The following is a 144179-nucleotide window of genomic DNA, read 5'->3' on the forward strand; positions in this document are numbered from 1 at the left end:
CTTTCTGAGACACAGCCACTTGACCAGATACATTTAAATACAACTGAATGCCTTTGGCATCTTTCTGAGACACAACCACTTGACCATAGATACATTCTAATGCAATTGAATGCCTCAGGTTCATAAGAGACCCCTTTTTTGGCTAGTTTGTGTACAAAATCCACTTACACATGTACATACTAAAACTTATTCAAGTCTAAATCAGATTGTAATACAGGTGGATAAGCATCAAATAGCATAAAGTTACAGACTGTGTGGCCCTTCAGTAAACTGTGGTTGCTGGCATGGTTGTTGTACAAGACTGAGCATTATTATTTCACTTGGCATTAATCACTAAAGTATCCATATACCAAGAACTTGATTTACATGCAAACAAGTTGGCTAAGTCACAAGTCATCAACATAAGGGTTTTACTGTAAAAAGATCAACTCCATTTGGTTCTATTTATTTTATCATTTAAATATTTTTAAAGTTATTTTTGTGATAATCTGATATTTCAATCTTCAAGTTACTTGAGTGATATTGAATCAACTACAAAAATGAGGTAAACGACACTGACTGTGTCCTTTTTAAGGCAATTTGGCTGGTCGCTATGGTTACACGTTGCCGGTAACACATCAAAATATTTACCTATCATCTCCTCAATAGTAACATATATCTTGTACCTCACACGACCTTTTTAGGATTCATTTTATTAGATTGTAAGAAAAATGTCTTTTTTTACTTACAAAGAATACCACATCAACAAAACAGATAGTTGCACCTTTTGTACATGAAATACTGACTGTTATTCAGCTATAACTAGGTTATATGCAAGTCAGTACATAAATCTTACTTTATTTATCTGTATCTTTGTTTATGTTCATCTTCAAGAGTTGTGACATATTTTGAGTCCATTTAGAGAATGAACTTGATTCTACATATATATGTACGTACAATATGTATGTATGCACGTACGTACGTACGTACATACATACATACATACATACATACATACGTACAATATGTACATACATACATATGTACGTATGTACAATACGTACATATATACATACATGTACATACATACATACATACATACATACATACATACATACATACATACATACATACATACATACATACATACATACATATCACGTGAGACCCTTTCTGCCTTTCCCCTACTTCAGTAAATCACACAAAAATATTTGTAAAAAATGCACACCATAGGACAACATATAAAATTTTAAAGGCTTCCTTGCTAAATTTCCCAAAAATGGCTGCCTTGGCACAGAACTACTTGGGAATTCAAGTTATTTTTGTACTCAATGCCTATTGATTATACATATACTAAACAACCACAGCTCTCATTACTGAAACATGCTATGAGTGTCAACACGAGCCTCTGCTTCCATTAACAACAGTGACATGACATACAAGCAAGTTTCATTATAAATTATGTTGTACACTGTAAGATACGTCATCCCAACTGTTGTTGATTCAGTGCATTACTTCTCACAAAGGAAGAGAGTTTAGTCTGTCTGTCATAAACAATGACACGGGATGTAGATATGGGCCAGTAGCCAGCACAAACAACTGGCTACTTCTCAATTTCTTGGTGACTACTTTTTTTCAGGAATCTGTGTTCAAAAACTCTTTATTTCAAACACTATATATCCACTGTTAGCCAGATTCATGGGTCTCCCCTCATAGGTAATATTGCCTACCTTTTTCAATTTTACCTGTGACTCTAAAATTATTCTTTATTTCAAACATTATATCCATGATAGACAGATTCATGGGTCTCCCTAGTAGGTATTACAGCCTACTTTTTCCCAATTTCATCCGCTACTTTTAAAATTAGCAACATCCCTGATGACACGGTACCCTTCAGTACTTTAAATGTAACAATGTGAGAGGCTTTCAACATAACAAAAAATACTGACGAAAAAAATGTACATTCTGTCTGTAATAAATATCACAGACACAAACAAAGGATGTTTGAAGAGCAGTAAAAAATCCACAGTACGGTTCAACACAATTTATAAATGACTATGAACAGTAAAACGTATACTGCAGTTACACCAAACAAGATCGATAAAATCAGCCAAAATATGACTATACAGAAGCACAGCTGATTACGTTTTGACCCATTATTTAAAGCAAACACAAGCTTTCACAGAGAAGGCAGACTTGTACCAATCAATTTCATCCTGACAAAATACCTTTGAAGGATAAGAAAGCTGGCACATATGTCAGAGCTTACAGCACAGAAGAACTAATTTTTACAACAGATATTTAAGAACATGTTTAAATAACTTAAGTCTGTATTTATATTAACTAACACTTATAATTTTGGTTGTTCAATTACAAAAATTCATCCTCCTTGAGGATGCACTGTTGCTATGGTAACCAAGATATGCCCTACCATCTTGCATGGCATTTCACAAATAATGTCACAATTTGATTGGAGATTACTGTATATGATTAAGAACTGAAGAGGTCATAAGGTCATAGTGCCTGACAAGCTCTTCCTGATTAGATGTCGAAGAATAAAGAGGCAGGTTCTCAACCAATCACAAGGTATGTACTGGCATCCGGGCCTGTACAAAATATAACCTGTTCCAAAGTGGCTGTTCAGATTTGTACAAGCTATGATTTGACTTTGAGTTTGAGTGACAGCTTTGTACTATCTTAGAATTGACCAACAGTGGCTGTTAACACTTGCACAAATCATGGCTTAACCTCCAGTGACACAGTTCAGACACTTTTAGCTAGTTGTCCTTAGCTAGTTTAACTTCAATTGGCACAGTTTGGACACTTAGCTACTTCTCTAAGTTGATATACCATGACAGAATGACATTAAAACATGCCAATCCTCTCAAAAAACTAAGTTTTATCACAGAAAATCCTTTTCACTGCCTATATTACCAAAATATCCAACAGCAGGGAAGATAAGCGTGTCATGCAGTTCAGATATCACTGTTGATGCTAGTAGTCTGTTAGTGTTTCTTTGAGTACACGTATGTACAGAAACAGGTGGGGGAGTCAGTCAATGAGACATCAACACAAATGCATAGGTAGAAATGACATCAAATAATGACAATATGCAACTACCTCACAGTCACATCTATGCCAATGTAAATTATACATACATTGACAACAACAGTAGATCTATGCCAATGTAAATCACACATACCTTGTCAACAACTGGTAGCTAGCTCTACTGGAGTTTGCAAAACTTGAATTATGGTGGCCCTGAAGATCACCATATATACAGTCACATTATCTTATCTATTTCCTCTGTCTTAGAATTAAATAAACTATGTCTTATATATTCTCATTGCACTTTTTTTGTTTTGCAATACAACAGTCTACTGCATATCAAAGTGTCATGCATGACTTTGATGTGTTGACTATCAAAATTTGGTCACTTTAAAGTTGTACCTATATAAAAATAGGGTGAAACTGTCGCATGGATAGCTTTTTTCTACATGTAGGGCACTTATGCTGTGTCTGGACTGCACCACGTATGCATTTATTACAGAATATGTGTCCACATACTGTTGACATGAGTTGTCGTTTATTGGCTTTTATCTGCAATTAAAAGTGAATAATAGTTCTGTCAGTGTTAGAATCACGACTTCATTGAAAAAAAAGGAGTTACACACAATGCAAAAACTGAATCAGGTCAGATTAGTGCTAAAAAGGAGTTACACACAATGTAAAAACTGAAACAGGTCACTTTGGATTAAAACGTAGGAGTAAAGTTCAGTTGTTTGGCGGAAATATGGAAAAAATTGGGTCAGAGCAAAAGAATGATTCCATGTAATCCTTATTATGATAACACTAATGCAATGACCCAGGACAGAAACAAGGGCCTTTAATACAGATAAAACTGAGAATACAGGATGAAATGAATTTGATATGTCAAGTATTTTCACCTGTTTTTCATCGTCCATACAGATAGGACATGTGATGACTCTCTTTGGTGACATAGGATCTCCACTACTACTTGTACTTTCACTACTAGTTGAGGCAGTATGAGGAGTATCAGATCTGAAAACACAAAGTACAAATATGTCAAATAATGGATTCTTGCTGATTTATATTTTCTGTTAAGTCATTTTGTTTCTCATTTTTTTCTATTGTGAAAAAGGAGAAGGTATAGTTACTGTGGTGATGGGAGTGAGGTTGGACTTGTATAGTGCTGTACCATTTGATTAAGAGTAAGTGTGGTCTATGCCCAGGGTAATGTTACTTTCACATCAAGCTAACACTAACAGATATAACTGGTACGAGTTTGCAGAGCTATACAAGTTTACAGAGCTAGCTGCTGCTTGGTATATTTCAGAATGCATACTTTACAATGTTACATAAATAGCAAGTCCAAACATTGTAAAAAATATTCATCGTAAAAACTGTGTTAGAGTTTGATTTCCAGGCAGATTGAAATTGGAGCAAGTTGAAAATGGGATGATGTGGGCCGAGTTGAAATTGGGATGAAGTGATCATCAGACATCACAGAAACTTACCTTCTAGTATGTGTTCCTATATTTATAACAGGCAAGACTTGGATTTCATTTTCATCATTGCTATCATCATCACTACTAAATTCTATAACACTATTGTTTAGCTGATTTACTCTCTGTGAAGGTCGCATTGCACGTCTGTGTCGACTTCTAGAATCTGAAACTGAACAGAGAAAGAACCAAAAAGATGAAATACTGATTACTGTGAAAAACCTGTATCCTTACGAAATCTGAAATCTAATCGAAAATTAATAACAGATTGTTAACTCAGCAGCAAATAATTGGAACATATTGAACTTTCATAAACCAATTTGCTGTAAACTGTAAGTATTGATTATGTAACTTACAACAAATTGTGAACACATCAAAATCTTTGATGACATATTGCCGATGTAGACAATGAGCTATCACTTGGATTTATTAATAATGATATTGTTATTTCCAAATTTTTGATGGTTCACAATATGAGTGAACATTTACTCTATTCTGAGTATTCATAAGAAACTCTGAATGCTAAAATACGTGGGATTTTGTGTTTTATTATTTCACTTGTATTTTTTTAATTTTTGACATATTTTGATGGTAAGTATATGCTAAATGGTTCACTTTAACTTCAACCAATCTTTACAGATGTACTTTTTATAATTCTTCAAAAAGAAAGACTGTCCAGTGGGTGCACTACGCTAGTTATCAGAAAGACAAAAGATTACATAATTTGGCCACCAGGGGTGCTGTTTGGCAGTGGTTTTCAACCACAGGCATGGGCCTAAACCATAACGTTACAGTAGCATACTTTTTAAATTTCCTTTCTGTGGGTTTCAGGACAAAATTCATCAACATTCTTCATTAGTCATTCATGACATCTTAAATTGTGAGTGATTTTATAGAACAGAGACAATAAACACCATCAGTGACAAAGAAGGATTTTACTGATAAACCAGCTAGAATACAGTCAGGTGACAACCATACCCCTGAGTAGTATGTGCAAACAGACGCCCTGGCACATACAGGATACATGGCACTGTATGGAGAGATATGTGATGCATCTTGGAACTGCCAATGGGTCTATTCTGTACATTCTTGGTTTTAAGTTATTGTTCTTAGTTAATGGTTAGGTAAGAAATAACTGTAAAGTATGTGACTGGAATATATCTTGTCATGTGTTTTTAACTTGACAGGTAAACCATAAAGCTATTAGCCATGTCTACTAATGCCACAGTGATATAAATAATTCAAGGTTGCTTCTATTTTCAGAGCACTTTACTTTGAAATATACATGCTGCTAATACTAACACAGAATAAACAGTCCTTGTACACTACATTAATCACAGATTTTAATTTACCTTGATTAGGCCTCTATTAATATTTTCTAAATCACTGTAACTTTTGCTTTGTCATAGTTTGGTATTTCTGTTCTGTTGGCTGATTTAAGTTTGATGATCTATTACCTGAAGCAAATATAAGTCCACCTTTTATCGGGTTTGACACTCAAAATTGTAAAATGTTCTAAATAACATGACTTGACAAAGTAAACTTACCACTATCTAGGTAAACTACAGGACTATCACTACTTGTTAGATCTACAACTTCTGTGTCATCTACTTGGGTCAAATCTACTATTGCTGGAGTGACACCTACAAACAGAACAAAACACACAACAACAATTAGGTATGTCAACAAAAACATGCAGGCTTTAATACGGGATATTTCAATAACTAATACTTGAAGTGAAAACAAACCACAGACCCATGCTCATCATGATGCCATAGTTCTGGCATGTTTCAACGTGACAGCATTTCATCATTGAATTTATAAATTACCAACTCCCACTCAAAATTAGCATTGCTGACCTGAAGATACTTTGTAAAAAAAAAAAATACTCTCCATGTTGCATTATAGGCTTTATGAAGTTCACAATTCTGATATCACAAACAGGATACCACCAGTAAAGTGGGGGCATTTGTTTGTACATAAAAAAAAATACAAGTTGGAAAAACAACATTAACAACTACATACTTTGCGGACTTGCAAATACAGCATATAACTTACCATTATCTAATTCATCTATGTCCAATGAATCGTCTATCACTTGGGTTGGTGTTATGTGTCCTCTTCTAGATGAACGACCAGACCTACTACTACTTCCACTGCTAGGGGAGGAAGGTTGTCGGTTGTGGCGCCTCTTACCTAATAGCTAAAATAAACAATCAAATATTGAGAGTGTTAAACTAGAAACTGTTACTGAGTGTTATTTTTACTGAATATGCCATGTTCTGGTAATTAGTTGTAGCGTAGCGATTGCTCAACGTCACACAAACTCAATAAGCGAACTTCGTTCATTTAGGGGAGGGGTCTGGTGTCAATGCAATTGCTGAACTTCATTTTTGTATACCTAACCAAATTTTGATGGAAAACTTTCATTCCATCAATAATAACAGCTTTTGTATTTACTTCTGAGATGTTGATAACTTGATAAAAATTTACTTCTAATGTGAGGTATGGTGATGGGTTTCTGGTCGTATTTTAATGTGTTTACAAGCATATTTTTACATTACATCGATAGTAGTGGTGTGAATGCTATAGTTTTCATCATAATTTATATATATGAACGTTTTATGTCCCATTTGTGAACATTTGTTTAGAGGGTGGGGGGAGGGGTTTTTGACCGAAACGAACGATGTACGTTTGTTGAGCTTGTGTGACATTGTGCGATAGTCCCTTACATACAAAATGTAATAGCTACAATAAACAACAAATATTGAGAAACTAGAAAATGAAAGAGTTTTGCACTAAAGTACTGGTACATGAACTGCTATAAGTCCACTAATTCATCAGTTTTCTCCCAGGCTGTGTAATAATTCTATACAAAACTACCATTTGTTACTATAATGCAGTGTTTTTGCAAGGGTGGGGAACCCCAGTAACAGAAAGGGGGAATATTGTAAAAGTGGCATGCCATAGTTTCCAATGCACTGAACCATCATTTTGGTGGCAAATCCCAGTAAAATGACAGGGGAACTAGGGTAGATTTTACCAGCTTATCGACATTAACAAAAACACTGTGATGTCATCTAAAGTGACGTAGATGGCCCTTTTTGGCAGTACTGAATCTTTCAAAAAGACCATCAAACTTTATCTTCGAATGACAAAAATGTATAAAATACTGTCTGTTGTATGTAAACTGGGGCTGCTATGAGTAATGCTGACATGTAGACAAGTATTGTAAAACACCATGCACACATCATAAACAATATTTCCTAATTCCAAATTGCTATTTTCAAGAATAACAATTCATGGCATCACTCCTGTTGCGAGAAATCACCACTTTATAATGCACATGTTTTTATTATTGTGATATACTGTTGATGTTATAATACATATTCAGTTACTGAGTGGGTATTATTTTGTTTGAGTATTTAAGTTCACTTTTCGGTAACTCAGCGTTCTTTGTATAAAAGTGGTGACAAATATACATATATACGAGGGGTTAATCTGTGCCCATCTCAACTCTAAATATCACATTTGAGATTTGTTAACTGAAAGGTCAATTGGGGTCATAGATCACAAAGTGGTGTACACTGTGAACTACGTTTATGTAAACACATAAATACACACACAGCTCACTAATTTTGAATTGTTTTCATCATCACTAAGATCAAATTAACCATAAGTCACCCTGAAAATGTTTTTATACATCCAACACAGGGACTAATTTGCAAATTTATGATATCACACTAGATGAGGTCATTTGAAAGATAGATCATTAGACAGGCTTATTGTAATGTAATGGAATGCAGATGTCAAGAACTAAATTTAGACATCGACACTGGAGAGTCTCTCTCCAACATTGATGATTTAGACTGTACTAGAATAAGTAAGATTTATGTATACATTATCATGACTGCATATGAACTCAAAAATTTCATCACTGGCCAATAGGGATTTGAAAGCAAAAAGGTACATATCCTACACAATATCAGATATTAAGAAAGATTACTATCATGAATGTCACTGCAACATTTCATGCAGACATTAAACAAATGGAGTGTTTTAGAGGCGCCAGTTATTTTGGCCATTTTCACCTTTTTCAGTATTCCACTGAAATAAAACCTTGGAGAAAAATCTTTTACCTAAGTCCCCTCTTTATCTCTTCTGAAATCAACAAAAGTATGATTCACACAGACAAATAAATATTTCACAGAATATACTACAACTTGGTAAGACAGTTGACTGTTCACTTAATCACATCGTGTTCATAGAACTTTTCATTGACCATGCCAAGGTACACATTATCCAAAAAGACTTCTGTTCTCAGTCAGACATCTAAGTCCACTTTAACTGTGCAATTGAACATGAATGCTACCAGTTTTTGAGGTGGCACTGATTTCCTCTCATAAAATATATCAAATTGTCAATAAATTCATTTATTTCTCTCCTAACCTTAAATGACAACCTCTCCTATGATCCGTAATCAAGTCTTAGAACTGCACAGCTCAATAAAGATATTTGTCTCAAAAAGTTGACTTTGTGTTCTATCCTTGCTTGCTTTAACTTGACAAAATATTATTGAATCTTTGTTCACTACTTGGTGTGTGTAATTTGAACCGTGCGCATTTATTAAGACATATTTGAAAATAAAAGACATGTATGTAACCGTATCATAGGGGTCAGTGTGGGCAATAGATTTGTCAATAAACAAGGACACATTATCAAATGAATCGATTGCATGGTTGAAGGTACTTGGACCTCTGACTTAAAAGAAATGGAATCACACCAACTACAAATGACTGCATACTCAAGTCAGAGTTGCCTTCAGACTACTTCTATATTACATGAATAACTCTATAATAGTCCAGAGACATGACAATCTGGCTTCACAATATTGTTGGCTGAAAAGCCAGTATGTTGTGCCAGATATATCCAAGTCTCTGGGGTAAATCTATATGGGTAGACTGATTAATTTATGTGTGACTACATGGTAGAATAACCTCAGTTGTCTGACTAGGAGACTCTTATCAAATTAAATCACTCTGGCTTCTATTGCAGCAATTAAGTCACCCTGGCTTCTACAGTTTAATGCAAAAGTAGACATAAACATGAATAATTGTACCTGGTCATTTAGTCCAGTTACCATGGTATTCACCAGTATATCATTTCAGTTTAACAGTACCTCATGCACATTAATCAAAGCACATTTATTATAGCCGGCATACATTATTTAACAATTTGACTCAACATAGTTATATGTCCTGTGGAAAAATTATTGCTGTGTCATGTTGTGATTAATTAAGACTTATGGTGTATTACAAGACGTTAATTAAATTTGTAGAACATGGTTATAATTCAAATTAGCTGAATAAAAAACTACTAGTTTCTCACTACTGGTGTACTTTTCACCCTGTTCAACGCCTTTTCCTGTATGTTATAACACTAAAAAGTGAATGTGATTCTTAACTTAGATAATGAATGACAATACAATATCAATACAAAAAATAAAATTTCTCAGTAAACTTGGAATACAATAACTCTGGCAAGGCAGAGGAAATCTTTCTTCATTTAATTAACGATGGATGAATTTTCTTTCAACGCACTAGTCTGATTTTAAACGATTTACGTACTTCATTGGGTTCAAATGTACTAAGAAATCTTATTTTAGACATTGACATATTTGCATACAATGTTAGATCGATTTGACACTTGACATATGGCCGGGTAGGGTTAGGAATTTCTTGGCCTAATATCACGTTCTGTCAAGCCAGAAGAAAAGGGTTTTCCAATTCACATACTCACCCCACTCATCTCTGACGAGAGTATTCTTGCAAGGTACATGTAGAAGGCTTCAGTGTGTCAATTTGGAAGACACTCATTCATCAAATCTGACGATATGTTGGATGAAAGTCTCTAAATGAATTTTATCGTATGTTCAACGTCTCGTACATACTTCTCGCGAGAAGTTATATCTACGAGAGGTAAACAAAAACAACAGTATTTCCGGGAGAAACTATTTTGCAACGAAGTGAGTGTATCGGGTGTCCAAACTTAAATGTTCAATAAACTACTGCGTAGAGAAGTGTATTATTAAAAAAACCGGACTGTGTGCTGAAATTCAATTAGTGTGATGGGTCGAATATCAATATTCAATGACGTGAAAATGTTCGGCATTGTGAGCCCTTGGGATGGGACTAATGTAATGATTCCTTGGGTTATTCCATAGTTATTCTTGTTTCCAAGAATTCGTGGAAAAAGGAACATGGTGCCTTTAATTCAGCACGATCGTGGCCAATGCTGCCCAGTATCAATTGATTTATCGGTAAGTATGTGTTACGATGTTTACCTGTAATTTCCTAACGCGCTTGCGAACTGACGGACTACACGATCGACAGGCACTGAGAGCTTAGGGGTCATTGCAAGGACAAACATTGATGTTTTATACACCTTGATGTAAATACAAGAATGTAGGATGGGCACGTGTGGTGTAGCATGTGTAGTGCATGTCATTACGTGTGTAGCTTTGTATTCGAACTCAACAAGATACTCAGTTATATAGGACGAGTTCACAGTTCACATCAAGTACATGTAACCAATCAATAATAATAACCAGAAGAATATACATATCTGGGAAAGGAAAGTGAAACATCAGAAGAGCAAGAGTTGTGAAAATAGTTTGACACTTAATTATTACAGCTGACGTGCGAATGAAACGTTTTGTATTCTTCCGAGTCATCGTCACATTGGGTATAAATAAATGTAAAAGACATTTGAAAAATGAAATTTTGTGGAAGGACCGTTATGTAATGTAATATATGCATGAATCATACAGGCAATAGATAAAATAGATATATTGTCTAGAAAGGAATATGCACAGGTTGTTTTGTTTGGTGGCACCAATTCAATTATTGACGCTTTATTTATTTGTTTATTTATTTATTTATTTATTTATTTATTTATTTATTTATTTATTTAACTTTGAAATAAAAAGTTTCTGACAGCAGTGGAGGGGAAAGGTGTAAACATATACTTCTATGTTTATTCCATAGAAATGACATTTTATGACATAATTATATTAGTAGGTATGCACACATTACATTAATTCACCCTGTTCCTATTTGATACTGTGAACAATTTTCATTCAATCAAGAATAAATTACTTTGACATTTTGGTGCTATCTGAACAGATAAGTTTGATATCAGTGTACATTATTTTAGTGTATCGTGTGTTTAGTTCAGTCCAGACCCCTTTTTTTCTAGTCTTCAATTACTTACACATTTTAAATAATCTAATTACCTTTACAACATATTATATCCTTTTGAGCTATCAACAATTGATTTAATTACATCAATTCATTGCTCAGAGTTCTAATGTTTTCTGTTTTGATACTGTACAGTATTCTATGTAGATGGGCATTCTTTAGTCCTCTAAACTTTTACAGGTTTTACCACTTGTATAATAGCATTTTACAAAGGAATAAGAACTTCAGGGATAGTAGTAGTAAAATGGATTTACTGTGTTTTCCTTTTTTTGATTCAGACATTTTAGAGAAAAAGAAAACCTGGAACACTATAGCCATTTCTGAGACAAGAGGACATTCTACATCAAAATATCTAAAATGTCAGAAGTTACATCAGAGGGAAGTACATCAGAGGGAAAATCAGCAAATAAACTCCGCCAACAACATTCGTCATCACCAGCACTATTGATTACTAATAGAAGACGAGAGATTCCTCTACAGAGGGGTACTAGTAGCAGTGTTAATGAAACCAGTATTCAAGAAAACTGTGGGGCTGAGACAGCACCTAAACATGGGTCATACCCAGAGAGAAGAGTAACACAACCCACACAAGTACAAGGTACATATAATGTTCTCTTACACTTTGACAATTACAATCCAGTAGAAAAATGCAAAACAATAGGCATGTCATTTAGTTACCATAGTAATTGCCTTTTTGTCTTAAACTTCCACCAAAGAATTGTGTCTTTAGATTTACAAAATCTATGTATGTCTTTTACTGAGGTTGATTCTGTCTCACATCCAAACATCAGATCTCAAGAATAGTGCAAGCACTAACCGATAAAAAGGGCAGATGACAACTGCAAACACTAGTGCATTGTTTTGTCTCGACCATTTATTGGTTGAAATATTTATTATACAAACATTTTCAACCATTAAAATTCTATTTATAATGCTATGTAATGTTAAATAAAGTTAAAGGGAGCAAAGGCTGAATTTTGTCTTGCAGCTTTAGTTTTAGTCATGAAGAGTCAAATTCCCCATTCTCCATCACACAACTTCTCTAAATATAAGAGATGTTATTAAGTTATTCAAATTATCAATGACCCAACCTCTGTACACTGGGATAGGGATTTTGAGTATAGTGCCCACTTTACCTATGCTGATGTCCCCAATGTCCCTATCGATCAGTCTGTCTGCTATTTCTGTGTATTTTGTTTCTACCTTATCAGCCTATAAGGTGCAAACAATAGATACATTGGATGTTTTCTGTCGTGTTTGTGCTCATTTATTGCAGAAACAATACTGATGCAAATGCTCTTGGTGATATTTTATTTAAAAATGTCAATTGAAGACTACAGTAATGTGTATAATCTATATATTTAGTATAAGAACTGATTTGTAGTATATTGTGGAGGTTGCATTTTCTGAGTGTTGGTTGATACTGACCAGTGCTGGCCAGCATGGGGAGAACCACGTATATGTGGCAATTCATCTGCTTACTTCTATGTCCCATTCCTTAGACATTATGTCTATAATGGTATTTTGTTCTCTTTCAGAAACTAATTGTGACCATTGTGGACAAACTTTAACAATACACCAGTACTACAAAGGGTCAACCATTTTCCAAGGCACAGTAACAGGTGCACAGGTTGGTGATTATAACAAGCTTTGTGTAGAGGAAAAAATGTCTTCACAGACTAAAGAGACAGAAGAAGATCATAGTGAAGACGATGATGGTGGTGGTGGTGGTGGTGACCCGAAAGAAAAAGAAGAAGAAAATCAAGGTTTGCTTTATCTTTTATGAGATATTCTAATTGTCATATTATTGCTTTCTCTCTCAGATTCTCATTTAAATAAAAGGATTCTGTGTTTATGTTTGCGAAAAATCTTCAAATTATATGTGTAAAGATTTTAATTTAAGTTTGAATAAAATTTTGATTATATTTTTTGTAATTCAGGTGAATTAATAGATCCAGTTGAACAGCAGCAAATATCTTCACCAGTTACATGCCCACGTTGTAAACAAGAATTCCACCATGAAGTTAAGGATGATAAAGATTGTACAGCAAATGACAAGGGTGTTACACCAGTATTTGAAGGTAATATTACTCGGATAAATATGCTAAAATTGGTCAAATATGTCCTAAAGATTCTGAATATTTTGTTAAAAGTGTATCCTGTCATGTAGAACCCAAGGATAATTCATTTAAACTTGCCAAATCAGTGGTCACATTGGACATCAGGAAGTATTTCTTCACTCGGCGGACTGTATCTCACTGGAATGACTTACTGGAATATGTCATTCAAACCAAGACTGTGTGTGACTTTAAAATTAGCCTTGACCAGCAAATGAACAGTAAAAGGGATTACCTAAGCCTTTTAGCCTGTGTTGACATGGAACATTCATGGCAATCAGTTGATAAAATTTTAGATTCACTTTTTCACAAAATAGTCTGAATCATTGGGATATATTTTGCAGATAAATTCTGTTAAGATAATCAATTTTCTTTCTGTAACACTCTATTACACTCATTTCTGGTATTACCCTCATCAGTTTTATGAAGGTACAGACAAATTTATAGTCTTGGCAGAAATCTTATTATAAGTGGTCATCTTCTATGCTGTACCTGTCAATTTAGTAACTATAAGAAAAATTGCTGGGCTGATGAGATATGGGCTTAATTCTGTTACAACCTACGTTATGAACTATTGTTGAATGTTTTGTGAATTTTGAAGTGAACACAACAGAAGGTGACTATATCCTGTGATCAACAACATACATACAACTTTTACTGGTCACTGTCAATAAAAAAATAGATGAATATGATATACGTGGGCTATGTCAAAAGCACTGTTTGTCCATGTTTAATTGTATAATACTATTGATTTGTGTTTAGTTTTTAGAAAATCCTCATCAATCACTTATGTATTTACAGAATCTCTGGTTAAATGTGGCATACCTGAATCTCGTAGTGCATGTGATATGCTCAGTTTGAAAGAGCCATTACAGACAAATATCACTGAATCTATACAGTGGAGTACAACTTTAAGGTCATTATCCAAGGAAGAGGACCATGTACTTAATGTGCCTAGGTCAGTTAGCAAGTGTAGAGACCATCTTAAAGATGTCTACAGTATTCGGTTTAAGGAATACACTGCAGTCACAACTCTACATCAACACCATGAATTAGGTATGAATGTTTACATTCCATTAAAATTTGAAGATATGAATGAGGGTACCATCAAACAAGTACAGATAATTGAGAGTGAGTTAGATTTAAGTTCTGATAAAAGAATTGTGATATATGGAGGCTCTGGTCAAGGCAAAACAACATTTTGTCAGAAATTAGTTTATGACTGGAGTAGAGCATCCAACAGGTACAGTGTCAGTCACTTCAAAGGTGATATCTCAAGTGGTTTAAGTGAGTTTTATTTGGTGTTTTACTTAGAAGGTAGGCAATTGGAAAGCAAACTTAGTGTAATGGATGCCGTCTTTGATCAGTTGCTTTCTCGGGCAGCTAGCATAGGTATAAACAGAGAGGAAGTTGAGAAATGGATCCAAGATAACCAGGAGAAAGTTTGTTTTATAGTTGATGCCCTTGATGAAGTGCCCCTCCAACATGATGCAAACCATTCACTTAATAGGTTCATCAAGTTGGAGTATCTTGTTAAAACACATGCCATATTCACTGCACAAAATCAGCCAGTTTACAAGTGTGACAGATTATACAACATGTGTGAATTTAGTCATGAGGAAGTGAGTGCTTATATTCATAAATACTTCAGCAGTAAGCATGATGAGTCTAAGGCTGCAAGCTTAGAAGCAAAACTACGGTCAAATAGTAACCTTCGTGACTTGATGTCAATTCCCTTGTATTGTCTTCTGATGTGTATTCTTTGGAAGGACGACGAGGCCAAGTCACAGCCTGCCACAGAGACAGCACTGTTTAAAGAAATCTTCAACCTAACATGTGAACAGTATTGTAAAAACAAGAAGATTTCTAAATTAGACCCAAACTTTAGAGAGATTCTTCTCCTCAATTTCTCCCTGGCATGGAATGGTACAAAAGCTGGAAAGTTGACTTTCACAGAGAAAGAAATATTAGAAGCCATTGAGGAGAGAAAGTGTGCCATGAGTGTAGGTGATGTTGTCAGTATTGGCTTTCTTGTCAAAGTTGTTTGGAAGACAAATGAAGGTCTGGTGTATTCATTCCCACATGGTATGTTTCAACAGCTTTTAGCTGCAATGTATGTGAAAGAAGTTAATGATAGAGAAACATATGATCAGTGTTGGTATTGTGGAAAAACCGAAGAGTGTAGACAAAAATATGAAATGGTTTGTGTGTTTCTAGCTGGTTTGTTGGGAAACAAAGCTGATCCATTCTTTACAGCATTTGGTAGAAAGTTTAATAAGCTAAAGAATAGTAATGAGGCATGTGTTGCTTGTATTGAGCGCTGTGTTCTCTTGGTTTGCCGATGTCTGATACAAAACGAAAGTCCACACAAATATGTACATGCTATTGTTGGTGTGCTAGCAGAGCATAAGGAATTAAGTGTGAAATTTTTCCAGGAAGATCTTGTTGATGACACGTTAATTGCTTTGTCATATATGCTGGAAACCAAACGTTGTGAAAAGGAAGAAGGTTGTGAAGGAATCCTAGAGTCTCTTGTCCTTGTCAATCTCAAAAGAGCTGGAAAAGTGGCAATGGAAAGATTTAGTGGGGCTCTACAGAAATGTTCATGGCTTCTTGAACTGTCTTTGTGTGTGTCATACTTGGATGTTGAAATTTGTCGTCTGCTGCACCATGCTATAGCAAAGAATAGAAGTCTCCAAAAAGTCAGCATTCATGCGTACATTGATGATATGCAGGAAGGTGCCCCATTAACTATTCCACAGATTCTTCAAAATCCAGTCCTTAAAGAGGTTAAGTTGTTTGCAGTATTTGTGAGGAAATGTCCTCCCAGTTGTCGATTTGTGAAAGAAGATCGAGCTTGTGATTGCCCAAATTTGCAGCAAGTCAGTCAATTTGTTAAAGAATTTGTAAAGGCTTTGAAGTCAAATAAGTCTTTGGAGTCTTTGTGGTTAACTGATTGTTTCTTTAACAATTGTCCAAACTCAACAGACCTTATGCTAGCCCTCTTGAATCATGAAACTTTGGATTCTTTGATTGTCTCAGGAGAATTCAATGGGTCAGGTCAAATCAGTGCCAATGGGCTTGACACTCTCACAAGAATTATCAGGGGGCGAAATCTGGCCAAATTTGGTCTGATGCTGACAACACTCTCTCCTGAAGTTGGCAGCCAAATGAAGCCTGTTGATTATACGAAACAGTTGGTCAATGCTTTGTCTGATAATTTTTCTCTGAGAACTGTCAAGTTGATGTTTACTTATTTACCACTTGCCTGCCAGCTACAGATTGCCAAGTATATCAAAGAGGCACCTTTGCTATGCACAATTGAGTTATGTTGGAAGATGTTCTACCCTAAGTTTCTACTTGACTTAGGTGATGCTTTAAATGCATTTCCAAATATTGAGAAATTAGATTTAGAGGGGAAATTCATTCCTGGTGGGACCCACACTGTTAACTTCTTGAAGGGAATACAAAAGAACACACAGATTAAATCAGTTACCCTGTTCGGGAAACCATTTGAAGCTGAGTTCATTTCTGAACTGATAGACGAAATGAGTTCATGGAAGGAGAGATACCCTTGTCTTCAGTTGCAGTTGGAAGGAGAAATAATGAAATGTACACCAGTAGGTCAACCTTGTAGTGAGTCAGAGGTTGAGGAAAACTTGAGGGTTGCACAACATGCCTTTGAGAATCTCCAAAGTGTTGTGTGTTCTTGCAAAGCTGTAAAACTTGATGTACAATGTACCTATGAATGTCCATCATATCTTGAAATGAATGCTGAATGTTCTTGGAAAAATTGTGAAGAGAGTGTCAGTGCAGTAACCTAATTTGTTGTTGTTGTTGTTGCTGCTGTTGTTGTTGTTGTTGTTGTTGGCATCATCATACTCATTGTTGCCTCTATCGTCAACATCATCATCATCATCATCATCATCATCACCACCACCACCATCATCATCATATTATACGTATGTTGTGGGTCAAAGACCTTTTCATAGTTATGAATGCATATGAGAGTGACCGGTAAAACACCAAATAAAACAGAACAATACCTAGTAAGTTATGAACTTGAAGGCATTTGAGTTAGTGGTTTGTCTGCTAGAGTACCAAACTACACCAAAACAAATTTAAAATGACAGGAAAAATAAAACACTAATTATAAGGCAGTATTTGATGAATACCATAAACATATCTTGGAACTTATCCAAAACTTCAAATCATATCTGAACTATTCCAAATCTTTGTTCACGTAATCTTTCAGTATTGTAGTTGATATCTTTTGTAACATTTCGGACCTGACTGCTTGATCTATTTAACTTTTTATGTCTTGTAATTAGCATACCAAAATGTATTATTATCAATCTACACTGTACCTGAAAAAATGCATAATCTCACTTCATTCAAATAAAAATGACTATGGATGTAAATATGTATCACAGTTTTGGAGATATTGTGTTCATAGACACACAGACAGACAGACAGACACTCTGACACACACACACACACACACACACACAGACAGACAAAAGCATAACATAACCTCCCTTTATGGGAGGTAAATATAACAATTGGTGTAAATACATGTATGTATCACAGTTTTTGAGATATTGTGTCTACAGACAGACACAGACAGAGACCGACAGACACACACATACACACAGACAAAAGCATAACATAAAATTGACAGTTGGTGTAAATATGTATCACTGCTCGATAGAAATGATATGTGTTGTTTAAGAAACAGTTAGACAAAGATGAAATGTAAGATTAAAGTTTCATGGTTACCTTGATGTTTCATTCATAGGACACGATGTTTGTCGTGTAAAGCTAGATATAATGCAACACCATTGAAACTAACAATAACAGAGACAAAACACACAGCAGGATCCTTTCAATCATGATCACATTGAAACGTGATAAACATTGCTATTCTTTTACAGTGAAGCAGAAATTACTCTCAGACTAAGTACATATACCTGTTGACATTCTCAATGATTAGGGTGGGTGAAGATGATCATAGTGATCGCAACTCTTATAGTATAGCAAACTAAACAGAAATAGACAGATTAAGAAATGGTTATACATAGACTTGACACTTTTAATGGTTTACGTTTACAACTTACCTGCATTCAACACCTCTTTAATTGTTTATTTTGTTGTTATCTGATCATGTGTAAGATGTCCAAAAAGTGAAACATCAAGGTAACCCTGATTGCACTGTTAGTTTTAATTCTTCCTGAACATGAGGTACAACGGTAACATGTTTTTTTTAAGTAAAGTGACTGCACAGTCTAAATATTGAACTCTGTTCAACATGAATACAAGTTTTATCAGTAAAATTATCAAAAAAAGTCATTTTATATATGAAGCACTATAGTCAAAGTTTCCTGAACATAGCAGTGCAATTATTAATCTGAAAATCAACTCATTTTAAGCATGATTTTTCAGATTTGTATTATGATATATATGGAAAGTGATTATTGTAAATTATTCACCCATGATCTGATTTATCAAATCATGCAAATGTACAAACATAAATGCACTGATGCAAACAACACAGTGTGAATCTGTTTGCTTTGTTTTGTAGTACAACACTGTTTGATTTGTAAAATACACTTTTGTGACAAAAAATGTTTAATTTATGCAATACTTTCAATAATTTTTTAAATGCTTTGATTACCCCACAGAGTAAGGTTTTAATTCTTTGCAAATAATTTTTACTTTTAAACGGATTTGTCACTGCAATATTGAAATTATTGAATTAGAGTTTTCATACTTCATATGTACTCAGAAGTGTTAATATTTTAGATGTAGGTATGTTATTTTTGGTCGAAGACTGCAAATTTTTGTCATTGTTTATAAATAAATGACTTACTGTAATAGCATATTCAATTGTTCTATACACAATTTGTACTGTGTTATAAGTCTTCAAAACATGATATTTTTCTGTCACAAAAGCTTCAAAGAATACTTCATTTTATAAGATTGTAATTGTTAATCTGGAAAAGTAAATGTCAAAGAGTCATATAGAAATTGTTCATTATTAGGAATGTAGAGTTGAAAAAGTCTTTGTTAAATTCTGTATCAATAACTATTTTTCTGTATATTCCTCAACATACACATTAGTTATGTTACTGGCACCAACCCTCAATATTTTTTTTTTTTGAGTCTAATATTCCTCAAATGTTTTGAATTTGTTATTCATTTATAGTTTTGTAAAGGAAAATGTCCTAAACATTTTATTTTTATTTATCCTAGCGACTATCTCCCAAGGGCTTGAACTGTTTGCAATCACTCACTCAGGTCACTCCTTTACACAAAAGAACACACTTGTGTTTTTAAAAAAATTATTCATATAAAAAGCAAAAAACAGCACAGAGATGTGAGCAAGTCGAATGAGTTATCAAAAGTTAATATTTCTGTATTCTATGCAATTATGGCAAATGTCATTCTTATAATATTTTGTGTGAAATCAAGTTTTGTGAATTTCATGTCTGTGAAATTCTCCATGCATAACAACAGATACAATTCCATAACAACAGATACAATTACATTTTAGTACTTTATATGCATGTTGAAAACAATACAAAAGTTCAAATTAAATTATATTCTTTTTTCCATTTACAAGATAAAATCACCAAAGAGCTCTTTTTGTGAGAGATTTTTTTTTACTTTATTTGACGTGAGATGTTGTCAATTTTTGTGTCTTGTGTGTGACTTCTAATCTTGATTTCTCTCTCCATCAATTTTATGACATTCCAGCACAAAATCATATTTCAATAATCTGCCACTTATTTTGAAAATGTTTGTGTTTTCAGATTTAATTATTCAAATATTTTAAAAGTATCAGTGTAAGTTCAGTTTTAAATGATGACAATATCTTCATCAAAAGTTATTATTTTGTATTTTGTAAATTTATGAAAACTTGAAGATGACATATTTTAATTCACACAATCATGAAGAAAAGATGCCAGTTCAAATTATTCAAGGACTTGAAATCTAAATTATAAATTAGAATATTTTGGTATGAAAATAAAGACTTTGTACTTGTGTTTAGTGAATTGTAAATTAGAATACTAGTTTCTGTTCATTCTTTCTTCTCGATGTTGTATTTGATCAATCACACATCTCAATCATGTACTGAACAAAAGTTCTTTCTATTTATGAATGTTCACTTCCTAATTTTGATCAACCCAGTTATATAATTGGGGACTTGGTAGGATAGAGGTTGCAATGTGAATGCTTTAATCCTATATGCACTTATATAGGCTGCAATGGATTGTATACTCTCCAGGGAGTTGAGGAAGTATAAAGGGCCATTGCGCCACTTATGGAGCCATGCCAGGGGTAATAATTGTAAAGTGCTTTGAGCACAGAGTGGGAAGAAATGTACATTTTTTAATGTAAATTTTCAGTTGCTGAAGTGTAAGTTAGCTTTGATAGTGTATGCATAGCAATAAAATGAGGGGCAAATCCTCAAGTTTCAGCAAACTTAAAATGCTGGTATAGAAACAAAGATTGTAGATTTGTAGAATTCTATTCTTATATGCAGTTTGACTGTTTTATTGTATTTTCTATCATGCTATCTCTTCTACAATGCAAATAAAGATTCTTACTTTTCATAGATTTCTTGCTTCTTGTAAACATTTAAATGAATCACATAGTTGCTAAAGATGGGAAATGTATGATTAGGATATATCATTTGGATATTTCATCACTATTGACACACACACACACACACACACACGGGGGGGGGGAGTACTCGTGTGGGTAATGGATACATTTGTACCCTGGTGGACAAAAATTACAACCACAAACACTATAAAAATTCAAAAAGTAGGGGTCAATAATTACTGTGGTCGACATCGTAAGTTTCTTGTGTTCCAAACTTGTATATTACAAAAGTGGCCAATAGCGGCGTTTTCACTGTAAACCTTCCCTTCCCTTCTTTGTGGTATACTTTCCTGTCAATTCTTAAAGTGGTTCAATTGGTTTGACCCATTTCGGATCCCTTGCCCCTATATGTTCTGGTCTCTGTTGTCCTGGCGCCGCGGGATATAGTGGCTCTATCAGCTTGTTAGCCAGGCTGTTATACACGATGAAGAAGTTGAAACGATTCCATGGCGTAAGATTGCTATGGTTAGCATGTAAAAGATTGCTATCAAATAAAATGACATCACCAACATCACCTGTGCAATATTCAATACCAAACTTATCAGCCATCTCCAGGAGTATGTCAATGTCTGGAGCCCCATATTCAAGGTCACGGTATTTTGTATTTTTGGTCAGGTGATCTGAGGCGGTCTCCTTCTTCGTAGGAAAGAACCACATATGAGTTTCAGGGATGACCATCAAAGATCCCATTTCTCGTTTGTTGGGCGATAACATGACGACACCTGTCAATGAACGTATCCTGGGCATTCCATCTTCTGCATGGTAAAAGTCAAAATCATTGTGAAAGTTATGTCCTGTACCCACAAGCGCCGGGTGGAAGTTGACACGAGATTGGTGGATATATACATCGTCAGCTAGAATCTGCTTGACTGGTAATATCAGTTTCTTGCTACTACTCAGTTTACGTAGGGCATCATAATACAGATGAAGTCCATACATGCTACGTATTTTTCTGGTGTTAGGCTCGGTAGAAAAGATGTTATCACGAGTTACAATTGGGTCGTCACCTTCTCTAATATTACTCTCTATCTTTTGCTTTGTATTAGTGACCTCTTCAACCACTGGTGCCATCTCTTCCTTCGTGAAGACATTCTTCAGCACAAGATAACCCCTTTTCTCGTATTCACTTAGTTGATCGCCTGTCAATGGTCCTTGTGGTGTCTTTCCATCTTGATACTTCCACACAACGGGGTCAACACGGGGAACCACTTTGGCCACCGTTTCACATCGAGTTTTGTATGGATCTTCCCCAACAGCAATCCGTGATGAAAAAGAAGATGCGGTCCTTTGTATCAAATGCTTTAAGCCGTGGTCTTCTCTATTGAAACGGTGCACGATTTTTGAAGTCAAACGAGCACAACGCAAGCACATATATGCCATTTTACTGGAACTTTCTGCAAAGTGTACTACGCCCTAGAAGTTCTTACTTGTCTTTGCTTTACACCGTCTCAGACAATAAACACGTCAAGTACAGGTTGTCAAGGGTAACGTTGGGGCCGGTCATTTTATAGGCGCCGGGGGGGGGGGTGACGTTTAACTTCTGTTTGTTAAAAAACATCAGGCCACCACAGCAGTTTCAAGGCCAATGAGACCCCAGTAAAGACTACATGTCCTAAAAACCCACACTCATACACATTGTTTGACATATATATGATGTCAAAGTATAGTCTGGTTAAAATCCTATATCAGTATTTGAATATTACTGTTGGTACCATTTTTTCTGTGTTCATTGAATGTATAGTGACACATAAGCTTAGATCGTTTCTAAAGGTATATTGTCAGCCAACATAAATACATGTATTACCCATTAAACATAACTGACATGACCATGTGCTTTTAAAAAGAAAGAGGGTTCACAAAAACTACGAAAATATTGGCAGGAAGTAATATCTTCTGATATCGCTTACCTGTGATGCATATCCATGTAATTTACATTGTATGATATTAATTTTGGCGGTAAAAATATCATAAATTAATGTGCATAAGCAAATACGTTCTGTGCATATATAAAGATATATTCACTAAAATTTGGTCAGCTACTTATGAAAAAAGACATTGTATCTGTTAATTAGTGGTCAATATTATATGTAGGTAGTGTAGTGGCAAGTTTATAACTTGAGCGAAAGCTCGGTTTTGAATGTCAACATGTTAAAACTATACTTCTAGTAGTAACTGGAGTATCATTTTTCGATCAGACAACCACAATATATTCACTAAAAAATATTAAAATATCTATACCACAGTAATTACACATTGTACATGTTAATCAACGGTCGATATTATCCATAAGTAGTACAGAAACAGGTTGAAATCGTGATCGCCGTTGAGGGCGCTGATTTTGGGAGCGGACCCCCAAACAATCAATTTGATTAGATGTATCGTATATGCAAGTACAAAACAGTGTTTACCCATAGGTCGTGCAATACTGTTCATGGTGTATGATATTACGTGTAAGTTATTGTACCAGTAATAAAACATGTTTAAAAATAAAATAAAAACGTTTCAGTTGCATGGCAGCTAGTGCAACTTTAAGAAACAATGCACTGTGTATATGTTAACACAGGGACAAACACACTAACATTGTTATTGAATGTACTTGTAATAAAAAGTACCGATAGGGATTTTTCGACAGTAATCCACGACTTTGAGTGCTTTTTGCCAAATACCCAAACCATAGCCTATTGCTGTGTGATTTGTATACATAGAGTAGGAAGAATTGGCAACTTTTGAAGATGGTGACGTCATGATCGTGAATGCCAAGTGAAATTGCTGGACTACTGTATAGGTAAATATGATGGGGGGGGGGGGGTTCATTCAAATTTTGTGAGTGAGGCAGTGGAGTTACTCAAATTTTGACACTTCTTGTGGTTTCCTCCATAGACCCTCCACCAGGAGTGAGTGTCGGTGGAGGGTCTATGTTTCCTCTGACCCCCTAGGCCATAAATAATGATGGCCCCCTTAGCAATGTATTCAAGTTCTTGTCAACATTTCTTTGTAATCACATATTGAGAGAAAGTTATAAAAGAAGAATAGATACGGTTCACTGTGTTCCTGATAATTTGCAAAGAATTCTTTGTCAGGTCATCTACTATTATTCAGAACAATACACAGGTTAGAAATGGTCTAAAATAAGTATAGAATATAAGGTCAGTGTTCAATGGGATGCATAGAAGGATCGCTTTTCGTCTTCATGTAGACTTTCTCAAGTGTACAGACTATCTTTCAATCTTTATTTCAATACATATTTGAAACACAAATGTTGTGTACTTTTTCTTTTGTGTGAAATAGTCACCCCGAGTGTGAGTGATTGCGAAACGTGATGTCGCGTATATACCTTGTGAAACTACTAGTAACTAGGAAACACTACAACAAGAGTTGACCATATTTTCCTTCAAAAAATTTGAAATTACTAACAAATCAAAACATTTAAAGATTATGATTATGAGGCAAAATATATCTCAAGGGACTGGTGCCAGTCTAATTTTCACTGAGCAAAGTCTGACCTCAACGTTGCAACACACAAATTCCCTGCATGGAAGGTCACCTGGGCTCAAATTCAATGTGGTTCGGGCACAGTCACTTGTGAGCTAAGAATAAATTAATTGAAGAGCCTAGCTATATAATCGTGTTTTATACAACATAAACAAATTCACCAGTTGGAATAGTCCAATACAGCCATTCCATGACGTGTTGCACTGGGAACATCGATGACTCTTACAAATTACTGCAACATAAACTTTGTCTCCTTGTACCTTTGAATCTCTATCTTTCTTTACACGTAAAATTAGGTGATAAAAAAACTCGTCTCCACACTATAACTGACAGCAACAATCTCAGAAGTTTGTTTGTTATCAACTGCACCTTTTTGACGAGTTGCTAGCAAACCAGATTCACGGTACGTCGTGTCGTTCAGCCAAATATACCAGACTGTATTTTATATATACGTCGTGTCGATCAGCCCCAACCAGTGTTTTCTGTAGGGCTGTACCACAATGTACGACTTGCCTAAGTCGACGGGACGCTTATTTCAATGAAAATCTTTTTAAAAAACAGTTGTTTTCTCACATGTGAAATGATAACCTGACGATGAACGCAAAATCCCACCTTCGGAACTACTAGCAACCTGGAAAAAATGAGAAATTTTCGATTCTAATGAACTGCTATTTTGGCATTTCGCTAGACCAGGGCTAGACAATCCAAACTAATCGTTTCTAATACGACCAAAATGCATTTCGATCGAGCCCATACTTTCAAGTTGTCCATTCTTAACGTGTGGGGCGCCCTTCAAAATTATTACACGCCAGTAGACACTACACAACTGAAGGGCCAGACACCATTTCGAACAGATACCAAATTCTTTGCTTACATACAAAATTTGATATAATGTCGAATTAAATCTTTTATTCTAAAACAAGACTCTAAACTAATTAATGAAGTCTCAGAAATTTTCTTCTTCAAGTAGTTCTGTTTGGGCAACATTATGAAGTACCACATCAAGCCATATTTGGAAATTAACGATACAATCAACAATTATTATTCATTTTCTTAACCAATCATATCAGGGCAAACTTTCCAAACGCTTCATGCTATACCTGCTCTTTGTACAAACCTTTCATTGAATGCATTTTAACTTTCTTCATAATTTTAAAGAATATTAATTCCTTGGAAAGAATTGTAACCATAAGTTACAAAATTACTGAAATACCACAAAGTCAAAGGAGTCTAATAACTTTTACAATAAATGTTAGATGCAGACCACATTCTAACTACTATATTTTTATATTTCCTCTGGTTGATGAATCAATGAAAGGTTAATTTTATTCCAATCTGTGTGCAGCTCAAAACAAATGTATTTCAATTTTTTTAATGTTGTTTTTGCCGTCCATAAGGTAAGCTTATGTTACATGTTTGTCTGTCTGTCTGGTTTCTTGAAAGAACTAACAAAACATCAATTTTATTCCATCCTGTGTGCAGCTTTAAAACTGCACTTTTCTGTGGGTTTTACCTTCCATAAGGTAAGGTTATGCTATGTGTTTTGTTTGTTTGTTAGTACATGAATGTGCATGTCTGCGGACACGATATCTCAAAAACTACGGCATGGAACTTGCTACACATCTTCCTTATGGTAATTACAAGAACTGATTTGGCTTTGGTAAATATATCATGTCTATATTAATGAGTCATTTGCATAATTGACAATTTCAGTAATTTGACTTTATCTTAACAATACAGACGTCATATTCCAATTAATTTGGAAAATACATTACTAATAAATTGTGTTTGTCCTGTAAAGCTTGTGTATGTAGCTTTTGATTTTAATGAATCATTTGCCTATTTAATGATTTTTGCCAATTGGGCAATATCTTAAAGTGGATGTAAACTGAAATTTCATATAATTTATACATACATTGGTGATAAGCATGTTATTTGCCAAATACGTTTCCGGTGCAACAGAAAAATAACCTCTTGCAGCAAGACGTGGAACAATATTTGGCAAATAACATACTTATACGTCACCTGCGACTATGAATTCATTTTGAATGTCTAAAAATGCTGTTTCATTTCAAAATAAAATCACTTCTGCATTGTACTGTCAAGTGTAGTATCACGCACCTCTCTGATGACTGCAATGCAGTTGTTTTTGACAGCTGTAACTTTATTACCCAATCAGAGTGTGCTTTTGCTCTGTAGTATGTCATAATGTTTACTATTTGCACAGCACTCAAAGTCAGATTCAAAGTAATAACCTTCAGCTGAAAAATGAGTGCATCCTTGTGTTGCATACTCTATTCCAGTAAATGTATAGAAATGTTCACAATATGCTTTGTTGTTCTGGTGAAGCAAAAACTGCACTCTCTGGCAGTAATTTTTATATTGTTCGTAAATTTAGGAATTCATGTTTATGATTGCATGATGACCATACGTTTGCCGTCACTGAACATTCGCCGTTGTGTGTGGAATTTTTGATGATTTCCCTGTGACATTAAACGTACAGTTCAAAAACTTGTTATAATGTATACAACGATGATATTTTGTGCAGTTGACAATGAATTTGGCATTCAAAATTCTGGTTATATCTGTATTTCTAGTTGTCTGCTCGGTTTGTTTACAATGGGACGTGCAGTGATCATGTGATACAACAAGCAAAAATACAGCTGTTGGTGAAAAATACACCTCCATATCTGCAGGAGTCTTGACAATCAGAAAAATGTGAGATTGGTAACAAGATGTACATGTCCAATTTTATATAGCTATTACAGTGTATTTCTATTAGTTAGAGCAGTACTTGTACTACTGAAGTTCGTCATGTGGGGAAATGAAAAGGATCTTCAGTCATTGGGGGCTAAAAACAACAATTAAACAAAAGTAGTGGAAAATGTACTCTATCTTCCAAATCTCAACTAGTATTATATTTAACCATCGGTTTCACTTTAAATGATTCACTTTTAATTCATATCTGGATAGTGAGTTGGGAAAATGATGAGAACAAAGTAACAACAACGTAGGGCAATCATATGAAATAGCACTTTATTTGCATATTATTATAAATGTAAACATCAAGAGTCATCGCAATCATGTGATGAGACATATTTGGGATCTGCTTCACAGCATAAACACTTTAGTTTTACACAACACCACACTACGACCATTTCAGCAAACATTCATGTCATTCACACAGTCTGGCGAAATTGGAGACAAAAAAATTAAGTGTGTCCGAAACGAGAAGCAGATGTGGAAAGAACTATTAAACAGCAGGTATACGTGTGGTTTTATTACCTTCCAACAAAATCACCAAAAACTATCAAGTTTTTCGTCTTTGAATGCTTGGCGTCAACATCCAAAACAGCCACCAAAATGTTGGTAAACACATAAAATGCAAATATCAGACTCTGATTTACCTCACTATTTAGGGCTTACCATGAGCAATCATACTCCCTAGGAGCTGTATTCTCAACACATCATACAACATCTGATAAACTCAATACACGTCTTTCTCTAGATCACAGCTGGAAAACATCAAATCCTGACCTTAACTTTCACAGCATCTTTAAAAAAATATCTGATGTAAGTTGCACTAAAAAATAAAAAAAAAAAATTCTCCACACTACATACACATACAGATTATTGTAGCACCTCATTGTAAAGCATAGGCACTCTAAATTTTGAGAGAATTGCAACAAACCTACATATCTATTCTTAACCTTTCACATTGGACTATATATATATATTGCAAGGGGGTGCTGCACCTATCCAATCTGTACATTAAGAAGCCATGATTCCCTTTGATAGGGTTCTACTCTAGCAGTCACACATGCAACAAAAACAAATGTGATAATTTTGTTGTGAGGCATGATATTGGGTTTTATAACTGACTCTAATAGCTGGTTCATACTAATGAGTATGAGTATGATCAATGGGCATGCACGGTGTTTTTCTTCAGTGTGATATCCTTGATGCTGAAGGTCACTTTCTCCTTGTGTTTTGGTGGCTGAGAGTCCATACAGAACCTGGGTAGAAAAAAAACGACACATTTCACTTAATATTTGGTCATTTCTAATCACTTTTCTGCAAAAAAAAAAAAAAAAAGAGGAAATAGTCCAGCTGTTGTTTTTGAGTACATTGCTCTCAGCTGCGTGACTATAATGTACTCACTTTTTAAACTCCTCAATCTCCCTCTCAAAGTCATCCATTTCAGTGTTGTCAGCATTTTCACGAGGCAGGAAGATTTCATCTGAATAAACAGAGATAGAAAATGTATACATTTCATTAAAGAAAGAATTACTGGGTGTATGTATGGTGGGGGCCAGGACATGTGTTTATGAGTATGTGTAAGATTAGAAGTATACACATGCATGACTGTTTGTATGCGCATGTGTATGTGTGCATGGGTGAGTTCACATGCACATATGTGAGTGTGTGCACAAGTGAGTGGTGTACAGTTATCTACTCTGATTATATTCATTCTGACATCTGCTCTACAACTTTATGGACAGACTGACTATACAAGCAAATTAATTTTACCGATGGAGCTGCTGAGTTTATCCTTCTTGTTTTTCTTTCTTCTTTTGCCATTAGCATTGCCGTTCATGGTAGCACATGGTAGATCATTGACCGTGTCACTACCAGTGCTGCTTCTTGGACTCACAGGTTGCTTCTTTTTGCTTTGTCTTGGACTCTGTTGAGGTGTGTCCATCTTGGTGGTGCCATTCTGAAGACTTGGGCCACTGCTGCTACTAGTTCCTGGTTTGTTTCTACCATTTGTACTCTCAACACTACTTGTAATATCACTGTCAATTCCCGATAGATCAGATGAACTTCGTACAGATTGTTTCTTTTTCTGTTTCTTGGACTGCTGGGGAGGAGGGGATGGAGTTGGAAGAGGGTGTAGTTGTTTGACACGTTGTCTGTTTTGCTGCTGCTGCTGCTGCTGCTGCTGGGGGTGCTGTGAGAGTTGAGGTGAACTTCTGGACTGCTGTTGTGGTGAAGGTAGCTGTATACCATTTCGTTTTTGTTGCTGCTGCATTTTTAGTTGGTGCTGTTCTCTATGGTTACTAACAAGTGGTTCTTTCACTTTTTCATTAACTTTTTCCTCAAGACACTTTCTCTTCTGCTCTTCTGCTTTCTGATGTATTTGTTGCTGTTTCTTGTTTCTTCCATTCAGTTGCTCTGGAGCGTGGTTTTCAGAACGCTTCTTAACTTGTTGAATCTGATTTTCTTTTTGCTGCTGTTCTTTAATCTTTTGTTGTCTCTCTAATTCCTTTTGTTGTTTTTCTAGTTCTTTCTTTTGTCTCTCTAACTCCCTCTGCCTTTGCATCTCTCGAAGACGTTCTTGTTCAAGCTTTCTTGCCTTTTCCTCTGCCTATATATATTTTGGAGGGAAAATCACAAATTACTAATATTGTCAAAAACAGTGCATCGGTAGCCATTTCTACACAACATTTTCACTGCTTTATAAATGCATCAACAGCAAGTCATACTTTTTCTTCTTGTAACAAAAGAAAATGGTTCCAATCAAAAAAGTGCAACTTATTGAAATAATTACAGACACTAGAAGAGAGATCAGTAGCTCACCTTGCGTTGTTTCTGTCGTAACCTTTTTGCTGCTTTTGCACTTAGTGGTTTCTCAGTTTGTTGGGTTTGTGGTGCGTTCTCTGAACTGATTGACTTAGTAGCCCCATTAATGAATTTCAATAATTCATCCACTGCTCTACTATCCTCTGGTGGTTCCTCACTCTTGTGGTTGTTACCTGGCACTTGCTCCTTAGGTTGCTGAAAATACAGACAATTAGTGACAATTAGATATCATTCCTGTGATTGTGGTTATTTCACTTGGAGATAATGCAAGTGACCTAAAGGGTCTTGCACCTTAACTCAGAGCTCCAGCAGTGTAGGTCTGTCAACAAATGTATGGTGTCTCAGGATGTAGAACAGATATGATGACACAGACACTAGTTGTCATGACATAGAACAACAGTACTGATTACATCATACATATTGGGATGGAGAACAAGAGGGCTGATGACATCAGATATGTTAAGATGTACAACAGAAATGATAACATCTGATGATATGTTGACAGGATGTTCAAAAACAGCTGATGACATCAGACATTTTGTTGTGAACAACACTGATGACATCAGATATGTTATGACAAAAATCCCCAAATTGATGATATCAGATATGTTAAGATGTACAACAGAAATGGTAACATCTGATTATATGTTGACAGGATGTTCAAAAACAGCTGATGACATCAGACATTTTGTTGTGAACAACACTGATGACATCAGATATGTTATGACAAAAATCCCCAAATTGATGATATCAGATATGTTATTATGATGTAATTCCCAAAACTGGTGACATCAGACATATTGAACATCACAATTGATGACATCAGATAAGTTGTCATGAATCAGACCCACAGTATTGGCAATATAGTTATACTGACAGAAATGATGGCATAGATACATTGTAAGTGGCAAAACATGTGGCTACTTTTAAATCGCTGCTCAAATTTGAAATTGAAGAGGCAAATATTTAGCTGTGATGCATGACAGACTGTATGTGTATGTGTTCCTATGGTGTTTTGTATGGTATTTGACAAGACAAGACAAGACAAGATAATGACAGAGCAACTTGGATATAGGACAGTACAATATAGTTACTTTGTAACAGTAAATTGGAAATGAATGCGACTTTTGATCCATCTACTACGGACCTAAATCACTGTTCACCCTGGATATCCTTTAATTCCATCCATTGTCATCATGTTTGTGAATAACATGACCATTTTAGGTCAGCAAAATAAACCCTACCATACATCATCATAACAGACTCACCTTTCGTTGTTTCAACCTTAACCTTAGCTTGTCTCTAATCTCTGTATAGTTCTTGCTAGTTGGCGCCACAGGTGGTCCTCCATGCCCAAAAAACTCACAGTAGCAACAATCACAGAATTTACCATCTTTTTCCTTCCCTGATGTGCTGGACGTACAGTTACTCTTTTCAGAACAGCTATCATCATCATCGTTGTCATAGAGATGATTACCATCACTTTCAGCATCACTGTTGACAGAATGATAACATGTGTTTAAAGATGCATGGTTTATACTCTAGCTGACGAAGGTCCAACTACACACTAATTTTGTCAGTGAAAATAAAACAAAATTTTCAATAAAACTGTTCAATTAGGGTGACAGATAACGGATGAAAATTACTAACATTTTCTCCACAGATAAACACATTTCATACTGGAACATTTCCTTCCTTGTCTCTTTGTAAATGAAGTCTATGTCCATATCGTAGATGAAATTTGATATCGTTATCTCTGAGAACTGCCAACACTTTTATGGTGTAATTCAGAGAATCTCCATAAGACGTTTAAATGTCATTGGTTAGGATGGTCTAAGATGGCTTTAATTAAGGAGACTTTGGTAAAAATATCGTAGGTTAGGATTGTCTCAAGAAGGTTTCAGGAGACCTCCAACATGTATAACCAATGTCCATGTTTGGCAAGGTTTGTGGAGATCTTGTTTTAAAAAGGGTAAGGATGATCCATGAAGGGTTTCAGGAGACCTCTCATGCTGTCTTGAGGAAATTAACTGTACAAAAACATATTATCTTGGTTACCTTGACATGTTAGATGTATTAACAGCACTGCCGCATAGCCCTGTATTTGGATCTATAATTCCTGGAGAAGGTCTACCTGCCAGTTTGGAATGACTATGTACACAACTCTGATGTTGATGCCCATGGTTATGTGTATGCTGGTGTGTATGCCCATGTCCGTGTCCATGTCCGTGAGCATGACTGTGACCATGACTATGTCCATGACCACCTGAACAAGAACACACAAATTGATAGGAAAAAAACCAAAAGAATAAATATTTTGGACACAAGTCACATCAAAATCAAAATACATTAGCTGATGATTGCATCTAGTTTTGTACAACAATTGAAAGATTTAAATTCTCAATTTGTAGTTTTTTGTGCATAGAGAAATCCCCCCCACCCCCACCCACAAAAAGAAATCCCCCACCCCTATCCCCCACCCTAAAACAAAGAGGATTAAACTCTAATATCCTAAAATGCATTCATCAGGTCGGTAAAATGTAATAATAATTAGTTCTTGTACTGAACTCTAGTTTTGAGTAACTATACAATGATTTGGGGACTTGAGAAAGTAAGTTTTACAGTGACATGTTCATGATTACTACACCCTTTGGTACTTTTTTCTCATTTAAAGCATTACATTGGAAAGAGACTTACCAGCTGCATTGCGTGCTTCTTCTGCTTGCTTGGCGTGATTGATAGCAGCTTGTCTTAATAACTCTGGTGTTAGTTTACTGGGTAGCTTGTCATGTTGATGTAGCAGTGACTGTTGGGGGTTTAAACTATGAGTAAACTGGTTATGGCGAACACAATAATCAAAGTGGACTCCACTCTCCCCTTTCCCGGACGGCTGGTTGAGAACCATTCGATGTCTATCTGGACAATGCTCCCCACACTGACTGCTGCTCTTCTTCTCATCAAGTTTTGTTTCCTTGTGCTGGTGTTGATGTACATGTTTTTGATGCTGCTGTTGTTGTTGCTGCTGCCGTTGATGCAGTTGTTGCTGATGTTGTTGTTGCTGCTGAAGTTGTTGTTGATGCTGATGTTGGTGTAACTGTTGCTGCTGCTGTTGTTGTTGTTGCTGCTGTTGCCCAGATGGTACTGGATTTGCACTTTGCCCGTCTTTCTTTTCAATGGGAACACTAACTGGAAACTGTGCTGTGCTTGTCGGATGTATAAACTGGTTATCAGCTTCATTACCACTATCACCACTAAGTTTTCTTGCATTTAACATGATCTTGGCACTTTCATAGGCATTGTCCCACTCTCCATATGCATGGTAGATATGTTCATGCAATGCTTCCTGGGAACTAATATCCATGCTTAATGCCGATAGGTTAATGGCTGCAGGGTTGCCGATATTTTGGGAGGTTGATGAATAGAGGTGAGGGTGAATAAGAGAGCGAATAGAACTTGGACTATGTTGGGCATGAAGGTGAGCAGCTGTTGGGTTGTGTAGATGAGGATAGAGGTAATAAGATGCTGGTTTTGGTGATGTAGCAGCTTCTTGTAAGGCAGCTGCAAGTTTCTTATCCAACTCCTTTGCACAGACATGACACTCACATGGTTTCTCTACCTTGTCTAGCTTGTCCTGCTGTACAGAAAAAAAAGAGAGAAAACTTTCAATTCAACAGTTCAAAGTGAAAAGATAATGATAAAAATATGCACAAACTAAGTTGAAATGTTGTTCTCCATATGACTGTCAATACAAACTACCCACACTAAAGGCCATCATCACGACACACTGACTAAAAATTCCCCTTTTAGGCCAACTTTCAATAATTTTTTGTTGTTCACAGCTATTATACCCATTTCCTTATTTTCACTGTTTTAAAATGAAGTGCACAGATAGTCAAAATAGAAATGCTTTACACTGAGACATGTTGGTAAAAGAGGTAACAGAGAAACTAAATCTAGATTGTAAATAGCCTATTTACAATCCAAATTGAGCATGCCCTAACGCAAATCACTGTTAGGTTATTTGTAGTTTCAGTAATAACTAATATGACAGAACCTTATGATGCGTGAGTGCAAGTGTGGCATACTCTGGACATTTACACTTGTACTTGTGGTGTTATCTGCAGCACTATTTTCATGAGTGCAGGGAATGAAAGTACAGCAGAAAACACCACCACAAGCACGAGTGTAAATACACCACCCCCCACCCCCACCAAGCCCAGTACCCATACTGGCACTCTGTCATGGGGGTTCTGATACTGCAAAAGTACTGTAAAAATCATACTGAATGATCACACACTTGTATACAAGGATGACTGTGCATTTATTTGCATATCATATGCATACAGTTATGCGAAAATGATTTTAGTACTGTGTTGTAGTGCAAATACTAGTACCAGACGTATGCGAGTGCACTGGTGCAAGCAATCATTGGTACATACATAATAATACCTAATCTGGGGTGATTGGAAGGGTAGCCCTCTTGCAAGGGTTCAGCTAACTAAGACTAGATTATTTACTTTTACAAACAATATGATAGATTGTTTATGCCAGTGTTTGTTTACAGCACTGAATGATGTCACATATCCCATGATGCATTATTCAATATGGCAGATTTGCTCATTCCCTCTTGACAATTCTGCAGTATTTCAGTAAATAGGTTCAATACAGTTACTTGAAGACTGTCTAACTTACATCATTCTCAACTTTGGGCTCCACACTAATATTTTCCTCTCTAGTACATGTCTCACATTCACACTCTTCTTCTTCCTCTTCATCATCATCATCATCATCATCTTCATCCTCGTCATCTTCATCCTCATCATCCTCATCGTCCTCTTCCTCCTCATCATCATCGTCATCATCATCATCATCTTCGTCTTCATCATCACCTTCATCATCTTCACATTCATCATCGTCATCGTCTTCATCATCATCATCATCATCATCATCCTCCTCCACACCTCCTCCTGCATTCTCGTTGTCTTTTCCCTCCAATGCATCAGGCTCACCACTAAGTTCGGTCCCATTTTGGGACAATAATACTTCTAGTGGTCGTCGTCGATAGACACGGTGACTATGAACAGAGGAGGTATCATCTGAATCTAATTGTTCTTCTTTCTGATCTTCAGACCCAGAGTGATGTTCTGCGGGTGAATCCAACCTAGAAACGATTCAAACAAAGATCGTATAGATGTAGGAATTATCAGAGTTACAAAGCCTCAGCAAGGAAGAACAGGTATATGTCACACATAGAGATACAGACCAACATAAATTGGAGTAGATATTACCAACATATCCCTGTGCCCAAAATATGGAACCTTGGTAAAATTACTGGGGAAGTCAGGCAGACTTTACCTTCTTACCACCCTGAACAAATACTGTACACAGGTTGGGAACCCTGGTAGAATGACTGGGGAACTCGGGTAGATTTTGCCAACTTGCCATCCTTAATAAAAACACTGCTAGGAACCTTGGTCAAACAGCTGTGGAACTCAGGTAGATTTGAATTGATCTTAAATACCATCCTTAACAAAAACACTGATGGCATGTAGAATGCACTGATTATCAACTTACCCTGATGTAGTTGTAAGGTCATTTCTTGAGAAGATAGGAATGATGTCATCAGACCCCCTAGGTGAGGAACATTCTGATGATGAGGATGAGGATATATCTGGCGGGTTGATGGATAGGTGATGTAGTGCATCTAATGAGGTAAATGAGGAGGTCAAATCTGTAGGGTTGGGTCCTTGAGAGTTGTTATTGGGTACACCCAGGTCATTACATAACTCAGGACTTATCAAACCACAGGTTATCATGTGAGATATACTGCACTCATCACACGGACACCTACAGGGAAGAGAAGAGAAAAGGTCATAGCCATGTCAAGTAATCATGTGAGATATACTACACTCATCACACGGACACCTACAGGGAGAAAATGTCACATTCATGAAGACCTTTGTAGCTTGTGACAACAAGGCACATACCTATTCATATAATTATTAGACAAGTGACATATGGATGCATCATGTGAAACATGGGTGTTCATATTACTGCAGTGTTTGCAATGTTGTAATGTTTTATCATAAGCCATGCTATTTCTTCAGTCTCTGAAGAAGAACTCATCAACTCATTCAAATGTTTCTTTATTGCAGACAAAGTTCAAAACATCAATCATCATTCTGATATCAAATACAACATAACATATCCACTCGCATTCTACTATACCCTGACTACTGTCATGAATGGTTTAAACTTTAGGGATATCACACTCTCAAATACAAGGCTACTACAAACAGACAATACTGCTATCTAGCAATAGATTAATAGTCATGTATAAGCCCAGATGAAGTGTACAGTTCTGTACTACAACAAACAGGAAATACTGCTATCTAGCAATAGATTAATACAGTCATGTATAAGCCCAGATGAAGTGTACAGTTCTGTACTACTACAAACAGGAAATAGTGCTATCTAGCAATAGATTAATACAGTCATGTATAAGCCCAGATGAAGTGTACAGTTCTGTACTACTACAAACAGGAAATAGTGCTATCTAGCAATAGATTAATACAGTCATGTATAAGCCCAGATGAAGTGTACAGTTCTGTACTACTACAAACAGGAAATAGTGCTATCTAGCAATAGATTAATACAGTCATGTATAAGCCCAGATGAAGTGTACAGTTCTGTACTACTACAAACAGGAAATAGTGCTATCTAGCAATAGATTAATACAGTCATGTATAAGCCCAGATGAAGTGTACAGTTCTGTACTACTTCAAACAGGAAATAGTGCTATCTAGCAATAGATTAATACAGTCATGTATAAGCCCAGATGACGTGTACAGTTCTGTACTACTACAAACAGGAAATACTGCTATATAGCAATAGATTAATACAGTCATGTATAAGCCCAGATGACGTGTACAGTTCTGTACTACTACAAACAGGAAATAGTGCTATCTAGCAATAGATTTATACAGTCATGTATAAGCCCAGATGACGTGTACAGTTCTGTACTACTACAAACAGGAAATAGTGCTATCTAGCAATAGATTAATACAGTCATGTATAAGCCCAGATGACGTGTACAGTTCTGTACTACTACAAACAGGAAATACTGCTATCTAGCAATAGATTAATACAGTCATGTATAAGCCCAGATGAAGTGTACAGTTCTGTACTACTTCAAACAGGAAATACTGCTATCTAGCAATAGATTAATACAGTCATGTATAAGCCCAGATGACGTGTACAGTTCTGTACTACTACAAACAGGAAATACTGCTATCTAGCAATAGATTAATACAGTCATGTATAAGCCCAGATGAAGTGTACAGTTCTGTACTACTACAAACAGGAAATACTGCTATCTAGCAATAGATTAATACAGTCATGTATAAGCCCAGATGAAGTGTACAGTTCTGTACTACTACAAACAGGAAATACTGCTATCTAGCAATAGATTAATACAGTCATGTATAAGCCCAGATGAAGTGTACAGTTCTGTACTACTTCAAACAGGAAATACTGCTATCTAGCAATAGATTAATACAGTCATGTATAAGCCCAGATGAAGTGTACAGTTCTGTACTACTTCAAACAGGAAATACTGCTATCTAGCAATAGATTAATATAGTCATGTATAAGCCCAGATGAAGTGTACAGTTCTGTACTACTACAAACAGGAAATACTGCTATCTAGCAATAGATTAATACAGTCATGTATAAGCCCAGATGAAGTGTACAGTTCTGTACTACTTCAAACAGGAAATACTGCTATCTAGCAATAGATTAATACAGTCATGTATAAGCCCAGATGAAGTGTACAGTTCTGTACTACTTCAAACAGGAAATACTGCTATCTAGCAATAGATTAATATAGTCATGTATAAGCCCAGATGAAGTGTACAGTTCTGTACTACTACAAACAGGAAATACTGCTATCTAGCAATAGATTAACTTTGGTAAAAGAACTGACAAGTCCTTTTGTCTACTTGAAACTTTATTACCAACATTTTGACCTCACACAGGAGGTCTTCTTCAGGGTCTAACAGCAACAACAAAATGAATGAAACAAAAGCGAGTAAAATAAACAAAACAATCGATAACAGAGGTCTACTATAATTAAAAGTGAAAAATACAAATATAAAGTGATAAATCAGATTCCTACAGTCATGAATTAAGCACAGATGAAGTGTATAGTTTTGTACTACCACAAACAGGAAATACTGTCATCTCTTTGAATAGCCATCTACTCTAAGATAACATATCGGTACTTCCACTGATAAAAATGTCTGTGCAATGCTCATAACACAATATTGAATTCCCTTACCTTTTCCGTTTGCATGTTGTGCAATGAAGATCATTTTCCGATGGTTTTTCCCCGTCTAACAATTGGCCCCACAAAGAACTAAAATCCGGGCAGTTAGCTGGCTTGTTTCCTGTCTTTTGACTGACTTGGGCTTCTAGTGCTCTCCTCTGGGCTTTAAAAAACTCCCAGTCCTCCTTCAGCATCCTTTGTTTAGCTTTCAATGTTGCCTGAGTGAATAAAAATAATACATTTTTTACTAAACATCAAATGAATATAGTGAATTATCTGTTAAACTACATTTGGATTATAAAATTATACAAGAACACAATACTTTTATCATTGTTGTGAATTTCAAAGACAAAATTCATAGTGAAAGGACACTTTGATCTATCCTTCTATCTGTTTTATTATCTGTGAAAATGAAATGTAAACTAATTATATTATTTTCCACTAGTTTACTTCATTTAGTTGGAAAATACTCCTGATGGTTTGTCAGCACTCGTCTATGTATTTTCTTCAGCTGGATGTAGTAAAATACATAGCAGTAATTATCTCTGTGGCACTGTATGTGGTATGAAGTGGAGTTCAATCCTTAGTTTCAGATCATATATCAGCATGAAATCTATTTATGACAGGCTTGGCTAAGTTCTAAGACTATACGAAACACAAGGAGATACTCTACATGTTATTGAAGATTTTAACATGCTTTTGAAAAAGTGTTCATACAATAGTGGCATTATAGCATCTGAAGTGTTGCAATACACACACTTTTTCAACCCTGACTGACCTGTTCATCATTGTAAGTTTCCATCAACTGTTGACAGTCTCTCCACACCACTGAGACTACTGACATTTCATCATCAAACTTCAAATACCTGTAAAAACACACATCGTTCTTGAGTCAAGAAACATGATATATCACCTTAAAACTAATCATTTTATACAAAATAAAGACAATACATGGTTACAAGATGTAAAATTTGTAAAAAAAAACATTTTAATGAAAATTAAGAAATTCTGGTTCATAGTTAGGAATGAAAATTTGCACTTTGATTTTTTAAGGTAAATTGGTCAAATAAAGAAAATGGATATAACTTTCACCATGACCATGAAACGAAATTGTTTGCTAACACCATGGAAAATCAAACCGATTTCCAGAAAAACACAAACTAAGTCGTACAAGGTGATGTGTTACCTGTGCAGTAAATTAGGATAAGTATCCTGGTGGTAGGAATCTCTTGAAGCAGCTCCCAGTCTTAACTGAGTTATCAACATAGGTAAACTGTTCTGTACCAAAGGGTCCACATATACAACACTTTGAAAAAGATGCTTGTTATTCAACTCCCATGTTAGGTTGAACTTTTGAAGATGCTCTGTTTCCTGTTGATGACAAAATGTTATAAAAAATATATCAGTTTCAAATTGACAAAGTTTTCATAAAGATATACAACTTTCATGTTTTATCAAATGTATAATATTCACACAAAATTGAAAATACAATATCTACAAAGATCATAACAGCAAAAAGTTTTATGTGGTTTGTACAAAAAATATGGGTTATATCCCATGTCATGATAGAGCATGTCTATGTCATAGGTTTTATGGTGCTTGAACTCTGAGTCTATGTTTATATAAAGTGCCATTATTTTCTCCATTTTTCTCAGGCGTAATCATATTTTTCTCCAATATTTTTTCACTCAGCCACAAACTATTTGTGATATAAGGGTTGTGTCACTACTTGTCCCTGACTAATAGTGACAAGGCCTCTTTTGTAAGAACTCAATGGCTTCTTGGCTACATTTGACCTTTCACTAAGAGTTCATTTTGCACTATCATACTCAAGGTGAACACTATTTACAGTCATATACTCGTCTCTAAGCTGCACATAACCCTCAATTCTGATATGCTGTTTTATAACTTTCAAAGAACAAAACTTGATATATACTGTATTTCTTTTTTGGAAAAGTGTACACAGATTGGAATATGTAATCATACATCACTATGTTGTCAAACAACACAGACAGAAAATCTATATAACAGATTTCATTACAAAATTTTAAACACATACTAAAATTGTAATCAATTTTGCAGTGCCAATCATTTGTCCTCAATACAGAGAATCCACATTTAATAACTTTATTAAAATGGTGAATATTGATATTAATACATTAAATATGAACAAAAACATTTCTAAAAAGTGTAATCGTGTGGAATCTTTATCATTTACTTTCAGGTGGGTGGGGTGGGGGTGATGTGGGTTTGGATTCTTTGTATATTCTATACATAATACATTTGCAATGCTATATATTCATGAGATTCCCCAATATTTTTCTTCATTCAGACAAGGAAAATATGAGTGACCTAAGGGGTCCTTGTCGATACAATTCATTAGACAAGTAGTCACAACCCTTAGGTCACAACTATTTTCCAGCTGAATGAAGACAATATTGGGGAATAATATACCTTCGCCGGTAATATAAAAAAAAATCTGCAAAAATAATGCCAATTTTGAGCGTTTTAGCTCATATTTTGAACACAGCAGAACCAATGCTGTAGACATGTACAATGTAGTCATGACATACAACATGCGTTGTCGTGATGTAGAACATGCGTTGTTGTGATGTAGAACGACCAGAGTGTATATTCCATATTTTTTGTTGAACCTGGCTAGTGCATGTATAATATTCTGAGTCTATCATCCAGTGTCTGTCATACCATGATGTTTCATATCATATCATATCATATATATAAATACATCTTGAGAACTGTTTCTCAACCTATCATATTACACAGATCATGAAATATTAGAAGTCTGTTTCATATTGGTTTTAGATAATAGAGCATGATTATTAAAAGTAAACACAACAGACTACACTTAATGAAACATGTCTATATTGATAGAAATAATATGCAGTTTCCATTTTTAGTGAGCATTTTAATTTTGTTTGAGTCCTCAGGTAAAAAATAAAGTAAGAGTGAAACTTTAATAAGGATGATGTACCAATATTGCATTTTTTTTCAATCACATATTTGTTATCCAGTGATATCATAATTGACAGTGAGGTGATGTGTCCTACAATGTAGGTGGTGGCAGACCATACTCCACCCTTGCTTTTCATACATTAAGAAATAATTGTATCTTTATCTTATTATATTTTCTTGTAACATGCTACTTGGCATTACCCTGCAGTTTGTCATTTGATTTTGATAGATTGACTGATTGGTAGACTGATTGATTGATTGATTGGTAAAAGGATTGACTGATAGAGTGATTGATTGGTGGATACCCATGTATACTAGACTGATTGATTAGTAGACTGACTGATTCATTGACTGATTGATAGTGGACCAATTAAATGATTGATAAATTTATTGATAGGTTGTCTGAGTGATGAACTTCTTACTTGGCTAAGATGAACTAATACAGATTGACTGAAAAGGTTGATTAGAAAACTGACTAACTGACTGACTGACTGACTGACTGACTGAGATTGACCAACTGAAAAACAGACTGGCTGATTGATTGACTTACCAATTCTTTAAGTATCTTAGCCAATGTTTGGGCAGCTGAACACAATGCTCCATACTCCTCCAGTAGCATACTGACAAACTGTTTAGCCTGCTGGGGTGTCTTGTGACCAGAAGATAGCTGTTTTAATAAACGTACTTTCATCTCAATGATATATTCACGTCCTTGTGACTCCAGCCTTTGGAAGAGTTGATGGGGATCACGTGTGCATAGTTTGTGTACTAGCTCTTCAAGGCGATCAATGTCAAGTTTGGTAGACACATCTTCCTCTGTACAAATAAAACAGAAATAGATATATGAACTGAAATTCATTCCCATTACAAGAAATGTTGAGAAAAGAAAGTGCATTCGGTTATCAGAAAAGTAAACATTAAAGTATAAATCTCTAAGTAGTGGGTGAGAGGCTACATGCTGAAAAAAAGTTTGAATTAACTAATTTGTTTTGGTTGGTATACTGGTAGTTAACAAATCTATCCAAAATATTATGGCAACCAGTTAGTAAGGTTATGAAATCTGAAATGGTCAATGGAAAACAGTTTTGCTGGTAATTTTCATTACCAGATGTGGTATATCTAGGTCGTCAGTGGGCTGGCAAATTTTTTACAAGTTCGAGAGAACACAACTCTGCTGGCATTGTACGTCAGATCATAGGTTGTTGGGCAACTGATTAATCTGGAAAACAGTTCTGCTGGCAATTTTCACCAGATCTAGGTCACATGCTTGTCTAGCAGTTGAGTATAACACAACATGATCCATACAAGAACTGTTGCTATGACATGGAAAGTGGCACACCCTCAGGGTAAGTTACAAATTTTCCACCCCTAGTATCTTTATAGCTATCAAGACTTCACTCTAGAGTGAGTCATCAGTGTATGAGAAATGTCAGTATTATTTTCTAATTACTGTACATACTGTCTTCATGGTATATTTGGCACATCAATTTACCATTACATTATTGACATTATGGCCCCAAGACATGTCCTGAATCTAACACAATGTCTATCTTCGGTGACAGATGTCACTTGTCAATAACCGCTATAAATAGTATTATTTACCTAAATAACTGTTATTTCTATCTCCTACATTTAAAACAAAATAAACGTACATCAGTTTTAGAGTGCTAGTAAAAGTAGACTAAATCAGAACAGACAACATTTACTCAAACATGCTTTGAGCTATAAAAATATCATATATGTATTAACATGTAACTTTACTGCCACTGCTGTTTCCAACATAACAGTGAGCCCCTGATCCAAAACGGATGCATAAATAATTATTACATAAATAAATAAATAATATATAAACAAATATTTAGTATGGAGTACCACAGATAACAACCATCTCATCCCAAACAAATATCTTTACACAATTTTGTCATTTTTTATGTATCAATTTGTCAATTATCTATTTTTGCCTGCTGATTAATTGTTTCAATAGGCCCTTCTCTTTACATGATAATAATCATGAATCTTTGCAAGTCCCTAATTTGTCAAAAATGGTGACAACTATTGAAGTAACAGCAGCATACATATACCAGGTATATGACACAGATACAGAGTAGTATGTCCAAGTATGTTTCTTTGTAAAAACCAATGGATACTCAAGTCACATAAGGGGACTTATCACTACAAGTTGAAAGTGAGCACTGATAGAACCCTTATGTAACAATAATTTTCTGGCTGAATAAGGAAAACATTAGGGAAAATAATATCAAACACATAAAACTAATTTTGTAATAAATGGAGATATACATGTGATTTTTGATTCATACTTTGAACACTGCAACACCATGCAATGTAAACACTGGCATTGAACTACTACCAGAAAATTCCTTTGTAATGCTTGCATGCATATTATTAGCTCTACACTTTCACTGTCATTGGTAAAAACAGATCAAACCTCACTGGACTTACATGTACATTTGATTGTTTGTCCAAATTACCTAGAGTTGAAGGTTTTATGTCCACACAATGTGACATGTACATACATACCCACACAATGTGATATGTGCATACATACCCACACAATGTAACACACACAGACATACCAACAAAATGTGACATATGATTACCAACACAATATCACACACACACACACACACACACACACACACACACACACACACACACACACACACACACACACACACACACACACACACACACACAACTGTAATGTAAACCACTTCCTCAGTGTAAAGAATTACAAGACAGAAACCATGAATGTCAAGAGTTGTTGACATGGGCACTATTTCATTGTATTCACACTTGAATTGACCACACAGATTATCTACTACACTATCACACCAAGTCCCAACAGAGATGATAAACAGACAGTACATGAAAACAGATCAGGTTTCCCAATTGCAATATAAATCATTTGTCCCTCATTTAAATTACATCAATACTTGAACAATATGGTCCTGTCCACTCCAGTCAATAACTGAACTTGACACAAAAGGACAAAGGAAATACCCAATTAACTGTGCATGTGGCACGTTTTACATGTAGCAGCCCTATTTAGGCTTTATACTGCCAATACTGCAATTGTAATACAAATAGAGCAAAATGTATTCATGAGGCCAAGCTGTAGTTTGTTTATTTATTTTATAATAATCACAAAACTTTATGTGAAGTGCATGTTAATCACTTATAATATGTCCATTTCTAAGCACTTCATAGGAAATATTATTATGGTATTATCTTTACTTTTAATCAGTATTCAATGTGTGTACAGTGGGGTCACATTCATGGTATACACTATCATTCCTTTACCAAGGAGCATTCATGCTACAATGGAAACTGTCATTCATCACTTTGTAAGTTTATGGTTTGCTTCTACCCATTTCTGACAGGTTCTGACCAAAGTTCCACGTGACTGATCATGTCATATTGGTGTGAACAAGTTGTCATTTCAAACTAAAAGGAGTATCTCCTTTTGAGTTGAAGTACAATGAGAGAATGAGAATGAGAATGAGAGAGAGAGAGAGAGAGAGAGAGAGAGAGAGAGAGAGAGAGAGACAGAGACAGAGAGACAGACAGACAGACAGACAGACAGACAGACAGACAGACAGACAGACAGACAGACAGGCTGACAGAAAGAGACAGACAGAACTAATAGACTCAAATAATATGTCAAATCAACTCATTCACATATCAAAATGCTTATAAGCAGGATAGAACTGAAAGCAATTTACATTGTAAAGGTAAAAGAAACGACAAAGAAAACCTTTTTGGCTGCATTGTTTCTTTGATTCTGAAAAGGCTGTGAGACAGCAATGTGTGCCGTTACTGTACTTACCAAGTGCTGTACCAGCTTCTCTATACACACATCTGACGGCATGTCTTAGTTCAATCCAGTAAGACTGTAACTGCTGTGTTTCCTTGTCATGTTCAGCTGCTATTTGGCGTCTCTCTGTACATGCTTCACAGTTACATATGGAGCCATTGGGAGTAGTGGGTTCAATACTGATACCACTGTCTAAGGCTGTCTCCATGTCTTGAACAGTGCTCAGTAGTTGATTTGTAGGCTGCAACAACAAATCTTGAGTCTAGAGATGAAAACAGAGACAGAGTACACTTTAGCCACTGTCTTTCTTTTTCATGTGACCACTGTAAAATCCAGTAGTTAAAAACAAGGCATGAAGTCTATTACTCTATTGAGGTCTAATAGTGAAAAAAAAGGCACAAAGTACACTATCCACTGTTTTTTAACATGGTCAAACCCAACTGGTGACAAAAGGGCGCATATTTTATTGTAACCACTATTTTGAACACAGCTGGCTGTGAGAGTGATACATGAATGTACAAAGTTGAATACATACAAAGTTGAAGACACATTGACGTATTACAAATTGTCAGAATAGAACCAGGCAACCCGACTTCAAGTGATGAACTGGTTTGTAAATGTTATTGTCTATTGCAGACAGCTACTATTTAACATCAAAGATATTAATTAACACATTTTTAATGTCTGTTCCTATCATCTGTCTTCACTTGCAAAAAACAACTAAACACAAATCTGACTTCCAAAACATCTTGACCACATCATAACATACTATAAAGACATATATCACACCCTTAAACTTCTGGCCTAATCCCATGTGATCTAATATTTCCTTAGGCATATAAGGTTTCAGCAGTACATGAGAAAGAGTTCAACTCCTCCCATCAATAAATTAATGTTGTCTCTATGGACATCAATGAAAGCTAAAATGTACAAAATGACAGTTCTATTTCGATAGTGAGTTCAAACATTAAGTCAACCGTGCATGGTATTGAGTTGAGATAGAGAATGTGGAAACAGATGGGTAAGAACAATGGACTAACTATACAAAAAAAATCACACTACATATTAGTATTCAAACAAGCCATTGAGAATGACATAGTCCCCGCAATGATTGGGTTTTAAGGAATTAGCACTACTCTGATCACGCAACAACACTTGTGAACCTAAATCAAACAGACTTAGATATGTTGTGTCTGCTTGTCGGACATGGAACATGCCTACAACAATAAAGGATTGGTCGGGTATGGGGGATCATATCAATATGAAAATGGATATGCAAATGTATGTCATAGAACACTGTCCTAATACCAACTCTGAATGAGATCTGTTCAAGCATGTCTGAGTTATGGCTTTGGACATGGAAAATTCACAAACAAAATGGCTGCCAGGCAGCCATATTGGATCGTATCATGACGAAAATGGATATGCACATGTATGTCATAGAACACTGTCCTAATACCAACTTCGAATGAGATCTGTTCAAGCATGTCTGAGTTATGGCTTTGGACATGGAAAATTTGCAAACAAAATGGCTGCCAGGCAGCCATATTGGATCGTATCACAATGAAAATGGACATGCACATGTATGTCATAGAACACTGTCCTAACACCAACTTTGAATGAGATCTGTTCAAGCATGTCTGAGTTATAGCTTTGGACATGGAAAATTTGCAAACAAAATGGCTGCCAGGCAGCCATATTGGATCGTACCACAATGAAAATGGATATGCACATGTATGTCATAGAACACTGTCCTAATACCAACTTTGAATGAGATCTGTTCAAGCATGTCTAAGTTATGGCTTTGGACATGAAAATTCACAAACAAAATGGCTGCCAGGCGGCCATATTGGATCGTATCATGACAACAATGAATATGCACATATATGCCATAGAACACTGTCCTAATACCAACTCTGAATGAGATCTGTGTGAGCATGTCTGAGTTATGGCTTTAGACAGGGAAAATTCACAAACAAAATGGCTGCTAGGCGGCCATATTGGATCGTATCATAAAACAAATTGACGTGCATATGTATGCCATAGCATGTTGCCCCTGTACCAAGTTTGAAAAAAATCGGTACAGGCATCTCCAAGAAACGGCTGCGGACGGACGGACGGACGGACGCACGGACGGACAGACGGAACCCAATCCATAAGTCCCCGTTCCGGACTTCGTCCGCGGGGACTAACAAGGGATTAGAGGTTAGGTTAGGGATAGGTAAGACCCCCACCCCCACCCCCCACCCCTATCATATTCCCTCAGATTGCATCACAGACAATGAATAACCACCGTTCTATACAAGTTGCAACTTACCAGTAAAGAGGGTTGCAATGCTGCCTTCTTCTCTTCTTCCTCCACAGTCCTTCTACAGTCTGGACACACCCACAATGGAAGCTGCTGCAAATATACAATTTAAAATTGGTATGAAATAATGAACCAACACTGACTACAATGTATTTATTTAATATTACATTTACGACATAGTATTTTTCTTCTTTAAATGTACAGTATCTTGAACTCAAATGTCTGTGTACGGAAAGACAGAAATATGATGTAGATTTCTAGTAGTAAACCTGGAAACCTACTTTGTACAAGTGAGTTGAAATGAAAACATCTGAGATGTGCACTCAATGAATCCTACGCTAGTATTATTAGTGGTAATGGTGATTGTAATGTAAAGTGACATCACTGTCATACTAAATCCATCATGCCAATTGGGGATAAATCAATTTTAAATGACAATAATACCCATGTCTGAGAGCTGGGGTTATTATCAACTTAAATGGTTGCTTTCAGGAGAGTCAATCTCAGAATCCCAATTTGCAATTTGACATCGTTAAAGACACAGAAAATGAAATAATTGAGAAATGTAAACATTACAGATACACATAGACTGAAAGATCTGTCATTGATTGTTTTTACTTATGGTAAGAGTTTTAGTTTTAGTCATGTGACTAAATCTCTGAGTCTAGAAATAAGCCAATATATGTTATGTACCCACAAGCCCCAATGTGTGTGTTCAGCTTGTGGTTACATGAGTGCAAGCAATGATGGATCTTTCAGTCTAAGATACACACTTCTAGGTTTCTGCTATATTATGATTAAACAGATAGAAAATGTGATATCAAAAAATATTGTAACCAGAAAGGGTTTGCCTGATATGAAAATCCTTTTATTGCTATATACATTGAAAAGAAATCAGTCTTATATTATAAATCTATCCTTGCTGTTGTTTTTTGAGAGTTGTCATGAATTAGGGCATGACAAGTTTCACTATAGTGGCAATATTATTAAAAGTGTACTGGGTAAGACCATTTTCTGCACAGAGCTTGGAATTAGCAGTAGTCCAGGGCACATAGTATTAAATATTGTATCTAGACTACCAAATTAGTAGTAGTCCAGGACACATCCACTACCAAACATTGTACATTGTATCTAGACTATCAAATTAGCAGTAGTCCAGGACACATCCACTACCAAACATTGTATCTAGACTACCAAATTAGCAGTAGTTCACACATCCACTACCAAACATTGTATCTAGACTACCAAATTAGCAGTAGTCTACGACACATACAAATGTAGACCAATAAATATTGTATCTAGACTACCAAATTAGCAATAGTCCAAATTTATAAGGTGGTAGTCACTTACACCAACAGAAATCTATAGAAAATTGTAGCTGAAATGGTTCATTTGGCTAAATCTGACTAAAATGTGTGGAAGATATGATACATTGCATATGCAGAAAGAGTTACTGAGAAAAATGTTGACCTTTAGGGCCTCAGATGCTGTGATAGAGCACAGTCTCAACACAGGCAACTTACAAACCCATACAGGTATACATTCAAACTACTCCAGGTCGAGTTATGCTATTGTTTATTAATCCTGTTCTAATCCAGTCATTAAAACAGGTCAAGATACAATTTGTGATTTGCACTACAGTGAATATAGAACTTAATGGTGTGAATAACTTGACAGAGAGTTGCTCTTTTCATACACGAGTACTGAATGAATGTGTGAAGAAATGCAAAACAACACGTATAGTAGTGTGTTGTCATTTCCTACATGAATCATTGTGTGTGATTCACTTGCTGTATGTCAATAAACTGATGATATATATTGAAGGACTGATCTCACTCAACCTCAAAGGCAGCTAACCCCTTGGGAGATGTTTAACACTGTTATACTGTATATAAAAATAGCAATCAGATAAAGCACTATAGGTTTTACTTAGAGATATAATTTGCTATGAACTATAATTTGAAGGTGAGAAAAAAGACTAAAGCTTCATCGTTGTGGATATTTGTTGATGCTTTCTGTCAAGCCAGAAGCCTGAAGAAATACATACCTGTCTTCTCAATTTGTGAAAAGACGGTGTGGGGTACAATGAACATGCAGGTGTGAGGGTGGGTGGGGCGGCATGGGCGAGGGTGGGGCATGCTTAAAACTTAAAAGTATGTTCACTTTCAGAATTACTACTGTATATTGAGTATTGCTCGACTATCTACAACACTACATGCATCTTTAAAAAGTCCACGATTACCACTCTCACTGAAAGTATGAATTACAAATGTATCTAGTCTTTGTGTGGCACAACACTTCAAATTGTTGAGCATTCAGTTCCATATATCAATACTCAGATACAAATGTATCCTATCTACTTTCAGTAAATCCTTTCTTTCCATTCAATACAGTGTGTAGCAGAGTATCTCACAAATTCGTGTTACTCAGGCAACTACTTTTAAGTACTGAGGACTGCGGCAAAACAGTTGAGATTGGGGTATTTCACTTTGATACCTGTAACTATGTTAGAGGGTCTATATAAATCTATCTGTATCCTTTGCCTATACTGACTCCCTAGTTGTCTTTTTAATGTAAGATTTGGGCAACAATAAATTCCACTTGGGAATAGATCCATGGAAGTACATGACGGTGACCCTATTTTATTTCTGTTTCTCTGACTAAACAAAATTTTCAATTCTGACATCAAAATGTTTTTCCCCACCCTTAACATTTATGGAACAGCTTCCTCTCTGGCATAAATAAGCAAGTGTGTGGACTGTTGATGTTATCTACAGTCATGGCAGCAGTGGTGACACTTATTCACAAGCACAGCATTTCTTTAATGGTGGAAGTTGTACAAGTAGGGGGCCTGAGAACATGCAAATCATGTAGAGAAACTAGGAAAGGGCTTGTTACCAGGGATCCAATAAAAAGAAGATGGAGAGGAAGAAAAGGAGAGGTTGAGAAATATGAAGAAGCTGATTTTTAAATTTATTTTTTACTTTTTTTAAATTTTAAATTGACCGGCCCACCGACCAATAGTTGAAGTAATGAGAGACATTAAAAAAACATAGGGTCACCCCTATCAGTGGCTGGTTTTTATCAAGTCTGTGACAGCATCTGACCCAAAGAGTTATTTTTATAGCTCACACCTGTTTCCCAAGCCCTCCTCAGAATTATTACTAGTACATTATCTAACAAAGGTTATGGAAGCTATATTTATAATCACTTCATGGAAATCTGGCAGAATAAAATATATTCATGATAGCAAGAGTGTTCACTGTTTTCTCATAAACTATTGATGAAAAATACCTGACTATCTATTCATTCATTTATTCATCATGTAACAAGCATGACATAATGGATCTATACATGTACAAACAGTATATCATGACAACGAGACACATTCCAGTGCCTGCATGAAAACAGTCACCTTGTAGGTTCGACTCTGTGACCTTGTTGACTTGAAACAGAGAGTACTGCATCTCACTGACAATCTTCAGTAAATTATATTCCAAGTATAACGTATCACTATAGTGATCATGTACAGCTCTGTGCTGGCATTATTTCAAATGGATTCCATGCATAAAAGGCCACTCACTCATGTACAGCTCATTATTGTAAATGGATGCACAGCACAAAAGGCCAGCCACACGAAACAAATCATATTTCTTCTTTGCTCTGTATTTTCATGACAGTAGGAAGCCATTTATTCAAACTCTGCATCTCTGTAAAATTGTTAATTTTTTTTGTAGTTTGATATTTTACCATAGTAGAAACACTCCCTAGTGTAGTTTTAACACTTACTTGTGAAATGGTATGAGCTGCACCAGTAGCTGTTGAAGTATTAGTGGTAGATCCTGATGTCTGAGTTCCAGTTTTACTGGTATTTTCTGACTCTTGAGTCACTTTACTAGGTGGATCAGGTCTCTCACAACGACATAATAGACACCGTTCACCATCTAGGTAGGGTGTACTGCTCTTAGGCATACCAGTTAAAGGCTGTAAAATGAAATAAAAGAACAAATGTATAGTATATCGAAATAACACAATTATATAATTTGATAACAACCGACAATGTGTAAGTATTGTGTATACCAGAGTATTCTATTCGCCACGAAGGGTACATGTATTTATAAATTTTACAATTATCATATGTATATATATACATGCCTAGGGCTATGAATAACCAGTGTACACAAACTTCTAAGTAAACAGTCATAACATATTAGATTATAAATATCATAGTCCCCACAAAAAGTGAGATTCCATTGTGAAAGTTAGTTAACTACTGGCCAGACAACATGCAATCCCCGGTTTTCTTTATAGTGTTATCTTACCAATGGAACTATAAGGATTAAATAAGATTATTGTTTTGTTCTACGCCAACTTTTTCTATAGCTCTGCCAGACAACTGTGTTTCATGCCTGAATTTTAATCCTTTATCTGACTGGGCCTTTAATAATAATAATAGTAATACATTTTTCTAAAACATACACATGCAGTATACAAATCCATGTCTAAGTGGGCAATTGTTATGTAAAAATCACAACAATATTCTCTTGCATTGTACATGAAGCGGTGATTTTTTTTTTTTTTTTTTTTTTTTTTTTGTAATTGATTCAAGTCTCTGTGTAATCAATTGCAAAAGATTTAGGAGATTCTCTGCCATGGGAATGAGTTTTAATCATGTTACATAATAGTACTAAAAGACAACAATGATCAAGTGTATTACACAAGGAAACTGAGTGATGCAGTCAATAATTGCATGCACAGGATGTTGAGAGATTTATGATCATTGACTGTGTCCATCCTAATTTATCAGTGGATCAGTTCCACTTCACCAGCACATGAAAACACACATGGTCTGAAGGTTAGATGATACAAACAAGGCCAGGCATGTCGTGTGTATACATCTTTCCAATGTCCTCTATTCGTATTACACCCATCACAGTAACTAGAATGCATTAGGCACCTTTAGGATAGTGAACTTCAAGGATAATTAGACGTAAACTACATCATTCTAGGCCTATTGTAACCCAAAACACCCATCACAGTAACTACATGAATTAGGCACCTTTAGGATAGTGAACTTACAAGGATGCTCAGACTTAGATGTAAACTACATAATTCTAAGGGGCCTATTATAACTCTATACATTGTACCTGATACATGATCTTCCTGACACATGCAAATGTCATATCTATAGTTACTCCTACTATATCAGTCCATCCAACTAGTCAACTGATTACAAAACAAAGAATCATACTTTGTTGAAAACTCTGTATATGGAAACTTACATGATATATTGTCCATGCATTCTAAATACATGTACATATTACAGCATCATTGTTTTGCTGTCAGTTATGCAGACTACCATTAATTTATGGTTTCAAGTTAAATGAAAACTATAATTGGTTATTTATCATTTCATTATTATTTTCCAGAAGAATGTTATAATAACGACACAAAAAAAATGATATTTGAATTTCTAACTTCAGACTCTTTTACTTGAAGATTGTAATTATGAATCTAAAATTTCAAACTCTGTTTTACATAGTAATACATGACTTGTATTGTTACATATTACAAGTACACTGAAACTATTGCTGGGTCAACGACCTGACAGTTATTGTTACATTGATAACAAACTAAACATGTTGATGACCACAACCCATCATTGGTCTCAAGTAATGGACATAAAATCCTTAACACTCACTTAGGTAATAGTTACATTCTTGGTGCTATGCCATGAATTTATCCAGGTCAACTCTGACCTCTGACCTTTTAACATTGCAGTTGATACACATGAAGTAAAGTATAACATCTTAAACTATCAACTATAAACCACATGCCTTCTTTATGTGCATAATAAATAACACTATAGTATGATAAATGTAGTATAAGTTAAACCAATCACTATAAATAAATAGAATGTGACAGGATATGACTATATTTACATGTACAGCAGTCGGAATTGTACGAAGAGATCTCAGGTATCATATTAGGTATACTACATAAATTATTCACTTCTAACTATGGATATATTTTAATTTTATATATTATGTACTACCTAGCATGTTTGAACATATTATAATACTCTATTCATATACAATAGGCCACCAAATGTACATGTATCAAAATAAATAATAACACCTTAGAAGGTACTGAAAATTACAAGAAATATGATTCCCATAATTCTGTCATAATGACACAGTGGGAGATGATCCCTCAAAATACCAATTTGACCTCTTTCAAATTGAAAATAATATATATTTAGATAAATTACGTATAACAGAAGTATTTTTAGACTGGAACAACATGTTATATTTCTCTTCAGTGTAAACATATTTACTGACCATCTTTTTGAATACAAGCCTCATTGTTGCATTCTGCATTCTACCCATTTGCCTTTGTTCAGTTTTGCTGTGCGAGTTACACTCATACTTTTGGAATGTGACTGCTCAATACAATGGGTATTGGGTAAGGAGTTGTTATTCTTTAATTATTAGTACTTAGTTTTTATTATCAACTGGCCTCCAAATTATTATATTTCTTAAACTGCAACATTTTAATATATGTATTAGTTGTGTTTATGAGTTTACTTTCAAGGCAATTCTTTAAACTTTAAACTTTGAATATGTTCCATATTTGCACCATCTTTCATTAACATTTTGATAGTCCCCCCCCCCCCCTCCAAGTATTATGTGTGGTTCACTATGTGCCATTCAAATTGGCATAGCAGTGTAATGTATTGCATTTTTTCAACTATACAGGCTCATTTCATTCTCCTACAACACTCCCTAAAGTATTGTACAAGACTAGACATAACTTTGTTAAAACATGGCTCTTACATGTAACAAATTAACAAGTCATTGAGAATGACATAGTGCCCGCTATGATTGGGTAAATTACAATTCGATTTCTTGATATCACTACTCTGAAAACTGTGCCAACAAAATGGCTGCCAGGCAGCCATATCGGATTGTATCACGACGAAAATGGATATGCACATGTATGTCATAGAACACTGTGCTAATACCAACTTTGAATGAGATCTATTCAAGCATGTCTGAGTTATGGCGTTGGACATGGAAAATTCACAAACAAAATGGCTGCCAGGCAGCCATATTGGATCATATCACGACAACAATGAATATGCACATGTATGTCATAGAACATTGTCCTAATAGCAACTTTGAATGAGATCTGTTCAAGCATTTCTGAGTTATGGCTTTGGATAGGGAAAATTCGCAAACAAAATGGCTGCTAGGCAGCCATATTGGATCATATCATGAAACAAATTGATGTGCATATGCATAGCCAGGGCTCGAAATTCGTTTTTTTTCTTGGTAGCCCAGGTGGGCTACCATCTTTTAAATTTGGTAGCCCGAGAGCAATGACTGGTAGCCCATATGCATGCATTCCTAAATTAATGGTGTCTGTGTATATATGTAACTATATGATGTATTGAATTCGATGATTGATTGAATAACTTAAGAGTCACGTTAACACGTTATTTGTGTGTATTTCATGCCATATTTGACATTGGGGACACAATTTTTTGCATGTATGTGTCTCTGGGGCCGTGTCATTTACAACGTACGGTTATCATTGCAATGAAGAAAAAACATGTAGTCGCAATTCGTACTTGTAACTATTATCTAAATCTCTTGGTGCAGTGAGACCTGTAAAATTTGAATATGATTCAACGTATGGAAAACGTATAAACAGTTTCATAAGCCCCATGGCCATTTCCTGATGTGGAGACTACGTCTTGGGTAGTTTAGAAACTATGTGCTGTTATCATTATCTATTCACGTGATTGGTTACTTATTAACAGATGGGTGAGACAGGATTTGTATTAATACATGACGGCCATTACGGCAAAGCCCCTAGATCCATTCATGGGCGAAGAGATAATCAAACAGAGTCTAAGACCACATCAGCAGACGGTCCATGCTGAAAACTTCACTAAGATAAATTCAAATCATCATGTCACCATTTCATTCTCACTAAAACTTCAACTTTCTTTTGAGCTTTGCTACTACTACTAGATCGAATACATTACGTGAATTTACCATTCACCACTGCATGCTCTCAGGGGTTGCGTGAGCATGGTTTACACACGGAATGTTTTAGGCATCGTTCAAGAATAAACGAATCTGTAGGTGTATACCAAGTTAACAGTTCTCATCAGCATAAAATTGTATCAAACACCATTACAACTGTGTCTCTGTCAAGTTGAAAGTTAAAGCTGTCATTCATTTTATGGAATTTAGTTACTGCAGCAGTGCTGTACCGAGAGTGTACTGTACCCCGACTCTGAGAAGAACCGGAAGGGCCCGGGCCGGAGAGCAGATTTCCAGAGAGTGATAACCATGGGAAATTGAAAGTACAGAAAGATAACATTAAATCGCTATGCAGAATATTGTTGCATATAAATGTTTTGTTGTGACATTTTGGAAGTACAAGCTGTGTATACGATGAACGGAAGAATGACGTGTACAGTGTACATGTATTTCGTGTACATTTGATATACATGTAGTGTGGATGCAAATTTGGAAAAGACGCACTGATTTTGACGCTAATTTTGGCGAGAACGCATCCCACAGGACTGCGACCTCGGAGGCCCCCGGCCCGGGAAGGTGTCGGAGTCAGGGTGTCACAGTTTCATTCATAACTTAGTAGCCCAATTGGGCTACCACTCACATAATTTGGTAGCCCAGAGACAGACATTGGTAGTCTGTGGACGCGGGGCTACCGCGAATTTCGAGCCCTGATAGCATGTTGCCCCTGTACCAAGTTTGAAAAAAATAAGTCCAGGCATCTCCACGCAACAGCTCCGGATGGATGGACGGACGGACGGACAGAACCCAATCCATAAGTCCTCATCCCAGAGACTAACAAATATACGTCCCCCTGGGACGTTCTGTAACTTTTTCTAATAATTTCATTTTCAATAAGTACGAATGTCAGTGACACTAACAAATTATCTTACTCTACAATATTTAATCATTTTTTAAATGAAATTACACATACTTCATAACATTTCACTGCATCTATCTTCGTAGCCGCTGAAATTTTAGATTTTATGTAATTGATGTCTTTATTGGTGAATGCATGATTACACATGCATAGTAGAAATGTGAAGAATTCTGTCCACAGAAATGAACAGTTGGAGAATCCCTTGTACTGCTAGACATATGCTATAATTATAGGCATAAAACTAACACTATTTGTGGAAAATAGATTTTATGATAATCATATTAAAAGTTACAATAATTTACTTATTGTTTGCGTAATAAATTGATAACATTATATGTCTTTATCAGGTATATTGGTTTTATACAGTACATGTATGTAGATATTTTGCCACTAAGGCATGGTAGATTAGGGTCAGTACCAGTCAGTGTCCTATCTGGCTGAGGGTCAAATCATCCTCCCTGATATCACAGATTGTAAGATACCTCGTATCTTTCTGTCATAATCAGCCCTCTCTTTATGATTGTATTACTTTATACTACAGTGTTGCAAGTGGTAGCTGATAGGGTGGCTGAACATGTCATATCTTATAGACTACAGCCTTCAAATGAGTTCATCAAAGGATCAGTCCCACTACAGTATGATGACCGAAAAATTGGAAACCAGGTCTTGAAAGTAATGGGCTGAGCTTGGCAATGAATTATGCATGATACCACAACTGGTTAACATCTTTCACTGACAGTGAATGGTCAGCAGCTGTATATTGTACTTAGTATTAATACTGACCTAGTATCACCTCGTCAGATGAAATTTATGTTTTGTGGTTTAACACAAGTCACTTAAACTAATGACATAACAAGGGACGATTTATTTCACAAAACCACAGCAAAAACTAGTACATGTGTACATGTATATGGAAATTGTACTGATAACACATGGCTTGTGTGTGTGCCTGCAAATAAATCCATACTTTAATAGTCTATTTTATTTAAATCATTATATGTATGTGTACAATCTATCATTTGTATTCTTGTCTCTCCTATTTTGTATATCAACACTTTTAAATTATACAACCATTTTTCAAAGAAGAGTTGAAAACATTTATAATTCCAACAGACAAAATGGAATTCATCTTTTTAAACCTTATACTACCAAGTTCAAGGACAGAGTAAGTCAGTCGTGTGGGTTGAATAATAAAATAAATACCTTGGAGCAAGGGATATTATACCTCAAGGAATTCTGTAGTTATAAACCTTTGAAATACATAAAGAATACACATCTCACGCATATGCACAGTTTACTATAACACATATTTGCCTTCATCTGTACAATACAAGTGCTGTCCACCTTATCTCTTAAAATTGGTGGCTGATATGACTGTACAAAACAATATAGTGTATCTATCTTTTTTAAAGATAGGCAGTGTTGGGGCTCTCTATCTGAGAGAGGTGGCTGATAGGGTTGCACAACACAACATGACACGACACGACACAACACAACAATATCTGGTCTAATATATATGCAAAGTTAGCATGACACAATACTCTGAGTGATATGTCGTTTTGGGACATCTCTGAAAGAAGTGGTTGATAAGGCTGCATCACACAACGCAAATATCCTAGTCTCATTTTCCCTATGGTTTGTGTTTTGTAGGACCTTGGCTTACCTGTGGAATATTATCCAAATCTAGATCCGATTTGCTACTTGCTGGAATCTGTGAAGAAAGAAAGCAACAAGTTACAACTTAATATGAGTTTGTAAATATTGTTTAAAATACTACTCAAAATTTTCAAACTGTTATTGCACCACAAGTTTAATTTTAAAACCAATAGATGTATTTTATGGACTAATCAAGACTGTACATTTATGTACCATGCATTTATTGACTTTACATGGCTGGTTGTTCAATTATTCAGATCAAGGGAAAGGGCCAATTCCTGGTGTATGGAGCCACTCCATGACTTATGGGTAGACCAGCCAATCCCCAGTACCGTGATATACATGCAGGTAAATGTAACATAAAAGATGACACACAGAATGCAGAGTTAGAATGAAATATGTTAAATACAAACTGAGTCTCCTCCATGATCAGACTCTAATAGGATTACAATTGTGGTGGTTTTTAATAAATAAACAGTGAGGAAACCACTTTGAAGTTTTCAACATCAGTGTAAACCACTTGACCTCATAACTACAAAGTTGAATCATGTCCGACTCCCAATGGTATACTTGTCAAAACATGGTTAACATGACATACATGCATGCAATCAAGGCTATGTTTTTCATCAATTTGGATCAGACTGATGTAAATATAGATTATGGTACAAACAAACAAACAAACAGACAGATAGACACAGACAGACAGACAGACAGACAGACAGACAGACAGACAGACAGACAGACAGACAGACAGACAGACAGACAATCAAGGCTATACATTTTTCATTACTTTGGATCAGACTGGTGTAGATAGATTAAATCATTCCAAAGAACAGAGAGAATATCGCTATATCTGTTCAATGTCATCTATCTATTCAATAGTCATCATGTCCAGGCATCAGTCATCACCACTTTCAAATAGCACTCACAAATAGACAACATAGAGAAACCAAGCCTGTCTACATGTATATGTATGTACTCTGGATTTGTGACTAAGAACAAGTGTAGCAGTCACAGCTCCAGTGAATAGACAGGCTACCAGATCAATGTTCTTACAATTTTTACACAGAAGGGTTCAAGAATTGATAACACCTTCTACATGTACTTTTGCTAGTTAGAGACTAGCAAGAGGAATTTTTTGGTCTGGTTGTGTTTTGATATCAAGTTTTGCTATAACCAAGTGGTTTGATTTTCAAACACCAACATGCATGCTAGAACTGAATTTAAAGACAAGTACAGTTCAAAGCTATAATCACATTAGCAAACTGGTGCAATTCTTATGCATACTGAAGCCAAATTCAGTTATAAGCTACATGTAGTTTTTGTATAATGACATTAACAAACTGGTGTAATTCATGTGCATACTAAAGACAAAGTACTTTTGTAATGTAAGCTCTACTTTGATATTCCATGACTCCAGCAAAAGTCAATCTCATAAAACAAATTAACTGGCCTGGCAGTATTGATTTTACCATATCTGTTTCCCTGATACTATACTGTAAATCAGCTAATATAGAATACTAAACCATGTGAGCTACATTATGAAAGTGACTCAACACTTTATCAAGATGGGATCATGTCTATTTCCAAATGCTCTATTTAGTTTACAATGTAGGTCTTTCTCCTAATGCTGTTGCATCTAAACTCTTGTGCTGTACTGCATGTTACATTTTATTTCCAAAGAGTACATTTATTCATGTCATTGAGCATTGAAATTTAACATACAATGTTGATAGTACTTAACAGTTGTGTGGCTATAAATGAAATGATCTTGAAACTTTGAAAGCTAAAGGCCAGTGGTGGTATAGTGTGACACAGAGACTTGGAGGCCCTGAAACCCTATAAGCGCATGGCCTATAGGATTTAGCCTGGAATCCATGTTGTCTTGTTTTAAAATGGAAAGACAAGAAGTGTCTGAGAATGGACAAGTGTCCCAGGGATGTGACATGTAGTAGAAGCTTTGGTATGTTTGAGCTACTGTTATCATACACTGTAGTTCATGACCTGACTGAGGTTGTGACCTTGGGCTGTGATAAGTCAAGATTACTTTGTATACTTCAGAACAGACAAAGTTTTGTATTACAAAATGTACTTATAAATGTTACAAGAAACATTCTTCCGTGTACAAGTACTTACATTTGTTACCTAAGATGGCAAAATTTCAAAGATTTTCTCCACTGACGCCATACATGCAAGGCTTTCAAAATTGTAGGTACCAGATATTTGACAACCATCTGCTATCCATTAATAGAAGGGAACAATTCTCCAGCTGATGTGTTCCTCTGCTAGGGTACCCTACTCTGTGACCCTAGCTTTCACTTGTGGGCTAGTTTATGAGTGATTAGATGTAAATGACAGATCACCTATAGGTCAGACAGTTGGAATAGGCTTTGCCTTGTATCTGGCTATCTATTACGACTACACTGACATACACTCTATAAAAAGAGTACATACATGTAGGCAAGCATGTAACATCAGTCATCCATTCCATTGTCATTTGAAAGCCATGTCTTAGTATATTGCTTAGATTATCAAAACACAGAAACTTGCATATATAAATTTATGGATAAAAACTGTCAAAATTGATCACTACTGGTTATGTTATAGATCTATTGGTTTAGTGGAACCAGACACAAAATGACCTTTCTCAAGTCTCTGCCCTTCCCTTGAAGAAAATACTTTTGAAAACTGTGGGTTTTTTTTTTTAAATAATAGAATAAGATAAAACACAAAATGTAACTTATCTAGGTTAAACTAATACAAAAATGTTTACATACATATAGTAACTTCAAGAACATACATGTAGAAGTATATCCACTTACACTAAAACGGCTGGCAATATCACACGTCATTTCACAGCCATGAGAAGGGAAGGGAAGGTGGGTAATGAAATAATTTGCATAACAATAGGACTATTTTTGAGTCATCACAGGAGATTTCCGATGGCATGGTTCTGAACTGACAATGTCTGACAGGAGCACATGGTCTTCCTAATATGATACTACATAAGGATTGTATATACAAAACGGATGTTTGCAACTATTTACAATACTAGGTATTTAAATGAACTGTACCTTTGTATGCCTCAATTTAGTCTACACAGACAGGGCAATATATCATAAACATGAAAAAGAACAGACAAGAATAGTCTAAACTATATTATGGAAAATTGGCCTATTCATTAAATTTTACCACCTTGTCAGCATTACTCAAATTTTGTCTTTTTTTCATCGGAATATTTCTCTCTCCTTTTTACACAAAAAATTTACAGTATTGAATGATAAAAATATCATACATTATAGATGGATATTGGTAGATAGATATTATATATGTAAGTGACATTTAACAGTGTACTGTAAAGTCTGTTATCTTAGACTTAGTGATATGCATGACATAGCCACCTGTCATCTCAATCTACTTGATCATCATATACAATGTACAATGCAGTATGGGGGGGGGGGGGGGTCGACATCTTTCAATCCTCGACCTATCAGGTGGGTACATGTACTTATTTGTAACTCCAATAGTGTCATTAGCGCAATGAAAGAAATATTATAAAGGTCACATGATTTTAATATTAGTTATCTTTCTGAATAATCAAATGTGTGGGATGAGTAATCATGGGTGTATATTGTCACCTGTATGTTATCATCAGTGTTTTGGTCAGGGTGGATCATACCAGTACTTTTGATAAGGGAATTTATTCTCATTTTTATTTATTAAAACCATGATACTGTACGTAACTATGTGCAAAATTTAGCAGATTCCTAATCTCTCTGCTACCAGAGATCCTAAATTGTTGCAAAAACACCGTTCAAACTCTAACTGGCATTCAACAACTGATGATGACAGGCAAAGATTTTGTGGGTAGGTTTATTTTTTTTTGTTCAAAGGAATGTAGATTACTCAGCGTATCAGTTTCATCCTGTGCAATGTACTTCTGACACAGTTGCCCTGATCTTGAAATCAAATATCACAATGAATATATTTTCTTGTAAATGTAACTATGAAATTCCAAAAAAACGGCCAAAATTATTAATTGCATTCCCTTTAGACTGAGATTCCCTGCAGGACAATGTTGTACCAATTCTGTTGTGAAATTCTAGCGAGGAACTAGCCTGGAGTCAAGTCATGTGGGGAGTAATGTTTCCCCTCATGCCTCGCATTTTCCTACTCTTTAAAAAAAAAAAAACTTTTATAGAGCTTTGGCCAGAAGACCAGTGTAAGTTCTTATGGGTTTCTTAATTTGCCTGGTGCAATTCCCTATAGTATCATCATGTGATTAGAACCAACCAGGAGACTGTTGCAGTAGCATGTAAACATGATTACCACATCAGAAACATAATCATTGCTGTGTCTAGGCATGAGGGGAGCAGACAATAGTCAGAATTCCTACAAGAATTGATACTAGCTCAGCAAATAACCTACTACCCCTGCAATACTGCTTGTGATTGAAGGAGGACTAGGAAGTGTTTAGCTTATGAGAACAATGGACTGGTTTCATCAACATGTAAGAATGCAACGACATGACAAGTGACTTGATTTAATGTTTTACTCAAACCATTGTTCTTGATGTAAGTATTACAGCCCTTTGAGCTCTAAGCATTCAATGATGTCTTTATTGCTTCTGAATTCCTCAGTGTCCTCCTTGTCAGCCTCGTCGGCTTGGGTGTGGGCACTTTGGCCTAATTTCAATACTGAAGATGCAAGGTTTATTTAGGACACAGCACTATGGTTTATATAAAGACAGCAACTGAACTTGAAGCTGACCATCTACTTGGATTGAAATATTCAAACATGACATGTCCTTGAGGGGGCTGTGGGTCACTCCAACACAGTTTGTTTCTCTGAGGGCAGAGCCCAAGGGAGACAGTCTGTGTTGGGGTGGCCCCTATGGGAAACAGTCTGTGTATACATGTACATGTACCTACTGCTACATGCCCAAGAGAAACTGTCAACGTGTGTTTTGTATCACACCACATCCATTTCCTGTACCACTTGCCAGAAATGTGTACTTGTAGGAATGTGTACAGTTCTGTTAGGAGAACTACTTAATGATAATAAACTTGAAACAACTCATGAATTTACAAAACTTTGCTCAGTTTGCTCCATTTTACATCATCAATTATTAGTTTTTTGTCACAATGCTAGTACAGGCATATTCATGAAAATTATTGACTGGTGACACCATAAAAATGGTCAGTACCATGTGACCTTGTATTGACCAATCCTGCTGTGGGAAATGGATGGGGTGTGTTACAAATATAAACATTTACATTTTAATTGATGTTCTTGGGGTAAAACACATCCCTTTTCCAGTGTTTGACAAAACGGGATAAATGACAAGATTGAGTTGGATAAATGAGTTAGGGATGGGTGCATACGCCGGTAGTCTTCCATTGGACTCTACAACAGCCAATCACATAATCACTGGGTTTGTCAACAGTGTTGTCCTATTTTATAAACATGTATCATGAAAACACATGTAAACACGCATATTGACAAGGCCTAGATGATTACATGATGGTGTACATGTATGTAACACTCAAAACATGTCCACTTGCAGCAAATCACTATTTTTTCAGATTTATGATTTGTATCTGGTATACAGATACACAAAAGATGTCTAAAACTTCAACAACATTCCTGAATTTTTTTCCCATGCTAAAGTTGGTAGATATTCGTAAATCAGGAATAGACGGTCACTTTCCAGTGCACATACAAGAAAAAACTTCAATTACCTTTTTGTGTTTCACAAAAATGCATAGATGGAATGTTTCTGATAAATATTTGTGACACATTTGCAGATTATCAAATTTTATTTATTGTTTCATTTCTCCTTGAAATAACTAAACAGACTGAAACAGATTACAGTTAACCAAATACTTAAATGCATCTTTTGAAATTGTACTTCCGACAAGTACTTACTGTAATTCTACTCATTCAGAAGCTCTTAGTCTAGATTTGAGAGAGACAGGTAATTGAACAAAAGACCATTTTACAAATAAAGGTCTTTCTCTTTGTATGTTTTGTTATATTGTAAAGTTACCCCATATGTGTTGATTGACCATCAAAGTTTTATTGTGGTATTCAAGAATAACATTGAAAGTCAACTATGCCATGAGACGTGTCTTTCTTTTCATTCAACTTACAGCACAATCATAGAATTATTTACAGTTACTGTTTATAGTGATCACAATAAAGATAAGGTACAAGACTTTCTCATGAATAATGTAGTACTTTTTTTTACATAAACTTACAATATTCTGAGTGATTCTCCCAAATCTTTTTATTGACCAGATGTCTAATTTCAGGAGCAAAGGTTGAAGACATATTTACCAACTGATTGGTGTGTCGACAGTGAATCCCATCTCCAAATTGGTAGATTTGGATAGGAGAAAATAGACATGATGGCCTCAGAGTATGGTCACTGTTTTGATACAAATTTTGACATATAACTCTTTGTAAAGGAAATACAATTTTTGTTCAGGTATTACATGATGGTTTGGTACACTTGTAACTCTTACAAAGTATTGTCATGTTAAGGGAAAGTACTGGAGAACATTGTGTAGCAAGGGCATCTCTACAAGTATGTACCGAAACTCATGCCAATTCTAGTGTACAACAGCTTAATGTATGTACCTGAGCTTATGCCATTCTAATGTACCTGAGCTTATGCCATTCTGAAGCACTTGAGTTATGCCATTCTAATGTATGTAAGCTTCTGCCATTCTAATGTACCTGAGTTGATGCCATTCTAATGTACCAGTGTTTGTGCCATTCTAATATACAAGAGCTTGTTTGATTCTAATGTACCTGGGTTTTGCTATTCTAAACTTATCAATGTTAAAACTCCTGCCAAGATTTGACACAGCTTTTAAGGACTGCCCATACATACGTCATAGACTCCCATCATATACTCAAACACTACATCTGAATTTATATCAGTGTACAAAGGTGAGTAAACTGAAACCATAATTCTGTTTGGAATCAGGAATGGGATATCACATTATTATAAGAAAAAACACAAAGCTTTTATTTTCATAGTGAGATTTAAAACACCCACTGTTACTAATATTTGTTTAAGTGGTCTCAATATAAGTGCTGACACACATATTACATTTATCTTGACCCACAAATACAACAAAAGCAAATTTCTACACAAAGAGGGATAATTTCAATATCACATCAGTCACAAAATGCCATGGTATGTTCATGTAGATGTAGACATATTCCTAAACAGATAAAAGTATGATTTTCATGAAGTACTCATTCAAGTTTTAGAGTATCAATTAAATTTAATTAAAGGCTTAGGCAGTACTACTAAGGGTACATATTTTTGTACATCTTTACCTTAAAACTCTTCAGGTCAAATACTTAAGGGTTACACGTATGACTGTGGCAGGATAAGGGGTTTGATTTGTAATACCGTAGTATTATAGCTATATAAATTTTGTAATTTAACAAAACAAAACTGAACTTTATTTTTAGCAAAAATGGTCCATGTAATAAAGAGCACTGGGATGCAGTGTAATGTCTCTTTCAGGAAATTGAATTACTACTGTCATTATTATCATAATTTAGGGTTATGCTATGTTGATTCTTCTATGAATTTCAGTCATGAATAAACCACTACAAGCATACATGTCACATCGTCATCTTTTTGCAGTACCCTGACGATGACTTCACACAACACTATGAACCCAACTTCCAATCAATGATCACTGCACCTTCAAATTAATTAAATCATACCTATGACTTGACATTATAAAAATTCTTGATTATTACACACACCACTGCTCAAGCCTTCACTAAATAACTCTCTTCTTAAATAATTTCCAAGGATAGATTTAATTCATCAGCTGGTTGACTTTTTTACAATTACATGTAACATACATGTACATCAAAACGATGACCCATGTTTCGTATTCTTAAAATTCATAGACAATTTTTAGCTGGTATTTAACACATATATGTGTACATATCATAGATGTCTGACACTGAATATACACTATAGAACTGACCTATCACCCAATAAACCTTGTCTGCATGTACTACTATACTCCTATTCTAGTATATCTACTCACATAATTCTTATTTTTAATATGTCAAACATTGTATTTGAAGTGAATAACCATACAAATATATACACCACACATTTTTTTACATTACATCTAAACTCCTCTATACTAGCCTTAGCTCTTTTCTTAGCCAACTAAATTTTTCTGTATTAATGATGATCATAAAAAAAAAACAATTTTGTTTTCATGGAGTTTGCAGTACTATTGCTGTATGCAATCAGCATTTTACATTTATGGTTGTCTGTTTGTGGCTTCACAAATTGAAATTTCAAATTCTTTCAAGTTAAGAATAATGAAGAAGAAATTGATAGTAGTTTATTTTTGTTGGCAGTGATTATCTGTAAGGCATGAAGCCTATGAGCTGACAGGATACACATACCCATTATGAATATGATGCTCCACAAGGTCAAATATTTCATCTTACTTTGAATATTGCATTGAAAGTAAAAAATAATGAAACATACAATGTGGTATTGTGACTCTATTTACCTTTAGATTTCAATGTTTACAATCACAAATTAAATTTGACAATTCATTTGAGTCACTGAAGACAACATTAAAATCCAATATCAATTGTTTTGACCAGACCATGCACAGACAATCACTGAATAATCACCCTTTGTTTACTTTATACAACATATTAACAATGCTACTTTGTTTGTTATTCATTTTGTTGACAACACTGTTTAAATCCAGTTGCTTACTTTGTATACATGTATTGTGGTTGTGTGGGGATTGATAAATATGGATGATTTGGTAGTGTTGGTTGAATATAGCCTGAAGGTTGACAGTGTTTGTCTAGCTACATGTAATTTAATAATATTACATGAATTCTATATTTTCCCTTGGAATTTCCTCACAACATGGTGGCTGATTTACATAATAACATATTTGCATTGTTATGCAAACGAGCTCCAATTGTTTTCAGGAAAAGTACAGAATTGTTGCCATGCTGAAATGACCCTGTGGAACAAACTGAACTCAATCCTAATCAATGTACGTTAGTGTTTTCAGTTTTCTTTCATGTCCTATTTTCAATGATTTCTTTAATTTCAATAGAGCGATCGGCAAAATCAACAGCTGAGTTTTGCTATGCATTTTCATCAAAATTCCCTGAAAAATGCTAGCAACTGTGCTACCCATACTATATAATAACCACATGAAATCATACACATGACACTCTCTATAATTATACATTCCTTTATAATGATATATTAGGACAAACACTGACAGATACATAAAGTCTCCCATTCAGACATGTCTTTCATTTCCAAAAGCATTTCACAGGTTCCTAGTAAGTCTGTCATTTCAAAACCATGCCAATATTTTTTTTATGTAATATCAATAAAGATATACCTCTAAAATAATTTGAGACAGGAGACGTCACTTAATAAATGATTAACATTCTCTGCTAAAATTGTCACACAATCTATTAATTTGATTTCATGGAATGCATATGTCCTACACTAAACTGTCAAGTAGTTGCATTGTTAGCCATACATGTATTTGTTAGTGTCTGAATTACACAACGTTGAAGTTGAAATAATTTTCATTCTTCTGAGCAGAATATTGCATTCCTTGGCAGGCTAAACCTTATACTCATGAACGTTTATATGCAAGTTATCTCCATACAACTGAAATATTTAAAGCACAAATTACAAAGTGTCTGAATTAGTAATATTATTCTATGATTACTGTCATGTGGAGTCATGATGGGTGAATGGTTAGCGTGACCGGCTTGGAATCTACAGGTTGCAGGTTCGAGCCCCGTCGCTGCCTGCTGTTTGTTTCTGAGTGGCTAAAGTCCTTGGGCAAGATTTGAACCACGACTGTGCCTCAGTCAACCCAGCTGTATAACTGGGGACCTGGTAGGATGTAGGTTGCAATGTGAAGGCTTTAATCCTATGCGCTTAAATGGCTGCAATGGATTGTATGCTCCCCGGGGAGTTGAGGAAGACTAAAGGGCCGTTGTGCTGTTCTGATCCGAGCCAGGGGTAATAATTGTAAAGCGCTTTGAGCACGGAGTGGGAAAGCGCTATATAAGAAACCAACATTATTATTATTATTATTTATATTTAAGGACAGTATTGGAATACTGGTTGATTTGTAATCTTTGGGTGCAATTTTTTTTATTCTTTGGCTATTTGTTGGTTCAAATACAGCAACAAGCATATTGTAGGTAAATAGTATTTTATGAACAATGTACTGTTATGGTAATCATGGATTACAGTGAATTTTATGAGGTACTTGAGAAATGATAAATCAAAAAATTTACTGTTTCTCATACACAGCATAAGAATGTGCATATGTCATGGTATCACTCCAAGTGTTTAAACCTGTAGCATAAAAGACTGTTCTATTTGAATGAATGTATTCAAATCCAAAGCCTTACTGCTTGAATAGTGTTCAAAATTGTGGTGAACAATTCATGTTCTGTTGTTCATAGATTTTTTTACATCCAATGATGAGCTTGTTATTGAAGAAGGTACAGTGTAATGGTAAACCTCAAAATGCCTAGGGAACTCTGCTAGATTTCTTGGTGGTTGACCTCACATACATGTACATTTTTTTGTGCATGTAGACAAGAGACATGTGTATTTTCTTCTTTGAATCCACCAAATTGGAATAACTAAATCTATATTTTTAACAAATCTACAAGGTATGGTCTGAGTGAAAGTTCATCTCACCCTCAATCTGTTTTGTTGTTTTAATTTTTCCTTATTTTAAGTATGTACAAATGCAAAGTTATTGTAATTTATACAAAATGATTCATTTTAATCTCAATATGTATATGCTTGATATAAATGAATATAAATAAAAAATACCTGAAGTAGGTAATGCAAACTATAGAAGACAAATGTGTGTGTGGTGGTGGTGGTGGTGGTGGTGGTGGGGGGGGGGGGGGGGTCTGGTTCCAAATGTATACATTAGTAATATTATTCTATGATTAATATTTTAATTTATTATTTAACATTTTTAGACCATAAACTTTAAATTAATATAAATATTCTTATTTTGTGTGTATATATATGCACCTTTACTTTAGAAAACAATTACTACAGGCCAAAATATTAGTAAAATTTTCACATGCCCCATTTGAATATTTTTGTGTGGTTTATCTATTTAGCCATTATGCATTTACATCCAATCGAACGTAAACAAGTTTATGGCGCTGCGTAAATGGTATCAAACCCACCTGGGCTTAAGTTTTACAAAATAAATCATGTCGTCATTACTTGTACAGTAACGTTAATAAGCTGTGACATATAATTATGGTATAAAGTTTCAAAGGACTTTGCTGGGATAAATCGTTCTTGGATTGGGGACACATTTAACAGTACAATGCATAATAGTTTCCGCCCATGTTGCTTATCTGACCTTTTAACTGATCTCTCCCGCTTGTGTTCTGGGTACAGATTAGCTAGTTGCATATCTATGTACCAAAAACACAAACCTTTAACAAAAAGAGCCAATAAAATCACTTAAACATACCTCGAAATTATGAATAACTTGTTGTTTTTGTTGCTGTCGACTTCCTTTGCTGCCTCCACCCCGCTTATTCTTCCTTCTTCTACTCCGTTTCCCGTCGTTTGAACTCATTGCTATCGCTTTGTACTGGCTTGGTAATAGAAGGGGTATCTTTCAGTTACCCACTGTTGGTCTCAAAAAGCTCGAATTATCCTCCTTGGGACCTAAATTTGTTAAATTACTGACCAATGTCGAAATATTTCAAAATCCAACATGGCGTAGGTAAATACTTTTCCCACAATGCTCCCGCCCCATATTCATTGCCGAGGGCGCTGTACCTTGGTGCTTTCCTGAAGGACTGTGCGTACTGACTGAGATGAATGCGACATGAAATTCGTCTGTCTTTTATTTGTGCGTTTGAAAAAATAAAAATAATAACCGAACAAATGTCATCGACTGTATAATATAATACATAATGGGAAATAAGAATGTACAGAAACATTATATAGTTCATCAGTAATGCAATTAAAAATGAAAGGATATTACATCTAAAATTTCCCATTGTGATTGAACAGCCGATGCATTATTCACGAACTATGTTTAAATTCAGTTTGAATGTGGTTTTGTGTGTTTGTTTGTCTCTATTTGTTTGTTTTTTGCATCAATTTCTCATATGCTACCTATAGAATGGCAAGGGTTTGGTGGGCAAGATCGTCCTGGAAAAGATAATGAAAGATGTCTTTCCATTGTTTCGTGTGTTTGTTTTTTTCAGGCGAGCATGCACGCAAATACATATCACTTTTTACAAATCAGCCAATTCTTAACCTCTCAACACTTTGCTAGGCTACACATGTCAGACCACCAGTGACCGGAGGCTACAGTTTGAGACAGTGAGAATACCATTTCCAAGTTGAACAGTAACTTTTATTCATTTGAAAGTAACGAGATGCTCTAGAGTTTATCATTTAGGGCCTGCAGTATTTTATTCCAAGGTAGCCAACTCAACGGCAAGCAGCAAGGCCAGCGTTGAATTCAAATATAAATTTGATTATGTCTAAAGACAGGATAGCTGATAAGAAAACGTACCTCTCATGACAGAAACAAGTGCAGAGTGCAGTGCTACAGCGCCACCAGCGGTAAATATCAAACTTCTTCTGTTTTCCCAAATTGTTAAAATTAGGGGTATTTACTTAGACGGTACCGCTTACACAATACTGTTACCTTGTGCCACTGTAAACAGCCGCAATTTCGCCTTTTTTGGCCCTTGTGAAGAAATTGGTTTGACCAATGTATGAGGGCGCCCTGTCACGGCATACCTTGCAGACTACGTACACCTGCAATACTTTACTATCCAATTTCATTCAAACCTGGCACAAAGGGGACACATCATATGGGACATATGCACATTTATACTTTGTTTTATGACATATGCAAATTTGACCAAATGGCAGCCATATTTGTATTGAAAGATAAATATTTACTGTGCAATACATCATTTCTCAGACATGTAATATCTGATTTCTTTCAAAAATGGCACAAAGGTGAGACATGTGGTACGTATGCAGATCACTTTGTTTTATGAAATATAAAAATTAGACCAAATGGCAGCCATATTTGTAATTTATAGCTATTAGAGGTCTGAACAAATTTCTGTGCTCTGAGAGCAAAAGCCTTGGTCTGGTATAGACATATTCTTGTCAACTTTGATAAGGATCTCACTTCTAATGTTGTCTAGCTGATAAAAATGTATGTGGCGGCAGCAGAGTGTCAAAGGATTAAGTGAATTCTCAAATCAAAATGATGGTACAATATATGGAAATCTATGTTGATTTTGCCAAATTTCTCCTCTGTCACTGGGGCCTCTAAATCTAAGCAAAAAGTTCAGTTCAGTTCAGTTCAGTTCATGGGACTAGTAATCCTATTGGATTCTAAACATCCTTCTGTTCAGTAGCATAATATGAGTCAATAGCGTTCTTAAAAGCATTTACAGATGTTGATGATACTACATTGTTCGGTAGCTTGTTCCGTTCGTTTATTATTCGTTTATCAAAAACCATACACACAAATTCCTGCATTGTCAAACAATCTATTAAACAGGAAAACTGTTACACATTGGTAGTACAAAATCTTAGTCTTTTCACCACACTAGTATTCTACAAAAGTATATATTACAATAACGACTTTGACAAAATGTTTGAGTTATTACAAAATGTATGGCAAACTTCATTATATGAAAGACTACGCTAGAGTTGATGTGATTTTGATATTTCATACAATTTCATCTAACACAGCAATGTTAAACATCAGAGCACAATAAACTTGATTTCATTATTGTTGAATTACTGGTACCTGAAGTAAACACTGCAAAAGTGGCAGGGCCACAGTTTGGATCAAGGTTACAACAAGTCAATTCGACATCTGATTATGGAAAGGTAATTATTTTTTTTCCATCAGATCACACACTGATATGATAGAGACTCACAGCACGAGAAACTAAGCTGTCAAGAATTGAAGTTGGAATAATACAATTGTTGCTTGTGACTGTCTAAGAGTCAGGTAAAGGGTGAGTTACAGTATATACATTGTAATACAATTGTTGTATGTGTCTGTCTCTTGCAAATATATTCACCAAAATGTGGTCACTTACTTATTAAAAGAAATTGTAACTGTTACTTAGTGGTCAATATTATCTGTAGTAGTGTAGTGACAAGTTTAAATCTAGAGTGAAAGCTCGGTTTTGAATCTGTCACCATGTTAAAATTGTACTAGTTGTAACTGGAGTTACATCATTTTTTGATCAGACAACCACAATATAAAGTTGACTGAAAATTGTTAAAATACCAATAATTAGACATTTTACGATATTATCCATAAGCAGTGCAAAAACAGGTTGACATCATGATTGTCATTGAAGGTTCTGATTTTTGGGTGTGGACCCAAAAGTTGACTTGATTTAATTTGTCGTGTATACAACTACAAAAATATGTTTATCTACAGGTGATATGATATGACGAGTAAATTATTGTACCTAACAAAACATTTTCAAAAAACCACATTCCAGGTGCAGCTAGTGCAGCTTTAACATTGCATTATTGTACAGGGTCAATATTAAATTTATTGCCTTATTAAAATGTGCATTACTGAACAGGGTCAATATTAAAGTTGTCAAACTGTGCATGGTTGTGTGTGGTTGTACCAATGCCAACCCATCCATTGCTGGAATTGTTCAGAGTAACTTCAAACAACTTCTTTCCATTCAAGTGTCCTATCACTTGTTTATCCTGCAAGAACAAAGAGTAAGGAGATGTCAAAAAAATAGTCACGACAAAACATGTACCACTGAATATATCTTGAAATTGTTTACTTTTCACTTCAAATAGCCTAAAATAAAAGTACACCCCTTCAATATTTTATTTAAGTTACAAATAAAGCCCTTATGACTGTCTACTAAGTTATCATCAAATGTAGTAATTTTTAAAGAGAGAGAAAAAAAATGAGAGGTGACAAAGAAAAGCCTCATGGTGAATATTTGCTGTTACAACATTTAAGCTTTTATCTACCAATACAAGGAGACAATTTGTCAGTACAATCTTACAATCTTACAGGACTTGCTAGAAATTCAAAATCTTTAGGCAAACCAGTTCTTCTTAAAATATTTTAATATTAAAATGTCTAATACATGTATTTAGCAATCCAAGTCTTACCTTCACATACAGTGATGCCCTATACCAATGTTTGGCTTTCACCTCACAACTACCTTGACTAACTTTGATAACTTGTTCTGAAAATAAACGAGAAAGGCTAAGTGTAAACTAGCAGCTGAAAAAATTACCCTTTCTATTACACAAATTTCTAGCATTTTCTGATACATTCAGAAAAAAAACAACTTCAAAGTCAAATTTCTAGAATTTGAAATCCAGTTGCTTTTAAATAATTGAATTTTAGGATATTTAAAAAATGAAATCTCTGTAAATATGAATAGCACACAGCAGAAAAGCAATGCATTCCCTGCTTTGACATATGTCATGCATAATTAAAGTAGTTCTGCTGCCATTCTGAGAATTCAACTCCCCCCTCCCACCTTCAGCACATGTCATAACTGAATTACATCAAAATCAGCAGTAATGTATTGTGAAAGTTCAATGCCTCGACAAGTTTGCTTCTTTCTCAAACAAGTCCAGAACAAAGTAGAAACCCATAAGTTGTACATTCTGCTGACTGTTCTTCAAAGAACAATTATTCCTACACAATGTTGGAAGTTGAGGGCGCTATGTAGTTACTGACAGCACTCACAAAGAATACCATAAAGTTGAGGGCATTGTGTAGTTGCTGACAGCACTTATTTTAGTATAACCAACAGCCCAAAAAAGTAATGTAAATTTGAGGGCACATAGTTGCTATCAATAGCCAAACTGAGTACCATATATAAGACTTTGTCGATGTCCTACCATGGTCTGTTGTCACTGTGTACTTCCCTGGTGTGATCCATAAAAACACACCAATAGCTAGTCTAAGATTACAGCTTCCAGCACTGACTCTTGCCGCTAATAGTACACCACCATTATTATCCTCTATGTATACATCACTGGATACATTAACATTGGTCCTGTACACAAATATACAAACAAATCTCATCATGCTAATGTCTGTACACAAAGAATGGTACTCCGGCTGTTTTGTTGTCAATGTTACTATGTATGAATTTAGATTAGATGGGGGATACACATATACAAATCATTGTTTGTGTGAGAACAGTTAGGTCAGTTTATGTTGCTTGTGAGAGTATACATATGTCTGTGTTACTATTGTAAGCATGATGAATATGTTTTAATATCAAATGAAAAAACAACGACTACTTGGTAAATGACTTATCTAGTATACAGTATAGTTACCAATGATTGAAGAGGGTGAATTCAAGTCATTCCACCAGACAACTTGACATTAAAGGAATGAGGTAAGTGACTTACCAAGTATAGTTACCAATAACTGAAGAGGGTGAATTCAAATCATTCCACCAGCCAACTTGACATTAAAGGAATGAGATAAGTGACTTACCAAGTATAGTTACCAATGATTGAAGTGGGTGAATTGGAATCATTACACCAGACAACTGGACAATGAGGTAAGTGACTTACCAAGTATAGTTACCAATGACTGATGTGGGGGAATTGGAATCATTACACCAGACAACTGGACGTTGTGTTACCATCTGTCTCATGACCTTCCCATGAGTAATGTCGTTAGTTTGATGGATCTCAAAAACACCAGACTGGTCTGCAAAGTTGGCTGCTTCACTATATTCTGGATATGCTGAATAAATAGAAGAAAATGACAGACTCAGAAATTTGCTAATAAATTTGACAGTAAAGGCAGACAAATCTACAAAATTACAAAAACACATGGTTCACATAATCCGTAACAAATAGAGAACACATTATTTTCACGCTCACCTTCAAAATCATCCTTATATGGTAGTGGAAATGGACTTGACTTTGGAATGCCAGAGAACTCCCCTTTACCTCCAATAACAAAACTTGTCAGTGTATACACTGAATCTACATCAAGTTCAATGGTAAACTGACTATCCACGACCTGAGTAAAACAAATCCAACACAACAAGTCAAAAAATCACTTTTTTAAGATAACAAATCTCTTATTACATGTGTTCATATGTAAGTGTAGTCTAGGTCCTGACAGGGACCGTATTACGTACTACAATTCAAGTCTAGTCAATCCCGTTGCTCAAGGCATTAAATGTGGTTCAACTGCAATGGTAAGCAAAGTGCAAATGGCGCATGTCAGTAGTAATCCATCACAAATTGACAGGCTGTCGTCATCGCTCATTAATATTCATTTGTACAGCTGATTCAGTTTTGACTATGATATGCAAATATCCAACCAGGACTCCATCTCCAGTCTATTTAAACTTAAATCACGTGGGGATGCCACGATGTCATCATGTTTATATGAACGCCATAGAGGCAGCACAGTTATCTGAGCTTGAGCAACAGTATTGACTAGACGGGAACTGTAGTGTGTAATACGGTCCCGGTCAGAACCTAGACTAAAGTAAGTATTACTCTGGTAACTGAGGTCTCAGTTTACAAAGATAGACACAAACTAAAACTATAACATTATTGTCGCAACATGTTGATATAAGGTACCGAGTGGACTTCGGTTTGGTTGTAGACACAGGAGGGTGACATTTTGATCACATCTACATTTTTTGGGACTCCAACTGTTTACACTATTTTGATCACAGGGTGATTAGATTTGCACAATAATTTAAAGACACAGCTATCATCCACTTGTGTAATTATAGACACTATACTTTCGTGTAGGGTTTATGGTGTAATCTACCACATCAAACAAAAATAGTTTTAGTTTGTGTCTATCTTAGTAAACTGAAGTCTTGATTACTAGAGTCTTCAGTATGTTTGCAAATCATGTATGTCATGTAAAAAAAATCATTTCAGTACATGCTTAAAGGCCCACTTGAGATTAGGATTAAAACTTATGAGGAAAAAGCAGTTGTTTGGTAATGCTATAGACAAAGTTGGACAGGAACAAAACAATCATCCTTCGTAATCCTTATTAAGATAACACTAATGTGATGACCCAGGATTTAAACATGGCCCTTTTAGTCAAAAATCTATTCTGTGGATATTTATTTCATTTGCTATGTTTCCATTGGTGTCATAATAGATACAGAGTTGCTGTTTGCTAGTTCAGACACTTCGATCTGTACTACTCAAAAATTTAACACAAAAATATTTTGACATTTTTATTGCTCTAAAAATAGCACTTCCATGGATATTTCATGTTTGGTTATTCTATAAAACCTGTTCTTTATGATTGTATATTTCTTGCACAGCAAAGTCCTGGTAAATGTGTGTTGTTAGAAAATATTGCTGTTTGCAATTGAAAACAAAAGAACAATTCAATTCTGCCTCCTGTGGTCCTTACCTCTATGTTATCCAACGATTCAAACAGAGTAGTCTTGCCACCATTAAATCCAAGCTTAGAATGCCAAACATGAAGTTCTTCAATACCAGTCTGCATAAACATCAAATATATGTTATTATTGAAATATGTGGATAATTTCTAGAAATATATTTTACCCCTAGATTGCCAGCATAACTCCCTAGTCCCTATAATATTCCCCTTGATACATCTATAAAGTGCAACACTGAGAAAATCCACTTACACTTGAAGATGGAAATCCAGTTATCATTTTGCTGGTTTGCACAGTGTAACATTACAATTTTCAAGTCTAACTTCCGGAATCAAAATGTAGTGACAATACTATGGGGTCAAGAAGAAATAAGCTTAACACACAGATTTGTTGATAGTTGTAGTATGTTTTCAGATAATGTAACACTTACACAGTTTTAGGGCCCTAAATGTAATGATAGTATATACACAAGTTACAGCATTCCAAGGATTGATAGTTACAGTGCAGTGTGTTAGGATAGTAAAAATACTTCTACAATTCCAATAAGGTCATCATTATGATTATAACTTACATACTTACATGGCATTCTAAGGGTTCAATATTCAGGTTACTGTTACAGTATTTCAAAGTGAACAGAATCTAGTTGAATACCTTTTTTACTAACTAGTGCTATAGACACTCTTTGAACATGCCTTTTTTCCCCCAAATTTAAAGTTTCAAGGACAGGGTATACATATCACTGTGCCATCTAATGAATGACAATGATTTTTTGTTGCGGGTCAAAATGACAGAAATTGGGTTAGGGTACGAGAATATCATTGGGTTTAATACAAAGAATTGCTGTGGATGAGGAGCACATGAAATTGGCTTAGAATGGTAGGCATTCATTACTGTTGTAAACTTTCATAACCAATTTTCAGAAAAAAAACTGACAACATACTATCATAAAATTCAACTTACATAGTTGCCTTTCAAATGGAAAGTTGCATTCTGCTTTTCAACGGTGTACTTTGGTAGTGGTGGTCTCACACATATGCTATGATCATGAGTCTGCAAAAAAAAAAGAGATTTATTTTCTTCATGGACACGCAAGCTTTCTTACAATTTCACATTAATATCTAAATATTTTACAGTATCTAATATGTTTCAGTCAGTGAACCATATTTTGGTCATACATAAGTACATATTTGTGATTCAATTTGTATTGGGTGAATGTTCAGTACATTTGTTTTTGCATAAAACTCATTTTCCTAAAGTCAATAAGCCATATTTTTGTCGTACATAAGCATATGTTTGTGATTAAAATTATGTTGGATGAATGTGTGGTATATTTGCATAAAACTCATTTACCCTAAAGTCAGTATGCCATATTGTTTGTTATACATAAGTACATATTTGTGATTCAATTTATGTTGGCCATCTGATATGTTACATACAGAAGAGACCACTGTACTTTTTAAAGAATGAAAATATTACTGGATCAGATTTGTTAGGTTTTACACAAATCTGACCACCATTATTGAAAAAATGGATCAACATTTTTTTTTACATAAAACTTACCATGGTTTCTATGACAATTGTAATAATATGTATTATATCATCATTAGTAAAAGTGACATAACTTCCACCTTTGTCAAGATGACCTACACCAGCACCATGTTGAAAATATTTGAACCCAGGAAATGCAAACTGAGTTGTGTGAGCTGTAATCAAATCATAAAAGAACATATTTTAACATGAAATGTTGTCTGTCAAAATAATTATTATATTATACTGTGCACAAGCCATGTTATTGTCTTTGAACAGAAAATATGGATTACATATTCTGATAGTTCTATGCCACTACTACCTTGTCTACATTACTGGTTCTGTGGCGCTCAAAATATGCATCAAATTGTTGCAAATTGCAATTTTTCCCCCGATATTTCGATGCCACTGAAATCAGTACCACTTTTAATCTACAGTAAAAATTACGCCACAAAATTGTATAAACTCAGCTTTTGTCAAGAATTGTTATTAACCAAAACATTGTTACCTGTAATGTAGATAGGACTTGCCACCTCATAATGACCACTCCATGGCTCATTGGCAGTCATAAGACCATCTCGTTTCCATGACAAGTTGTCATAGTAACTGGCTATCAAATTCCAAGAAATGGTACTGGTCATATGCCCATTCACATAATTTTGATTCAAAATCTGTAGGGTAGAAACATTTGATTATACAAGTTAATTGTCAAGAAGACCTAGCGCTGGTAGTAGTGTGTGTGTGTGTGTGTGTGTGTGTGTGTGTGTGTGTGTGTGTGTGTGTGTGTGTGTGTGTGTGTGTGTGTGTTTGTTTGTGTGTGTGTGTGTGTGTGTGTTTGGTTGTGTGTGTGTGTTTGTTTGTGTGTGTGTGTGTTTGTGTGTGTGTGTGTGTTTGTGTGTGTTTGTTTGTGTGTGTGTGTGTATGTGTGTGTGTGTGTGTGTGTGTGTGTGTGTGTGTGAGAGAGTATATACATCACTAGTGATAATATTTTAACTTCAAAATGTCATCAACTATTGTTTTTAATTTATCATATTACATGTTTTTTTCAATACTATATTTAACAACAAGAACATACCTAATCTTTAATTCATCATTATCATTATCAATCATGTGACATCGACATAAACTGTCAACAATATTACCAAATAGTTGTATCTTACCCTCGCCCAGCATCCACCACCAACATTGTCATTAAAAGTACTGTAGTCTTCTGATGCCCATAGTGGTTTATTAGTCTTGATTGCATCAGCCACTGTATGTGTACCAGGATAATGTGCTCTGTAGATAAAGAAACGGACAAATCTTGACAAAATATTTTATTGGAAATTGCCTACATATTTTGGTGCCTAGATAGTAAGCTCTAGTTTATGATATCAGGATTGTCAATCACTGTATCATATCTTTGTACCTAGGTATAGTCTGGAGGCTATCCGTTGCATTGAGTATCTTCTATGAGAGATCAAATTTCAATATGTATACTGGACTGAGACATGCATAAAGTTACAATTCCTTGACTTTGCATTTGAAATAATGATGGTGGGGCTTCAATAACAAAACATGCAGTACATAGATATTATTACAAATGTTAACATTAAAAAAAATACATGACATTACTTATTTCAATATACAAAATGTTAACAATGAATAATTATGAACTTGCAAATTTCAAGTTTTATTGTAAATAAAGCAAATGATGAAAACTACTATCTATAATTCAAATAAACAAAAAAAAATGTATTTTTCGATAACGTCTTTATCAACTCATGTAACTCCCAAAATACCTCATCCGAATATTTGGTGTATATGCAAACGATATTCTATGACTCAAACATTAATACACTGGCATTATCACAGGGAGTGTATTAAAGATCAAGAACATCTATAAAATATGATGTCCTTCGTGAAAGGAAGAAAGCTTTGTATTGGAAATTGAAAAGTTTATGCTATGATAATTATTTCTAAAATAACCATGCCTGTTGAAAACATCTATATTTACATATAATATGATATTTATAATTCTAAGGGGGATAGAATGACAGGGGAATGGAAAATTGCTCAAATTATTCATTATGGCAAATAGCAAAAAAAATGGGGTAGAGGAAATGTGATTATACATATAACTTTAGTACATAGAAAACAAACTATGTACTGGTGTATGCAATCACAAGTACACAAAGACACCATATAGTTGTTACCAGCACTGTGTTTTACAGTCTGAATGTACTCTTTGATCACCATTTTGCATTCAAACAAGTTGTATCTTTTGATAACACTTTTATTTTTTACACCAAAACACCTTTTAACGAAACCAAGATTTTTGACAGTGAAGTTGACATGAAATTAATCTTCATAGCTAAAATGATTTTCTTAGTTTAAAATTAATGATGATGTACAGAAAGCAGAGGTATGATTGGCTTTGACATTTTAGCAATGTAAAATTGTTACCATGACAACACTGAATTACCACCAAATAATGACAACTGTTTTATTAAAATTATGTTACCATGACATCATTGCCCAGTAATATCAACTGTCTTATCAAAATCTTGTTACCATGACAACACTGAATTACTCACCCAATGATATCAACTGTTTTATTAAAATCAGGATGTTTTAGAAGATCATCAGCAATTTCCCATTTTTCATCTGCTGCCACTATTTTCACATTTTTCAAGTCATTGTCATCCAGAGTTTTCCTTAATGTCTTTACATAGGGAATATTATATGCTCTCTCATTCCAAATCTGAAAGTGTACATGCCTTCTTTTGTCAGTTTATTTCAGCAAAGATTTGTGTCGTACAGAAGAGTACTGTACTGATCTGGTTGCTGTGTTGGAGTAATAAATGGTTGAAGAGCGAACTTGCAATCCAGACTGAGCATGCTCAGATGCAAAGGACTATGGGATTATATGTGGTTATTGTAATACCTAATCTGGAGCTACCGATAAAATAAACCTCCCACAATTGTCAGGGTAACTATGAATTGATCATTTGTGGTTGTGAACAATGTAACAGTATTGTTTACAATACCAATTCATTAGTATTTATTATCACATTTCCCATGATGCAACATTCAACATGGCGGGTTTGCAAGTTCCCTGTTAGAGTGGCTGACTTTGAATCTGCAGAGTACCAGTCTTGACACCACTGCTGTGCAACTTTGGGCAAGATTTGAACCAAACTTGCATCCTATTTCATCAACCCAACTACATAATTGGGACCTGGTAGGATAGAGGTTGAATGTGCTTATAGAAATTAATATTTGTCTTCTATATAACACATACATGACATAATAATATCAACAGGTGTGACAAATTGGATTCTCAATCACATTTCGATACAACTATGACAGAACATAATAGTAGTCAACAGAGCACTAGTCTATGACACATTACTTGATCATGACAACTTCATTCTTGAAAATCTCGTGGGTTTTTTTTTTTACAAGAATGAGATTTTGATCTTCATCTTTTAATCACTCATCTCCAAGGTGGTTTATGAAAACACACACATCTTCATGACATAAAATAGCAGCTTTTTTGATAAAAATGTTTAGTGGCAGCAGAGGCAACAATTATTTGCAAAGAGCAAATGTGCATGAAAAGAATTCACAGCTGAACTCATATGTAGTTTGCCATATTTATGTTTTGCAATAAGTACCGGACCATACAGAGGTCAAAGGTCAAAGTAACAACACACTGCTTTTCCTTACATCACCATAATGAAGCCATTTCAAATAGCAATTATCCTTATTTCATTTGTCTCTGTGAACTTACAAGTATTAAGAGACTGTGGATATCAGTATTATCTAAAATTTTAAATCTGAATAATTATTCAAGAAATTTTATGTCAGTATATTTATGAGAGATTTCCTATAATCATTGTTCTCAGTATTGGACAGTGGTTATTTCATTTTACTATATTCTTACAGTATTCTGGTTCCAGCAATATTTACATAATTTTAATTGTTCTTTAACGTTAGAGGGTGCTGTTCATTTCTAAAATGTATTATATTTTCTAGATTTGAGATCTGACATGGTTTTCCACAAATAACGGGTTTTCTAGATCTGACGTGATTTTCTAGATCTGACTTGGTGTTCTATATCTGACTTGGCTCGCTGGATCTGACATGGTTTTCTAGATTTAATATGACTTTCTAGATCTCAGTGACAAGGTTTTCTATATCTGACTCAACTCTCTAGATCTGTACAAAACTCCAAGATTTTTTCTGTAAAGAGAATCTGGGTCATTTTAGTAACATAGGCCAACACATATCTATCTTCTAACTCAATGCAACATACCCAATTTTTTCAATAGCTTTAGCTAATTTGGGAGATTTCAAAATATCTTTGGAAATAGTCCATTTTCCATATTTTTTACCACCGTCACAAGCAACAATCTTGACATTCTGGAAACTGTTGTCATCTAAAATCTGTCTTAGGACTTCAATGTAACTATGATTACACTCTCTTTCATTGAATATCTGCAATATAATCATTTCACGAATTGTAAAATGTGTCGTACAAGTTTATTTGACAAGATGTAGAAATATTTCCACAGTCAAAATCAAAAATCAAAGTTACTATAGAGAAAAGGAAAAGTTGGGAAGAGCCTTATCATATTGAAAACATTCCTTACAAAATCAATTTTACTCTTCTGGGAAGGTTGTGAGCCTCAATTTCAAGATCAAACTTTTTTTATCTATTGAGCTTTGGCTTACACAGTCCAGGTGATGGGCACCTATAAATGGACCCCAAATTATCCTGGCAACTTAAACTTTATCACATATTTGCATCATTTTAATTTCATATCTATATAACTTTTATTAATATGTCCTTTGGATTGAACCAATCTCTGTCTTTGTGTATCCCTTGTTGTGATTTTAGGCAACTGTTTTGACAATCACATGATTTTATGCTGAGTTTGGAATCTTATTCTTGTGTGGTATGGTAGTACTACGGTAGTACATTAGAGCATAGACCCTACATGTACACGTGTAAGGTCTATGATTAGAGAAATCCATACTACTGATACTAGCACTACATGGAACAAGAAGATAGAAGTTATGATGGTAATATAGAGATAGCAAGCTAAAAGTTAATTAATTAAGTAGCAGTCAGTCACCTGTTTAGTTAGTTAGTGACAAATGGTTAGTTTTCCCCCATTCACTGTTTTTGAAGTGAGATAGGCAAGTATTTCATAAAGGAGTGTGTTAGTTACACATATTCACATTCAAATATATAATCATAGAATGGAACATTTAACATTAATAACATATACAGAACAGCAACATTTAGAACACAACAGAATGAAGAAAACATATTTCAGAAATACATTAGAAAGACTTCCTTTAAACTCCCTTACCTGTTACGCTTGTGATAATCCCCCCCCCCAAAAAAAAAAAAAAATTACACACCAAACCAAATAACCTAATCTTCAATGTTTGTATATTTCTTCATTTTTTCAATGCAGACTCAATGATTGCTCTAAAATTTCAAGGATGGGGGGGGGGGGGGGGGGGGGTGTCGAGCAAGTTGTATGAATTTGAGCAGTGCAAAATACATCAAATTCATCAAATCTACTGTTACATGGAACTTGTGATCTCTCTATTGAGTACTTACCCCAATGTAATCAATATCAAGGTCATGATATTTTTTGGCTCCCTTGATCCAATTCAAAATGTACTTAGCTGTGACTTGTGGGTTTTTATATGGAGATGTTGTACCGTTGCCAAGCCAACCAGGGAAACTCCAGGGTAGTCCATACAACTTGATATCGGGATTACGCTAAAATGTCATAAAAGTGATATGGTAAGTCCTACAGATTATAATTTGAAAGTTGTGAAAGAAGTTATTCATTCTGTTTAATATTTTGTTGAAATGTAATGAGATACATATTTTTAATCCTCATACTTTATGAAAAATATAGAATCAAATCATATCAAACGATAATTTTTATTCACAAAGTCAAAAAACATTTTTGAGAGCAAATCCCAAATTATTACTACTGACATCTTGCCAGCATTGTCAGAGGTGTCCTAAAATAGGCCAGCTGTCCTCAAATACTTGATATTTCTATAACTTAATTCACAGATGAAACTAATTTAATTTTCAATTAAATTTTGAATATACAATAAAGACGAAAAACTTCAGATGTGGATAATGCCCCTTTAAAGTCATGTGATATGTTCTTGACATGTGATTATGTGTTGAGTCAGTATTTTAGAATTTAATATTTTATATATATACATTACCGCTTTTGCTTCTTTCATCAGCCACCATTCATAACCACGTTGATAGTTTTCATCATTTGCTGTGTGCATGTGAGAAGCTTCGGTACCATCAGAACTCTGCGCATCTCCTCCTATTTCCACTTTCAGAATGTGTAGAGATGCTCCAAAATTTGGCTATGAGGGGAAAAACCATAATATAGGAAACGGTTCTTGGGTACAATTTATCAACACAACTACTAGAATTGGCATAAAAATTTCCATTGGTACATTCTACATAAAGAACTATCAAGAGACAATAGTAAGTTTATATTATGAGGTGTATACATATCTATACATATTAATTTACACCTCAATTTTGTGTGCTGCACTGTTTGCATTAGTTTTATTACAGTATCATACAGTATTTACCCACACTCTCTGACAGTGTGAGTTGAATAAACAAAGACTTGGAATGGATTGAATTCAAATGTATGTGACATGTTTACCTGGTAGTGTTTTTGCTGAAGACAGTGAGTAAGTAAAATTTGCTCAGGAAAGTGAGTACTTAACATTTACCCTAGTTTCACAGTCACTTTACTATGGTTCTAAACAAACTTACGGTACAATGGAATGTATAACAAACTCAAAACAGTTTTACCAAATTTCTCCAAGATCTGTTACCATGGTTTCCCAAACTTTTATCATTATTGATTAAATCAACATAAATAAGTCTTAACATTGTACATATTGTTGATCCACTGAAAATGAATTTATGCCAAAGTATGAAACTGAAGTTAACCTCAAGAAAATGTTAGGTCACAGTTACCAGGTACTATGCACACTTACCATAAATAAAAGATCCAATATCTGATTCCTATATATCTCTGGATAACTCACTAGTAATCTTGATGTGGCCTGAAAATATAAAATTATTGTCTTAAATATTATTATCCCTAGGATTCTTTCTATCTTTTAGTGATGTAAAAATAATGAGGAACATTTTGTGAAATATTACTCAGCAATTAAAAGAAAGCTATGTACACTCCCACAACATAGGATTTTCTGTAACCACATTAACTTTGCACTAATTTGCATAGTCATCAAAACTTCAAATAGTAGCAACACAACTGAAATAAGCAGGAGCAATTTGATAACATTGGTGAACAGACAATATGTATTGTATCAGACCATTTTTATTTTTATGAACAGGATTACATATTATCTTAGTATGGTTCAATCATATTATTTTAGTCATGGTTAGAATCTGACCCTTAATTTCTATGTCATAGTACCATATCTATGTACCCATTGTCTGACTTTGAGAGAATGTCTCCTTAACCAATGACCATTGAACTTTATACTATGGATGCATTTCACAAGTACCCAGATGTGTTTTGTACAAGGTAGTACAGTAGTATTTGTGTCATCAGTAGCAGTCATAATATAAAGAGTGTACATACTAGTTCTAGAGTGTACATACTGTTCTAGTAGTAGTACTAGCTACTGGTACTAACTAGTAAAGAAAACACCATAGATAAAAGGTTTTGAGTCAGGGTGGTGGATGGGGGTGGGGTTATTCCCATATTTGATATTAGTAACTGTGCTGTATGTTTGTCTACAGGTGTTTGAGGTACATTGTCCATGTTGTCATTTCAGTTAGTATTATAATATCAGGCGTAGAACTCTTGCCTGCAATTGTTAAATTCTATCTCTACCATGTACCAGGGGGTATTTATTTGTCCACAAACTGGGATAAAGATGTGGAACAAAGCATCAGACTGCAGACTGTGGTCTAGTTTGTTATTCCATTCGTAATGATTAAATAGGTGTGTTTTCATACGTTCAAAGACCAATGTTCACAATCTTTCCAAAAGAATGATGTTATTTTGTATGCATCTAAAATGTTACTGCTTTCCATTCACTAGAACACCTGGCATACATTTTCCCCAAAGATTCTGAAGAAAATGGCGAGGCTACAGCAGATACATTGCTGACATGCACACAAATACATATGGTCACATGTGCATGGTGTGTACACGGGTTTCCAAAATAGAATGTACACGCGTACACGCCCACTATTCAACCCTAGAATGTCACCATTTGAGGAGACAGGCGTGAATGTCAGAAAATACCGTGCAACTTCAAGTGTTCGCATGGTTAATGATAATTAACATGTGACTAGCATTTATGTCAGGTTTCTGTGACAACAGAATCAATGTTGTGAGGAGAAATACTAGTAGTAATAACATGCATCACGGAAATAATTTTGTTTTGTTTTATTCATCTACATATAACTGCATCAGCGTTTGCAAATCGAGCATTGTTGGCTGTAATTACCCGATTTGTAATATTGTAACAATATGTAACGTTTATGAAATTCGTATCTTTAAGACATACTTTACTCAAAAGGGCACGTATTATTGCTTATATTGCCGTTTTTTAAGGAAAATATCGTACGAATTCTGCTGCTACAAATGTATCAATCTCTATACTATACAAGTAGAAATATCTCCGAATATATAGTCAAAAGGTTGTTATATTTAGTCTGTAGACCTGAAAAACAACAATCTATGAAATATTACATGCCCCTATGACTTTACTATACTACGCTACGAGCATCTCCCCCGGCCCTGATACATCCATGCTACGAGAAAGTTTTATAAATTGATTGCAAGGTCATGACCTATAGAGTTGTAGATTAGTTCCTCATCGGTTTTACCAGAGTTTTACTTACCCCGCCACCACTGATCCCTCCAATTCCGTCAAATACTCGTCCAAGACCCTTCGTGTCATCAATATCGTATGTACTTGACAATATGGTCCCAACAATCAGAGCGTACGCAACGAAAAACGTGCACGTTTGAAAGGCTGCCATTGCCAACCTTTCAAGTTTCAATAATGACAAACGTTTTCTCAGGTGTTCATAGTGCTATCACCACTGAGGGCGTGATACAAAAATATCATCTGAGGAGACTTGATCCTGTACAATACAAAGAGGAACAACATTTGTGCATGAAACTTTGCTTTTGCGAAATTTTGTAAATACTTTCCATTCGTATTACAAGACATGTAAGAGACTAACTACGTACATTTTGTGCACGTGATCATATAATCCAGTAGCTAGGGCCTTAATGCAACAGAAATCTGGTCGACGATTCAAGTTGTCATGTTCATCCAAAAATTGTCTTTGACTTGTGACGCGACGAAATATTTTTTGATGCATTAAATTAATTTTGAAAGGTAGGCAACATTATTTTTATCTATTATTTTTCAAAAATTATTTTATCATTGTAATGATAAAAAATAACATTTTTCATTTGCTTGTTAGCTTCTCACTAAAAAGTTAAACAATGCTGGTTCTACAAATATCCAACTACACATGTAACAAGAAACTCGACGTGCAAGTGTCCCTTTATTTGTCGAAATCCATTCAAATAGTTATATAGTGTTATTTCTAACCTCATTTGTCGCAGAAAATCTTCATTATTCAAACTGCATATAGAAGTAATTATTATAGAACAAAAGTAAAAAGTCATTGAAAGAAAAAAAAGCGAAAAATACAAAGATTATAAAAAGTAACAAGTAATGCATTTATAAGCGGAGATTGTAAGCCTAGTTCCACTGAGCGAATCGTTCATTCATTCATTCATTCATTCATTCATTCATTCATTCGTTCGTTCGTTCATTCATTCATTCATTCATTCATTCATTCATTCATTCATTCATTCATTCATTCATTCATTCATTCATTCATTCATTCATTCGTTCGTTCGTTCATTCATTCATTCATTCATTCATTGACCTGCACATGTATGTCACATCTTTTTAGGAGGGGTAATAGCTTGTACACCCACCCTTCGTTAAGTCGTCCAATGAGGTCACGTGACCTTTCGCAACTACATATCAAGTTCATCAAAGAGCCCAGGCCACATCGACTTACAGCACAGTCACAGTGTACGTACTCCCAGTGAATATCGACTGAAAATGGCTGTTCAAGTATTTCACACTCTACCTGGCGGACATAAGATGCCATCTGTTGGACTTGGAACCTGGAAGGTATTAGACACTGGCACAATTCAACAGTTGGTTGATCAAATGATATTTTTAACATTTAATAGGACTAGCTATGTGTTACATCATATGTACTATGTGTGCTCTGATTCGACACACATCCGTTTCTCTAGTGTGGATGCCATATCGAATATCTTCAGATTCAAACCCAATGGGTAGCTACATGAAGTCTGAAAGATCCAGTCGTTGGCCTGCTAATGTAACCACTCGCCACCCACCTGTATTGATTTCATTTTCCGATAAAAATTATGTAACAGTTTATGACGGTACGTGGGTTAGAGTCGGTACGTGTATGAAACACGCTGTTCAATGTATGTTTGATCCAGACAGCTTCCCCACTATTAATCTAGCTACAAATACAAACTACTATAAAACAATGAACTGTGATGCCTGGCTGGACATTTTGTGTATGGTAAAAGGCTTATGTAACGACTATATCTTTCAGTACGTCAACCTTTACAAAGAATGGCTTTTATAATTCAAATTATAAATTATTATCAATATATTTTTTTAAAGTACAAAGTACATTCAATCTTACAATCAAAGACTTGGGTGTGTACTTTAATACTTTATAACTTGTGTGTAGAGCTGATAACGCGGACAAGCTTGAACTTTTTGAAGCGTGATTCGTATAAATCATCAAAATACACATTTTTTACGAAGTATGTTGATTTTCCACATATTCTCATCAACATAATCAACGTTCTAGCGTAATGAATATTGTCATTTGTACACAATGCATTAACAATTTACATATTGATAGCATGAATATAGCTTGTTTATTCAGCATGAAATCTCATTACAGGGTACATGGCCATCTCTCTCTTCACATCCCCAAGTATTGTCCTGCTTGCATACGGAGTATTAGTCGTCCGGTGTTGAGGGTCATGTCAGTAATCTAGACCCGTGCACAGTCTGTAAGCAGGACTACACATCCCCAAACTTCCTGTTCACCGATACTTTAATATATAGCTCAGACAGTGCTATAAACATTTCGATTTGTGTGTTTAACTTATTTGTTTGCAGTCTAAACCTGGTGAAGTGACAAATGCTGTCAAGTGTGCCATTGATGAAGGATATCGGCACATTGACTGTGCCCATGCATATGGCAATGAAGATGAAGTTGGTCTTGCTTTACATGAAAAACTAAGTAGTGGAAAAGTGAAACGGGAAGATTTATTCATCTGTAGTAAGGTATTTGTTTCTGTACCTGATTTACTTAGTTTCTCTTATTTTAGTAATATTTAAATTTACTGCCAATGTTACTCCTAACTGTACTTGTGTGAGCCTCTGATCCAAAAGGGATACAATTTATTTATTTATTTATTTATTTATTCAGGTAAACCAACGGGCATAAAGCCCATTTACAGGCACCTTTAAAAACAAATAAGGAAAAACAAGCACTAAAAAGATAAAACAAGGGGTAGCAATAACAGAAGTGACATGACATAAAAGGCAAACACAGAAATAAAAACAACAAAACAGGAAAAATTATTAAAAACACGCAGCCTGAAGCACACACATGTAATATATAAATATAAATAATACTACACAGATATATTTGTCATAATAGACCATGTCTAGCCTGGATACTTGACTATCAGCATGATCAGACTACCACCACAAGCCAAGTCTCATGGCCATTTCTAGGATGGCTTTTGTAAATTACTAGACATAAACAAATTTCAAGGCCAGGGTTTTAATATATTCACAGTGAGATACAATGTTTCATCAGGATTTTGTCTTTGTTATGCATGTCAATTATTGTAGTGTATGTAGTTTGCATGTACTGGTACTTCTGGTGAAAAGTCAATACAAAAGTTATTGTGGGAGAAATTGTCTGTTTGTCCATACGTACGTACGTACGTACGTACGTACGTCCATCCATACTTACATATGTGTGTATGTATGTATGTATGTATGTATGTATGTATGTATGTATGTATGTATGTATGTATGTATGTATGTATGTATGTATGTATGTATGTATGTATGTATGTATGTATGTATGTATGTATGTATGTATGTATGTATGTATGTATGTGTGTGTGTATGTATGTGAGTATGTTATGTGTGTGTGTGGGGGGGAGTAATTGACTTACTATAAAAATTCATTCGAAAAAGTAGATATAGCACACATCACTATACACCAGGGAATTGTAATTGTTTCTCTTTTTAATATTACAGATATGGAATGTAGATCATCATCCAGAGGACGTGAAAAAGGCTTGTCTGAAAACATTGGAATCTCTTCAACTGGGTTATTTAGATCTTTATTTGATGCATTGGCCTATGGCATACCAGGTAAGGAAAAGTTGCATTATTTAGATCTTAAATTTACTTCATGCATTGGCCTAAGGTAAGGTTGTGTAGATCTTGGAAAGAGAAAAGATTACAGTAAGATAAGATTTGAAAAAATGTTTACATACCAAATATGTATATTTTGGTTTAATGAAATCAGATGTATTGTATGATGAAAATCTCAGGAAGGTCTGTAGTTTGCAGCCTCTAGTTTGACCTAACACCTTATCTTTGTTGTTTTGTTCTAGAGAGGTGAAAATAAATTTCCCAAAGATGAGAATGGCAAGTTCATTTATGCTGACACTGATTTTGTGGATACCTGGAAGGTAGGGTTATGGTAGTGTTGAATGGAAACTTTCACTTCAAAGGGGCTGTTATAATATATGTAGCCAGTAACTATGGATCGTGCCTCCCTGCTTTTGTCTGTCTGTCTGTCTGTCTGTCTGTCTGTCTGTCTGTCTGTCTCTGTTTGTCCGTCCGTCTGTCTGTCTGTCTGTCTGTCTGTCTGTATGTGTCTGTCTGTCTGTGCATGTCTGTCTATCTATCTACCTGTCTGTCTCTTAGTCTGTTTGTCATCTCTTTTCTCTTTGATCCTCTAACTATCTATACCCTGTGTTGGTAGAGAAGTTCTTCCAAAGTTATCAGATATGAAAATTTAGCAAGTACATCTACTTCTTTGTGGAGTCATGATGGGTGAATGGTTAAAGTGACCGGCTTGGAATCTACAGGTTGCAGGTTCAAGCCCTGTCACTGCCTGCTGTTTGTTTCTGAGTGGCTAAAGTCATTGGGCAAGATTTGAACCATGACTGTGCCTCAGTCGGCCCAGCTTTATAATTGGGGACCTGGTAGGATGTAGGTTGCAATGTGAAGGCTTTAATCCAATGGCTGCAATGAATTGTATGCTCCCCGGGGAGTTGAGGAAGACTAAAGAGCTGCTGTGCTGTTCTGATCTGAGCCAGGGGTAATAATTGTAAAGCACTTTGAGCATGGCCTGGGAAAGCGCTATATAAGAACCCAACATTATTGTTATTATTATTATTACTTTCTGCATTTCAATTAATTTGGGTTAATTTAAGTAATTGAAAGTCTCATAAAACAGTCTTTTTTTCTTTTCAGGCAATGGAAAAACTTGTTGAAGAAGGCCTTTGTAAAACTATTGGTCTGTCCAATTTTAACACCAAACAAATTGATCGTGTACTAGCAATTGCAAAAGTACCCATAGCAAATTTACAGGTAATGTGTGCTCTCAAAAAGAATTGAAATTGACACATGTGACTTATTGCTATGTTTGTTCCATTGATCATGATAATTGACAGTAGTTTTCTTACTGTAGACTTTGTATCATTGGTACTTGTCAACAGAAGTGACAGGTTAGCTGTATATTATTTTTTTAGTATGTGTACTGTTAGTACTCAGTATTGAATGCTATAAATGTATTTGTAGTCCAAAGACTTAAGTCTTGGTGTTACTTTCTCAAGAAGCTCTATGTGGAGAGTTTTTTGAGAAAGTGTCGCCAAGCTCTCTGTAGACAGCTTCTTGAGGTAGTAACACCAAGGTCTTAAGTAAATTACTAGACATAAACAAATTTCAAGGCCAGGGTTTTAATATATTCACAGTGAGATACAATGCATGTAAAACACATTAAACAGGGTAGCATGTCTTACAACCAGTCTGACAGGATCTCCAGGTCAAGGGTCTGTTTAAGTATACATATTTATATTGCCAGTGAAAACAATACTTGTCAATCCTAATATGACACATTGTGTATATACTATTCCATGATAGCGGTTGCTATGTTGTTTGTTTTATTACAACTTAGCAACCATAGTGTGATATTTTAGACATATGATCCCTCACCCCATTCATGTTTACTTTGGGGTAAAAGTAGTCATTTTCCCCATTGTTGTCGGGTATAGATCAGTGTTTGATCTCATATTTTAAACTATGGTTACATGGCATTGGGATAGACTTGTCTAAATCATCTGTAAGTCCTGATCAGAATCAACTTAGTATATTTCACATACATTGATTTGGTTGAGGGTATGTTGTTCATGGTTCCAAGAATCAACAGGACAGTATAGTTGATGTATTGATTTTGCTGTGTTTTGTAAGATAGTGATATGAATGAATGGAAAATTAAAGAGTAATGCAGGCATATTGAAAATAGAAAAAGAAGAATATACAGCTCTAAAGGTGCATAATTTATATTAAAAATCCTTCGTTAGAAAAATACTAGTGCTAGTGTAGGATCGAGAGGGAAATGTGGTGGAACTTTGACAGTAGAATCTGTATACATATCAGAAAGGAACCCCAGCATGTTTGCCCAGGTAAAAGCTAGAAGTCAGGTACATTTTGCCCATTAAATAAATAAAACCACTATAGACCACAGGGGATATAAATGTTGTGTGCTTAGTTGACAGGATAACATAAATCATGCCACTATAGACCACAGGCTGATTTGTTTGTTCTTGCAGGTTGAATGTAATCCATATATAACTCAGGACAACTTGATAGAATACTGTAAATCTAAGAATATAGTGATGACTGCATACAGTCCACTTGGTTCACCAGATAGACCATGGTAAGTCACTTTCAGATCATTTGGTTCAGCAGACAGACTATAAGTCACTTTCAGTTCCCATGGTTCACCTGACAGACTATGGTAATTCACTTCACTTCAGATCCCTGAATTCACCAAATAGACCATGGTAAGTCACTTTCAGACCCTTTGGTTTACCATGCAGACTATGGTAAGTCATTTTCAGATCATTTGGTTCAGCAGACAGACTATAAGTCACTTTCAGTTCCCATGGTTCACCTGACAGACTATGGTAATTCACTTCACTTCAGATCCCTGAATTCACCAAATAGACCATGGTAAGTCACTTTCAGACCCTTTGGTTTACCATGCAGACTATGGTAAGTCATTTTCAGATCCCTGAATTCACCAGATAGACAAATGGTAAGTCACTTTCAGAAATAGATTCAGCTCTTTTGGAAGAAACTAAAACTCAAAAAAAATTATCTATGTCTTAGTGTTATTACCTGTTCAATATTTCAGGGTTAAACCAACAGATCCAAGTCTGCTGGAAGAAGCTAAACTCATGGAAATTGGTGACAAACACAAGAAATCAGTAGCACAAGTTCTTGTACGATTCCAAGTACAACGTGGATTGGTTGTACTGCCAAAGAGTGTAACCCCATCAAGAATCAAATCAAACTTTGAAGTAAGGCAATAGAGAACTACATATTTTTTACTGACTATATATGCGGTATGTTTGTTCTTGTTGTAGTTCTGATACCGATAGCTGAAAATGCTGGAATGGGAACGAGAGATTTACTTTCACTTACAATTTCAGCTTCCTACTAGTTTGTCCAAAAAATCTGTGCACAGCTGTTTTCCGTCAGAGAATTTGTTCTTTATTTATATGTTCAAGTATTGCCCGTATTCTGGTTAGGGTGAAACTGATGATAGTTTTGGGTCAATTGGCTGGCATGATTAACTCAATAGTCAATCAATGGATGAGAATGGTATATTTTTGTACTGAGTAATGCATTGTACATACAACCAGATTTGCAGGACAGTTTACTATGGGTGCTTCAACTACTTATATTTGTCAATCATAACGTATTGTTGAAATTATACTTACAACTTGACCTGATTGTAATCTTTTGTCATCAATTTTTATTTCTTTGTGTGATGATTTCAGGTCTTTGACTTTGAACTGAGTGCCGATGAAATGAAGACAGTTTCTGATTTTAATCGTAACTATAGAGGTTGTTTACTAGAATGGTAAGTAATCTCTATGAATATAAATCACTGAAAGGGTTACTTTACTCTGATTGGCCAATATTTACACACAATTTGCATATTTCTAACATAAATCATGGAAAGGGTTACTTTACTCTGATTGGCCAATATTGTAACATAATTTGCATATTTCTAACATAAATCATGGAAAGGGTTACTTTACTCTGATTGGCCAATATTTACACACAATTTGCATATATCTAACATAGATCATGAAAAGATTTACTTTACTCTAGTCAATATTGATATGTTATTTGAATATTTCTCACATGGATCATTGAAAGGGTTACTTCACTGTGATTGGCCAATATTGAAACACACGTTACAATTTTCTAACATTAGATATAGACAGCATACTCAGTCAAACTGGTTTGATCTTTAATCTTAACTTGCCTTGATTTACCAAATACAAATGTAACCCACATTTAATGTGATGTGTTCAAATACAAAGCTATAGACCTAAAATGGTAGTATTCTTTATGTTTGCTAGTGGAACTGAGGAAATTTGATGAATAACTTAATGTTGTTTATTTATTTGTTCTAGGGTTGCTGACCACCCCCATTATCCCTTCGATAAAGAGTAAATGGGATGGTCCAATTCCACAACTGAGGGAGATAGTATATTGTTATCTCTGAAAATTTGACTGATAACAAAAAAGAATAAATGGAGCTAGGGTTTAAGTACTGGTGTAATGAATGACGAGTTAAAATATGACTGAACACCCAAATGTGGGTGCAAAACTTTCAGCTATGCCTTTTCTTCTTAAAAGGTATGTCCAGTGTATTCCAGAAAAGAAATACCTCAGGGTCAAATTTTAATAGACATATTTGATAATTTTTAAAATGAGATTAGTATTATATTATGATTGATGGAAATAAATTTCTGCATTAAGATATAAGTATTGCGTTCTATGAGTGATCATTTATAGAATTATTGAAGGGGGAATACAGTAAATGTTCATGGACTCTGGGTTCGTAGTTAAGAATAAAAATTTCTACTCACAGAGTCAAAACATTTCTTAGATGTGAATCTGAAATCACATCTTGTGAGAAACATTAGGGGTTTACTATATTTGGACTATACCTGTTGTCATGTGTCTCATACCGGCATTGAGATACCAGCTGTATCTCTCTCAATCTTATGACTCTTCAAAGGCACATGACAACATTCCATTGTAGTACTTTCCTGACAAAACTGATGAGACATCAGTGAAACTCTTTGATTAACTTACAAGAAATCTTTTGACTCAGCAAGTAGAAATATTCATCAGAGATTATTGAGTATCATCTTACCCAGATAATTAATTCTGAATACCTACATAACTCATTTAGTAATACACAATTATATTCCCAGCTATTTTGATAGTGTGTGTCACTTTTGTGGAAAGGGTATGTCTGTGCTGGTTTTCAAAAAAGACAAAAGATTGTATAAAATGGCCACTAGGGGTGCTATTTCGAAGTGAAGTGATGGCCTTGAGTGCTCTTTCTGCCAAAGAAATGCCCATTTTCAGTATTTTTAGTGAAGTCAATATTGCTCTCTTTGTTTCTATAACTGTTTTGTATAATTCTTCATACTTAGCATTCATGACCAGAGGCTATGCCCTCTTTTTCCCAGGTCTCTAACATCCTGATGCAATGCATCTTTCAATATGTCTACATTGGGTAACTGAGATATGTTGACTTTTCAACACCACATAATACACTATATTCACTATATGTTACTCATTCATAAAGACTACATACCACTTTGTTTTTGGAAGATCATTCCACATGAATGGAAGTTTTAATGTCTGAATACATAAGTTCTGTATACAATATTGTCACTGAATATTGTTAATATTTCAATGTCTCAATAACTTGGTAGTAAGCCATGAAGACAAAAACTTCTTTTACATCAAGTGTCACTTTTGCTGCCAGAGTAGTATGTACTGTAACACGTGGCAAGGAAACCCCAGTATCATTTGTAATAGGTTAGTTTGTTGATGATTCTAAGAAAACATCCCAGAGAACACCAAGCAATACAACATAATGTAAGCTCACTTAGTAATATGGTGCAAATGACACATTATATGTAATTTCAATACAGAGAAGGAGACACCAGTATTGTAGCACCCCATCCTCTCTCCGTACACACAGTTTGAGGGCAGTGAGAAAGGGGCACAATGACAACTCATCAGATGAGCTACATTCCTTATTGTAAAATCTTAGCAATTCGAACTATATCACCGACAGATTTGATGCCTAATGCACACAACTGTTCAATGTAAAACAGACCATGTACAAGGATGCAACAATGTGTAGTCAAAATAGTTTTGAAGGTAGGAAAATTGTAAACGTTCTTTGACCAACTTTATCAAGGGTATCTATGGTGTTGATACCGACTGACTTTGATGGTCTGTATTGTCGTAAATGTTGGGCAGTGCATTTAACAAGTTCCGCTGTCTGTGTTCAACTCTGAAATGCTAAGATTTGAAGTGTGTTAGCCCCATACATGTCCATTGTGACAAAACTCCAGTAGCTGTCGGTAAAAATATGTTTGAAACAACACACTAAGCAAAGTGTTAATTGAAGTGACTGCATATAAAAGCATATTCAAAACACTGTCTAACATAGTCTCACAAATGTGGCTTTTGCGTAATAGGTGCATTTGACTGAAGCAAGAACCCCCCCCCCCCCCCTGCAGATTTTAAGTGTCACATTGTAAATTTTCTAGTTCCATCATTTGGTACCTGCCCCTCAAAATTAATGAATAATTTTGCACTGAGTAATATGGGGTAATATCTTACAAGTGTAAAACAAAATCCATATAAATATCATGACAATGATAATGATAAAAACAAACTGCTTTAACCAAAAACACTGAACTGATTATTAAAACATATCAACATTATCACTTGAATATAAATCTTTAAAAATAATTACACATTTTTCTTAATATATTGAGATATACTGTTATACAGTCACTGAGTATCACAAACAGTTCTGGTACACAAAAAAAGATCGGTTCTGATGACATCATCTTTATAATAACTATTCATATATACTATATTTGTGTTATCATAACTTTGGAGACATGATTTTTGGAAGTGCATGGCTAATGTGGCATAGAAGGTACTTCTATCTAAGTCCCTCTAGTTATTACAGGAGAACAGGGTTCATAAAAAGAAGTCAGTGCAAAACACTAGAAACATACTACTAGTAAAGTTACATGATGTAGTAACATACAAGATAGGGGAAACTCAGCCTCACTGTCAAAACAGCCTAGTAGAAATGATAAATAAATAATTTGACATATCGGTGCAACACTGCACCCAGCTTTCTAAATGATAACAATTGAGCATGTGATATTTAGCCTCCAACAAATATTTCATCTACACAGTCCATACTGTTAACATTCTCAACTTACATTACCCCTTTTGTGTGGGTTACAAAACATGCACAAGATACATATCATAATATTGGGTGTGTTGTTCTTCAGTCTTGCCGTAGGGGTTGGTACTCTAACAAAAACATTCCTAACCCTAATATTTCTTGTTCCTTTCATTGTGTGTGGGTTACAAAACAGGCTAAGGTACACCCTATATACATGTATATAGGACCCAGTGTTCTTCAGCCTTGCCACTAACTTACACAAGTCCTCCTGTATTAATAATACTTGTACCATGCATAACCAAGTTGAACAAAAAATATGAAACATATACTCTGGTCGTTCTACGTCACAACAGTGCATGTCTATGCCACGACAATGCGTGTCTACGTCACTGGTTCTGCTGTATTCGAAATATGAGTCAAAACATTCAAAATTGCCATTACTTTCCCCGATTTTTCTTTGATATTACTGGCGCAATATATAATGATGTTATTCTCCAACATTTTTCTTCATTGAGTCAGAAAATGACATATGGGTTGTCACTATCTAGCGACTCATACTGACAAAGTTCCCTTAGGTCACTCATATTTCCTTGGCTGAACAAAGAAAAAGGTTGAGGACAACATCTAAAATATGGGTACAGAACCATGATATATTTCAATGGAAATGATTCAACCCGTTCAACTTTACTATATGCTTAATAAGCATGTCAACTGAATAATATAGATGTGACACTTTTGCTGTGAGGTCATGGTAAAATATACAAAGTGATACTAAATCATATTCTGTGATGAACAATTGGAAATAAACCAACACTGGTCTACGGTTGATAAATCATGGCCACAGCACATTAGATAAACACATATGTGATTTATACAAAATGGCCATGCTAGGATACATACTTATTTACTTGTGGGATAATATGGTCATATGTGTTTCGTTGTCAGCATTATACCAGATGTGGTGGCAAAGGTTAGATGTTAGCAATGTACAAATGTACACTTGTGTCAGTTGTCTAAATGTGAAGTTAGTACATGTAGTTGATGAGTAAACACCCAATGGTGTTCTGAGAACTGTGTAATAATTACCAGTAGATATGATCCATACAATAACAATATCTAAAAATAAGCTTTCTATGCTATTCAAATCAAGATCAGCACATGGAATTAGAAATAGACAAAAAATTTGCACCATTAAAAAATAAATAGAATGAAAAATTACACCATTTATCAATCAAAACATAAATATTAGTAAAGACCAGTAAAATAGATTGTGATGATTAAATTAAGAGGTAGGAGCTAAGATTATGATGAAAGTTCTAACAATTCTTTTAGAAGTTTACTATCAAAAATTTGAAAATAGTTTATATCAAATGACGTGTATGATTATTATTAAAACATTACAATTGAGTACATAAAATATCAAGTCCATAAATAGACTGAGATTGAGATGGGACAAGTGTGAATTTCTATATGTCTCTTTATAACTAAAATATTCAAATTAGTGGGAATTTCATATGCTGTATTCTGCAATATGGTACATGCAGAGTGGCCCCTTAATAATATGAATATACATAGTACAATATATATATATACCTGTGCTCTCCACACAAAAATCATAGTAATTTACATAACAAAAAAAACATTGTTATGTAAATTGTATTGTTTTCAAGATATAGCGTAGAACTGGGCACTACTTTAGTAAACCATAGGGTGAAGAATATCATACATATGCAAAAGGTTGTATCATGGAAAAAATTCCCTCCTTGTCACTGGAAATATTTTTTTATATTTCAGTTATACCATTGTCGTTTTGATATCTTGTAACAATAAATTAATGTATTTCATGAAAGCAATCGCAGATATGTTTACAGAAGAACTGTTGAGACTGTTTTTATGTTGTAACTACTTGGTGTCAATTGAGGCAATACTGAATACACTTCACTTCCTAACTCATAGTTTCAGTTTTACCCAGACTCTGCTACTGGGGCTCTCTTTCCCCACCCACTCTGTCTATATTCACAGAAATCATGGTATAAACTTTTCCACATCACATTGTTAAAAGATTAACCAGAAAACTCTTAGCAAAAGTTGCTACTGTGTTATTTTTACTGCAGAGGTTATGTAGTGGGTGAGCCTCAGCATCTTGTACCAACCACTGATGCTGTAATGCCAGAGTCTTGGTAACCCAGACTCTCACTGTCGAGGTCTCTACTTCGAGACGACCCAATCTATATTGTGATTCCCTAGTAATCATATTAGTAACATTTAATAGTGTCCTATGTGAGGTAAACCTATCTCCTGTCAAAAAAGTTGGTAAATTTATGTTACTGGTATTAATTTCCTACTAGTAAAATGATACATAATATGGTAATTTATAGTTGTAAGATTGTGACTAACTGAAAATGTTGTAAACTGGAACTTAGTTCTTACTAAGACTGATATACATCTCAGTTGGTAGCGAACCTCAGATTTTTACCTTAGAGAAATAATTTCCAGTGGTACTCATGTCAAAAACTCTACAACACGTCACTATACTGGCATCTTCTATTTTGTTAATTTCTTCCTGTGGTATAGGTATCCTAGTGGTAACACTAACAGTATTAAAATGAAGATAATAACTAACTTTGATCCTTGTACACACACACTGAATTCCACATCTGCATACAATGACACTAATATCAGGGGCATATTCTGTAGACAAAATGCTTGCAGACATTTCAAAACATTTTGTTCCCGAACGACTAATTGTCATGGTTTTTCATGGGTGACCTGGGATGAAGGAAGGTGGAAGAGTGAGGTGAGTTGCAAAAGCCAAGATGGTGGCCATGAATTCACACTTCATCGACAAACTTTAATTTTTGTATATGATTACTTAGTGCACATCAGTTTTGATTCATCACAGCAAAAAAGTTCATGAATTGGCCATTTACAATTACATAATGGTATGATTGATTATATGATGTACAATGAGCAGTGCAACATAACTTGGGGTCATGTCACTGGTCAAAGTTTACTTCGTCAGTGTGAGAATAGTAAATGCATAAATAACATGCTTTTATTAGACATTCTTGCATCCTGACAGTACTGCAATGGTGTGATTTAATTTATGTAAATAGTCTTTTCAGTTATAAATGCTGAATGTACAAAAATTGCAGTGATTTTCTGTTTGCTGATATCTTTCAATTTTCACATGCAACATGCATAATACTCAATACTGTCCCAAGAGAGCCAGGTCACCCCCCCCCCCCCCCCCCCCGCCAAACAATGACAAAATGTTTGTCTACAGAATGTGCCCTGGGGGGTAACATCCACAAATATGGCATTCTGGTGCACCCTCTTGAGTTCCAAAATGTGTGACCTTCTGTTTAACCCTTTAACCCTAAAAATAGGGTGGCTGTCTTTTAAAGGATTAACTTTTTGACATAAAATTACTTGTATGTAGTCTTTGTATAAAATATATATAGACAAGCTTAAATATCGTGGCACAGCTGGCTGTATGTTGTTGACACAGCATTAAAAAGCTGTGTATGATTCCTCGTTTCATGGTGCATATGCAGGAGGTGCTGGTAAATTCTGTACACTTGCTTCACTCTGTGCAAATGTTGGTGGTAGATCTGTAAACTCATTCTCCCAGTCACTTCTGCCATCATCTCCATTGTCATCACACATTGGATATCTTCTCAACATATTTGTTGCTACAACAATAACTGAGAGTCCACCAGCGCCAGCAATAAGATAGAATCCAATATCAAACTTGACTTCCACAAGACTGGTAGGTGCCTTTTTCAGGTTTTCATGCTCCCTTATGTTTTCTTCTAGCAATGCTGTCACCCAATAACAAAATCCATTTATGGCCGCACAAAGTATTACTGTAAAAAAAAATAAAAGTCCTCCAGACTTAGCTTAGGAAAATTGATATCTATTTCTTTACCTGTACATGTATGTTCTTACAATTTCCAGTATACCTTGAGCTACAATTTATTTATCTAAATAAATAATTCCAAAAATCTTATTTAGTACAAGAGTACATGATGTTCTAGCTGACCTATAGACTTGAAGGACTAATGCTACTACACTGTTTCTGCTATCGTAACTGATATTTTGATTTTTTGAATTTTCACTGGAGATGGACGAGCAAAAATTCAAAAAATCAAAATATCAGTTACGATAGCGAGCATTAGTCCTTTTCAACTGCATACATCCCCAAGTCACTCTAAAAAAGGCATTTCACACTGGCCAACTTAGGGGGTCAGGTTGCTTCAGGTTGTCTCTGGTTTTCTAGTTCAAAGCCATAAGTACATGCTAAGAGACAAGAGACGCTAGAGTATACCATGGTTATCGTTTCTTCATACACTATCACTCACTTATAATTTATGAAGGAAAATAAAATCAGGGAAAACAATTCAACTTTGAAAATGAATGTGAAAAGACATACCTGCTATAATATTGCCAACTGCATGTCTACGGATGAGCTTAAGATAATATGTAGTGGGTCCAAATGTGTCTAATATAAAGGCAAACAATGATACAGCAATACTGATAAAACATAGTGAAATAACAGCTTGTAGGATTTTCACAGCATCAGGTGTCACACACAGTTCCATTACTATAAATTAAAACACAAAAGGAGAGAGAAAGTTAATTATAGGATAGTATGCTATTACCATTTTATTTCCTATTATAGGCTAGAGTCAATCCAGTATGTGTACCACAGTGATTGGAGACACAACTATTGAACTAGCATAGGGACTTGTAGTCTGTAAGGTATGCCGCGATAGGGTGCCCTCACACACTGGTCAACCAACATTGGGGAAGGCGGAACGATACAACATATCTGACAAGTTGCAGTCTAAAGGAACCCATAATCTTGCTTTTATGGGTGGATACAGCAAATTCCATTACCTATTATGCTGCCAGACTGTAAGATATGCCGCGTTGTTCCGTCCTCACTCCCCCTCTCCCTGAGAGAAGTTGACTGATATGTGAGGGCACTCCATCACATCATACCTTACACACTATTATGCTGCCAGTACATACAGAAAAATATTTAAGTGCAGCTAGCAGTCATATGTCACCCCCTTTCTATGAAAATTCTCATATTTTCTAAGTTAAGAGAAACTAATTATGGCTATATTTAGCTGGGTTTTATTTCTAACTTTTATGCATGTCTGGATATTTTTTTATTGAAGGCAAACTTTCATTTACATTTTACAGACTGTTTTGCTCTATGTCCCCGTTCCATTTTTCCTTGTGTATCAAATGAGCATAGCGCATGAAGAATACACTTATTTGCAGTAACTTTTTTTGACAGTCCATATCCATTGCTGGTATATAAATCCCAAATCCATGCAACATTGTGCTTCCCTGTGAGAACTACAACCAAGATACATAGCCCAGTCAGTAACATTACATAGCTTTGACCTTCAATTTAGATACAGATTTTAATTGGCCATAAAATGAAGGGTCGAACAAATAACTGCAATTGTGCTGTATATAATATACTCCATAAAGTAACCACAGTAAACATGTTTTAAATAGCTAATCAGTTTCAAAGTTGTAAACTTACATGTAATGTACATTTCATCAAGTGACATTTCTGTTTTTATTACTTTGTGGGTACAAAGTGTTTTTCACCTACAATGGGAAGTGTGAACATAGTTCTTATCTGACGAGTGTGAAGCTACCATCATATTCATATTCATATTCACTTTCAAAGTTGACCTCTACTCTCAATGTGAATATGATGATAGCGTCACACGTTCATCATCAGATTCGAAGTCTTCCGAATGGGTACAAACAAGCGTTCGGCAAATCACAAATCCTTCATTGGCAGATTGAAATCATGTGATTGTAGTTACTTTTCACTTGATTAGCGTGGATTTGCATGCTTTCTTCTTATTTTTGCCAGAGTATCCAATTTGCACCATGAATTATTGTTGTCATATAAAAAACTAATTTAGATGTTTAGTATGCCTTTCCCATATCTTTGAAAATGAAATATCAATATTTGGGTGTACAAAAAACCTGTATGAGTAATGTAATAAAATACGGCCTGGCTGGGTGTGTTTTGATTTCCCGCAGTGCTGCTATCTTTGAAACCCTACTTAACACTTACACTGGTGAAATTTACACAAAATAGTGTTGTCAAGACCACAATTATCACAATGTGTGTAGTTCCCTTGATCGGGGTCGGTCAACGCAATCGATTGTGAAAAATAATGGTCCATGACAACAATAATTCATGGTGCAAATTGGATACTCTGGCAAAAATAACAAGAGAGCATGCAAATCCAGGCAAATAAAGTGAAAAGTAATTACAATCACATGATTTCAACCTGCCAATGAACCTGAGGATATGTGATTTGCCGAACGCATGTTCGTACCCATTCGGAAGTACTTCGAATCTGATGATGAATGTGTAAGCTATCATCATATTCACATTGATCGTAGAGGTCAACGTTTGAAAGTGAAGATGAATATGAATATGATGGTAGCTTCACACTCGTTCTTATCTGTACTTTCTAACTAAACAGTCTTTACCTTAGGACAGAAGTAGGGTGTCACTTGATACCAAAACTAATATTTACTTTGCCTGCTTGTACTACTATGTTGCATGTGAAGGTTTTTGCTGTATCGCAGTGACTTTGCCATTCAAATGGTGTCTATACATGTTACATTTGGTAGCCAGAGGAAGACACAGCACTACCACACTGCAACATTTACTTTCTCTGTAATATTTCAGGACTTTACTAGCATTTAAAATACATGCAAACTTAATTAATGTTTCCTTGTTTACCAGGATCAGAATATTCTTTGTAGAAAGGAGTATTTTATAACATACATGTTTCAAAAATATTATCAGCAAACAGTGAATAATTTGCCAAAAGAGAAAAATTGCCATCAACACGATGATACATATAGCTTGATTGCCAACCATTACTATCAATGACATTACGAAACCTAAGTGTCTTTGAAATGTACAGGGTCTAAAGGCTAGATTACTTAGACATGGCACATACAATATACGTACTGTGGTCAGGCAATATATACACTAGCCTAAACATTTTTTTAAAAGGCTTGTATCTACCACTGTTCAATTGCATTAGCAATGGTCTTTCATCTTTTGTGATTGTGCTGACAAAGTCAATGTGGCACACATGTTCATTTTTTTTCACATGTGGGTAGCAATTATGGAAACAACAAACAAATGGTTACAAGGCATTCACATCACTTTACAGTAATAATTACCATGCCCAATTGATGTCAGTTGGCTTTGTTGTATGAATGAACAGTCAAAGAAAGAGAAAACTTCCCCTAATTTGTATTAGCGGAGTCAAATACTCCAACAATGCCTCATTTATTAATTGGACGCATGAATTATACATGAAAGATGGGCGGGGGGGGGGGGTATAAACCCCCAATAGACTTGTGATTTTCCTCAGTGAACAGGGATACGTACGTTCTAAAATTGTGAACAGACAGACCGCATGAAATGAAGGGTACAATAAGATGTGTTAAAATCGGCCATGAGCACAGTTCTTACGAAAAATAAATGAATATTGATGAGTCAATGATCACAATGGTATTTATCATGTCTGACATTGTCTATTGTTTGTGGTTTATCGCCACGAAGGTTTTCAATTAAAGTTGTTTTTCAAGTTTCTCTATCTCTCTGTAGCTGTGTGTTTCATTTTTTGCTTAAAATACAACGTTAATCATTACACAGCATGGCGTTTTCTCACTTCCTCTTTGGTTTTTTCTTCCACTTTCTCAGAATCAAAGACGTAAGAGCGGGTAAAATATTGTCAACAAAAGAATTATACTTTTATAGTCCATTCCACCTAGATTTCATCGTCGTGTATCTCTGTTCACCTGACCCAAAATCCGTGACTAAAACTTCGAAGCAGGGGAGAAAGTCATGTGTGAGTCACGAGAGCTATAAGACTGACTTTATGACAGTAAGGGGTGGGACAATAAATCAAATTAAATCGAATGAAAACAAATACTTACTCAGGTCGTTTCCACTGTTTATGCTGAAAAACATGTACAATCCTATGTACGTGTATTCGCATTTTGTGCCGTGTAAATAAAACCACCTCGGTTCAGCTAACGCAGTGGCTAATGTAGCTATGGCAATCATGCCTAAAATGGCAGCAACTATGTTTCTTTCCCTCTGTTTTGGTCGAATTCGTCTCGATCTGGGCAATGACTCGAACGAATTTAATCGACCATATCGGCGAGACATACTTTGGAAAGTAAACGGCATCTTTCGCGATCAATTTCGTTAAATCCAGGAAATCAGCCGACCACAAATACTTGCCGCTATCTGAGTATTACTACCTGCCTTCAGTGGGTAAAGTCTTTTCATCAACAGGTGCCAACAATGTTTCTGAACCACAAAATATACCATGAACGCTACCAGGAAGCGGTACCTGCGAGGATGTCGGCCATTACTCTCACCTACGTCACGGGGTTATCCCGAACAAAGGGCCCGAGATAGGAGTTATCACTTTGCACATGTCGCATAGTTTTATAGCACTATTTTTTATGCTACTTGTACAGGTAATTTATTTCATAAAATAGAATATATAAAAAAGACAGTTCCCAAGAATATGACTTTGCCCAGGAAATACATTTTCCGTCACAAAAATCATATCGCTGTCGCGTCGGGGCGCGGGTCACTATTGTCATGACTATAGACGAAAGAAAAATATAACATTTTTAAGAGGGCGCCCTTTTATACGAGGTCAAATTAACTTCCTCTATTTTGAACGTTTTACATGTAATACGAGACTTTTTGTTCAGTGATATGAATGAATTTGGCTAATGTCGAGTAAACAAGATATACCCAACGTCCACGAAGAATTTCCATAGAGAATGATATATTTTTTTTGAAATTTACAATCGATCATGAGGGCGCTTTTGTTTGGACCTTGACGTCACACTAGACAACCATAAACATTCAGCAGCCATTTTTAGCGGAATACCTGAGATCATATTAAGATTAGTGAAGGAGAAAGCAACGAGTTTTTATATCGAGATTAATTACGGAATAGACAACCTACACTATGTCAGATTCAGAAGACGAGAGCCCAGATCGACAATTTAAAATAGTCGTCATGGGTGATGGTGCGTCAGGGAAGGTAAGAAAGATATATTTCAGAAAAATAACGCTCGTTCAAAGCTTGTCCGTCGTATCCGAATGTGTTGGGAATACGTAGATTGCAACACGCTGTGGGACTGCAGTTACATAAATGGACGTACATGTACTAAATAAGAAATTGTGGTGAATCTTCTGACTGGCAAGTGTAGTCGGGGAATGTAGTTTGGTCACGTATGACATGCCCCTCCATCAGATCAAAATTTTCAAATTCAATATTACTGTCCGTAGGCGTAGTAATCAACTTTAATCGGCATATTCATCACCACTTAAATCTAGGGATGCAGACGACGGGAGACAGATTAGTAACAGGACACGAAATTGACGACATGAGGCTGAATAAAATTGATCTGCGATCCACCATAAAATGATAGATTGATATTTTGATAGGGGAATATATTTAATTTATGAAATTATGTCGAACCCTCCACTCTTGTCTATATACTACTAGCATGTCAGAAGTTGAAAAAAAAGTGGCGCAACTTATCTTAAGCAGTTAATATGATCGATATAGGCTGTGAAATTGATATTGAAATTTTAGTCTGAGTGTACAATGTAATACAAATAAACATACAGAAACACGTACATAAACATACGCACACAAATAAATACATACATACATACATACATACATACATACACACACACACACACACACATACATACATACATACATACATACATACATACATACATACATACATACATACATACATACATACGTACACACACATACATACATACATACATACAGATGGCAATATTTGATTTACAAATTAACAGTATGATACAACTAAATATGAAAATTTACAATATTAAATTTATTGTACTTTATGTAATATTATGGATAGATCGACATAATAGTTTCAGATATATTAGCATATTATATATTTCCATAGTATAAGTATCCACATACTATTGTACATGTCTTCAGAACACATAACTATGTTCCCAGGATGATCATTAGTAAACAGAGTTGGCCAAAGGATACATTTTAAGTACTTCATTCAGTGTCTTAACGATTCTCAATATACACCACTGTAGCTGGCAGCAAATACATGTTTTGACAATACACAAGGTCCTTATCACCATCAAGGTTCAAGGCCACACAACGATTAAGAATATATGTATATAATTTATTAAATGTATTCAACTATAAAATATTTTTCTTATTCCTGTTGCAATTTTATCAAAGTAAAGGTCCAATCAAATGACATTATTCATAAAAGAAGTGTATGGCAAATGATTTATACCATTTTTTGAACTAGATAATCTTCCATTTAGCTTTAAATTTGGTTTTAGCCTCCAATATTACATCTTCATTTTTCCCTTGAGGACAGTATTCACTAGAGTTTGCTTTGAGATTTGAGAAATTGACTTTTCTTGTGATGTCACATCATCCTAAATATTCTAGTAAGACACCTTCCATGTCAGTTTCAGCAGTCAGCACTGTAAAGGCATATACTGACTTTGGACTTGAGGATTATATTTTTGAGTCAGAATACTCGGAGAGTGAACTTAGTGACGTGACTAGGTATCGGGGAGGGGGATCTCGCTACACAAGACGTACTTCATTAAGAAAAAAAAAAAAAAAAAAATGAAAAAAAAAAATGAAAGTACCACACAATGTGATGCTAGTCACATTTGACACGATATCAATGTACACAAACACTCCACACAATGAAGCCAAGACACAACAAAGTAAATACACTAGATATACGTACAGACTCACACAAAACCAAATGATACACTTCAGTTCCCCCACAGAGAGTCTTGCCATCTGAAAGTGATGTTCCTTTAATAGGTTCATTAAAGGTGAAGGCCTTAGAAGTTTTTATTGAAAAAATGACATAATTCACCATGTGGAGAAAATTGACTCACCATGTTTATATAATTATACATAGTGTTTGCATGCTGGCATGTTTGCAATGCGATCAGCTACTGCTACACACACCTAGATCAAGATGCCAGTGAAGTTTAGGACGACATGACATCACCAGCATGGATATTTCCCAATATCCTTTGCGACAAAAGTTGTCAAAATGGCAGCACACATTGAATCAGAAATGGCCCAAATTTTGACATTTCAAAGTCACATAACTTTAATGTGTCTCATTTTATTTCGGAAATTCACATACACATCAATTAAGTACACAAAGAAAAAAATATAGTTGCAAATATGTTTGAATGATATTTTGGGAATATAAATTTACTACATACATTTACTTTGATTTATATTGCCCCTAGGGGGTTATACATGGATGAGTATGATAGTGTCTCAGCCTTCATTTTTGGAATTGATGTGTATACTGTTTTTATACTATTATATTAACATTTTATTCATTCTTTTTTTCTACAGACATCACTTGCAATGAGGTACTCCCAGGAACAATTTGGCAGACAATACAAACAAACAGTGGGTTTAGATTTCTTTCTTAGAAGACTAATTTTACCAGGTGAGTAGTTTGATATTATTGTAAAAAAAACAGTAGCGCTGGTACTCACCAACACTTTTTGACAGTCTGCAGTATCTCTGGTACTCACCAACACTTGTAGCAAAATGTGATTTACTACCTAGTATCCACTTTGGAACAATTGGGCCAAGTCAGTTCAACATAGAGAAGTAAGATTCTGACGAAGGCTTGCCCCAGCTCCTTTGGATTTGCACACTTGTAAGTGATACAAGCATTTCAATTCAAGTTGTCTATTATATACATTAGTGCTTTCTTAATGAATTCCTACTTCAACAAAATTGTATTATACTTTGTCTTGCTCTTTCAACAGGAAATATTAATGTTACATTACAAGTATGGGATATTGGTGGTCAAACACTGGGTGGAAAAATGTTAGATAAATACATATTTGGAGCACATGTAAGTATGGAGAAGTTCACTATCATTAAAAAATATGTATAGATGTTGGTGAAAGGGACATCACCAAGCACTTCTTCTTGCTTCCCAAAATATTCTATCTTTTTGTGAACAGACATGTACCAAAGCATATAGCCTTAGATTGAACCCTTAGAATGCCATACTAGTTTAGACACTATTATTATATCAAAAACATACACTACTGACCAGAAATGAACTTTTAATCCCTGTCTACATTTTCTTGCTACTGTAGTTTGCTACTATGTTTAAAAAGTTACACATTGAATGATATTTTATATGTACTGTGTTACATGGCAAAAACCTCAACATAAGCAAGTAAGCATGGTGAGCCATTCAACTGTTTTGTTCCAAAGTACCACAATACCCTCTTCCAAGAACAAAGGTTTACATTTTTATTGGCTTCAAAAGTGAGCTAATATATTGCAAAGATTTAAAATTCTCATTTGGATTGCATTACTCTGTTCATATGCCTCCAGGAATACCCTGATGTAGGTCACACACAGTTGAAAAGTGTTGAATTTTCTGAACTAATAACAGTAAATTTCTGTGAAAATTTCCTTCTCAGAAAAAGAACACTTATTTTCACTGAAAATCTTTTTCATAAAATGTTCTTTCAACAAATATTTTTAATAATATGATATGAATTATTTGATGTATTTATTTTTCTCTTGCAGGGTATACTTTTAGTGTATGATATTACAAATTATAATAGTTTTGAAAATTTAGAAGATTGGCTTGCCAATGTCAAGAAGGTATTCACAAATCAAGACAAAATGCCACATTTAGCACTTGTAGCCAATAAAAGTAAGTCATTTATTTAAACCTTCGTAATTAGTAATTGTTAACATTTTGTTTTCATACTGTGTTAAATTCATACTATAATGTTATTGTACTTATTGAAGCTTGTATGTCTGCTCAGTGAATAAACACTATCACAGATGTACAGTTTGTTGACAAATGATAAATGTGTCCAGAGTATCTGTTCATGTACAGTGATGCCAAGCCACTGTACCATCAATGACTAGTAGACATGTAAGTCACCTAATTAAACATTTAGTAAAACTTTGATACACAGTTCAATTAGTGGAAATGGTCGAAAAATAGTGAAAAATTACAGCTACCGAGGAGATAATACAGATAGCCATACAGCCATACATATATATATACACACCCACACACACACACATACATAGATACATACACACATACATACATACATACATACACACACACACACACATACATATATACATACATGTATAAATGCGTACACACATGCACAAACAAACAAACACATTAAAAATCAATGGGCTGTCAATGTATTTTCTATTTATTCATTGATACTAGAGCCTGGGGATATTGTAAAAAACATTCTAATTATATAGCGTATTCTGTTTTACTGTGAGCTCGCTGTCTCAGGTCATATATCAATATAATACACACAGCATCTTTGTGTTAAGGGACATCCACAATTTCAACAAGTATGGAATATTTCCATATTTTAAATATTTTATTTTATGTAACTAATAGTTAGCAGAGCTATGGAAAAAGTTGACCCATAACAAAAGAATAATCCTATGTAATCCTTATTACGATAAAACTAATGTGACGACCCAGGATTGAAACATACCCCTTTAACAAATTCAGTGTTTCAATGTCAGTAAATATGCATTTGTCTCAGTTTCACAGAGTAATTCTGTTGATGGATTTGTTTTACATCTGGACATGCTGTATTGACACAATTTGATTTGTAATTCACAAGAATGTATTTATTTTAACTAAATTTGATACCATGATAGCTGTTTGAGAGTTCCTGTAGATTACCATCTGAACATTATCATCAGCATTAATTGTGAATCAAACACTGGCATTCAATGAAAACCATGTATTAAGTAAAAAAAAAGACAAAAAAATATGTTGGATCATTCATGTTGTACATGTATCATTGTTGGTGATGACGTTATTTGGGTAAATATTACCAATACTCTAGTAGTTCCTGTGTGATTTATATAGCATTGAATGGCCTACAGGGAGACTAACAATGGTGAACACCAACAGATCACTCTTATAGGCTGTAATTCTCATTTTTCATCAACTAGACATTATAAATAACAATGATCAGGGTAGGCATTTTCCAGCAAATGGGCCCAAAATCAAATTTGAACTTGATACAGAGGGTGGAAAATTGTGTCTCTCTCTACATAATGAATTTAGGAGTATAGTATCAGTAAGGAGGCAAGTGCTGAAAAATTTACAAACTCATCAGGCTAAAAGCTTCCCATGGTGAGTAATACTTGCATGTCTACAGAGAGTTTGGATATAGGATTTCCTGCAAGTACATGTGCCATTATACAGTAAATATTTGTTTATTTATAGGGTGATAGGGTAGTTTAGTTTTCTCATCAGAATAAGTTGATATAAATCCCAGTATTTGTAGAGTAAATGCAGATAACATGACGGGAACATCTTGTTGTGTTAGCTTGTTATTTCCTACTTACTGCAGCCATGTCAAAGTGACTTGTTTGCAGAACTAAATCCAATTAATCAGGGATTGAATTACGATTCCCTAATGGAGTATGTTGATGGAAGAGTGGCCTAAAGGTTGACATTTATATCTTACAGTGGACCTAGAACATATGCGAACAGTTAAACAAGAGAAGCATCAGAAATTTGCTCAGGAAAACGGGATGTCCACCCATTTTGTGTCTGCCAAGTCAGGTGATGCGGTGAGTTAATGTTTTCAGTTTTTTGTGCTTTTTGTGTACTAGTTCAGATGATTACATCAATGAACATATGGACATGTTGCTGCGACAAGCATACTGTAGATGATTTTTCAGGGGAAGACACATGTATGTAATTTGTACATTTTCATGGGAAAGGAAACTTGCAGCAGATGCTTGTTAGTCATGCTGAGTTCAACTGAGTACAGCTAGAACAGGGAGTGTTTACCAGAAGACTGTGCATATCATATACATTTACAGCAAAATATTGAAGGGTCGCCAAAAGACTGTGCGTATCATACACATTTTAGGTTCCCCAAGAACAATTTAGATAGATAAGAAACAGGCTTCCCACAGACCACTCACTACAACTATAAACAACACTATCACTGATATACATAGGCACACACAAAGTCCTTGGAACAAAGAAGCCATTTAATGTCATCACACTGCATGCTCAGATTTTGACACATACCAATTGATGACAGCAAGAATTGGATTTTGCTTGGGCCCCCATGGTGATATGTGTGTACATACAGTGCCTGCTTGTGAGGAGTGTGGTGTTTTTTATATTTTTTTGTAATGAGTGGTCTGTGGGAAGCATGTTTCTTATCTATCTAAATTGATCTTGAATGTGTATGATAGTTACAGTCTTTCAGCGACCCTTTGATATTTCTGCTGTATGATCAAAGTCGATCATTTGGGGCAAGTTGAGATTGTTGTTTTAGTCACTAGATAACAGCATATTTATTGCTGAATACAGCAGGATTCTTATTGATGGAGAGTATTTTGTTTATGTCCTTCCCAGCTTTTTAAACTCCCCATAGTAACAATCATGCAGAGTTCAGCAAAATGTGGCACATATTATGATATGTTGTATATTTCAGATAATCAAAATCTTAGAAAACAAACACAATGTGTTAAAAGGTTATCACTTACATGTAAAAAATAGAGGGAAGGGGAGTACTTTATTGTGTCAACACAGACAAGGTCTGTCTTCTGTTTGGTTACATTATTACTGATATGATGTCTGTAAAGATATATAATATCATATCAGACACAGACCATCAGCCACACTGATATGATGATACTCAGACTATGTTAAACCTCTGGTTACATCATATATTTGTATGTGACTTGCCATGGTAGTTGTCCAATAGCTGATAATCCACCTATCACAAATTGCATCTCACAATTTGCCATTTTTCAAATGTTCTTTTATATGTAATAACCCTATCATGAGACTCACATGACAAACCTTTGACTATACTTGGTACAATAGTCGATTGATAGTTGATGTATTCAGTCTGAAGTGATACAGTACATCATGTATTACAATTCCTATCGTCTACCATCAAACTCTAGATCTCTCAGCATTTCCACTTTTCTCTGTTACACTCTGTATGTCTCTCTTTTTCTGTCTGGTTGTCCTTCAGTGTGTATGTCCATCTGTATGTCTCCCCCCCCAGGGGGGTCTGTTTGTCTCTCTCTCTCTCTCTCTTTTGATTTTTGTTTCCCTCCCTCCTTGACTGTCTTTTCCCAATTCTATTACAGGCAATAAAGAGATTTAGCAAAAGTTTACAGGCAGTAAACAGATTTAGCAAATGTCTATCTGTAGAATACCTTGTAAACATCCAAAGACAGATTATCACATTAGACACAGATATGTATGCTCTTTGAAGCTGACTGACTTGCAGAACTATGAATGTGTTGAGGCAGTGCTTTGTTGTGATTTCTTTACTAGTATATCTTTGTACTCATCAAATGACTGTCTATCTCTGTACAGGTTAACCTATGTTTTCAGAGGATAGCAGCTGAAATATGTGGAATAAAACTGACAAAGCCAGAACTTGAACAGTCAGCGGTAAGTATTGTTTTATATCCTTGCCTCTTCTGATTAGGTGTCATATATATTCAAAAGATATGTGTTTCATGTAAAAATGGTTTTATTTTACTTTTGTTAAATCTGGCATCTGAAAACCAGTACATGCTAATTTCCATTATCATTTGAAATTTAAAGAGAAAATTGTGATACTTTTTCAGAGGGTGGTGAAAGCAGATATTGTCCAGTACAGTAATTCAGAACCTGTAAGTCGTGCAACTCATACACAGACAAGAAGTTCAATGTGCAGTATACAGTAATTAGTCCAGTGGGACAGTCAGAGCATCACTGGGGAATGAAGACATTGGTCCACGTACTACGGTCTGATTGAATGTAAGAATGTAATCATGCAAGTCCTCTACTAAGGGCACTTTATGGAAATAGCGAGTACTGACAGCCATTTTGTTAGTTTGTCAGTTTGGATATCAATGTACTGGACCTGTTATCTTTTATTTCAAAATGCAATATTTTTTGTAGAGATAGTTTTACTACTTAGCTCTGTCATTTCAGAGCCTGCCATACTAACCAGCCAATCTCTAGTCTGGAAGATATGACATGTCATACCATGCTATGAGCTATCACTCCATTGGTTGAAAAGCCTGATAGGGCTGAACAACAAGACATATCTTACAGTCTAGCCAACCTCAATGTTTTTGTCTGTACTTTGTTATATCGGGTAAACATCATGTTTTAGGTTGTTACAGTTTAGGAGGAAATTACACGTATGTGATTTGCCTCAGGTGAGGAGTAATATACAGACTTTTTATCACATTCTGGTTGAAAAGTTTCCTTGATTAGACTGTCTAGAGACAATAAATCACTTAGAAGTCTTGAGAGTTAAGGTACATTGAAAGTACAAGGCATTATGGTGAACTCGTGACCTAGTTGTCTAGCTGGGATTCAGGAATATAAGCATGCTCACAAGAGTATTGCTGATTGGTTGTTTTTATTCAGGTAATGTGGGCATGCTCATAAGGTTATTGCTGATAGGTTGTTTTCATGCAAGGAATGTTGAGCATGCTCACAAAATCTTTGCTTATTGAGAAACTCCAATTTCCCGATAAGGACTTCTTTGTGATACACAGTAACAAGAAAAGAAAGAATTGAATGTTTTTGGAACAAAATTAAGGACAGTGAAATATTGTGAATGTATTTACATGTGTGTATGTAATATATTTAGATATTTGTTTTCTCTTTACTTAGTTCCGTTTGCTTTTGTAATAATCATGTTCACATAGTGAATTATACAAGTTATTCTCACTTCCTTTCCCAGTCACTATATATTTTATGTTATCTGGCAAATACTACTTTTGATTTTATGTATTTTTTATGTTTTCAAGCATGTTGAAATTATTTTTGTGTATGGATAAAATGTTTATATCACATAACTTGATAAAGTTTTATTAGAAAATTGACTTGTACATATCAAAGTAGTTGAGGGGAATGACAGATGGCAAAGGTTTTAAGAGGGATGACTTTCCCATCAACCTTAGTAATTCATGTAATTTGATTGGACTTCCTATGAATTGTGGGTAGATGCAGGTAATCTCTTTCTGTGGTAATGTTTGCATAGTATATACCACCTATTTACATGATCAGGCTCTAGGTTGTCTCTGATGTTTATAATTTGTTCTACTGTTTAAAGAAATATTTGTTTATTAGTTTATCTGCAAACATTGTATCCATGGCTAATGTGACTACCAAAATAGCAAATTTTTCTGAGGTTTTGAATATCTGTGTTTCAAGATACCAACACAGGGAAAAGTTTCAGACATGCACACAGTTCAACAGCAGTGCTGTTGCAACCCTGCACTGCCACAGGACTGAAGGAAGTTGGCTGTGAATGCATCCCACTGCACATGTATTTAGTTATAGTTTTCAAATTTAGGCTTAAACACTGAAACAGTCAAACTTTTAGTTGGGGGCTGAGCAAATTGTCAGGAAATAGGTTAAACTCAGCAACAATTGGTCACATGAGGATACTCAGAATTTCTAGGCTAAAAGAAGAATTGAATTTAGTAACATTATATTTTGTCGTGAAAAATCACCCCAACTCTGTAAAAATATACATTTCTAGTTTAAAACAGTGACGATATGAAATAGTCTGACAGATTTAATTGTATTTGTAAACAGCATCCAGTGGTTTGTTGAAATGGTGAGATTTTCCGGTGTTGATAAGTTTCCCCTTCATTAAGATTTGGTCATCAGGAAATATTATGTCTGGTCAACAAAATCTTGAAAACCTTGGTTGTCATTTACAGTGGTCCATTTCAAGCAGCCAAGATTGAAACTATAATAATTCTATAATAGCTCACATAATGATGTCTAGCTCAGGATAAACAAACTATTGCTCCTAATACTAATACTATTGTAGACGGCAAGATTTGTCATTGAGGGCGCTGCACATTACTGGTGTAAGCTGCAGCAATGTTATGTGGAGTGCAACCAGCAATGAATCTTTCAGTCAGAGTGTAATACTGTCCTTCAACTGTAACTATGGTACATATTTATTTAGTGGGGAGTAATATTTGAAATGCAGTAAAATGTGATGATTTTTCGGCTAAGATGTGATCCAAGGATAGCATTATGTAAACAAGTACATTCTGATATTCAGCTCGCATGGAGTATATCCACAGACTTGAATACGGATTTATAATATATTACATGGACAATTACAGGATACTCAGACTTGTATTTTACACATTCCCATTATACAAGCCTTTGTACCGTAACCAAATATGCCAGAGTTGACTATTCCCTCCCTTTGTATTCTTTCTATAGCTAGGTTTAATGTCCTCAAACTTCAACTCCAGTATGTACATTACATACATATTCTATAAATTATATATATATATATTTTGTGTTATTTTGCTGTAAAATTTTTTCTTGGTTCCAAAATGCAACATGCTTCTTTCCCAAAATACTATTGTCGGTGTATGAATTATCACATCATACAGTTGATATATTAAATACTCCTATTCCCTAGTAGAAGTTGAATGGTTTGCTGTTGTTTGCGTCCAAGCTTTGGCATTGCTTATGACAGCAGTGTGGAACGCCCTCAACAGTGGATTTTTCAATCTAATTCCGTAGACAAAAACTGTTGTAAATTTGCATACCAATTTTAGCGTGAATTCTCAGTTCAGTTACATATGAATTGCCCCTATATACTATAAAGAAAAGGCAAATGTTTTAAAAGTGATTTCAGATGTAGCATATAATCCTAAAGTTAAGATTGATTCTTTTGTTATGCATTTTGGAACCAGGAAATGGATAACGTGTTATGGATGTATGGTATTAGAGTCATTGGCTCTGCCAAAAGAGGCAGTCAGTGGGGAACAAGTATTTTAGTTTTGTAATGCTCACTGCATTTATTACATGGTACAGTACCGCGTGTATTCAATGAACTATTAATAAAGTCAATTCATATTATTATCTTGTAAATACATGTGTGGTCTTCATTTGTTAATATCAGAAATGGGAGTAAATGTGTTTTACTGATCTCAATGTGTATGTATGTATGTATGTATGTATGTATGTATGTATGTATGTATGTATGTATGTATGTATGTATGTATGTGGTGTATGTATCTGTATGTATGTGTGTGTATGTATGTATGTATGTATGTATGTATGTATGTATGTATGTGTGTGTGTGTATGTATGTATATATGTATGTATGTATGTGTATGTATGTACTATGTATGTATGTGTGTGTATGTATGTGTATGTATGTATGTATGTATGTATGTATGTCTGTGTGTATGTATGTATTTATAGATGTATGTATGTGTGTGTATATATGTATGTATGTATGTATGTATGTATGTATGTATGTGTATGTGTATGTATGTATGTATGTATGTATGTATGTATGTATGTATGTATGTATGTATGTGTGTGTGTGTTTGTGTGTGTACATACGTATGTATGTATGTATGTATGTATGTGAACATAATATCAACAGTTCGCCTATTGCAAACAATTAAACATTTGGTAAATCAGACTGACTAAAAATGTCACTGTCTCCAAGCTGTTTCAATGTATCTAAACAGACAAAGCTGTTAGATTAGGGAGTGACCTTGTGCACATGGTATGTTTAGTATTTGATTGCATCACCCAATGCATACATGTAGCTGATATCACTGACTGATATCACCAGTTAGTTTCCTGTACATTAGCATGCAGTTTTACGGATGACAGAAAATCTTTCAAATTTGCCAGTCAACTTTGAGAATCTCTTCTGAATAGACATAGTGGTAGATTTTCCTAGGAGTTCAGACAGCTAGGTTCTACCCCATAATGTAAGTGTCACTACATAAACACACAACAGTATGAGTTGAATACTTTGGTTTATTTCTGGATGGTCTTCACTCAGAAGAGAATTACATTTGCATGATAATAGTATAATTTGCATGATAATAGTCTTTCCAATGATGTCATCACTATATAACTTCTGTTCATGATCATACTCTGACACCTTGTGACTTCAGTAAATCTTTACACCCACTTTCCATTCTTATGCTATCTTCCTTTACCAATTTCCACCCTTCTTTTTCTTCTGCTTCTTTCTTGCACCTTGGCCAGCTTTCTGCCTTGGTCCAGGTTGATTTAGTGCAGCTGATGCAGTGGGGGCTGATGTAGTTGTACCTGCTCTAGGTGAACTTGGGGTGCTTGAAGGTTTACTAGCATCACTACATGATAACAAGAACATATAAAACTCATGTTATTTCCATACACTGCAGTAGCCAAATACATTGCTTGTGTAGTTACCGCTAATGAAATGTCTCCATTTGAGAGTGTTGTTCCTAACATGAAAATCTGCCATGGAGAGCAAGTTGTATAGAACTTAATCAGCCATAGAGGGCGCTGGACTGAACCTCTTGATGAAGTCAAAAGACTCAAGAAACTACCGATAAATAACAATATCAATATGAATCTGATCTGACTTCATGTAATCTGCAACAACTCCAAACAATTGCGGCAAGTGTTTTGAATTTGACCACTTTTGATTTTTGAACATCACACTACATGAACATCACACCATGAACATCACACAACCTGAACATAACACAACATTAACATCACATAACATGAACATTACATAACATGAATATTACATAACATAAACATTACACTATGTGACCATCATACTTCATGAACATTACACTACACTACACTACACTACACTACACTACACTACACTACAAGAACAAACATCTTTAATGTTTGGTGATAATTTTCTATTCATATGTTAACACTGGACCAGCTTCACTTAGCTGTATTTTCATATGATAACATCACAAAGTTAACAGTACATGTTGTAAAACTAGTGACGGCGCTGTGTATTGAAATATCATATACTTACAATTCTGCCATTGCTGATGTTGAAGCACCTTGAGTTCCTTTGCCAACCCCACCACCCTTTTTGTCCTTCTTTCTGCCCTTATGATATGACCTTTCTCTTCTAGGTAACCATCTTTCTGGATCAGGGTCAACACCGGCATCATAACTCTTTGGTAATTTTCCTTCCAGGATACAACACAGTTTATGATCAGTATTATGCAGCACAAATGGTCTTATAAAATGTTGTCAGAGATATGATAAATACTCATTAGGATGTATTACTACAACACAGTAAAACTCACACAGACTAGATCGATATGTATTTCTATTCTTTGTGTGGCTCTGAAAATATAATTATACCACATACAAACAAGGTTGAATGCATTCAAACAAAAATATGGGTTTTATACCCTGTACTTTCTAGATCGTATTAAGAAGCCTATTAAGACTGAAGAACACAATGAATTTTATCTAAGCAGACAGCAATAACCATACGAATAAAATTGTTGAAGTTCAAGAGGTGAAAAGTAATGATTGTCAGGATGTAGATTATATACTAGTAGAGTTGTAGACTTTAAACACTGTCTTATAAACATAGTATTTCACAGAATTTATCCCAGTTTCTCATACCTCTCCTCTTCTTCTTTTTCTTCTTCTGTATGAGATCTTGATGAACTGGTTTCTTTTCCGTTGTTTCTGGTTTCTCCGGCACCTTTGCTGCCTTCTTCAAATGTTTACTTCCAAAGAGATATGGTGAATTTTCTAATTTCTCCAGATCTAAGTTTTCAGAGGATTCAGCTATTGATGGCAACTCTTCACTTAGTCTGTATTATTCAGTTAAGTACCATAAATGTACTCAAACTGTGGATGACTTGACAGTTGTAAAATCATTCATGCCTCTGAAATCCCCATACCCTTGACCCATATCTCAGTATCGGTAAAATTTATAGTATCAGAGATTTTGAAAAAACCTCCAAAAGGTAACATTCACGTCTTTCTTGTAGCCCTAGCTACAGAAAAGAAAAGCTTTCCTTGCTTGTTGGGCCAAAGTTTCAGTGTTATGTAATGGTTTCATTGCCTTTATAGCACTGCTTTATTGTACTAATTGTCTATTGTATCTTTAGGCCCATGGCCTCCAAATACGGAATAAATAGACCAACTTATGTATAAAATCATTGAAACTATCCTTCAAGACAAATATGTGCAAATATCTAGATAAAGCTATTTCTTTCTTTTTTCCACTCAGAGATGTAGTTGTATCTGGATCATTTTTTTTTGTTAAAAGACCCAACAATACCTACATTAAACTTTAATATTCATTGCACTTGTTTGTTAGTGGTTGATTTTACCTGTAAACAGTATATAAACGAGGATGACACCTTGCACTAAAGCTAAGTTTTGACTTTGGTGCTGTGGCATTTTCAAACAATAACGCTAATCATATTCTCATGATGACAGACAGTATGTCTTGAATGAGTTCTATATCAGTATGACTCTACAGATATTGACATAGTAAAATAACAGATATGTGCAGATATTATGCAAGTAACTATCCAACTAACCATACTGCTGCTCTAATTTTGGGCAAGGACCCTATGTTATTTTTTGTTGTTTATGTCAATGTGTAAAATATACATCTACAAACACAAGTTGACTATGTGAATAAATCTACTTCAGGATGTACAACACCATGAGTAAGACATTTCATACATGAATACCAAAACTGTTCCCACTCTCTATGTATTCATTGTAACCTTTCAAAGGATACTCCTGGGCTTTCTTTGGATTAAACTGTGCATATGCAGATATGAGCTGAGCCAGAGTACGTATATCTCCAGGACTAGCACTGAAAACAAACACAAAAATATAGAGACTTAGGTAGATACATTGGAAGATTTTGACAGGGTGTGATTTGCTGTAGGACACATTCCAACTGCATAATAAATAAAATAAAGACATTAATTCTAATAAATGGAGAACAGGTCTTATTTTAATCTTCTTGTTATGTTTTCTTAATACCCTCTGACCTTTGTTTAATAAACACTACATAATTTTGAACTAAAATGAAATTATGTGTTCTTATAATTTTATAATAAGTATCCATTAAAAAAAAAAATTCTATCTGGGCCCATTTTGACCTACACTCACCTCCTCAGATCTTCTAACATTTCTACAGCTTGCTGTGAACGGCCATGTTTGAGTTTAAAATCAGCATTCTCTTTGAGCAAAGCATGAAGAATCTTGTCTGAACTCTGTGACAAGAAAACAGAGTAGTATTTGCATTGTGTATACAAGTGATAAATGTAAGGGGGAACATATCACAAATATTCCTGTAATGTGGTGTTCTGTAGTGTAGCGTACAGTGATATGATATAATGTGATGTCGTGTGGCATGATGTGAAGTTGTGGGTTCTGACGTGGTGTGGTGTAGTGTGTTGTGCTGTGTTGTGTTGAGTTGTTTTGTGTTGGTGTGGTGTGGTGTGGTGTGGTGTGATGTGGTGTAGTGTGGTCTGGTCTGGTGTGATGTGATGTGGTCTGGTGTGGTGTGATATGAGGTGGTGTGGTGTGGTGTGGTGCGGTGCAATGTCGTGTAACAGGATGGGATGTGATGGGATGTGGTGCGATATGATACACGATATGATATGGTGTGGTGTGGTGTGATGTGTTGTGGTCTAGTATGATGCAGTGAAATATGATGTGATACTAGATTTGCTGTGGCATTCTTCTACTCTGTAAAATATCAATGTAAAGCACACTTACTTGATTTTTTCTGTAGTATTCAACTGCACTGTCCAGTATTTCAATACATGTGTCAATATCTTCAAGACTCACATAGAGAGAAACTAATGCAGACACCATACCAGGCTGATGCTGTAGCTCTTCTATTGAACGTAATACTTCACAGCCTTGACCAGTGTTACCTGAATAATAAACATAGTCACTTCTTAGATTTACATTTATATATGTATACTATAAGACAAGTCAGACATGTTGACTTAGTAGGTTGTTAGTCCTACAACAGTCCACCCCTTAGCCATTCCTGGAATGACCAGCTGCTAAATTAAGTTCTTAGTCCTACTACAGTAGATCCTAGCTATTCCTGGTTCCCCCCCCCCCCCCCCAGCCATTCCTGGAATGACCAGCTCCTAATCTGACTTAATAGTAAAATGTTAGTCCTACAATGTTTCCACCCTAGTAGCCATCCATGGACTTCAAAATCACTTTACTCACCTTGCACTAAATGTAGTTGTGCTAGCAGTAATGTAATCCTAAGGGATACATCTGAATGGTCATCAACATATTTCTGGAAGAAAACAAAATTTAACTTAGAAATGTTTGTCGTAACAGCCTAAATATCACTGATATTCATAAAAATATAATACATTGTATTAATAATCTATAAGACTTACAAGTGCTGTAGAAATCATTTTTATTGATTGATTGATTGATTGATTAATTGATTGATATCTTTGTCAATGCTTACCTGCAGCTGTTGTATAGCTTTGTTGGCGTGTTTTTCTCGGCATAGTTGAGCCGTCTCTATCAAATATGGCACATCGCTATCTGGGTACTTGGTCTGCAATGTCTTGATCAACCTTTTAAATGCTTCAGACTGTTAACAAGAATGAAGAAAAATCAAAAATAAATTGGCGCGAATGCAACATTCTACACTCAATGTCACAGCAACTTAGATTTATAACAGTGCCAGGCAAACTTAAGTAGTCCAGGTCAAAGGTTAAATGAGGTCACCTTACCTGATTGGTGTACATGAGAAGAAGACACTGGTTAAAAGCTATTGTAGTTCTTTGTTGTTCCGTTAATTTGTGAACTAACCCATCAGCTGTGGCTGATTTCATTTTCTTCTTAGAGTCAAACACATTTTGATCCTGAAATCAAAATAAGAAAATCATATAATTTTTCTTCACAGGATGGTTTTCTGTTGGGGATAAAAAATTTCAATTGACATATCAACTGACAAAACACTTGAATTAGGAAATTCATACATGTAAAGGTAATATTTTTTTCACAAAATGTCAACAAGTATTTCGGTTTCCTAATCCAATCACATTGACATTGATCAAGTAAGTACATAAATCTCCATTGTCTGGTTTGGTTTCAAACCCAATGGTCCCACCCAATGGTGGACAAACCTCAGACCATATATTCACTCAGACCATATATTCACTATCATCAGTATATACTTTTAAGCACATGTAATGAACGCATTCAGTGATTTACTTCTAAACTACAACAGAAAAGTGACACAAACTGAGATACAAAACACATTACATTATGCATTACCTTATTAATTGTTACAATGTTATTGCAGGCAACACCCAGAAGTCCAATATCAGAAGGTCTGAAATAAAACACCAAAATATTTACTATTAATAACTATATATCATATACATAATTTTCAAAACAACAAATATTTTCTATAATCTACTTTTTTCTAAGCTAATGTATGCACAGTAAAAGTTATGAAAAATTTCAAGGAAGATGTCTTCCATCATATCATAAGATTTCTTGGCTTTTGGCGGCTGATGTTATTGTCTTATTTTTTACACAAAAAGATCAAGCTAAAGGTTGTACTCATACTAAACTGATGATAAACAGTTCAAATTTCTCACCTTGATTTAACAACATGGTTGTACAGTTTGAGGGCGGCATCAGATTTGCCTTGTTGTTGTAACACATATGCTAACTGTACTTTTATGACACCTAATTCTGCTTCAATGTCTTCTTCTGTCATATCTGGATCATCTTCAAAACTCTCTCTACAAAGTTCCTGTGCTTTCTCTAGCTTGGCCTTGGCTTCCTTGATCTTGCCATGTCCAAGCAGTAAGCAAGCCTTATTATAGCACAGTTCATATGTGTCTTCTTCCAAGCCAAGATCCTCCTGTAAAACAAAGACATTTCAAATATCATAGAACAAAGCATTGCTTTCATATTATATAGATTAGAAATATCATGATTAAAATCAAATGGTTGATATACATAGAATTAAAAACAAAGTCACTTCATTTGTTTGTTTGTTTGACAAAACATTGTTTTTCAAGTTCAATTACAAAATTCACCTCAAGGAGTGATAGAGAAAGTTTACATTTGTATAGCTTACAAGACTGTGAATCAGGCTGAGCTGGAGTGGTTTGCATGGTCAACAACTTTGTGTGTGTGTGTGTGTGTGTGTGTGTGTGTGTGTGTGTGTGTGTGTGTGTGTGTATGTATGCGCATGCAAATGTGTGTATGCGTGTGTGTGTGTGTGTGTTTGTGTGTGTGTGTGCATGTGTTGTGTGTGTATGCATGCGTGTGTGTGTTATACACACTTAGTGTGCAAATAGAAGTTGCTGGAATCTGTAGAAATGTGCTACATTGCTTACTATTTCTGTGTCTCCCCATATCTGAGCAGCTGCTATCACAGCTGATAAATTGGTTTGCCTTTCTTCTTCATAGTCATCTGATGTATTCTTGATGACATCACGATACACATTCATGCATTCCTGGTAGTTTTCCAGTCTGTACAACTGCAGGAAAATATTCAGAGCATGATGAGAACTGGAAACCACTTTACAAATACCAATGCTGTGGACAGGTTAAAGTACATAACTATCATGGCCCTCACTCACTACTACAAAACAGTACTCCTAGAGACCACATGCTGCAATCTTTTGCCTTTCTTTCAACCATTTAGTTCTGCTTGCAAACAGAGTAATTCAGGGCTTGATTCTAATATGAGGTGTTCAAGGGACAATGTCAAAACTCAGTCCCAATTTACTCCATCTGCAAGAGGGACTAGTACCCACATGGCATGCTTGTACTAAAAACAATCATAGTTCAACATCAAGCATTGTTCTCTAGTCTTAACATATATAGTATGCTATGGTTTACAGAATGTTCTCAGTATGAACAGTACTGTACTGTTTGAATTCTATCAATAGGCATTATAGTGCACAGATAAACAATATAATATGATAATTTATAGAAAGAAATGTTCTCAAAATTGTATATAGTCACCTTGGATGTATTTCAGCAAAATCTAAGCTATATATTCAATTTTTTTTCTTATTTATAGAGATTATGTACTGGTGATTACTTGCACTGGATTGTGCACATACTAGTGATATTATTACATACCCCAGTAATATTATATACTTAAACTATCTTTTGTTGTGGAAATGCTTTTAAACTTTATGTTAACACCCTACAGTCATATGATACATAGATAATACAACAATCCTCTACTAGGATTAACTTACCACTTGGCCTAGTAATTCTTTTAGCCTAATGTCAGGATTTGGTACTGTCTTGATAGTGGTCAGTGCTTGTTTGATTTGATTCAATCTGTACTGGCAGTATGCCTTCTCAAAAACCAAATCACTGAAAAACAATCAAATACAAATACAAATCAAGTACACATGGATGTGCACAGATGTTCCAGTTTTGTAGTATTTAAATAAAAGTTGTTCACGCGCTCTCTGTCTCTGTTTGTCTCTGTCTCTGTTTGTCTCCGTCTCTCTCTCTCTCTCTCTCTCTCTCTCTCTCTCTCTCTCTCTCTCTCTCTCTCTCTCTCTTTCCCACTCTCTCTCTCTAACGTAGGCAATCAGGTGTTGTTGATCACTTGTGAGCAACAAAACAGACTACCTCAATACCTCTAATCAGACACTGTACATTCTCAATTTGAGGTCTATTTCATCTATAAGAAGCATAATTTTAACTTTAAATCTTGACTCATTGGTGGCACTCACTGGTTTTTGGGTGTGGACCCAAAATCAATTTGATTAATAATTTGCATCATATTGTGTGTTATATGTTTACCCACAGGTGATTCCATGCTGTTCAGGGTTACAATTTTACGGTTAAGTCATTATATGTGACAAACAATTTCAACAAATGTTCCAGTTACAGCTAGTGCAGTATTCAACATACCTGGAGAGTTTAGGGTTCTCATTGATAGTCTTCAAGGCTTGTTTAAATTCTGATTGTAGAATTAAACAAACTATTTTACAATGGAAAGCTTTCTCATCTCCTGGAGACTCCTTCAATACTGCATAATAAAATCAACATCAAAATGTCAACAACAACAACAACAACAACAACAACAACAACAACAACAACAACAATATTTCTCAATCCTGTGATGTGTCTAATGGTGATGTGCCAAAGAAAATGAAAGGGACTGTACTGGTCGGCACCAACCACATTCACAAAATATAATATCAAGTGAAAACATTCAGAATGTGCATCATGCAAACGTGTAGCCCATTAAAGTTCATGAATTTAAATTCTCATTGCACCAAGAAATACTAACTCATCAAAGTTTTTGCCAGGTAACCACCATGGCTTCGTCAGTGTTTTCTGGTCTGAGAATTTGGAACAACTGTCTGAAGTCCCCAATGTGTTGTGGTTCTATGATTGTATAAATTAATTTAATTTATTTATTTATATTGTATTTATTTGTACTTTTGCTGTACTTCTTTTTTAAAGGAAATTTTACCTTCGTTCTTTGCAGTGTGTTCGAAAAAAAAAGTTGTCATCCAAGACAAAATTCTAGAGAATATTGGTAATTACAATGTATTATTTCGATTAACATTGAAAATGAAAAAAGAAAAGAAAATTAGTGTGAATTAAACATATATAGATCAACAGTTCGTTTACTTTTACTTAAAAAAGAATTGATACATTTGGTGGTTGAAAACTCTATAAGTTACAGAAGTAGTTGTGAAGTTGGCTCCAGCTGGAATATCATTGCCTATGCAATAGCATAGCATGGAATACGTGGGTAACGTGTCTTTCCTCGAACTCGAGTCAACTCAATGAATGGTCCGCGTTGATTAATCCGACCCGATAAATATCATTAACGGATATAGTTTGAAGTTGTATGTAAAAGTTCAACTCCTGTAATATACTCACTTCTATTCGCAATCTTAAATCCTCGGCTATAGTCCCCGTTTTGGCCACATCTGCTCAAATCTGTGAACAACGCTGAGAGGTTCACTTCAGTGGACGCCATCTTGATTTAGTCCTCATTTCGTTGGTCGACGAGGGCGCACTTATTTCTGATAGCTCATGCAGTAACATTGTGTTGCAGCTAAACGCTAGCAGAAGTATAAATACTACTACCCGGTAGCAATGGCATAGAATAATTTTAGACATGGCCTTGATGGTACTTATAATGAAGAGCATAAGTCAAAGAAGTTGTTTTATTTATCAAAAATCCAAAATAAATATCCACTTCTCATTCATTTCACCACCGGAAAATATTCGCGTTCATCCTAAATCAGTGACACAGTTGACTGCATTATACCATGGATGTATTAGTGATCACTAATTACTAATACATCCATGATTATACCCACTGCCAGGCAAAATTCAGAAGTGGTATACTATAATTTATGTGTATGTATATTAATCATGCACAAATACAATTCATTCACTCTTCACCATGTACATATTTATATAATTACACAGACAGACACAGACTTGAAATCTATATTTTGCTGAACTTTATACTCTTAGCTGTCAATATAAAGAATCTGTGCACACACACACACACACATACATCATCCATCCATCCATCCATCCATCCACACACACACACACGCACGCACGCATGTACATTCACACACACACATGCACGCACACACGCATGCATGCACACACACATGCACATTCACACATGCACACACACATGCATGCACACACACATGCACACACACACATGCACAAATGCACGCACATGACTCAACATTTTAATTTTCACTGACAATATAAAAGAATCACTCAAAAGACATATTATAATATATAATGAAATAAATTTATTTCTGAGATCATTTTTTTTGTAGCTTGGAGTGCTCAGATATTTACTATTTTATCCAAATATTTACATTCAGGTGAAATGATAAAGTGGGGATAAAACATGTTAAAAAAATTTACAGTATAAAGAACGAACTAAGATAAAAAAAAATGTACACAGCTTAGAAGTGTTCTATCTTAGAATATGAAGTATTAGAACATGAAAGACAAAATATGTTTATGATATAATATTCATATTACATTTTCATTCCTTGTATATGAATTATTGGAAATCAAAGAAACGTAACATCACACTGTGTTTCATATATCATACATTTTTTTTAATTGTTTTCTTTCCTAACAGATTTATTGAATACTTAAAGCTTTACTTTTCATATTTATAATATTCTTTCTCTTCTTTTTTTCAAAGCATTAGGATTGAAGTATTTGTATGAAATAATCTACATAATCTTTACTTTGATATGAGTGACTAGATATTTTACTACATATTGCATTCTGTCTGTAGGTACTATTTGTATCTATTGTCTGTTAGCCCAGAGACTTGGCTACTTGGGCTTGAAAATGTCGTGAGCCAGAAGAGCTATTCTGTCAAGCCAGTATGTAGAGTCAGATAGTCAAGTCTCTTGGCACAGTTGTCTGTCCACTACCAATAGTTCAAGATTATTGTCAATTAATGTCAATTGTTAAAATGAACATGTGGAATCTCTACAGGGTGAACACATTGTTGAAAGCCAACACGATTTCTTGAGAAAATGTTCTCCTATTGTCACAAAAAGGACACATGGTTTTACAATGGGTGAAAACTATACTGTACTAGTACTAGTTGTCAAGACATTGCAGTCTATTTTATACAATATGGTAAAAAGCTATGCTTGGCTTGTGATAACCCAGAGACCCTTCATTAGCTAATTGTCATTGGATTTCAAATCTAGCAAATCCTATATCAACAACAAGAATTATGCCCTTTGAGGGAAAGAAATCTGTTTTGAAATTGAAATTACTGCCAACAGCTTTGCTAAATCTAAGTGGATGTTATATGTGAACCTATGATGCAATATCAGCCCACCTGGAAGGTAGCCAATTACAAGTACCTTAGTTGATGTGAGATTCACTTTGATTTTAGCAGAGCTGATGGTGGTCATTTCAAATTCAAAACTGAGTTCTGTGTTTCATCGAAAACGATGGCATAATTCATTGTAATTCCTGGCATTGATGTAGGATTGTCATATTAGAAAGTCAACAATAAGCCAACAACATTTCTCTAGGCTGTGTTTGTTTAAGTACTTACTACAAACATAGTGACATTCCTACAAACTTGTGTTTACTGACAATACTGATAAATATAACTTGACATGTGGAACTTAAATATGTGTTCAAAACTGACCAATGTTAACATGTTCTTTCATCAGGAGCCAATGAACCACGCTTATGACTTCTTCGTTCAATAACATTGTTTGTCAACACATACATGTAGTCTGTAACGTATGCAGTGTTGGGGCGCCCTCAAACATTGGTCAACCCTTTTTCAGGCTGGTGAGAGTGAAGAGACACAATGTATCGTACAGTCTAGTCTCCACACTGTATGAAAACAAACTTCCAACCACGGAATAAATAAATGTATTTTTACTCAAAAGTGACCTGCTTATTTCACTAGTGACATTTTCCACTAAAATAAAATAAAACCCTGACAAAAACACATTCAGCTAAGATGTATGTCACTTCAAAAGGTAAAGAGAAGTCGAGCAAGATTGGGGACGGGATAAACAAAGTTTCTTCTGTGAAAACTAAATCACTTTAAATATTAAGTATTCCACCAAGCATCACTTCAAAGATTTTCAAAACCCTCCTAACGTATACTACACCTTCTATTTTACAATTGTAAATGGATGAAAGTTGAATTTACATTTTAAATACTTTTTAAATTTTGGTAGCTACATTATCATAAGATTCAGAAATAAAAAATAAAACAAAAAGTTTTTAACATTGTATTCAGTGCCTTATGTCTGATGTGACAACATTTTTAATCAAAGTTGTAAAAAAAGTAAAATCAATGGCTATTTTATTTCCTCCGCTAATAAAAATGTATTAAAAATTCAAAAGTAATACCATTTTAGAATCTTATTAAAGAAGGAATTTCCTTTCATATTACAACAATTTGGGTTTATTTCAATATATTTACAGATACTTCTGTTCCAACCACTACAACAATATATAAACAATACCGATAACAAAAACATATTGTTAATATCTACTGGGTAGATATATATACAAGAACTTGGAAAGGAAAGGAAAGGTCAGAGGTGGCTGATTGTGACAGAGATGTACATCAAGGAAAATACATTGCAGTAGTCTGTAAGGACAGCATAATGGGGCGCCCTCATGCATCAGCAAACCCCTTTCACTTTATAGTGGTGTCTGTCCCTTTAATGTGTTTTTTTATTTGATTGAGTGCTAGTTGATAGACATGGTATATGATATGCTGTGTATTGCAGACTATGGAAATAGTTGAGACGTTTTGAAAAATGTCTCTGTTAAGGTGAACAATGAAATAAACAATTCCAGTAATATTAATACAATTTAAAACTGTATACTCATTTTCTATTATTGTTTGCTTCAAGTTTACAATAACAGCAGCACTACATACGAATGTACAACTTGTTTTTTTTTTTTTTTTGCTTTTTAAATATGTGCGTAAATTGGTACATCCTTACAATAGATTACTAAAGTATGTTACTTGGGTTTGGCAATTCAAACAATTTCACTCAGTTGGTATTTACATTACATGTAGGCTAGAAATTTGAGTCTCTACTCAAAACAACAAATATGTGTGGTTGCTATGACAACATCATCCCTAGCTTTTTCCCCGTCAATCACAAACTTCTAGCATACAATGTGACAAATTTCTGAGAAACATTAAAACAGAAAATTGACATTTTTGGAACATTTTGTAACATCATGAAAAGCATGAAATCATTATCTATGTATGAAATAATATTGCAATCAGAACAAGATACGATTGTCATTTGTTAGCAAATGAACCAAGTACTGTATTGTACACTGATAAAATATGGTAGAGGTGGGGGTGGGGGTGGGGTGTACTGGAAGTTTTGACAAGTATTTATCAAAACCTGAACTATATACACCATGTTGGCACTAAATGCATTCACACACATTAAGCAATAAATATCTCACACTAACATCATTTTTTTGGTGAGTCTCGGTTTTGAGTATAACAGTACAAGTCAAGAGCCAAGTTATATTAAAAAGTGGCCACCAACTGAAACCCAATATTGCATCACCAGTATATCAGATAACTGACTGTGAAGTCATGTTGCTTCTCAAAATTGATAAGAAACAGAATTACTGGGAATCCTGACCACTCTAAGTTATAAAACCTTAGCAAAAACATGACAGTTTTTAAAAAAGAATAATTCCCCTAAATTGCTGTATGTGCTTTGGCAAAATTCCTGACTAGATTTGGCATTAAACATCGCCTTCTTTGAGAGACAAAGTTAACTAACTACACAGTGCATCATTAGTTATAGACTACTTCAAGTGACATGTAGTAAAAACTGACCAAACAGTTTTTATGTAAACCTTAAATTTATAACTGATGTTTTTTTCCCTTCAGGTGACTTACTGTGTATAGTTATATACATGTACCTTATACTGTAAGAAAACCCTTACTATGAAACTGCAGCATAATTGTAAAGTACTCAATTCTACTTACTATATTCTAGATAACTGTCATCACAATCATATATAACTATGTGATGCCAATATTTGTTTTTTTGTGACTTACAAGTATCATGATGTAAGCTGTGGAAATTAAGACACTAATTCTCACACAACCACTACAAATCTACATATGACTACAGCAATAAAATTAATTATTCATGACATGATGTACAAACACTACAAACAGCATAGAGAGTATAATAAATATGTACAGTATGACAACAGTTCTGCCATGACAACGTTATGTACAAATTTATGCTATTCAGTAATTACCAGATTTCTGCTGTTAGATTGTATAGTTTTCAAAATGGCAGAATTCTGCCACAAGATGGTGCTATTTACCAAATGGTACAGTTTAGTCTGTCTATTACAAGATGATATGATAAGCCTAATGGTTCTGCTCTACCACAAAATGGCCCTATTTTACCAAATGATACTGTTCTACCACAAGATGGCACTATTCACCAAATTGTACTGTTCTACAATTGACTGACACTTTTACTGAATGGTACTGTTAGACCATCAGATGACACTGTGTAAACCAAATGGCTCTGCTCTACCACAAGATGGCACTATTTACACTATTCTACCACAAGATGGCGCTATTTACCAAATGGCACAGTCCTGCCACTTGGTCTGAATGGTACCGTTGACACTGGAGTCATGGTTCTCTTTCTCCTCTTTTCTTCTTTTTCTTGCTGCTCTTTCTTCAGTAAAAACTCGTCATATGCTTTAGTACTCATCATTTCCTTCTCCTTTTTCTCTTCTTCTACTCTCTTTTTCTTTTCTTGTTCTTGTCTCCTTGTCTCTCGTAATTTCTGTTTGATGCGATCTTCTTTGGTTTCATTCCTGAAATAAGTCCAAAAAGACAACACGATAATTAAATTTCAATTGAAACAGCTGCTTTACACAATGCATATTGTGATAGTGGAGGACAACAAATGGAAGTTGACAAAGTAAAATACATGGTGAGTTTTAGTAAAATGATTGTTGTTCAGCCAATATTAACAAGATCACAAACACAAAATGATGTGCATATGTTCCTCTCACATATGTGCCAAGTTTAAAAATGGCTAAGGGATAGTTAAGAAACAGATTTGGACAGACAGCTGGCCAGACAGACAGGCAGACTGAGACAGACAGGCAGGCAGACAGACAGGCAGTCAGACAGACAGACAGACAGACAGACAGACAGACAGACAGACAGACAGACAGACACATGCATGGACAGACTGATAAACAGAACTGAACCCATCGCTATAAACCCTCCATCCCTTCAAGAGGCTTTTTCCAAGTGGAGGCTAACCAAGATGACAGAATGGTATGAATCAATGTATGACAGGTCCTCAGTATTATTGCTTATTTGACATTTCTCATGAATCTGATACAGGGAAGATGACTCAATATATTTGCAGATCCCAAAATTGACAAGGGACAAAAATCCAGTACAATACACCTGGAACACAAGGAATCATCAAAGATAAATGTACACATACCATTTGACAAAGGCACTTTTAGAATCTTTCTGTTTTAGTTTCTTTTTCCGTTCTTCTTCCTTTAACTTCCTTTGTTCTTGTTTCACCTTTTCACGGTGTTTCTCTGTAAGTTCTTCATCTTTACTTTCCTTCCATGATTTGAATAACTGTATAGATAATACAATAAGAAGAGTTAAAGACTGGATCAAAGCAGATTACGAGAACTTTACTCAAATACTACCAGTACCGGTATAGCTATATAGAATTTAAAATGGTTTAAATTGCTTTTAGGGAAAAGTCCAGTCAGACTTTCAGTCTGCCTAATAGTACACTTGTATTGATTACTGCTACCCACTTAACATATGATTTTGGGTGTTAGCACCTTGTTACTTAATAAACTTTGAATCTAGTACAGAGGCCTTATACTCTGTAAGATACAGACGTTCGTGTCACGTATCAGCCAGTAAAGAAGCCTGATAGGGCTGAACCACATGATGTATCTTACAGTCAAAGAGGACTTACTGTGCTTGATATGTGCTTGACCATTTTGGGGGATTTCCTGCAAGGGTTTATGGGTAAATCTATTCTGATGACATCATTTTATGCTACGAGTGGAATACTATGTAATGATCATTCAGTATGAAACAAATTTAAGTAAAGATAACAATCAAAATTAATTATAGACTATAGCCCTTAACATTACCCTACCCCATTAATAATATACAAAATGTCTTTATTTGATAGTTGTGGTCGGCGGAAATGATCTCAAAAACCAAGGTGTCCCTTCTATACCTTTTTAGCTTCATATTTCTTTATCTCCTTTTCCTCTTCTTCTTTCTTCTGTTTTTCTTTTTTCTTAGCCTCTTGTTTGGCTTTCTTCTTTAGATATTCATTCTTCTGTTCCTGCCATGCTCTGTAGGATAGCACAGCTTCTAATTCTTTGTCTTTCTTTTCCTGTGAAAGTGATGAATGGGCATGGCAGACAGACAGAGAGAGACAGATAGCCAACAGAGAGACGGCCAACAGAAGGACAGAGATATACATGCATACATACATACATACATACATACATACATACATACATACATACATACATACATACACACACACACCACAGACAGACAGACAGACAGACATACATACATACAGACAGACAGACAGACAGACAGACAGACAGATAGCCAGACAGATAGAAGGTGGGTAGAGATATAAATAGACAGACATGGCATAAACAAGTGGGAAAAGAAACAAACAAAATGATTAGCACTTATAAAAATTGGGAAAAAATAAGATATTATTGAATTGGTCAGCACCACATAATACATTGTACATCATCCTATTCTCTCACCATTACTTGCTGTGTGATGACTGACTACAGAAATATAAGCCACTGTAACAAAGTGAATGTTCCCCCACAGAATGACTGGGAATAAATGTTCCAAATTTCAGCCATGTTAAGGGGTCTGATGTTATTCCTGGTCTAACTATAACTCCCTGGCTTCATTGTGAATGATCTGCTAAGTAAAAGTCAATGTATGGATTTCCTTTCAGTGTCCTGTGAAAACTGACGAGGTGTTTCAGGAAATCATTGTCACATTCCTGGAAGAGTTTGTTGATTCAGAACTATGACGGGCAGAGAATAACACCTTTATAATACAGTTGTTTCCAGAAAACACTTCTTTTTCAATAAGTATGGATTGTTTGAATAGTTTCACACCTCTGTGGACTTCATCTAATGACATCCATATACTTATACTGATTCTGTCTTCATCTTAGATTCTAAGATGGAGGATGCAGAGTAAACAAATGTATGCCACTGGAGAAAGTGAGTAGATACACACCTGAACAATTCCAAATGTGTAATGTTGTCAGTACAGGAAATTAATTTTCCATAAATCTGTCCTCCGATTCTTCAACAACATAACACCCCCCCCCCCCCATTGTAATTCAGATTATTATAATAATTTACCTTTTCTTTTTTTTCTTCTTCCTCCTTTTCTTTTTTCTTCTTTACCTGTAGTTCTTTCTTTGCACGTTCCATCTTTTGTACATACCAATCTTCATATATTGCCTGTCTGATTGAACTTGAATCATCAAAATTTGGGGTGGTTGACCTTGCCGTCATTGTCATGGTACTACCATCGGACCTAGCAGATAATGATTGATTCAACCTGCCACTAGCTGATGATGGCCTTGTTACAACCTTTGGTCTGATAACCCTTGTACGAGCACGTGATCTCTCACCTGTTGAAGGTCTTTCTCTGGCATTTCTGCAGAAGAAATTCGGTTCAATTGAGAAAATTAGCAAACTTATAAATTTGTTGAAATTTAACAAAGATCTTGCTATGTACCTATATCTAGCTAATATGTACATACATGTATTGTTGTCTTTGTGTATTATTGTCAAGTTCACAGTTTTCATTCAAGTACACCTGTGGTTCCTTGTCAAAATTATGACATTTTTCAGTGACAGAAAGACATAAATTCCATGCTATGACAATACTTGGTCTGACTGTGAGAAGGTTCAGGTGGTTGATATGATCATGGCATTCATTCATCGGTTTACAATACAGTATTATATCATAAGATACACCACTAACATCCATACTATCAGAAATGGTAAGGAGTACATTAATAAGTACATTTGTTCTACAATTTGTACATACCCAATCTGATTAAAATCTGATGTATTGAATGTGACTCAATTTCTTTATTTACCTCCATTTCTTTGTTTATTGTTGCTGTTGTTGTTATTGTCAATTTTTTTTTGTTCTGAGAGTGAATGCCTCTTCCTACATCTGGCTAATTACCATAGGAGTTAATATTCAAATCTCACAAGTATTTTATAACCAATCAAAATATGCCTTACACTTAACACTCCATGATTGAAACTGAAAACAAATACACCCACCAAAATAATAACATAATTGCCTGCATTCAAGCTTGAGCTCTGTTTGAAGTGTGTTCTGAGGTTCTGTACCCATAAAAATGTTGACGTGAGATGTGTTCTCATTGGTTGAGTCAGTTACTCAATGAGTTAGAGTTGAGTGTTAACTCCTATGGGAGTCATTCAGATGTAAGAGCGATGACCACAACCAAAACATGAACAAATAATATATAGGTGTACAATATTGGAGCAAAAAACAAAAATGTAGTAAATAAATAGCCTTCCACTACATCACATTTGAATCAGATTGGTACATACCTGAATTCTCTGGTAACATCACTACCAGAAGAAATGACTGTTTATTATACAACTTGCACATACCTGAATTCTCTGGTAACATCACTATCAGTGGAAATATATCTCATTCTTCCGGAATGACCCAAATCTTCTTCGTCAGAGTCATCAGTAGTCTGAGAGAGAGACACACACATACAAAAAAAAAACCCATCAAAGTAATCTACATAACACAGTAATCTCCAAGTTATCAAATTCATCTGGTGTGATTATAACTTTGAGAGCATTAACAAGTTCTTCAAATTAAGCTAGCATACAACCAAATCTGAAAAAAGTGATGCATACATGTATACCCTGAACAGTGAGATTTGTAATTGTCTAGATGACATCCATGGCTTCGAACTGAAAAGACTCTCTCCTCCACATTGAAGTTGTTCATACAAACGAGTAAACCCCCAACTGTTACAATGATGAAAACAATATGCAAGTAGCGTCCTGATCTGTCAAATGTACCATATTTGGACTGCCACCAATAAACACTAACTTATCAATGTGAAGAATACTGTGATCGATTAACAAAGACATGATGACTGTATGGGTAGCTTTGTTTGAATTTGAAATAGCATCTCAGGACCTCATTTAGCTAGACATCAGAAGAGATTCAAAGCCATAGATAGTCTCTAGACTAGATTTGAATTGACTATTGTTTGGTTTACCTTTGGTTTCCTACCACTTGGTGGACGTTTTGGCGTACTTGCCCAAAGATCATCTACTTTTTCTTCATCTTTCTTCAGTTTTGGAGAAGGAGTTCTCTTTAAGTCAAATAATGTTGGTGACTGTCTTTTGTTCTGGGGTGAAGGCGATCGTCTATCTCTCTGTATTGGTGAACGTCGTCCCTTGGCTGTTATTCCACTTACTTCATCATCTGATGTTTCAAATACTGAAAGCAAAAGGCAGTAAAATTACATCAATGCTCAGAGTTCTCCTGAGAATTTTTTTTCACATATTCAAAGTATCTCTTCTATGGTTCTTTATTTATCAAAAGCTTGGAAGAAACCAGTACTTTGTTTCTCTTGTCTTACAAAAATACAGACTGATGTAGCTTGGTGTCAAACCAGTCACTTTCAGCAATTCTATGTTACAAGGTAGATGAAAATTTCATACGTAAATGTATATAACATGCCATAGTTGGTATTTTGATTAGTAGAACAGTTCAATTTAATACAAATCTTATGTTTAAATCTATGTATACAATGTACAAGTAAAGAAGTACAGTTTGAATGAATTTAAAGCAAATGGGACAATCATGTCAACACTTACATGAACTTTCCTTTTTTTTCTTGTCTTTTTTACTTGGCCCATCTGTTTGCAGTTCATCCAATAATGACTTCTTTTTCTCTCTCGTCTTGTCTTTTCTTCTGATACCTTCATCATCTGAATCTGAATCCGACCGGAAGAAAGTCTTCTTCCCAGTTGGTGATTGCGGTCTCCTAGTTTTAAATTTTCGATTCTCATCCTCAGAGCTAGCATCAAGAAAACTTTTCTTTTTTCCAGCTGTGGTCTGAGGACTTTTTCTACCTGTTGGTGACTGTGGACTTCTTCTGCCACTTGGTTGATATTTATCAACACCTCTTTTATTTTTGTAATACCCATCATCAGAATCATCAGAATCAGCATCTCGGAATGACTTGCTTTTCTCTGTTTTTTTTGTACTTGAAAAAAGAGGACTTTTCCTCCCCATTGGACTGGAATCCCTGGAACTTTTACGTTGAAGCTCCGGTGACCTTTTGGTTCCAAAAAGTGAGCCTGAAGTAGGCTTTTTATCATAGCCAGGAGATGAATCTCTTCTACCAGGTGAAGATGCATCACTCCTGCCAGGTGAGTCTGGACCTCCTCTTCGCTGTCTTGGTTGTGGTTTAGGTGTTGATGAACTTTTAGAGGTGCGAACACCACCAAAGTCATCACCTAATAAGTCTAAGATATCAGTTGATCTACCTTTTTTATCATCTGGAGATGGTGATCGACTAAACCGTCTCGGTGTAAGGCTAGGTGAAGTCTTCTCTTTTTCAGTCAATCGGCGGGTTCTAGGACTGGGTGCTGGAGATTCTTGTCTCAGTTCATCTTTACGGGGAAGTTTAGGTGATACTTTAGGAGACACTCTAGGAGAAGGCCTGGGTGATTCTTTAGGGCTACTAAATGATACTGAGCTTCTTTTTTCATGTCCATCCTCCCTCTTAATTCTTGGAGATGGTGTAGGAGAGCCTTTGATATTTTTAGAAGATTCACTACGTTCATCTTCTTCCTTGGCTGATGGTGGTTTCCATGGCTGCTTCATTGTCTGCATCAGTGGACCTCCTCGTGGTTTGGCAGAGCTAGGCCGATCAGTTCTCTTAGGTCGTAGGGTCATATTAAACTGGCCCAATAAATCTGAAATGTTTTGAAGTAACGTTATTATTTTATGTAAAATAACAGTTTTGTACCGAGGAATAATCACTCTGATATTGCTACCACTATTTATTATACAAAGTGCAAGCCAAGGTGTACATCTTCAAGGTGAAAATACAGAATCTATACTCTGGATAGTTCTACATCAAAGATCATGGCAAAGTGCATCTATGCCATTGGTTGGGTGATGCTTGAAATGTGAGTGAATAGTTTCAGTGGTGCTTGAAATGTGAACCAATACATATCTGTTCAGAATCAACTATTTTTTATTGAAGTAAACTTGCAGGGGTATAATTAAATCATTCTCTAATATTTTTCTTTGTTCAACAGGAAAATATTTGTGACCTAAGGGTCCTTGTCACTACTCACCTAACTACTTGTAGTAACAAGTACCCTTAAGTCTATCATATTTTCCTTGGCTGAACAAAGGAAATCACAGGGAAATATCTAATAACCAAGTGCATAAATCGATACAATATGAATAATAATATCACTGCACTTTACATGATGAAAATACAGTACAGGTATATCATAATTTGAAACACTTTTTAAAATGTAAGTAATTTGATATGAAAGGCAGATCGAGTCAACTGGTGACATTACTTACCATCTTCATCACTGCCAATACCATCATCGCTATCTTCTGTATCTTCAGTCACATCTAGATCACTAAATCCTGCAGACAGTCCTCTCTTTTTTCTATCTCTAAGTGTACTCTTTAATTCTCTTTGAAAAGAACTCTCTTTCTTTTTTGATTTCGGACTTGACTTCCCATCTGAAAAAAACCACAAAAAGCTACATGTACGTCTAATATGTAAACTGTGAACAGATTGTAGTTATATTTGGTTATTGTATATAAATTTATAATCCTTGATTGACGATGTGACTTGTATGTAGAATAGACGGCAAATTAAGTACAACATTGTCATTTTACTTATAAAAGATTGATGGTATGTATAAAATAACATTGATATTTTGGCTGTCTGAATTAGTCACGTAAATGTTTCATCTAGTAAACCATGAACATTCATACAATAGACTTTCATAAAAAAGAAATTACTACAAAATTGTGTTTGAGCATTTTTTCAACAAATCATCCACAGGTACATTATGTTGGTGAAAGTAAACCCACTATCGCAATCACATTCATACAATTTCTATCCCCCTTTTCGTTTCTTTGGTTGGAGCATTATATTAATAAATGTCTTTGATATTACATGTTTTGTACAAATCTACCTTCTATAGTCTGTAAGATACAACATGCCACACCTATCAGCTACTACATGAAAGGGGTTGGCTGCCTGCATGTGAGGGTGATCTGTCACTGCATAGCATACCTTACAGACTACCTTTTCTATAAACATTTATGTACGGTAACATTGTGTTAACTACATGTAGTGTTGTACCTTCATCCGCCAAAAATGGTTTTGCTATAAGAAATGTAAACAGTTAGAAATGTGCAAATGTGGTTTACACACTAAAACGGTGGGAATTCAAGAAATGTAGAATTAGAAACACACCTAAATGTGACTTTAATATACACAAAGAGTGAAAGTGCTTACCCTCCCTTGCACTCCTAGGTGATGGTGATTTAAGCTCTTCAGGCATATTTCATTCTAGTCAGGTGTCAATTAATGAATATCAGCAATTCCCTGCAACTACTGTGTCCTGTTTCTGATCATAATAAGACCATATTTCATTTATCTTATAAAAATTATCTGATACTAGTGATATCTCACAATTTTCAAAAAATAAAAATCATTATCAAAGTAGATTTTATTTGGTTATACATGTACTGGTGTTTATAATATATTCTATTGTTGCACATTTTTTTGTTTTGTTTATACACCAAATTTAGTGAAAAGTTGACCAAAGGTAATGACTTATCAACATCTCCTTGACTGTTGTCAACTTTTGACTTTTAGAAGAAATGGTTTGTGGATATCTACTGATAAGAAGCAACAAGTCAAATAGTTACATGTAAAGCAGGTTAATAAACATTAGATAGCATACAAGTAACACAACATCTTATTGGTTAGAATGAAGGCTAATCAAGGTGCAGTCAAACCTGATCAAAGCAGCCACCCATGGAACTGACATACAGTGGCAGTTATAGGGAGGTAGCCATTCTGTCAAGGATTGTTAATTTATTCATAATCACTAACTCCATATATGGATGGCAATATTAAACATTTTATTTTATTGTGGAAAACTCTTGCACTGTACAAGAGTAATTGAGACTCTTTGGAAGTCTCAGTACCACAATGAGAGAATGCTGGTCACCTCAAATTGGTGAATATGGAAGAAGTTGGCACAGATATGAACTTGGTCCAGATGCAGAGTCTGCCTGTACGAGATCAAAGTAGTGTTCTTATTAACCGGGAAGTATCATGAATATTTCATCCCATTGATATACAAAAATCTTTTACCAACCATGATTTGTTGGGGTCATTCCCTATCAACAGTTTTTTGTCTCAACCTAAGCTATCTAAGCTAATGTCAGTAATGACTTCTCTTGATAACGACAGCTGTACATGTATGTATCATAAGTTAGCCAACATGCTGTTTTGGAAGAGTCTAGGGACTGAATATCTAGACTACATGTATTGGTGACGGCATGTACATGTTTAAATACAAATGTTCTAAATTTTTAATTTACATTGACACTCGTCATCCAACATCTGCCATAAATTGCATCCAGACTGACTTTTCCTATGTTTGGGTTGGCAGATTTCGATCCAGGCTAACTTCTCTGATTACCAAATGGGTGAAGTAAGATACTGTAGATTACTCAGAATTTTACCAGCCAAGAATGTATCAAATGCAGTTTAGGTGAAAGAGCTAGGATAGTAGGATACCACTTTCCACAAACTTCAACAAAACTACATTGTGTAATGAATGGTGTAATCTGATTAGATTAATGTGGAGAAATGAAGCATTAGGTTTGGTTATATCATGGATGTATTAGTGATAGGGAATACATCCATGGTCATATATAGATTGTAATGTTGTGCTTCAGTATAGTCCTGCTTGCAGATGGAGTAAATAGATTGTAATGTTGTGTTTCAGTATAGACCTGCTTGTAGATGGAGTAAGTCGGGACTCAATTCTGACAATGCCCTCAGTCCTATCATTCTCCTTTTAGGGACATTGTCAGAATTGTATCCCGTACAATGTCTGCAAGCAGCAGGGCTAGGTATTTAGGGACATTGTCAGAACAAGTCCAGATTTACCTTGTCTGCCACAGTGCAAGAAGGACTAGTTCAGTACACTGTATGTTTACATATATATATATAGTATCTTGCACCAGTAAAATAATTATATTTACATAATCTGATTATGCGACATCAAAATCTCAGTCTCAATGCTATAACATAAAATACTATATTCATGTCGGATGCATTTTGAGCTTGACTAAGAATTGCCATTCACAATTAAAATACTAAGTTACGTAATGGTAATAACTGATATGTCTGTCTGGACTGGTGACTCATAAAATGATCGTGCAAGGGTCTCCATAAAAATTGAGATTTATTTTTGAAGAAACAAATTGAAAACTATTAATTTTAATGAAAATTATAACGTAATAGCTCAAATCACTGTGATATTCTGTGTAATCTACTTTATTAGACAGTAACTAAGGACGCTTTCATTCGGTTCAACGAGGTCAAACTCAAAGTGACCAACGGAGACGAATGGCCGTCCTTTGGCCTTCCAAACAACAAAATATTGCACGATTCTTGAATTGAACACGGCCAGAACGTCGTTATATAAGTATGAAAACACTAACCTGATCAACTCTGCACCAGATCAAAGTTGCGAGAAGGAAACAAAAATATTAAAATCGTAACGTTGTGTTTTCACTACTGTATGGTATTTAAAATGGCTACAATATTTTCTCTATCACCCTGATATAACGCTTCGCATGATTGGCTTAGCTTGTGAAAAGCGCCATCAAGAGGCGGGTATTAACCACCTAATGTTTATCACCGTTATGATGTATAAAATGTAAAAAAAATATGGACTATACCTATAAAGACAA

The 144179-nt window shown here is 35.1% G+C and overlaps 8 protein-coding genes and 1 pseudogene across 10 annotated transcripts; 2 read left to right on the forward strand and 7 right to left on the reverse strand.

The window, feature by feature from the left end:
* Positions 1-1138: 1138 nt before the first annotated feature.
* On the reverse strand, positions 1139-10440 carry LOC144446693 (E3 ubiquitin-protein ligase RNF4-like). Its single transcript, XM_078136514.1, has 6 exons — positions 10305-10440; positions 6564-6708; positions 6053-6148; positions 4518-4677; positions 3927-4041; positions 1139-3579 (listed from the first exon to the last, which is right to left on the reverse strand). Exons 1-6 carry the CDS (start codon positions 10341-10343, stop codon positions 3430-3432), a joined length of 705 nt encoding a protein of 234 aa, XP_077992640.1. The 5' UTR covers positions 10344-10440; the 3' UTR covers positions 1139-3429.
* An 11409-nt stretch (positions 10441-21849) lies between these two features.
* Positions 21850-22929, reverse strand: LOC144446263 (ectoine dioxygenase pseudogene; annotated as a pseudogene).
* Positions 22930-28060: 5131 nt separating this feature from the next.
* LOC144446137 (protein FAM193A-like) lies at positions 28061-70513 on the reverse strand. Of its 3 annotated transcripts, none has more exons than XM_078135857.1 (18): positions 70266-70513; positions 58700-58747; positions 51856-52050; positions 48076-48159; positions 45771-46020; positions 42474-42739; positions 40137-40321; positions 39729-39816; positions 38963-39168; positions 36199-36471; positions 35317-35785; positions 33322-34255; positions 32683-32890; positions 31893-32118; positions 30622-30819; positions 29572-30409; positions 29203-29281; positions 28061-29057 (listed from the first exon to the last, which is right to left on the reverse strand). In XM_078135857.1, the coding sequence occupies exons 1-18, from the start codon at positions 70371-70373 to the stop codon at positions 28961-28963; spliced, it is 4752 nt and encodes a 1583-aa protein (XP_077991983.1). In that variant the 5' UTR covers positions 70374-70513; the 3' UTR covers positions 28061-28960. The 3 variants fall into 3 exon arrangements, with proteins under 3 accessions (XP_077991983.1, XP_077991982.1, XP_077991984.1); XM_078135856.1 differs by having other exon boundaries at positions 33322-34258; XM_078135858.1 differs by lacking the exon at positions 70266-70513 and adding an exon at positions 61515-61551 and having other exon boundaries at positions 33322-34258.
* A 1754-nt stretch (positions 70514-72267) lies between these two features.
* Positions 72268-87811, reverse strand: LOC144446167 (galactocerebrosidase-like). Its single transcript, XM_078135903.1, has 15 exons — positions 87668-87811; positions 85780-85848; positions 84976-85128; positions 84344-84508; positions 81300-81466; positions 79884-80001; positions 79232-79394; positions 78757-78899; positions 78157-78246; positions 77208-77297; positions 75692-75833; positions 75377-75551; positions 74690-74847; positions 73946-74022; positions 72268-73522 (listed from the first exon to the last, which is right to left on the reverse strand). Exons 1-15 carry the CDS (start codon positions 87806-87808, stop codon positions 73379-73381), a joined length of 1995 nt encoding a protein of 664 aa, XP_077992029.1. The 5' UTR covers positions 87809-87811; the 3' UTR covers positions 72268-73378.
* Positions 87812-88917: 1106 nt separating this feature from the next.
* LOC144446442 (aldo-keto reductase family 1 member B1-like) lies at positions 88918-95102 on the forward strand. Its single transcript, XM_078136204.1, has 8 exons — positions 88918-88989; positions 90031-90198; positions 91192-91308; positions 91554-91631; positions 92422-92538; positions 93780-93886; positions 94367-94532; positions 95016-95102. Exons 1-8 carry the CDS (start codon positions 88918-88920, stop codon positions 95100-95102), a joined length of 912 nt encoding a protein of 303 aa, XP_077992330.1.
* Positions 95103-101736: 6634 nt separating this feature from the next.
* On the reverse strand, positions 101737-106938 carry LOC144446409 (transmembrane protein 127-like). The gene is made up of 3 exons (XM_078136164.1): positions 106499-106938; positions 102924-103094; positions 101737-102357 (listed from the first exon to the last, which is right to left on the reverse strand). The coding sequence occupies exons 1-3, from the start codon at positions 106752-106754 to the stop codon at positions 102029-102031; spliced, it is 756 nt and encodes a 251-aa protein (XP_077992290.1). The 5' UTR covers positions 106755-106938; the 3' UTR covers positions 101737-102028.
* A 522-nt stretch (positions 106939-107460) lies between these two features.
* Positions 107461-118551, forward strand: LOC144446525 (ras-related protein Rab-28-like). Its single transcript, XM_078136306.1, has 7 exons — positions 107461-107631; positions 110008-110104; positions 110433-110521; positions 111214-111343; positions 113162-113265; positions 115046-115123; positions 115303-118551. The coding sequence occupies exons 1-7, from the start codon at positions 107557-107559 to the stop codon at positions 115399-115401; spliced, it is 672 nt and encodes a 223-aa protein (XP_077992432.1). The 5' UTR covers positions 107461-107556; the 3' UTR covers positions 115402-118551.
* A 932-nt stretch (positions 118552-119483) lies between these two features.
* LOC144446640 (signal recognition particle subunit SRP72-like) lies at positions 119484-128511 on the reverse strand. The gene is made up of 15 exons (XM_078136452.1): positions 128396-128511; positions 127412-127529; positions 126742-126862; positions 125866-126009; positions 125116-125384; positions 124787-124844; positions 124240-124371; positions 123969-124097; positions 123716-123788; positions 123245-123405; positions 122633-122736; positions 122253-122330; positions 121115-121308; positions 120507-120666; positions 119484-119832 (listed from the first exon to the last, which is right to left on the reverse strand). Exons 1-15 carry the CDS (start codon positions 128493-128495, stop codon positions 119673-119675), a joined length of 2001 nt encoding a protein of 666 aa, XP_077992578.1. The 5' UTR covers positions 128496-128511; the 3' UTR covers positions 119484-119672.
* Positions 128512-132380: 3869 nt separating this feature from the next.
* Positions 132381-144020, reverse strand: LOC144446659 (uncharacterized). Its single transcript, XM_078136474.1, has 11 exons — positions 143928-144020; positions 141700-141811; positions 140745-140912; positions 139982-140119; positions 139013-139894; positions 138409-138632; positions 137780-137868; positions 136481-136781; positions 135304-135465; positions 134533-134678; positions 132381-133885 (listed from the first exon to the last, which is right to left on the reverse strand). The coding sequence occupies exons 2-11, from the start codon at positions 141743-141745 to the stop codon at positions 133639-133641; spliced, it is 2403 nt and encodes an 800-aa protein (XP_077992600.1). The 5' UTR covers positions 141746-141811; positions 143928-144020; the 3' UTR covers positions 132381-133638.
* Positions 144021-144179: the final 159 nt, after the last annotated feature.

The sequence above is a fragment of the Glandiceps talaboti genome, chromosome 15 (assembly GCF_964340395.1).
Source record: "Glandiceps talaboti chromosome 15, keGlaTala1.1, whole genome shotgun sequence".
NCBI lineage: Eukaryota > Metazoa > Hemichordata > Enteropneusta > Spengelidae > Glandiceps > Glandiceps talaboti.

Bases quoted from the DNA above. Each gene is read 5' to 3' on its own strand.
- LOC144446693 (XM_078136514.1), bottom strand. From the start codon at position 10,343: ATGTACCTTGCAAGAATACTCTCGTCAGAGATGAGTGGG. The intron at 6,709-10,304 runs GTGAGTATGTGA...TGTTTATTTTAG, and splicing joins TCTCGTCAGAGATGAGTGGG to CTATTAGGTAAGAGGCGCCA. The intron at 4,678-6,052 runs GTAAGTTTACTT...TTCTCTGTTCAG, and splicing joins TGTAGTTTACCTAGATAGTG to TTTCAGATTCTAGAAGTCGA.
- LOC144446137 (XM_078135856.1), bottom strand. From the start codon at position 70,373: ATGAGTTCAAACGACGGGAAACGGAGTAGAAGAAGGAAGAATAAGCGG. The intron at 58,748-70,265 runs GTATGTTTAAGT...CTTTCTTCACAG, and splicing joins AAGTTATTCATAATTTCGAG to ATTCCAGCAAGTAGCAAATC. The intron at 39,817-40,136 runs GTAACACATCAC...GTGTTTTTACAG, and splicing joins TATCCTAATTTACTGCACAG to GTATTTGAAGTTTGATGATG.
- LOC144446167 (XM_078135903.1), bottom strand. From the start codon at position 87,808: ATGGCAGCCTTTCAAACGTGCACGTTTTTCGTTGCGTACGCTCTGATT. The intron at 74,848-75,376 runs GTAAGTCACTTA...ATTTGTGTACAG, and splicing joins GTCATTGGTAACTATACTTG to GACCAATGTTAATGTATCCA. The intron at 73,523-73,945 runs GTAAGACTTGGA...TTGTTCTTGCAG, and splicing joins GGGCATCACTGTATGTGAAG to GATAAACAAGTGATAGGACA.
- LOC144446442 (XM_078136204.1), top strand. From the start codon at position 88,918: ATGGCTGTTCAAGTATTTCACACTCTACCTGGCGGACATAAGATGCCA. The intron at 93,887-94,366 runs GTAAGTCACTTT...TCAATATTTCAG, and splicing joins GGTTCACCAGATAGACCATG to GGTTAAACCAACAGATCCAA. The intron at 94,533-95,015 runs GTAAGGCAATAG...TGATGATTTCAG, and splicing joins GAATCAAATCAAACTTTGAA to GTCTTTGACTTTGAACTGAG.
- LOC144446409 (XM_078136164.1), bottom strand. From the start codon at position 106,754: ATGCCGTTTACTTTCCAAAGTATGTCTCGCCGATATGGTCGATTAAAT. The intron at 103,095-106,498 runs GTAAGTATTTGT...TTTAATTTATAG, and splicing joins AAACAGTGGAAACGACCTGA to TAATGGAACTGTGTGTGACA. The intron at 102,358-102,923 runs GTATGTCTTTTC...TTTTTTTTACAG, and splicing joins AGTTGGCAATATTATAGCAG to TAATACTTTGTGCGGCCATA.
- LOC144446525 (XM_078136306.1), top strand. From the start codon at position 107,557: ATGTCAGATTCAGAAGACGAGAGCCCAGATCGACAATTTAAAATAGTC. The intron at 107,632-110,007 runs GTAAGAAAGATA...TTTTTTCTACAG, and splicing joins GTGATGGTGCGTCAGGGAAG to ACATCACTTGCAATGAGGTA. The intron at 110,522-111,213 runs GTAAGTATGGAG...TTTCTCTTGCAG, and splicing joins AATACATATTTGGAGCACAT to GGTATACTTTTAGTGTATGA.
- LOC144446640 (XM_078136452.1), bottom strand. From the start codon at position 128,495: ATGGCGTCCACTGAAGTGAACCTCTCAGCGTTGTTCACAGATTTGAGC. The intron at 126,863-127,411 runs GTATGTTGAATA...ATTGTTTTTCAG, and splicing joins GAGAACCCTAAACTCTCCAG to TGATTTGGTTTTTGAGAAGG. The intron at 126,010-126,741 runs GTAAGTTAATCC...ATTTTCCTGCAG, and splicing joins AAGAATTACTAGGCCAAGTG to TTGTACAGACTGGAAAACTA.
- LOC144446659 (XM_078136474.1), bottom strand. From the start codon at position 141,745: ATGCCTGAAGAGCTTAAATCACCATCACCTAGGAGTGCAAGGGAGG. The intron at 137,869-138,408 runs GTAAACCAAACA...TCTCTCTCTCAG, and splicing joins CAAGTGGTAGGAAACCAAAG to ACTACTGATGACTCTGACGA. The intron at 136,782-137,779 runs GTATGTGCAAGT...TTTCTTCTGCAG, and splicing joins GATGTTACCAGAGAATTCAG to AAATGCCAGAGAAAGACCTT.